At 39.9% G+C, this 134,289-nt stretch overlaps 3 protein-coding genes across 20 annotated transcripts; 2 read left to right on the top strand and 1 right to left on the bottom strand.

The window, feature by feature from the left end:
• The first annotated feature begins 32,694 nt into the window (after positions 1–32,694).
• ZNF397 (zinc finger protein 397) lies at positions 32,695–41,529 on the top strand. Its single transcript, XM_033177973.1, has 4 exons — positions 32,695–32,794; positions 34,068–34,562; positions 34,822–34,963; positions 36,960–41,529. The coding sequence occupies exons 2-4, from the start codon at positions 34,149–34,151 to the stop codon at positions 38,003–38,005; spliced, it is 1,602 nt and encodes a 533-aa protein (XP_033033864.1). The 5' UTR covers positions 32,695–32,794; positions 34,068–34,148; the 3' UTR covers positions 38,006–41,529.
• Positions 41,530–48,360: 6,831 nt separating this feature from the next.
• Positions 48,361–84,663, bottom strand: ZSCAN30 (zinc finger and SCAN domain containing 30). Of its 17 annotated transcripts, none has more exons than XM_033177978.1 (7): positions 84,484–84,656; positions 67,495–67,574; positions 66,668–67,408; positions 66,204–66,467; positions 61,522–62,032; positions 61,094–61,232; positions 48,361–51,696 (listed from the first exon to the last, which is right to left on the bottom strand). In XM_033177978.1, exons 5-7 carry the CDS (start codon positions 61,927–61,929, stop codon positions 50,765–50,767), a joined length of 1,479 nt encoding a protein of 492 aa, XP_033033869.1. In that variant the 5' UTR covers positions 61,930–62,032; positions 66,204–66,467; positions 66,668–67,408; positions 67,495–67,574; positions 84,484–84,656; the 3' UTR covers positions 48,361–50,764. The 17 variants fall into 17 exon arrangements, with proteins under 17 accessions (XP_033033869.1, XP_033033870.1, XP_033033871.1 ...); XM_033177979.1 differs by having other exon boundaries at positions 67,337–67,408; XM_033177980.1 differs by having other exon boundaries at positions 66,204–66,464; positions 67,337–67,408.
• Positions 84,664–84,681: 18 nt separating this feature from the next.
• On the top strand, positions 84,682–105,602 carry LOC117063987 (zinc finger protein 271). Of its 2 annotated transcripts, none has more exons than XM_033177972.1 (3): positions 84,682–84,791; positions 85,425–85,647; positions 101,031–105,602. In XM_033177972.1, the coding sequence occupies exons 2-3, from the start codon at positions 85,599–85,601 to the stop codon at positions 102,896–102,898; spliced, it is 1,917 nt and encodes a 638-aa protein (XP_033033863.1). In that variant the 5' UTR covers positions 84,682–84,791; positions 85,425–85,598; the 3' UTR covers positions 102,899–105,602. The 2 variants fall into 2 exon arrangements, with proteins under 2 accessions (XP_033033863.1, XP_033033862.1); XM_033177971.1 differs by having other exon boundaries at positions 84,697–85,103.
• The last annotated feature ends 28,687 nt before the right edge of the window (positions 105,603–134,289 follow it).

The following is a 134,289-nucleotide window of genomic DNA, read 5'->3' as shown; positions in this document are numbered from 1 at the left end:
CTGGGAGAGGAACCCCCATTCTAGAACATGGGTGAGGCACCCCCATCCTAGAACATGCTCCAGGTCCCCATGACTCTGGAATTCCCAAATTGATCCCAAGTCCAGTTTCTAGGCCCATGTATCCCTCTTCCCTGTGTGCCAGGGGTGGCTGTTTGGGGAGATGCAGAGGATGTGGAGCTAGGGCTGCCAGCTGGGTCTCCACTTGCATGAACACAAGGCCTATGTCCAGTAGGACATAAACTAGGTGTGCCAGGAGAAGCAGGGAGCAGTCCCCGGACCTCCATTTATACTAGTTTACCCAGGCCCCTAAATGTTGGAAAGTTTCTGCTGTAATACCCTTACCTTCTTTTCCCAGATTCAATAGAGTTCTCTAAAGCAGACCACTGAATTAAAAGTAAAACGGACCAACTAACCAACAACAACAACAACAACAACAAACACCCAAAACTTCATTTTCCAAAGTTATTTGTAAGCTTACCTCTTTTGCACACCTGTCATATATTGCCAAAAATTATCATTTGCCAAATTTAAAGTCCTGTGCCATGAGAGATGATTTGAAATTGCATAAGGGACAGTGGCAAGAGGAGCAGTTGACTTCACTTCTGATCTATACTATCAAAATCCTGCTATAGGGACAGGCAGAGTGGCTCACACCTGTAATCTCAGCACTTTGGGACGCCCAGGTGGGTGGATCACCTGAGGTCAGGAGTTCGAGACCAGCCTGGACAACATGGTGAAACTCCATCTCTACTAAAAACATAAAACTTTGCTGAGCGTGGTGGTGCACACCTGTAGTTCCAACTACTAGGGAGGCTGAGGCACAAGAATGGCTTGAATCCAGGAGGCAGAGGATGCAGTGAGCCGAGATCACACCACTGCACTCCAGCCTGGGCTACAGAGCAAGACCCTGTCTCAAAAACAAACAAATAAATCACTTTGCTCTATGAATTAGAGATCACTAATTTTATGCCTGCATTTTGTTTGTTTGTTTCTTTTTTTTTTTTTTAGAGGTTTTATTAGATGAACTCCAATGTCCTTTTTTATTTTTAATTTCTATGATTCTACATAGCCAATTCAAACTTAAATTTTAAAATGCATTACTTTTTGTTCAAGCTCCTGGAGACTTTTACTGATCCCCTATTTTGTATACAAATGTTTGGGTGTTTGTTCTTCGCTTTTCATAGTTCATTTGAACTTGAGTTCCTCTTAAGTGAAGAACATTGGGGAAGAGAACAAAGAAATAATGAATGGTTTCTCTCTCAAAATACTTACAATGAGGATCACATTAAAAATGAGGCTCACAACCTGACACTTAGCTTTTCTACACCTAGGCAAGCAGGGGGCAATGTACATCTAGTGCTAATTAAATTAAATATCCAAATACTGGGTTTTCAACAAACACAAACAAATTCAGAAGCATGAACTATACTACTTTACTTGGAATATCAATGACAGCCTGAGTAACAAAAGAATAAACCTGGATAAGAAAAATGCTCTGCTTGCGGACTTTCCCTGGTAATATGCTGATTACTATCGCAGTTGATGCTGATCGGTGGGGTTTTCATCCCCAGGAAAGGAATATCTATTTCCATCCCAGGATTCAGACTTTTACTAATGACTACAATTAAAGCCACTGTTCAATTAAGGCTTGAACAGTAGATGGTAATTACATAGTATAACTATTGGCCAATTTGGAGAATTTGGAACATAATCAATGAAACAATATCAATATTTACCATCCTAATTGTAAGTGACCTCCGAAAAACAGCATGATGTTACATAATCTTTACATAATCCCTTTTCACTCTTGAAAAATGAAGAGAAATTCTTAGATTATGATTTCTGTAAATTGTTAGCAGAAACATGATTTTCTCTGAATCTTGCTGCTTGGTACAGACCATAACCCTAAGAAAAAAAGGAGCCTCCAGTGTTGTCTTTCTCTGGTGGGAAGTTAAATAAGACAGTGCTCAGGAAGGGACCATCATAGGCACAGACATTTGTTCTCCCAACACAGAACTAGACTGAGATCTCCTCACATGCTTCTATCTATGGAATCTAGAATGAAAAAGAATTTTAAAAACAAGTCGAACTCGAGAATGTTTTTAAAAATTCTACTTCATGGATTTTTACAGTCAATACAAAATAGTCTTATGGTTCTTTCACCACATATACTTAAATTCAGCCTATTAAAATAGAACTATATGAATTAGACTTATTAACCAAAATTAAGAGTACATGGTGCTAAAACAATTGGTTGATTCAGTGGCAGTATTTATAAGTATACTATAAATAATTCCCAAACTGGCGATCATCTTTAGAAACTTTACATTTTTAATGTAGCTCAAGTCTGATTCTAAGCTTTTGGGTTTTCCATCTTAAGAAGCTCCCCTCCCTTACTCCTACATTGCAGCCCACTACATTATAGAAATATTCTCATATAGCTTTATTTGTTACATTTATATCTTTATTGCATCCCACTTATCTGTATTTGAACAAGCATTGCAAAAAGAAACACAGCAAACTGTTAGCTTTGGTTATCTAGACTTTGCCTTTACACTGTATAACTGGATCCATTATTATATATATATTGCTTAATAAAGAAAGAAAACAGGCAAGGTGCAGTGGCTCACGCCTGTAATCCCAGCACTTTGGGAGGCGGAAGCGAGAAGATTGCTTGAGCTCAGGAGTTCTAGACCAGCATGGACAACATAGCGAAACCCCATCTCTACAAGAAATACAAAAAATAGCCGGGTGTGGTGGCGTACACCTGTAGTCCCAGTTACTAAGGAGGCTGAGGTGGGAGGTTCACTTGAGCCCAAGAGGTGGAGATTGCAGTGAACTGTGATTGTGCCACTGCACTCTAGCCTGGGCAACAAAGAGAGTCTAAAAAAAAAAAAAAGGCAAGCAAGAAATGAGAAGAAAATAAAGAAAAGAAAAAAAAAAAAAAAAAGAATACTGTCTAGCTTTAAAAAACCGTAAATGTAAACATTACCATGTTCACTGCCAAAATGAGAAAAAGAATAGCATAAAACAATTCATTGGGGAATATTCAAATGTAAAAGCCAAATATTAATCCAGGTTCTAAATAACCAGTCCTTGTAAACTATAGAATAGTAACTTTTTTTTTCTTTTCCCTCAAATGATTTGACCAAATGGAACAATAAATAAACCCATATTCCATGCCAGATAAAATTAAACTGTGGTTCACCTAAAGATCATACTTAGGCTAATTAGTAAAAGGGCCAGACCAGACGGTGATAACCAGCCCAACAGAAAGAGAAGCACATGATTAAGCAGGCAGATGGCCACTTGCAATTTAATGAGCAGACACTTTTTGATTTGGTTTGATGGCCCAACTAGGGAAAGTCTTTAGCTTAAGCTTTTCCCTTGAGAGCCCTGTATGGCTGGACTCCAGTGATTTGTTCAGGTTTGAGCCCTTTTCCTCCCAGAAACGGCTTCCACAATTCATAAAAAGCTTAATGTCTATATCAAATAAGCACAGATCAGGGCGCCACACTCCTTTAGATGGCATGCTAACTTACTCTTTACTTCCGGCTTCTGGAAAAAGCAGAGTGGAAGGAAAAATAAAATGCTTTTTCATCTTCCAGTGATCCTGTTTAAGAAAAAAAAAAAAAAAAGATTAAACAAAACTATATCTTACTTAAATCATTTCAAGACCCACCTTAAGTCAATGTTAGCAAGAATTTGTTGAGCGCCATATGAAAGTAGAATCAGCCCACAGAACAAGGCCCAAGGATAGAAATGGATGAACTCAGGAGAAACAAGGTACAGATTTAAGAAGGGGCCAAAAACATGTCTTCATATTTCTCAATTTTGTTTAAAATGAGCACATCCTGTACCATTTATGATCAGCTCCAAAAGGTCTTTCCCGGAGCCAACTGTCCATACAAATAAAAAAGTGCCTGTTTATTAAATTGCAAGTGGCCATCATATATAATAGAAAGAAATACCAGACAAAATCATAGATATTTCTGATAAGATATAAGCAGAATATATACACCTTTAAGTATTTTCTCTTTCACATAAACATTTATAAAAACCAGGTGAAGAAACAAATGTGTAGAAAAGGGATTATGGCTCAGTCCAGCTATGAGTTTTTCAAGGGGTTGCAGCTCAAAAAATATTTAAATAAATAAAAACTGGTGGTTTTTAAAGTCAGTCTGAAGTTACTGTCATAGTATCTTGGGTTTTATTTTTGTTTTTGTTTTATTTTTCTAGATTTACATATATACAAAGCTAGGGAATGTAAAGAATATAATATATATTATAATATATAATAAAGTATATGTTATATTCTTTTTCTAGCTTTATATGTGTACATATATGTGTTACATATTTATATATGAACATATATAAGGCTAGGAAAAGAATATAATATATTTTAAGTGTATATATAAAATATATAATATATGAAATAATATAATACATACATAATAATAAATATATATATTTATTCATACATATATATATATGGTTGTCTGCATTAATTCCCCTTAAAAACCAAAATTTTCCAAACTATTTCTCCCAGAGTCAATACCCTTTTCATTCACAGCAAGTTCTAAATTGAAGACTTACAAATTAAAACTCAAACATTTTTTTACCAAATAACTTCACAAACATGTTAAACAGGAAAAGGAAGTTAGAGTTAGGAATTGCAAGGCTATAAGAATATTTCTTTCCTAAAGGATTGGATATGACTGCCAACAATTCCGTGGTTTTAGCTGCTTTCAAAAAAAGGAATGTGATAATAGCTCCTGGGTGGAATAATTTTGGCTGGACTTGATTAAATCTAAGCTTAAAACTTACAGAGAACAGCCTGGACTGCATTTTTTTTTTTTTTTTTTTAAAACAGCATTGCATTTCATTTGACTGTGTCTTTGTCAGATTTGGGGCCTTTGGGGAGTCTGGCACTAGATTAGACACTAACAAAGCGAGCTGTAATACCCTGGGTAATATGAGTTACATAACTCCAATCAACACTAATGAGTGTGTGTCTATCTAAAACCCTGCACGTGTAATTTTGGAAAGGAGTTCTAAATGATTTTAAGGCCCCTTCCTTTCACAAAGGGCTATCTTATTCAGCTCCCAGAAAGTAATCATTCCAAAAAGCACTGGGCACACCCAGCTGGTATTTTTGTTTGTATTCTCTTGTCTTTTTCTTTTGGTAAATAAATCATCTTACATTCCCTAGAAAAGCATCTACATTTTGCATCCAATATCTTAAACTTTGTTCTTGACATTTTTGTGGTGACTTCAGGACACATGATTTTAACACCACTGGTGAGAATTTTAGAATACTTGAAAAAAATCAACTATATATTAAAGAGCTCCTCAACTCTTTGTTTTCCAAATTCTAATACAAATAATATTCAATATGGAATACTGTTCTATGAGTTTCTGGGTCCAGGACAAGACAGATTTCTCCCCACTCCTTCTGCTAAGTACGGCTAGAATCTCTGGATATTATATATTAAATACACATAAAAATACTCTGAAAGGTAGAACAAAAAAAGCAGCCTGTCTATGCACCTCATGATTCAAGAAAGACGCAGTGATAAGTTTCTTGGGTTTTCTTTTTCTTCACATATTCCAGACTTGGAGCTGGAAAAGCCAGCAGCTTAGAAACACTGAACAGCCCAGAAACAAACAAACAAAATCTCTCAAGAAAAGCAAGCACTCTCTAGCCAAAAGAGAGAAAAATTTTTTAGACAATAACTACTCTACTCCAACCAAACATCGTGGAAAAAAAAAAATGTGAACCCCGCCAAGCCCCATTAGCAAAGGCCAAAGGGCAAATGGGAAGCCTACACTTCCATCCGCATCCAGCTGTAATAAAGTGTCACTCCCTCTGCCAAGCCTGTGTCAGACAAGAATAAGTAGGGAGCTGGAACTTTCAACCCTGCTTGACAGTAACAAGGTACTCTTCTCTCTACATGGGTAGTTTCAGAGAAGGCTGAATGAAAAGCCTGGACTTTCACCAGCACCCAGAGTTGATGACACCCTCAACAATACAGCATCTGTGGATGTCACCTAGAGAACAGTAACAAGATGCCCTTCCCTGTCCCAGCCAGTGTGGTGTCAGTAGAGGTCTAGCAAGAAGACTGAACTCTCATCTCTATCCAGCAGTAACAAGGCAGCCTCTCCATCCTGGATGTCAACAAATGTCAAGTGAGGAACCTGGACTCCAACTCCAATATGGCAGTAACAAGGTGGCACTACTCTTGCCCCACCAGTGTGGTTTCATAGGAAGCCTACTGAAAATACAAGATTTAAATGGGATCCAGAGTAGTCTCATAACAAAATACCTAATATGTGCTGGATATAATTGAAAACTCACTCATCATACCAAGAACCAGGAAAATCTCAACTTGAATGGGAAAAGATAATCAATAGTCACTGACACTGAGATGATACGACTGTTGGAATTATCTGACAAGAATTTCAAAACAGCCATCACAAAAATGGCTAAGAACCCACTTGAAACAAATGAAAAATACAAATGAAATAAAGCAAGTCTCAGCAAAGAAATAGAAGATATAAAGGAGAACAAAATGGGAATTTTAGATCTGAAAAATACAATAACAAAAATATTTAAACTCACCAGATGGACTGAAGAGCAGAATGGAGGAGACAGATTAAAGAATGAGTGAATTTGAAGATAGAGCAATAGAAATGACCAATTTACCAATCCAAACAACAGAGAGAAAATAGACTGAGAAAAAGATGAAGAGAATTTAAGAATTTGTGGGACTATAACAAAAAGATCTAACATTCATGCAACTGTGGTCTGAGGAGAGGGAAAAAAGGGCAGAACTGAAAAGGCAGTTTTTAAATGTATGCCTAAAAATTTCCCACAGCTGGCAAAAGACATAAACCTACAGATTCAAGAATGTAAATAAACTGTAAACAGAATAAACACGAAGAAATCTATACTGTGACACAGAATATTCACACTGAAAACTAAAGATAAAGAAGAAAGTCTTGAAAGCAATGAGAAGAAAAAACATCTTACCTATTTTGGGTGGTGAGTGGAAAGCAGTGGAAGAAACAATTTCATTGACAGCAGATTTATCATGAGAAACCATGGAGGCCAGAAGGAAATGGCAAAATATTTGTCAAATGCTGAAAGAAAAAAACCTTTATCTAATAAAAATATCCTTCAAGAATGAACAAGAAATCAAGATAGTGTCCGATGAAAGAAAAGTAAGAGAATTTATTGTTAGCAAACCTTCTCTAAAAGAATAGCTAAAAGAAGTTTTTGAAACAGAACAGAAATGATAAAAGTTATCTTGAACATCAAAAAGTAAGAACAAAAAAAGTAAAAATTGGAGTAAATACAATAGATGTTCCTTCACCTCTTGAGTTTTCCAAATTGTGTTTGATGGTTGAAGCAAAAGAAATGTTAACATCATTTGATTTGTTTCTTAACACTGGTAGAGGAGATATTTAAGATCATTACATGATAAATGGGGGTAAAAGGGCCTTTAAAAAGTAAGGTTTCTGTACTTTATTTGAACAGTTAAATGTCAATACCAGTAGACTACAATAGGGTGTGTGTGTGTATATATATATATGTGTATATATATATATAAAATATATACAAATATGTGTGTGTGTGTATGTGTGATATAACACCCAGAGCAACCATAACAAAAGAAAACAAAGACATACAATTAAAACACCACAGGTAAATTAAAATTGAATTATTTTTAAAAGTGTTTTAATAACTCACAAGAAGGCAAAAGAGAAAAACAGAGGAAACAAACAAAAAATAAAATGAAATAATTAACTGCTAACATAGCAATAATTGCATTAAATAAAAATAGTCTAAATTTACCAATTAAAGAGATTGGCAGAGTAGATTTTTTTTAAAAAATTCAAAAGAAAAGCATGACCCAACTATATGCTGCCTACAACAAACTGCACACAACTTGGATGATACTCAAGAGCATTATGGTAAGTGAGAAAATCCCTTCTTGAAAGATCACACGATATATGATTCCATTTATATAACATTCTAAAAATGGCAAAATTATAAATACAGAGAACAGATTAGTGGTTGCCAGGGGTTAGGGATAATAGGGTTGGAAGGTGGAGTAACTATAAAGGGGTAGAATGAAAGAGATCTTTGTGGTGACAATTAGTTCTTTATTTTATTTTATTTATTTTATTTATTATTTTTTAAGTCCTCTCTCCATCTGAGCTGAGGGAGGCAGGAGGCAAAGGGCTAATTCCTTAATTGCAGTGATGGTTACACAAATCTACACATTATAAAGTGTTATAGGTCTATACACACACATTGTACCAGTGTCAATTTTCTAGTTTTAATACATTTTTCCAATTTTTTATTGTGGTAAAACATACATAATACATAAAATAAAACACATGTAAGAATAAAAATCTTAATCATTTTTAAATATACACTTCAATGGCATTAAGTACCATTCACAATGTTATGCAACCATCATCTCCAATAACTTTTCATCTTATAAAACTGAATCTCTATACCCATTAAGCAATAACTCCCCATTTAGTAACCCTTTCCTCCCCCTATGCCTTGGCAACCACCATTCTACTTTCTGTCTCTATAAATTTGACTACTCTAAGTACCTCATATAAATGGAATCATGTAGTATTTGTCTTTTGTGACTGGCTTATTTCACTTAGTGTGATGTCCTGATGGTTCACCTATGTAGTAGCATATGTCAGAATAGCCCTTCTGTTTCCTTGGTTTCGGGTCTGGTTCCTAGGTGCCGGGCTACCTGCCTTTAGTTTCGCTTCTCTTTCCTTTTCTCAATATAAAACAATATAAAACAATATGAGAGGGTCTCTGTCTTCCCTCATTTCCCCCCTTTGAGATTCTCACTTTTTATTAGTGGGAGTTCACACTCTTATTTTTGCTACTTATGTCTTCTTGTGCAATAGATTGATAATGATTCATATAGTACACTTGTGCTGAAGCATTTTGGTGAACTAAGGTAGCGATGAAGCTTTTTATCATTTGAAGTACAGGTAGCAAACAAGGGAGCAGTAAGCAGGTTTCTATTACTATTTATTATAACTCCTATTATAAGAGTTTTAAATCTTCCTAGTGCTGGGAACCACCTTCTAAACATGGCTTCAGTGTCAAATCTGTGCTACACTTGTACGGACACATGTGCCAGTTTTGTCATATTTCTAACTATGTCTTTATTTGCCTTCAGTTATCTATGTGTAGTCAGTAATTAGTAAGGTTAAATTTCTTATAGATTTCTCTTTCAGCCTTCTTGACTACTAGCAAGTAATCGAGAGCCAATCTATTTTGATAGATAGCATTTCTTATTTGAGTTTCTTGCCGGGCCAGAATAGTCAAGGCTTGACTGGCTTTATTAGTGATGATTTCTAAAACAGCTTGCAACCGTATGATTTGGGTGAGCATGTAAATGGGGGTCCAGTATCCCCATGAGCCATCTGGTGTCTAAGTGGCAGGCCTATAGTATTGTATAATTTTTTTGGAGGCCATTCATCACCTTTTTAATTACCTGTGGCTACGTTTCACTTTTCGCGGGAAGCATAGACAGGGAAGCCCAAGAGTTCACCTGTTTTTATGGGCAGTAAGAAGAAAGATGGTTTAATAGTGCCAATGACACAACCACCTGTCCACTGGTCAGGCAACTTAGCATAGGCTCTATGTCTATATATCCAGTATAGCCCAGTGAGGGCCGTCCAGTTCCAGTGGGATTCTGGGTGGGCCCAAATGGTCTGCAACTTTGGAAATTTACTGAATGGATTTTTATCTGTATGGTTTGAACTCCACCATGTAACTGTTTTTGTGGTACAATTATACAGTTTTTGTCCTAGGGAACTAAGTCATCCTACAGAATGAGTGAATTCTTTCCTTTTCTTAGCTATGAAATATTGTCTAATAATTGAGACTTCTAGAACCTATAAATGATCAGGGTGATTCTTTTGGGCCAGGAATTTATCAGGAACTGGGTCTGTAGGCACTAATTCTTGGACTTCTTATAGCCATTGATCTCCTACTACAGTTTCTCCACAAACATAACATGAAGTGACATTTAGAGACTGGGCTACATGCTCGGCTAATTGCAAAAACAAATTTCTGGTTTTTCCCGGAGTCTCTGGTTCTGGCACATTTAGTTCATCATAGAAAGTCTGAAATACTGGTTCTGGAGAGAGTTTATGAACCTCCTCTTTTACTAAGATATTTGCTCTAGGATCTAGTCCTTTTTCGATTGATGCCCAGAGATATCTGTTCTCCTTTTTTCTACCTTGGGTTTAAGGGATTTTTAATTACTAATTTCAAGGGGTTGCAGCCTCCACTCATACAGGAGGGGCTGCCTTCTCCTTTTTGGAGCTAAACAGTATCTTTTTCATCCTTTTTCTAAGTAGTCCAGATGACACAAGACCAGTAATTACACACATTTGCACATGAGCTTAATTCATGGCAGATATACTTATTTCCTGCCATGTAACTTTTTTTTTTTCAATTTAAAGAACCACATCTTATTCTATGCCGATCGCTATTGATAGTGGCACAAGCATAAAATTTTAGGGTTATATGCTTGGGGACCCCTCTTTCTTCTGTCCTAGCTGTTACTTTACTTGTGTCACCTAGAAAAGGACCAGTCCTTAATTTTATTTTAAAAACTGTGATCATAGGAGGCTTAAAATGCATCATAACACGCATCAGGTTGGTTGTTTCCTGGGCTACATACCTTGGATAGAATAGCGTTATACAAACAAGTTTCTTTTAGAGTCCCAGTACACTTATAATAACCATAAAATAATAGGACTGTAGCAATCTTTTGTCCTACCTCAGTGACTTGATGTATATACTGTAAACAGTCCTCAGTCTGAGGAAGGTCAGTTGAAGTCCTTACTGTACAAGTCCAAATTTTAAGGAAAATGAGTCCCGCAATGAGTTTTCTCATTCTTTAGCTGTGCGTGGACCAGTCAGCTTCAGGTGTGACTGGAGCAGCACTTGTTGTTTTTTTTCAGAGTCACTTTGCAGGGGTTGGCAAAGCTGCTCCCATCCACATACAGCTCCTAGTTTACTGATGTTTAAGGATGGTCTCAGAGGTTGGGCCCACTAGAATAAACTGAGTCCAATACCTCTACACAGTTATGTTTAACTGGGCTCTCTGATACCAGGAGCAAGATGGCAGGGTTTAGGGTGTTGCAAACTTCAATGGTAATGTGGAGATTTTCACAGAGCAAGCTTTGGTATCTAGTTAGTCTAGCATTCATTAGCCAATGATGTCCTTTGGTATTTATTAAAGTCACCACAGCAAGGGGGGACTTTATGTTTAGGTTTTGCCTAAGAGTTAGCTTGTCTGCTTCTTGTGCTAACAGGGCCATTGCTGCCAGAGCCCTTAGACGGGGGACCAGTCTTTGGAAACCCCATCTAGTTGTTTTGAGAGATAGACCATTGACCTTGGCCAGGGCCCTATAGTCTGGTTTAAAACTCCAACTGCCATTTTTTTTTTTTTTTTTTTGACACATAGGTGTAAAAAGTTTTGTCAGGTCAGATAGCCCCAGAGCTGGGGCCAACCTGAGTTTTTCTTTTAACTCATGAAAAGCTTGTTGCTGTTGGTTGTAATAGATGTAGATTATCTAATTTATATTTTTATTGACTGTCATCTACCAAAATATTGACTTAAATCCTGTAACTATTTTATTTCAAGCTTCAAATGTATCTGGTATTCTTTGCGGGGCTCCAATTGCATCTAAATAGATGTGAGAGTTGAAAGACCTATAAGGGGCTTCTCTCACTTTACGATGTCTTATTTTTTTTCCTTCCTCTGGTTGATGAAATGCCAAGGTGAAAGGGATAGCCAAATGGACTAAAGTACAAGTGCCACTCTAGTTATTTGGCAGAGTGCCCAGTAAAGGTCCACCACAATACCACCACACATCCACTTGGGGGTGAACAAGGGCTGACTGACTGATGAGCTCTTGAAAATTCTTAAGCTCACCGCATCCTTTCAGGTCTCCAAGGAATGCTAAGTTTCCTCCCTGTCGTGAGAGACACAAAGTGAACTTAGTGTTGGGAGACGGAAGCTGGATGACCCTCGGGGGCTGACCCGCAGGGTGCTGGACTTTAGGATATAGCAGAGAGAGCTTGGCACGAATTATTACTCAAGGCTGTAGAATCCTGGAAAAGAGTTACCATGGAGCCCATGCTTGGTCGACTGGAGGACCACCTAAGTGGAAAGGGGACAATCAGGGCCTCTGGCCTGCCCTGTGCACAAGCATAACAATTGCTTTTGTTAACGTGCAGATGGAATATTTGATCCATTTCAACCACGCATTTGCATGGTATGCTGTCTTAATTGCCAAAGTTTGTTTTAAATTTTTAACTTTTATGATCTTCTAGTAAAATGAATGTTTTCTTTAGCACCTATTTTTATTAGTGTTTAGACCAAAGAAAGCTAAATACCATTTTATATTTAATAATGCTTTTTGTATGATTTTTATACCAGATAAGCTAAATTTTACCTTTATATTAGTGTGCTATTAAGGTTAATCTTAGTTTTAATAAAACTTTGTATACATATTTATTCAATTTTTAATGTTGGACCATAAGGTAAGATTTTCAGACTCTTTTTAACATTTTATAATCTTTGTTACAGAGCAGGTTAGTGCTTTAAGAAAAACCTGTTGCATTTTTACTTTAATGTCCAGTTCACAGAAAAACTGGATGATATCTTTTTAACTTTAGCTAATATGTTTACACACAGAATTTTCTTTACAATTAATGTTTTAAAACTTGCTTAAACTTTCAAAACAGTAATTTTTTTAATCTTTTAATATAGGTAAAAATCCACATTTTTATGCCTCCTTATAATCTTTTTACCAAAAGTATATTTTACTTTCCTTATACACTTTGCACATAAACTGTTTCTACAATAGTACTCAGGAGGCCTTATTACTTGTAAGCTATACAACATTTTTTGCATAAAATTTTTTTTATAACATCTTTTTCTTTCACGACTTTTGCAGACAATTCTTCAACAGGTCTCAACTTTCTGACTTATTACAAACGTTTCTTTCTTTAAACAACCAGTTAATTTATTTCAGGACAAGAATTTACCATATAACACTCTTTTTACATAAATTCTGCCTCTCTCCTTTTTTTTCCTTTTTTTTTTTTTTTTTCCTGTTAGCAAAGCAGCTGCCGCTACAGATTGAATGCATCTGGGCCATCCACGGGTTACTGGGTTAAGGATTTTTGATAGGAAGGCCTCATTGCTTTCGGGATACACCCTTGTTTACACTGACGACAAAGTGGTATTAGAGTGTTACAGGGTTACTGAGAATACCTTTAAATATCAATTATAGGTTTTAAATTTACCTTGGCTTTTAAAGGAATAGGGTATACTGTTTTTTTCTTAACTACTTGCATATTTCTCTCTTTCTCTTTTTCTTTCTCTCTTTGACTTTCTCTCTCTCTCTGTGACTTTCCTTTTGCCTCTGTCTCTTCCTCTGTTTCTGCCTCTCTCCTTCTCTGTCTCTTTCTTTCTCTCTGCTGGTCTTTCCTTGCCTCTGCCAGCCGCTATGCTGCTGTTCTCTTAACTACTGTCGGCGGGGAGGGGGTCTGGGAACCAGTCTAAAACCAGCTGTAATTGTCTATCTACGGAAACTGGTCTGAGTTCCTTGGCTTACAGGTTACCTTGTGCCATACCTTTGAAACAAGGGACCTGTCCAGGCTTCCTTCTGATGGCCAACCCACCTCTAATGCTGGCCAGTCTATTTCACACAAAGTTCTAAGTTTTCCTGGTGTCATAGTAACACCGTAATCTCCCTTAAATCCTTTCTTGAAATTTTTCAACATAGTTCCTAGTGGGTGGGCTTATTTGTGCTTGACCCATGCTTCTTCAAGACAAAACACCACGCTCACACCACACGCATACCACCAAACAAAGAACAGGTAAAAAGGGCACACACGCACTTTTGCAGTTTACACCAAATCAAAATCAAAGCCAAAATCAGAATATCCAGAAATCCAAGCCAGGTCAAAACCAAAACCAAAGTATCAAGCAACCTAAGTCAAGTCAAAAACAAAAACCAAAGTGCCAGTACAGGCACAAGATGGGTGATCAGGCCACTCTTCCACTCAAATGGAGTAGGCAAGTTCCCAAAACCAGTCTTGTCAAGCAATTCAAACCAAGTCAAAACCAAAACCAACACCAAGGTGCCGATAAAGGCACGCCGTGGGAGATCAAGCCACTCTTCCCACTCAAATGGAGTGGGCAAGTTCCAAAGACTAGTCTTACCAAGTTTCAGATGTCTGGACTTCAAGTGCCAGTTCCTTCCCGGTGTTCAGCCACTGCATTGATCCTCCCCGGGGGCGAGGCTTCCCACCGGGGCAAACGTCTACCCAGGAGCGCTCTCAGGATCTGCGTTGCTCTGACTGGTTGGAGTTCCCCGCAGGGATGTTCCACAGGGCAGGCTAAAGCCGCCTAAGGAGCTGCCTCCGCCGTCCATTAATCACCTCACTTCCCAGTCAGATTATTAAGAAATGTAGCAGGATGAGCCACGGACAAAACCCCTCAGACACCAAGATAGTAAATGGAGTGACTTTAATCAACTGGGAGCATTGGCAGGCTAGCGTCTTAAAATCCCGGCTCTTCAGGTGCTCAACTTCTGTCGCTTTTAAGAGCTCAAAACTCTAAGGGGGTCCACATAAGAGGGTCAATCGATTGAGCAAGCCAGGGGGTACGTGACAGGGGCTGCGATCACCGGTGGTCAGAGTGAAACAGAACAGAACGGGAAGTTTCACAATGTCCTTCCATACAATGTCTGGAATCTATCTACAACAACAGTTGCTAGGTCAGGGGTCGAATTTTAACTACCAGGCTTAGGTCAGGCAGGCCCGGGACTGGTTTCGGGTCTGTTTGCTTAGTTTCGGGTCTGGTTCCTAGGCGCTGGGCTACCTGCCATTAGTTTCGCTTCTCTTTCCTTTTCTGAGTATATATAAAACAATATAAAACAATATGAGAGGGTCTCTCTCTTCCCTCACTTTGGGCAATATGGCCATTTTAATAAAATTGATTCTTCCTATCCATGATCATGGGATGTTTTCCCATTTGTTTGTGTCTTCTGTGTTTTTTTGAGCAGTGTTTTGTAGTTCTCCTTGTAGAGGTCTTTCACTTCCCTAGTTAGCCGTATTGCTATGTATTTTATTTCTTTTGTGGCAATTGTGAATGGGAGTTCATTCCTGATTTGGCCCTTGGCCTAACTGTTGTTAGTGTATAGGAATGCTAGTGACTTTTGCACATTAATTTTGTATCCTGAGACTTTGCTGACGTTATTATTTTAAAAAAAATCAAAAGATAACAGATGCTGACGAGGTTGTGGAGAAAAGCGATAACTTATGCACTGTTGGCGGGACTGTAAATTAGTTCAGCCATTGTGGAAGACAGTGTGATGAATCCTCAAAGACCCAAAGACAGAAATATCATTCAACCAGCAATCCCATTACTGGGATCCCATTATACCCAAAGGAATATAAATCATTCTACCATAAAGACACACGTATGCGTATATTTATTGCAGCACTACTCACAATAGCAAAGACATGAAACCAACCCAAATGCCCATCAATGACAGAATTGATAAAGAAAATATGGTACATATACACCACGGAATACTATGCGACCATAAAAAAAGAACAAGATCATGTCCTTTGCAGGGACATGGATGGAGCTGGAGGCCGTTATCCTTAGCAAACTAACACAGGAACAAAAAACCAAATACCACATGTTCTCAGTTATAAGTGGAAGCTAAATTATGAGAACACATGGACATATAGAGGAGAACAACACAAACTGGGGCCTTTTGGAAGTTGAAGGGTAAGAGAGGGGAGAAGGTTTTTAAAAATAACGAATGGGTACTAGGCTTAATACCTGGGTGATAAAATAATCTGTACAACAAACCCCATGACACAAGTTTACTTATGTAACAAATCTCCACTTGTACCCCTGAACTTAAAATAAAAGTTAAAATAATAAAATAAAAAAGAAAAAGAAAAAATAGAAGAAAAACCATTCTGTGAGTACTTAAGTACTAGGTGATTACTCTCATATTTCTGTTTTCCTGTGTTGTAGAGCTTCTTTCAATCTGATTATTTGCAAGACCTAGTGCATGTCCAAATTATATAACTATTATCCAGAGCCTACATGACAAATAAAATGTTTTCAGCATTTCTCCAACACATCTTAGAAAACATTGTCCTTCAGGATAAACACAAAAGGACTAGACACAAAGTATACCAAGGTGCAGGCACAGGCAGGCTTGTCATCTGACTTTATTCACACCTTACCTTAATGATCAAAATATGCCTTCCAAAACACAGGATGCTTACAACCCTGTGTTATTCATCAAACAAAAATAAACAAAAACTGTATTAATGTTTAATAGATCAAAAGACAATTAGGAAAACTGGCACACGTAGAGCCAGACAAATCCAGAGAAAAAGAATAAAATATGAAGCCAAGAAATCAATCAAGCGCATATGGGGAGTTAGTACATGAAAAGGGTGTCATCTGAAATTAATGGGGGGAAACATGAACTATTTAATAAATGGCATTGTAATAATTAGCCACCTAGAAAATTATGTATGTTATACCCACATTCTACATCAGGACAAATTCTAAATGGATCAAAGATTTAGATGTGAAAATATAGCAATAAAAGTGCTAGAAGAAAATAGAATATTTTTTATAATCTTGAAGTGAGAAAGACTTTTCTAACCATGACACAAAATGAAGAACCCAAAGAAGAAACAAATGATAAAATTCACTATATGAAAATCAAAAAGTTCTGCATGGTAAAAACAAAACAACAAAAACAAATCCAAAAACCAAAAAAAAAAAAAAAATTGAGGAAAAAATACTCATATAACACAATAACAGAAAGTCAATAATCTTCTTTTAATATGCATATGGTTATTTCTTATAACATTGCTTATAATAGTAAAATATTAGAAACAGCCTAAATTTTCATCACTAGGAGGCTGATTGAATGAATAAATTATGGTTTAATAAATTATATGTTATAGAATATTAGGCAATTGTAAAAAAAACTGAGAAAGCTCTTTAAGTAAATAATATGGAAAGATCTTTAGGTATATTATTAACTTTCTAAAAAGCAAAGTGAAAACCGATGTGTAGTATGCTACCTTTTGAGTAAAAGCGGTAAAATAAGGAAACGTACTTTTTCATTGCTTCTGTAGACATAAAGAAACTCTGGAATGATTTATAATAAACCAATTATGCTGGCTATCCAGAGGGTAGGCAGGTAAGTGGGAAATGAATAGGTAATCACAATTTTTTATCTTATACCTTTTGTAATTTTTTGAACCATTAAAAAATGTATCTGTTCACAAACTGGATTACAACAACATTTAAGCAGATGAGGAAAATATTACTTTATTCATTTTAACCTCCACTAAAAAATATCCCAAGAGATTCTTTTTTAGACTGAAAATATTCTGGAAAACACCATCTAATCAGAGACCAGGAGACTTAAGATACTACAAAAAGCCCCTGGATTAAAATGCTGAAAGATGACTTCCCATTCAGTTGTCTAAGAAATTAGTTAAAATTTACTTTAAAATATGAACAATGGGCTGGGCGCAGTGGCTCACGCCATAATCCCAGCACTTTGGGAAGTTGAGGTGGAAAGATTGCTTGAGTCCTGGAGTTCAAGACCAGTCTGGGCAACATGTCACGACTCCGACTCTACAAAAAATACAAAAATTAGCCAGGTGTAGTGGCACATACCTCCGATTTCAGATATTTGGGAGGCTGAGGCAGGAGGATCCTTGAGCCCAGAAGGCGAAAGCTGCAGTGAGCCATGATTGTGCCACTACACTCTGGCCTAGGTGACAGAGCCAGGCCTTGTCTAAAAAACTATTAATGGTAAAGTAAAATAAAATAAAACATGAACGTCATATAATTTTTTGCAAATCTTAAAGGCATTAACAACTGAACCATATAAAATTCTGAGACCTAGCAATGCCATACTATATTAAAGGGACATAAAATAGAAGAAAAAGATAACAATGAAGGTAAGCAATTGTAGGAGGGAAGAAAAAGGCTTTGCAGTAGACAGGTGAATAGTAGAAAAATATCAAAGATTTGCAGCTCATTACAGGAGTAACTAAAGCTTGAGAAAAATATTCCAGCAGGTCATTATATGTGTGTATTCTGTGTGTGTGTGCTCTTATTTGTTCATTTATTTATTTATTATATTCATTTATTCATTCCAAACTGGCAACTTTTCTTTTCATTTTAAATACACAATTTAAAAGCAGGAGGGAACTGTATTCACAAAACTTATAGACCTACAGAAATAAAAATTTACTTAGAGGCCAGGAGCCCTGGCTCATGCCTGTAATCCCAGTGTTACTGGTGGAGGGTGTCCAGGTTCTTGGCGTCCTGAACAAAGAATTGGACAAAATGCACAAAGCAAGGAAAGAATGAATCAACAAAAGCAGAGATTTATTGAAAACAAAAGTACACTCCACAGGGAAGGAATGAGCCCGAGCATAGGGGCTTAAGAGCCCCAGTTAAAGAATTGTCTGGGGTTTAAATATCCTCTAGAAATTTCCTATTGGTGAGTTGGTGTACACCCTATGTAAATGAATCAGTCCTAGTGGTTGTAGAAAGCTGCCCATCAGAGGCTGAAGTGAAGTTACAAAGTTACATCTTATGCAAACATCTGATTGGTTGTGGAAAGCAACCAATCAGAGGCTTAAATGAAGTTACAAAGTTATACTCCTATGCAAATGAAGACTTGGCCCACTACCAGCCTTGGTTTCATAAGGGGGCCAATCAGAGGTATTTTCAATTTTTCATCTGCCAGGCAGAAAAGCAGGGGCAATAGAAAGGGAATAACCTCTGGTCCTTTTGTTACTTGGACATGAAAAGTTTGCGTTTTCCTTTTGCTTTACTTCTAGGAAGTCAGTGTGAACTGGCCTTAGGTTCTCTGCCTCCAGACCCTATTCTTCTGCCTCACCAGCACTTTGGGAAGCCAAGGCAGGCAGATCCCTTGAGGCCAGGAGTTCAAGAACAACTTGGCCAACATGGCGGAACCATGTCTCTAAAAAAAATACAAAAATTAGCCAAATGCGGTGGCACATGCCTGTAATCCCAGCTGCTCGGGAAACTGAGGCATGAGAATCACTTGAACCAGGGAGGGAGGTGGAGGTTGCAGTGAGCCAAGATCACACCACTGTACTCCAGCCTGAGTGACAGAGTGAGACTGTCTCAAAACAAACAAACAAACAAAATCTATTTAGAGAAGCAGTCTTTACAAAACATTAACCTAAATTGTAAGATGAGGGACAGCATAATTATAATATTGGTAAGTGACCACAAAAAGCAAACATGATCATTCCTAAAACACTGACTATTAAGTCCAGAGAGATTATAAACATACACACTTTTATAACTGCTAGTCATTTCTGTCTAAGCTTTAGTTATTAAGTTAAATTATTTACATCTAAACCATAGAAAGAATTCACAATTTTTCTGAAGTTTTTTCTTCAAGAGAAGAAAGAGAAGGAAATTTTACAATGAGTAACATACACTTTGGATGGAAATCTAACAATATAAAATTGGAGTTTAAAGTTTTTGTGGGGCCGGGCACGATGGCTCATGCCTGTAATCTCAGCACTTTGGGGGGCCAAGGTGGGTGGATGACGAGGCTGGAGATTGAGACCCGCCTGCCCAACATGGTGAAACCCCATCTCTACTAAAAATACAAAAATTAGCCAGGCGTGGTAGTGCGCGCTTGTAGTCCCAGCTACTTAGGAGGCTGAGACAGGAGAATCACTTGAACCCAGGAAGCAGAGGTTGCAGTGAGCCAAGATCCTGCCACTGCACTCCAACCTGGGTGACAGAGAAAGACTCCGTCTCAAGAAAAAAAAAAAATTGTGGAAGATATAAATTTAAGTCTGTAATTTTCAGCTATAAAGTAGCCTACCAATTAAAAAATATTTACATTAATCTGGTGATATGGTTTGGCTATATCCCCACCCAAATCTCATCTTGAATTGTAGCTCCAACAATCCCCACGTCATGGGAGGGCCCCAGTGGGAGGTAACTGAAACATGGGGGCGGTTACCCCATGCAGTTCTCATAATAGTGAGTGATTCTCATGAGATCTGATGGTTTTAAAGGGGGCTTTTTCCTCTTTGCTTGGCACCTCTCCTTCCTTTCATCATGTGAAAAAGGATGTGTTTGCTTCCCTTTCTTCCATGATTTTAAGTTTCCTGGAGGCCTCCCCAGCCATGCGGAACTGGGAGTCAATTAGACCTCTTTCATTTATCAATTATCCAGTCTTGGGCAGTTCTTTATAGCAGCATGAAAATGGACTAATACATGTGATTTGTCTTTTATTTTCCATAATCCAAGTTAGAGTTCAGAGTTCTTCCTCAATTCTCCCCAAGCACTCTCTATATATTGTACCTTCTTTTGTCCTTCTAGAATACTCTTGATGTCTCTGTCTTACCCTAGATGGATTCTAGAGGCCTAGACCCTGTGTCTTTTATTTACAGTTGACCCTTAAACAAAAAAAAATTGTGAACTGTGTGGGTCTGCTTATATGTGGATTTCTTCAACCTTTGCCACCCCTGAGACAGCAAGACCAACCCTTCCACTTCCTCCTACTCCTCAGCCTACTCAACATGAAGATGAGAAGGCTGAAGACCTTTATGATGATTCACTTCCACTTAATGGATAGTAAATATATTTCTCTTCCTTATGATTTTCTTAATAACATTTTCTTTTCTCTAGCTTACTTTAAGAATACAGTATATAATCATATAACATACAAAATATATTTTAATCAACCGTTTATGTTATGGGCAAGGATTGCAGCCAACCCTAGGCTATCAGTAGTTAAGTTTGGGGGGAGTCAAAAGTTATATGTGGGCTGGGGCATGGTGGTTCATGCCTGTAATCCCAGCACTTTGGGAGGCTGACGCTGAGGCACGAGGAGCACTTGAGGCCAGGCATCAAGACCAGTCTGAGAAACTTAGCAAGACTCCCCCATCACTCTCCCCACAAAAAATATATATGTATATATGTTAGTCTGGCCTGGTAGTGCACACCTATAATCCCAATTACTCAGAAGCTGAGGCGGGTGGGGGTCATTTGAGCCCGGGAGTTCAAGGTTGCAGCGAGCTATGGTCATGCCACCGCACTCCAGCCTGGATAACAGAGTGAGATTCTGTCTCAAAAAAAAAAAGAAAAAAACTGCTTATAATTTTTTTTTTTTTTTTTGAGACAGATTCTCTCTCTGACACCCAGGCTTAAGTGTGGTGGCATGATCTCGGCTCACTGCAGTCTCAACCTCCCGGGCTCAGCTGATTCTCCTACCTCAGCCTCCCAAGTATCTGGGACTCAGGTGTGTGCCACCACGCCTGGCTAATTTTTTGTATTTTTAGTAGAGATGGGGTTTTGCTATGTTGCCCAGGCTGGTCCTGAACTCCTGGACTCAAGCAATACTCCCACTTTGGCATTCCAGAGTGCTGGGATTACAGGTGTGAGCCACCGTGCCTGGCCGATATGCAGATTTTTTACCTATATGTAGGTGCATGAGTTCCCCTAACCCCCAAGTTGTTCAAGGGTCAACTGGGACTGTGGTATTCACAGAACCTAGTACACTGCCTGGCTCACTGATGCTTAATAAACTTTTTTTTGTATTTAATTAAGTATTTAAAAATTAAGACATAGTAATATTTTGTATATTAATGACATTTTAAATACCCAACATTTTCATTTCGGCCAAAGTTATTTAGTTTTCACATACACCATCACTTAATAAGTGATACTGAATTTATAAGACTAAATAAGTATAAGAGAAATTCAGCCTTAGGAAATTCACTGTAAAATTGTAGTAAACAAATTCTTCCAGGGCTAATTTTCTTTCTCTGTTCATGTAACTCAAAAGTAGCAATGATAAAATTTGTTTTTTTGTTTGTTTTTTTTGTTTGGACAGAGTTTCGCTCTTGTTGCCCAAGCTAGAGTGCAGTGGTGCAATCTTGGCTCACTGCAACCTCCATCTCCCAGGTTCAAGCGATTCTCCTGTCTCAGCCTCTCGAGTAGCTGGGATTACAGGCGCTCGCCACCATGCCCGGCTAATTTTTTGTATTTTTGGTAGAAATGGGGTATCACTATGTTAGCCAGGCTGGTCTCGAACTCCTGATCTCAGGTGATCCGCTGGCCTCAGCCTACCAAAGTACTGGGATGACAGGAGTGAGCCACCACACCTGGCCATAAAATTTATTCTTTTACAGCATCTTTGTATTCAAGTGTTTTGTAGAAAGTATTCAAGATTATTTGGTTCATTGGGATGTTATATAATTTTTATTTACAATTAAAATATTTGATAAAGCCTTTAGACAGTTAAAATCCAAATTTCTATGTTCAGAAATTACGTGTTACTGGGAATGAGAAATTACACCACTGCAGGCTTCACCAGGATCCTTCTGAACGTGCCCTGCTTTAAATGGCCAACAGGGGGCAGCATGTTCTAGGGAAATGTGGAATCCTGCAACAGTCTTTGTGACGAAAAACAGTCGCAGAACTGCCACCAGAACTCTTGGACTGTGGAATGCAGGGTAAACAAAAATCTATTTACTCTACTGTCTCCAGTCAAACTACTTCTAAAGCAGTAGAGGTCATCTTATGGTTTCAATCATTTTATAATTAGTTTCAGTATCACCTGCTTGTTAATGCATAATAATAGGTGAATGTAAGACAAAATAGCAAGTTTCCTGTCAAGCCAGAGAGGAGAGAAGAAAGAGCTAAAAGAATCTTGGGAACATGAAATATTGAAAAATGCTTAAGTAACCTGGAACAATTATTATTTGCACACTTAATGACCTTTCAGTCTAATAAATATGATGAATATGTGATTTTTTACTGTTTATAATACTAACCCCTTATATATATTATTAACATAAATACTACTAATAGTAATGCACTCAACTAAGAACTAGTGGGGATTTTTAGGCTAATTAATGTATTCATTCTTTGTACAAGTAAATTCTATAAAAACAGAAAAATTTATCCTATGAAATAGATTGACATTCAATATCATATATTTTACTATAACTGTAGGATGTTACTAGTATGGGGTCCTTTTATGGACTAATATACAGTAGTAAAAATTGTGGTAAAATTGTAGGCAAGTTAGATGAGAAAGATGATTACTTTTTTATTTTGTTCAGTTTGGTTAGATTTGTTCTCTAGTAAAAGGCATTCATTTGTGTATATTCTTAATTTTACTCTGCTATGTTGTCATGCTCACCTACACAAACCGTTAATTAATAATACCCTTGATTGTGAAGCTTGAAGAGATCCTGACATTCCCTCTATTTAAAGAGTCTTTGAGTCCCTACTTTTGATGCAGTTTCCTAGGATACTGAGAAATCAGTTGCTATTTAAACATTGGCTAGACTTGTCTAACTTCATGTAATTTCCTTGAGACTTGTTTAAAATTATATTAGCCACTAAGCTTAGAAATGTGTCAAGTAGGAGTCAGGTTATGACCTCGTACTTCAAATGAAACTTGAAGACCTGAAGACGTGGTTGGCTCTCATAATCTCAGCTAGTCCTCACTGATAGCTTCATGGCAGTGCAGCACTGGAGAAGTACAATCAGGAAACATCACTCTAGTTCTATTATACAGTTCACTCAGTTGATGAGTGTTGAACCAATTATTAAATTTTTCTGTACCTCAATTGTATATAAACAGTGTAGACATTTGTTAAATGTTTGTCAAAGTGATTATGACAATGATGATATTACTTTGGTTTTCTAAGAAATCCAAAAAGGAAATTTACAAATAAAGAACTAAATGGTAATGAAAAGTTCCTTTTAAGGATAATTTCTAAATATGAGTAATTTGAATTTTTCAAAAGAAATTAACATTATGCTCAAAGTGCTTTGCCAGGTCCTGAGAAGACTAACATAAATAAGTCAAGAGGAGAAGTGGCTCACACCTGTAATCCCAGCACTCTGGGAGGCGGACATGGGTGGATCCGTTGAGCCTAGGAGTTCAACACCAGCCTGGGCAACACAGCAAACCCCATTTCTTTTACATATATATGGTTATTAGCTGGGTGTAGTGTCTCGTACCTGTAGTCCCAGCTATTCTGAAGGCTGAGGTGGGAGGATTGCTTGAGTTGGTGAGGTGGAGATTGCAGTAAGCAGAGATCACGCCACTGCACACAGCCTGGGTAACAGTGAGACCCTGTCTCAAATAAATAAATAAATAAGTCAAGAGGAGCACATCATAACAGAACCCTTCCTAGGGAGCTGAGGAAGGTTTCACAAGGAAAATAATGTAATCTGGCCTGAAGGATGCTGAAAATTTCAACCAAAAGCAAAAAGATTATTAAAAATAATAGGCCCAGCGTGGTGGCTCACGGCTGTAATCCCAGCACTTTGGGAGGCTGAGGTGGGCAGATCACGAGGTCAGGAGATCGAGAGCATCCTGGCTAACAGGGTGAAACCCCGTCTCCACTAAAAAATACAAAAAACAGCCAGGCATGGTGGCGGGCGCCTGTAGTCGCAGCTATTCGGGAGGCTGAGGCAGGAGAATGGAGTGAACCCGGGAGGCGAATCTTGCAGTCAGCCAAGATCGTGCCACTGCACACCAGCCTGGGCGACAGAGTGAGACTCTGTCTCAAAATAAATAAACAAACAAACAAATAAATAATAATATTTGGAGCAAATTCCAGGAAGTTGGACAGAATAGGATAAGAGAAATGGCACATCACCTTTGGTGCCTGAGTATGTGGGGTGAACATGGGTTTGGGTTAGAAGAAGGAATATGTTGGATGGTATGGCAAGGGTATGTACCTTATATTTGGTGGACATGGCAAAGCAGCAAATATTTATAAAATAGCATGATTACATAATCAAATTCATATTAAGACTCTGGCAGCAATCTGAAAGATGCATTGGAATAAGAGGAGAGATAGGAGACAAGGACTAAAAAGCTATTACAAGAAAGACAGCAAAGACCGGAATTGAAACAGCAGTAAGAAAAAGTAGATAAATTTGAGCTATTTCAAATGATGCTTCAATAGGACCATAGTTAAAGAATGGCCAATTTTTCTGGCCCCTCACACTGCCCTAAAATTTCTACTTAGTCTTGACAGTGTGAGGCAAAAAGGAAAGTTAAGAAAGTAAGATAATTATTCTATTTTAATAATTTGTAATAATAACAATTTATGACTAATAATAAAATTTAAGATGGGGGAAGGTAGTCGAATTGGATTTGGCTGTGTGAATGTTGAGACACTGGTGAATTGTCCAGAACAGATGCTCACGCATGTTGGATATTAAGATTTAGAGCTTGGTAGACAAGTCAGGGTTGGAAGTACAAATTTGGGGATAGTTTATGCATAAGTAGAAGAATGAAATCACTGCCAGAGAAGGAATATATATGGAGAAGAGAGGAGTGTTGAAGATGACCTCAGAAGGAAGTAAGCAGAAAAGAGGAGGCAGCAGCAGTAGGGCAAAGGTGTGGATGGAGAGGTAGAGGAAAAATAGTGCCCTAGAATCTAAAAAAAATGGATAAGCTATCAACAGTGATAAATGCTAAAATGCAGGAAGGCTAAGGATTGAGAAGTCATTATGTTCAAGGATTCAACTTTAGTGGAATGGTAACAGGAAAGTGGATTGCCTCAGGTTGAATAGTAAATGAGAAGTGAGTTTGTATCCTTCTTCCAATACTTCCATAATTTCCAAAAATCATACTTTGTGTGAGAGTAAATTATAGCCCTAAGAGTGTTCAATATACTCTGTAAAGAGATGGAAATGTACAATATAACTAGAATGTGCAAAATGTGATAACTCTGGCTCTTGAAGAGGTAAGCTTCAGCTGTCTAAAATGCCACTAGAATGAATATCTCATTTCCTCAACAGCAATGTCCAAAATGCATTTTTGTTTTTAATGTTTTTAAATACTGTACTTAATGCATGAGCACCAACAGTAGAAAGAAGAGAAAACCACCATAGCCAGTGGGAGATATATCCAGAATCTGCAAATCAAAGGATAAAAACTGCAATACTCAAAAGATTACAAGAAAATCGTATTTTATCTTTAATGTTTATTTTTCACAGTATTAAATTAAATAGCACTCTTACATTGATCTTAACACTAGTGTTCTTTAATTCATTTACTAAAAAACAAACAAAACAGGGTTTCTGTTCCTGTTTTGATCTTAGAAGTAGATAAGGACAGCAATTATATTAAACTGAACTCCAATTCAAATCACTGTCAAATACTTTTTGGTATTCCAAATCTGGTAAATATGGGCCAGGCATGGTGGCTCACATCTGTAATCCCAACACTTTGGGAGGCCGAGGCAGACAGAGTGCTGAGCCCAGAAGCTTGATACCAGCCAGGGCAACATGGTGAGACCCCATCTCTACAAAAAAAAAAAAAAAAATTACAAAAATTAGCCAGGCTTGGAGATGTGCACCTGTCATCCCAGCTACTCAGGAGTGAGACAGGAGGATCAATTGAGCAGACTGACAGAGTAAGACTATGTCTGTAAAATAAAAAAATAAAAAAATAAGTCCATTAAAGTCACTCAATGAGGCCCTGGCTGATGCCTTAGAGTGGAAATCCCAATATATACTATAAAGTCTATAAGGATAAATGTAGAAATATTTTTATCAGATTTAGTATCTGCTGTAGCCAAAGAATGGTACCTGTAGACATTTACACATAATTGTTTAATGGATGGATCAGCATCCACGTCTGTCTGACCCTAAAGCCTGTACTCTGTCTACCATATCACAGTTTCCTAAACTAACTGATACTAAGAATCATCTGGGGTATTTGCTAAAAAATAGATAGAACCCTCCCCCCAGGTGTTCTGATTGAAGACATAGAAATGTTTATTTTTAATAATGACCCTAAATTGTTCTTATATTTGGGCATATCCAAACCTGCAGAAATATTCCTTCTTCTAGCCTCCACATTCTCCCCACCAACTCAATACCTCCTCCCACAAATAACAATACACATTTATTGACCACTGTTCTAAATGTATTGATTCACTTGATGCTTACAACAATGTTATGAGGTAGACACAATAATCATTCTTATTTTTCAGAAGAAGAAACTGAGGTATACAGAGTTTAAGAAACTTGTACAAGGTCACAGAGCTAAGAATTAAGAGAGCAGAGATTTGAACCAGGCTTTCTCCAGAACCTAAATTTTTAAACACTATATTACTCTGTCCATACTCACTTGCCCCTTCCTCCCCAAGGTGCTAGCCCCAAAAGTTCGCTTTGGATAATCATTTCCAAAACCAGTAATGAAAGTCAATTTATTGTCTGTATACTTGATTACAAATTTCAAACTGGTAAACTATAAATAAAGGAAGTTTCACAAGAAGGTATTCAACTGGATATATTAAATATAAGAAGTAGCCATTTACAAGAAAAGTATGACATGCAGCAGTATAATCCCAGTCATAAAAACATAATATATAAAATAATATATATAAAATAATTTTTAAAAGCCACACATATCCAGAAAGATAAGCAAATTATATTGTACCACCTGAAAGGTATTTAAAAATAAAAGTATATTTGGCATTTAGGAGGCTTTAAGGTAATTTGGGGGGATATATAAATTATTCATTTACCACTATGTTGCCAAGCAAGATTAAAAGAAATAAATTTCTTATCAGACAATGTCAAACAGAAACCCAATGAGTATTCAATAAATTCATTGTCTATCAAGAATTCAATTAAAATCTAAATCTCCTTTTAATAATGATAGCTACAACAAAAGAATTTAGGCAAATAATACAAGCTCAAGGCAACCAGATTGGATTTTTAAACATATCCACAGATTAGATTTTTAAACATATCCACCTTATCACATATAATAGGTATAATGAAATGAGATGAGTGTCTTTTATCACTTAATTCCTACAGCTTTTTTTTTAATGCTTTCTCTCCAAATGCTCAAGTTTCTTACCCACAAAACTACGAGAACATGTGTTTTTCTTTTTATTACTCATACTCCACGCATTTAGGCATTGCCTTTTTTTTTAAGTTCTTAGAATGTATCTATGTATCATTGTTGAATTATCCCTAAGACAGAACAGAATCCCAGTGGAAGATCTTTCTGAAGTGACTGACAGAATTAAGAGCTGCGGTGGGACCCTGTCAAATGATTTATCATTTGATAAATGATGTGGTTAACCTGAAAAAAGTAAAACAATAATAATAGCCTACCTGAAGCTTTAACTCTGTTCTATACTTGATAAACACAAGAAGAAATGTCAGGAGAAACCTCAAAGGCTTTCTTTGACATTAGCAGCAAACAGAAACAACTTAGTAACTAAGGCCTTTGTGTACTGTTTTGGATACTACAAATAAGCACTGTCATGCTCTGTTAATACATCCTATTATCTGTCTCTGAAAAATACAACTGCTAAATTAGTGACATCATGGAAGAGCCGTAGAATACAATAGTACAGTGACTATTCTTGATATCCTGTAATTGATGATGTGGTAGCTTATAGTCACCGGCCAGTGCTGGAGGCTCAAGGTTGTTTATACCTCTACTATCCCTGTGTTTTCTCAGGACCTCAGAAATCTCACTACAAACCCTCCAACCACTAGCCCCAATATGCGTGTTTTGCCTCCTGCCCGCACATCTCCACTTTGCAACTTACCGCCACTATAGTAATAAAGGCTTAGCATCAGTTCCTTTCTCACTCATTCTCACTCTCCCTGCTTCTCCCTGCAAGTGGTCCCATGGCATACCATGCGTCTTATCCTCTAGAATTGTAATAAAAAACTCTTCTTGTAAAGGCAATGGCCTCTGTGTCTGTCATCTTACCATAACTGATAAAAACAAATTCTGGGTTCATATTAAAATAGTCTAAGCATATTATTAAAAATGTTCCTACATGTATACTCCGTTTCTTTGAATGCTTCAAATACTCTCACTAGTTTTTGCATCAATACTTCGTCTTGCATATATGTATTATATATTCATTCATTTATTCATCAACATATCTACACAATGCTAGGCCATACAGGAGAGATAACAATGGAAGACAAAACCCTTCCCCTCATGGAACTGATACTCTAGGAATTACAGTGATGAGTGAGGTGAAAGGGCATATATTTTACTTCATTTGAATCCCTACTTTTCTTCTGTGTTTCACATATACCAATATTTCATAATATTTGCTGAATGAGAAAATGATTTGGCCAGGTGTGGTGTCTCATATCTGTAATTCCAGCACTTTGGGAGGCTGAGACGGGAGGATCACTTGAGCCCAGGAGTTTAAAACCATCCTGGGCAATATATTGAGACTTCATCTCTGTGAAAAAAAAAAATTTCTATAAAAAATAAAAATAAAAGAAAATGATTCCTTTCCTTTGTGCATCGGAAGCCATTTTCTCTATCCTTTATTATTGAATAGTTGCTTACAGTTAAGAGACTTTCAATGGGCTTATCTCACTTGATAAATACCATAGAGCAGACCGATGTTGCATGATACAGTAATTCAAGCAGTTGGACTTCACTGAATGAGCAACCTTACTCACTGATCACTGGTAATGCCTGGAGCTGACATTATTTCACACCTGTCATACATATCATTTAAAAAACAGAAACAAAAATTAAGAACATCTGAAGGAGGAGAAAAACAAAAATTATACTTCTCTACCCTTGATTCAATAATTTAGCAAATATTTTCATATTAAAGCAGACTGGATATGTGTGAGATTGGGGATGGGGGATGATGGAGGGAATGATTTCAAGGGCACTGATATAATAGACAGCACTGAAAGTTAAATAAGTCATGGAAATTGTTGGCTAAGGCCATTAAGGGGCTCTAAGGAGGCCCTAAGGCCCTACAGCCCTACGGGGTAATCAGTTGCTATCTCAGTGGGAACTTAAACTATGTCCCAGAAATTAGCTCTAAATCTCTAGTCTACATATCTTGCAAGTAATTAATTATTAATATTTTACATTTTAAACACATGTAACATCTTATAACGAAGGACAGGAGTCTGGATTTTTTCTCAGTGTCTCACTTTCTTACCTATACAAGGGAATCAGATTACCTATCAAAGCAGATATTACTGTTGCAAACTCAACATTCATCTATTTATCTCCCTTTTCTGCCTTTTTAACACGGCCCTAATTTCATGCATTCTCCCCCGAGTGTCTGTGTCCTTTAGGAGAGGCCGGCCTTCTCCTTAGCCGTAGGATATAAATTTCAATTGTCCTAATCCCACCATGGAGGCCTTACCTCCCTTATCAGTGATAGACATAAGCACTCAAAGCAATTTCAGTTAATAAGACATGACAGAGAAATCTGCTGGGGGAAGAAGAGTTTCCTTAATCTTTTAAAGGGGCAGAAGATAAAGGTGTTCCCCTTTTTGGTCTCTGAACATTATCTGTAATCTGGAACTGAGGGAATCATTTTAGGACCATAAAGCAAGCCAGACGGGGGAACAACACACGTAAAGATGGCAGAGCCAAAAGAAGAAACCTGTGTCCTTGACAATATTGTCCAGACGCAGAAGTAACCAACCCTGGGAATGATTTTATCTCCATGCATCTAGCTATTAGGATTTGTTTTAAAAAGGCTTAAACAATAAGGACATCTAGTAAGGTTCCTGTTACTGCAGCCAAAAGCATTTCAACTGATATGCCTTCTCTCAATAGTTTCACTCTTACATAGTAGGTTTCTCAATATAACAAGGTGTGTTAGGTTAGATGCAAAGATAACTGCCAAAATTTCCTCCTATGATCAAGCCGCGTAATGTCTATTTCCCTTTTCCACCATTCTAGTCCTTCTGTCATGGAATACTGCAGAAGAATATAATGCCAGTTCCAGACTCAGGCTTTAAGAGAATTAGCATCTTTCCTCCTCCTTCACTCTTTTGGAAGCCAGTCATCATGTAAGAAAGCTTAGGCTAAACTCCTGAATGGAGAGAGGCCTTGTGGAGAAGAATCAAGTAACTTCAGCCAAGAGGCAGCACCAAGACTTCAGCAATGTGAGTTAAGCCATCTTGGACCTTCCACCCCAGTTAAGTGAAGATAGCTGACACCTCATAAAGCAGAGACTAGACATCTCCGCTAAGCCCTGCCTGAATTCCTGGCAACAGACCTGTGAGCAATAAAACATCTGCTGTTTTTAGTCACTAAGTCTCGAAGTGGTTCATTATGAAGCAATTGATAATTTATAAGCAAATTAATATTATTTGTTTTTTGCTTTGTAAAATTGCTGTAGTTATTTCACAATGATAAAAAATTATTTAGTGAGTCACTAATAGCTTTGAATGCTAATGAACATTTTTTCTCAAATATGTGTATTTTAACAGTCTTGGCTGACAAAGGAGAATTTGTTTCTATGTATGTATATATCGCTTTGTTATTATCCTATGTACTTTTAAAAATATAACATTTTAAATATGTAACATTTAAACATGTAAAATGTAACATTTTAAAAATAAATACAAATAAATGGGAAACAATTTGCAACAAATGAGTTGCTATCCTTAATAAGCAAAAAATTCTCACAAAGAAAAAAGAAAAATCTTACCCCCTTAATTTTTTAAATGGGAAAAGCCATCTCTGAAGAACCACAAATGGTCAATAAACATGAAGGGGGACCATCTTAAGCTCACAAAGTTGAAACATGAGGCATCATTTTTCGCTGACTAAATAACCACAGAAAAATTTAAGTAGTAAGACTTAATACCAGCAAACTTCCACTGAAGAATGGGAAGACCCTGAAATAGGCTCCTGGAGTCTATGACACCAGTCTCCTTGAACTATGGGGACGTGGGCGTCCCTGGTCACAAGTTGCCTGACTTTGGACAATGTCTATGGCTGTAAAGTGGGGACTATACAGCCACAGCACAAAGCTGTTGTAAGGCTCCAGTGATACTCATAGGCAAGAGCAATGTAAGTGACTGTTAGTTTTTGTTTAGCCTATTTGCGTTTACTTTTGTCAGAGATCTCAGAAAAGAACTGGATCACAGGAAAATCTGAATTTTTTTTTTTTTTTTTTTTGAGACGGAGTCTCCCTCTGTCGTCCAGGCTGGAGTGCAGTGGCCAGGCTGGAGTGCAGTGGCATATCTCACCTCACTGCAAGCTCCGCCTCCCGGGTTCACTCCATTCTCCTGCCTCAGCCACCCGAGTAGCTGGGACTACAGGCGCCCAGCAGCACGCGCGGCTAATTTTTTGTATTTTTTAGTAGAGATGGGGTTTCACTGTGTTAGCCAGGATGGTCTCGATCTCCTGATCTCGCGATCCGCCCGCCTCGGCCTCCCGAAGTGTTGGGATTACAGGCGTGAGCCACCGTGCCCGGCCGAAAATCTGAATATTTTAATGGAAAATTGGGAGTGGGATTCGGGAATTACTTGACACCAACAATCGTGGGTGGCGCGCGGAGAAAGCCAGGGTGGCGAGGCCCAGGCGGGTTGCGGGGACCCCCGGGTGCCGCAGCTCACCTACTCCTAGCGCACCCCCGCCTGGGCTTGCAGGTTCCGCTGGGCTAGCGGCGGCCGGGAGAAGGCGGTGGGACCAGTTGATCCCGCGGCTCTGATTGGCTACCTGAGAGCAAGGGGCGGAGCGGCGGGGAACCCGGAACGCACGAGAGCGGAACACTGAGTACGCGCACTTCCGGTCTTTGTGGCTTGCCGCTCTGGGTCGGCGGCTCATTCCCTGGCCGCTCCTGGGCTTCGCGGTGAGGGACTTGGGCCCCTAGGAAGAGGGAGGTGGGGTTAGGAGGGCGGGCCGGACAGTGGAGGAGCCCCGCTGTTCGGCCTGCCTATCCTCAGGTCGCGGCCCCTTGGCCCGCGCGGCGTCTCCAAGCGACTGGGGAACTCAGAGGAGGCCAGCACTCAAAACCCTGCTTTCCAAAGGAAAACGCAGTTCCCCTGACCCCGTGACTTGGCAAATGCTGCGGGTTTAACCAAGGATATAAAAATAGAAGTGCTAGTTAGTGCAGCCTAACTGGTTAATAAACCTTAAATTTGTAGGCTAAATATTCTAATTAATCTCTAACGTTAACTGTAGTGTGAGGAATGAATTTTACTCATCTGTCCTGACAAACTAAGGGCATACACTCCTATCGATATCTCGCCATCCTAAAATCAGGTCAGGTTTGGTCTGTGTCACAACATTTAATACAATAACTATTTGTTACCATATTTTGCTTTTGAACATTTTTACTCCTGGGATATTCTAGGCTTTTTCAGAACTGATACTGATCTTTTTACTGCTTTTGTGTATGTGGTACCTATCATGTTTTTGAACACGTGGTAAGCATTTTACAGATACGTCTTTGTTCTTGGTCAATTCCTCAGTAGACTCATTTATTCATAAGTAAAAACCTTAACCTAATGCTCAGTAAGTGTCTCAGTATTTGTTGAAGTAAGTTGGTAAACACCAAATGTGAGCAAATGACAAATACCCAATATTTATATCAACTCATGTTTAATGTGAACTTAAAAAAAAATGTTACTACTACCTTAAATGAAAATCAACATTACTTGCTTTAGATAGAAAGTAACTAAAAATAAACGTTTAAAATCAGTATTACTAAATTCTGCCTAAATATTTTTACCCTTGGAAGTCTGATTCTGAAGCCTATATTTCATTTAAAAGAGAGTTTTACAAGTTTTAATAATATATACATGTTAGAGATAGATTTTTCTCCTAGATACAATCAGAATTAAAAGAGAATTGGAAATTTTCTCACTATGTGATTGATGTTAATGTTGCATACACATTCTGTGGCTTCTAAAATAGTTTTTTCTAACATTAGTGGTAGGAATTCTTCATAATGGGAGACACTGATTGAGGTTAATGATTTTTAGTTTATCATCTCGTTTTATTTAGTGATAGCCCCAAATCTGCTCCCTTTCAATATATTACTAAAGTTACTCATCTTTATTATTACAAGTTCTTAGAGATTTTATTGATTGCTGTAAGTTAACTGCTTTTATATCCTTCAGGAAAGAAGAGATTACTCACACTCCTTCTCAAGCACCGAACCCAGTTGTACTGAGCTTTTTGCTAAGCTGTTTCAGCCAAGAATGGCTGTGCAATCTGAAGCAATTTCAACCCTGATACCTCAGGATCCTCCAGAACAAGAACTAATACTAGTAAAAGTAGAAGATAACTTTTCCTGGGATGAGAAATTTAAGCAGAATGGGAATACTCAATCCTGCCAAGAATTGTTTCGTCAGCAGTTCAGAAAGTTTTGCTACCAGGAGACACCTGGGCCCCGGGAGGCTCTGAGCCAACTCCAGGAACTTTGCTATCAGTGGCTAATGCCAGAGTTGCACACAAAGGAGCAGATCTTGGAACTGCTGGTACTGGAGCAGTTCCTGAGCATTCTGCCTGAGGAGCTGCAGATCTGGGTTCAGCAACATGATCCAAAAAGCGGCGAGGAAGCTGTGACCCTGTTGGAGGATTTGGAGAGGGAGTTTGATGACCCACGGCAGCAGGTGGGAACAGAGAAAAGTGATGTGTTGTGGGAAAAGGAATTTACAGCCTGGAGCATGTAATGGTATCGTAACAGTAGGATAAAAATTTTTATGTCTCTACTGAAGCCTAACCTGAAGTGACTAGTAGAGCCATACTTGTCTATACCCTTGAATGCTCTTTTCTCCCTGGAGATGTCATCATTGACTTCTTTGAGATTTTTACTAAGCAAGTTTTCCTAGGGATTTTCTCACAAAGCTAACCATATTTTCCTGATTTCAGGTCCCAGCTAGTCCACAGGAACCAGCAGTGCCATGGAAGGATTTAACATGTCTCAGAGCATCCCAAGAGTCACCAAACATCCACCTCCAGCCCTTAAAGACACAGCTGAAATCCTGGAAACCGTGCCTTTCCCCTAAAAGTGGTGAGGAATAGGAAATCATCTGGAAACTCTTGACACTTAGGTTTCTGTTTTTGAGAATGCAGAATTAATTGCACTTGATAAACTTGCCACATGTGAGCATCACCTTTATTATTCTAAACCAGAGGTGCTCACTTTAGCAGCTTTGTATTCACCCCTCATGAATTGCTGTGAGCCCTCCTGTGTCAGTTTCCCCGTTACTCATTCATTTCATTATGTTGTAATTTTATAAAGCGTCAATACATGTCTGGTACTGTGGTAGGCCCTGGGTTTAAAGAGGTTTCAGGTCTAGGTGGGTGATGGACAAATAAAAAGGCAGTTGCAGTGTAGTAAATTATAGAATAAAAGTAGGCACTGGGTACTGTTGGAGCACATCTAAAGGCACCTAACCCAATCTTAGAGGATCAAGGAATACTTCCTGAAGGAAGAAAATCTAAGCTAAGACTTGAACTATGAGTAAGACAAAGCCAGGTAAATGGGTGGGAGGAGGAGTAGCCCAAGTAAAGGCCATACCATCCCAAAGGTGTGAGAATACAACCCATTCTGAAAATTGCAGGTAGTTGAATTTGACTTAAATGGAGAATTGACAGGTGGTAAGAGAAGAACCAGAGAGGAAAATAGGATCCAGTCGTAAAGACCTGTATGTCGTGCTAATTTGTTTGTATAGTTTCTTAAGTGCAGTGGTGTGCTGTTGAAGGATTTTGGAAAGGGAGTGACATAGTTTGATTTGTAGTTTAGAAGTTAGCTGCAAATGGAGAATCATGCGAGGAAAGAAAGAGTATGGTCCTATTAGAGACTGCTATAATCCAAGTGGCCACAGTGTATTCAATCAATATGTCTTATGGTGAGCGGTGGAGAACATAAAAGCTGACTCCTGTTCATCAGCATTTAAATTGCTTTGCAACATCTGGTAATTATTAAAACTAGAGTGTGAGGGAGAGGAGTTGAGGATGACACTGAGGTTTCAGTCTTGAACAATCTGGTTAATGGTAGTACTGTTCATGTAAATGAGAAAACATAAGGAAAAACAAATACATCTGATGATTTGTTTAGGTTGGTACATTTGGTGCTTGTGAAATACTCAAAAGTAAAATGCCCAATTAGCATAAGACTTTAGAGCTTAATAAAATACGAATATAATTGGGGATCTGGGTAGGCATTAGTCAGACAATAGCTTACAATATAAGTTGTAATGGAAGCCAAGGGTAGAGGCTTTGTAGAGTAAGGATACATGAGAGTCCAAAACAGAATCTGGAGGAATGCTCGTGTTTGAGTGATTTACCCTAGAATCTAAGAAGGAATAGCCACAGAAATCAGGCTAATATCACTGGAAGAGAATGTCATCTAGAAGGAAGGTGTGATCCTCAGTATCAATGCTACAGAGAGGCTAAGTAATAATCTAGAAAGTACCCATTGGATTAAAGAGCTATGAAGTGACCCTGATGAGAGTAGAATAATAATCTAGAAAGTACCCATTGGATTAAAGAGCTATGAAGTGACCCTGATAAGAGTAGAGTCAGTGGAAGTAGGGGACGGGGCAGTGGGGGGCGGGGGGGATGGTAAGGCAAAAACCAGATTGTGGAATGAGGATACTTTCACTTGAAAGGCTGCAGACAACTCTTTTAGGAAACCACTATGAGAGAGAGTGAGGTTGCTTGAGGGAGATATGTTGGCAAGAAGGTTGATTTTAAAAGGTGGGAGACACTTAAGCTTATTTAAAAGCTGATGAACAGGAATCAGTTGAGAAAGAGATTGTAAATAGTAGAAAACAATTGTAGGTAATTTATCAATTGATGTCTCAAAAGAGGCAGGAAAGGATGAAATTCAAAGTATAGATGTAGACTTTATTAGATATGAAAGACCCTCTTTTGGCCAGTTGGAAAAAACTGGAGGACAGTGACATCTTTGTAGGTAGAAGCTTCTGTTTTCTCTCATGTAGGAAGTATTGACAGTGACTAGAGAAATGTAATATCTGTTTGTTTGCTACTTATTGTTTCAGATTGTGAGAACAATGAAACAGCAACAAAGGGCATCTCAGAAGAAAAATCACAGGGACTCCCTCAGGAACCTTCATTTCGAGGAATTAGTGAGCATGAAAGCAATTTAGTGTGGAAGCAAGGAAGTGCTACAGGGGAGAAACTAAGATCTCCTTCCCGAGGGGGCAGTTTTAATCAAGTGATCTTCACAAACAAATCTCTAGGAAAGAGAGACCTTTATGATGAGGCTGAAAGATGCTTGATTCTAACTACAGACTCTATAATGTGTCAGAATGTTCCTCCAGAAGAGAGACCTTATAGATGTGATGTATGTGGGCACAGCTTCAAGCAGCATTCCTCTCTAACACAACATCAGAGAATCCATACTGGAGAGAAGCCCTATAAATGTAACCAGTGTGGGAAGGCCTTTAGTTTGAGGTCCTATCTTATTATTCATCAGAGAATTCATAGTGGTGAGAAAGCATATGAATGTAGTGAATGTGGGAAAGCTTTCAATCAGAGCTCAGCCCTCATTCGACATCGGAAAATCCATACTGGTGAGAAGGCTTGTAAATGTAATGAGTGTGGCAAAGCATTCAGTCAAAGTTCATATCTCATTATACATCAAAGAATTCACACTGGTGAGAAACCTTATGAGTGTAATGAGTGTGGGAAAACCTTTAGCCAGAGCTCAAAACTCATTAGACATCAGCGAATTCACACAGGAGAGAGACCCTATGAATGCAATGAATGTGGAAAAGCTTTCAGGCAAAGCTCAGAGCTGATTACTCATCAGAGAATACATAGTGGAGAGAAACCCTATGAATGTAATGAATGTGGAAAAGCTTTCAGTTTGAGCTCAAACCTTATCAGACATCAGAGAATTCATAGTGGAGAGGAACCTTATCAGTGTAATGAATGTGGCAAAACCTTCAAAAGGAGCTCAGCCCTTGTTCAGCATCAGAGAATTCATTCTGGGGACGAAGCTTATATATGTAATGAATGTGGGAAGGCTTTCAGGCACAGATCAGTCCTTATGCGCCATCAGAGAGTCCACACTATGAAGTAATTTGTGAATACTGTGAATAGTGTAAATACTTAAGTCAAATTTTTATGTTTGTTAGTCAAAAGAGTTTACTTTGGAGCCAAACTCCATAAAGGTTATAAAATACTAGGTCTTGAGTCTAGCTTGCTTTGTGCAGCATTTCCCAGTGCTAAAGTGTCCTTTGAAAGCTTTTCCTGTGACTAATCAGAACAGAATACAGAAGAATCATTACTTCCAGCTCTTCTCTTATTAGGAATACTCAGGAAATACGAAAAATGGGAATGTAACATTGAAATCTTATTTTGTGTGAAAGTGTCATGAAAAGAATATAGCAACCTAGGCTCTGTCACTGCATCTGATTGTTAGTGTACCAGGTTGTGGGGCTGGTGTGGACTGTGTGAGGCACTTTGTCTCAGGAACTAAAAAAAAATTTACTGACCTAATAAAGAACAGTGACAGAGCAGCAAGAAAGGTGGGGGAAATGGCTTCATCAATGATTTGTTGAGCCCAGGGCAGGCCAGGAATTAGATAGGCGTGAGAAGAAAGAATATAATTTACCCAAAGGTTATTTTTTGAGTACCTACTTTATCTCAGGGACTAGGAATACAGTGGAAAACAAGACTGTAATCTCTGTATCTAATGGGCAAGGCAGCCAAACAGGCAGTGAAAGTGGAATGCTCCTATGTGACCTTAAGGAGCCTCTGACTCAGCCTTGGATGAGGAAATGGAGGAAATGGCCTGAAGGATGAGGAGGAGTTAGCCAAGGTGGTACTCCAGGGAAGAAGATTCCCAGTAAGGAAAAGTAGCCAAAGGCCAGAAACAAAGTGTGGCGCATTCCTTGAGTTCCTGATGTAGTGAGGTCTTGTCAGAGAAGTCTGGGTCTGGCCAGACTCTTAAGCAGTGCCAATGGAGAAGTTCCTGTTAATAGACAAAACCTGGAGCCCTTGGACCACAGGGGAGTCAAGAGCTTTGTCTTGGTTTATGTGACCCCAGGGAAAGGGCAAATATGTGGTTTCCTTGCCAAACCTGTAGGCTATCCTAGAACTTCCATGAGGGTAGTGGTGGGAATGAGGGTGAGAAAGAGCCCATACCAATACCTCAGGAGTCTGAGTGTTAAGACTGTCTCTCCCATCCTTAAGATTCTCTGATTCTAAAGACAGTATCAGAGTTGCTGTCAGGTTTCCTATAATTCCCAAGACTCCAGATCAGAAGCTGCCATGTCCTTTGTTTCTGGGGCTGTATGCCCACAGTTCCTAGTACATTCCCTTGGGCTTTGGTGCTCAAAAAGTATTTGTCAGTTGCTGGGTCTGTGACGTTCTTTGGGTATCTTGCACATGTTCAGTTTTGTTTTATGTCACCAGTATTTCACAATATCTTTTGCAATTTTTTTTTTGAAATGGAGTTTCACTCTTGGTGCCCATGCTGGAGTGTAATGGCGTGATCTTGGTTCACTGCAAACTCTACCTCCCGAGTTCAAGCGATTCTCCTGCCTCAGCCTCCTGAGTAGCTGGGATTACAGGCATGCGCCACCAGGGCCAGCTAATTTTGTATTTTTAGGAAAGGCAGGGTTTCTCCATGTTGGTCAGGCTGGTTTCAAACTCCCAACCTCAGGTGATCCACCCACCTCGGCCTCCCATAGTGCTGGGATTACAGGCATGAGCCACCACGCCCAGCCATCTTTTGCAAATTTTATTAAAGACTATGCTAAAAGAAAGTGACAAACTAATGGTTACAATCAGTCGAGACTTCCCTTTTCTGAGGGGCCTAGCAGGAAGAGAATATTTAGACTGATGCTTAGTGTAAGATGGAATGTTGTGCAGGTTAACCAGCAACACAAAGACATATTCAAAAGACCTAATAGGTAGGAAGGATAACACACCATACCAAAAACAAATCTGTGTGGAAATCTAGAATCCTGTGCATAAAAAAGGAATTTTCATGAGGATAAAAAGAAGCAAAGAGAAGTAATGCTCTTATTGGGGCATACATCAGTGGACATGTGCTAACCAGTAAGAATGGCAGGAGGCCTAAATGCCCATGTTTGGGGAGAGAATATGGAAAAAATGGGTGGGATTATTTGGAAAATATTAAAATACATGGTAAGAGCTACTCAACTCGTATTTTCCTCCTCTTCCACAGATAAAGACCTGAACAAACTGAAAAGGTAGGACATTAAGTAGGAATTGTATATTGTAAAACGGAAATACTCTTGATGTAAGAAAGCTCTACTGTATGTTAGTAAGCAGTGTAATAGATAGGCCAAGCACAGTGACTCACACCTATAATTCCAGCACTTTGGGAGGCCAAGGCTGGAGGATCGTTTGAGTCTAGGAGTTCAAGCCCAGCCTGGGCAGCATAGTGAGACCCCATCTCTACAAAAAATAAACAGAATTTGCCAGACGTGGTAGTGTATGCCTGTAGACCCAAGTATTTGGGAGGCTGAGGTAAGAGGTTCGCTCAAGCCCTGGAGGTTGAGGCATCAGGGAGGCAAGATCACACCACTGCACTTCAGCCTGGGAGAGCAAGACCCTGTCTCCAAACCAAAAAAAAAAAGGAAAAAAAAAATGTCATAGATACTTGCTAAGGGCTTTGTATATAATTATTAATGTTATTTCTCATCACAGCGTGTATGTAGCAGATGAGGAATGAAGGCTAAAGGTCATATATATAAAAAATGAGGAGGTCAGACTTTGAACCCACAACCTGACTGTGGAGCCACTTCAGTATATTCGCTCCCCATAAGAAAGTTCCAATAGAAAAAAAAAAATGCTACTTAAGTAGGGAAATCACAAAATAAGTGCCAGTGAACAATAAATGTTCAACCTCAGTACAGTTAAAATGTATATTAAAGCAAGAGTTGAGATGACACTTCCTTATAAAACAGACAGGAATTCAGGGACATTGGGACTCTAATGCTGCTGGTAAGACATGAATAAATACATACTGTCTCTGGCAACCAATACCAGAAGCCTTAAGCATTGCCTTTTGACTTTGAAATTGTACCTGGAAATGTATGTTTCAGAAACCATCATGAATGTACACAAAATCCTAAAACTTAAAAGTGATATCACAGGCCAGGCGCAGTGGCTCATGCCTGTAATCCCAGCACTTTGAGAGGCTGAGGCAGGTGGATCACCTGAGATCAGGAGTTCAAGACCAGCCTGACCAACATGGTGATCCCGTCTCTACTAAAAATACAGAAAAATTAGCCAGGTATGGTGGCATGCACCTGTAGTTCCAGCTACTCGGGAGGCTGAGACAGGAGAATTGCTTGAACCCGGGAGGTGGAGGTTGCAGTGAGCCGAGATTATACCATTGTATTCCAGCCTAGGTGACAGAGCGAGACTGTGTCTCCAAAAAAAAAAAAAAAAAACTGATGTCAATTAATATTAAATGAAGTATTCGTGATATATTGTTAAGTAAAAATATTACAAAACAATATGTACAGTATGATCCCATGTAAAATATATATTTATGTATTAAAACCACTGAAAACATAAACTCAGAGTGCTATACTGGTTATCTCTGGGTGCTGAGGTTGTAGGTGATGTAATTTTTTTCTTGTGCTTTTCTGTGTTTTTCAAATTTTTCTATAGTAAACCTCTAATACTCTTAAAATTAGGGGGGAAGAGTGAATGGAAGCCCAGGATACTTGAGAAAATATTTTAAAGGCACTTGCTTTTCACAGCATCTCTGTCTCTTCCAAGTCTCAGGAAATGAGCTAACTTATTAACTCTGATCCCTTCATCACTGGTAAAATGACAATGGTAAACATATCCATCTCACAGGTAGTATATTAAAAAGTCTACAAATTATAAATCTGGGTGCAAAAGGAATTACTTGCCTGAAAGATTTACAGTTGAGAAAAGCAATAGCTTTGAAATGGAGATCTTTGATTTTTAGAGCTTTTCCATGTATTCTGTAGCCATAAGCAAGTCACCTTCCAACTCTAGACCCTCACTTTAAAGGAGCTGATGTAGATTATCTCTTATGGTCAAAGCTTCAACATTCTACTTTTTATGAAATGGAAGGGGCACCAATATAAGGTGATGTCAAAGGAAATTTTTTCTTCTTCACCACTTTTGCTTGGAAGAAAAGTAATTCATGCCTTTCCCTTCTGCTCAGGGCTGTCCTTTTTCTCTTGGTATAGAAGCAGTCCAGGGAGTAATGATGTCTACCTTAAATGAGTCTTACACAGATTTTAAAAGATAATGTGCAATTTAGGCAGTGTACTTTGGTTTCCTGCCTTCCCCCTTCTTCCTCATTTCCATAGCCTGCAACTAATACATCCAGCTGAAAGGATTGGAAATTTAAAGCAAATCTGACCCTCATCTCTCCAAGTTCACTGAGGACCTGCTGAGGGAGAAGGAGGTCATGGCAGGTCCACAGGTCTAAGCTTGGTCCTTTTCAGCAATTAGTGTTGAAGATTCCGGTCTGGTGCATATGGCCACCTCCACTAAAGGGAAGAGAGAGTCCTAATTCTGGTGGACACCAGATGTGTTTGTGTTTAAAGAGGCTTCTTCTTGCCCTCATTCCCATTGTCTTTCAACAACAACTAAATCTCAGATGCCCCCTCACTTTGGTTAACCGCAGCCCCAGAGACTGGCTATTTTAGTTTCCTGACATTTTTTGGCCCAGGAAATAGAAACTGAGAACACCAATGTCAGGCCTCTGAGCCCAAGCCAAGCTATCACATCCCCTGTGACTTGCACATATATGCCCAGATGGCCTGAAGTAACTGAAGAATCACAAAAGAAGTGCAAATGCCCTGCCTTAACTGATGACATTCCACCACAAAAGAAGTGAAAATGGCCGGTCCTTGCCTTAAGCGATGACATTATCTTGTGAAATTCCTTTTCCTGACTCATCCTGGCTCAAAAAGCTCCCCCACTGGGCACCTTGTGGCACCTTGTGACCCCCACTCCTGCCCGCCAGAGAACAATCCCTCTTTGACCGTAATTTTCCTTTACCTACCCAAATTCTATGAAACGGCCCCACCCTTACCTCCCTTCACTGACTCTTTTCGGACTCAGCCCGCCTGCACCCAGGTGAAATAAAACAGCAATGTTGCTCACACAAAGCCTGTTTGGTGGTCTCTTCACACGGACCGCATAACATTTTGGTGCCGTGACTCGGATCAGGGGACCTCCCTTGGGAGATCAATCCCGTCCTCCTGCTCTTTGCTTCATGAGAAAGATCCACCTACGACCTCGGGTCCTCAGACCCAATAGCCCAAGGAACATCTCACCAATTTTAAATCAGGTAAGTGGCCCCCTTTTTACTCTCTTCTCCAACCTCTCTCCCTATCTCTCAACCTCTTTCTCCTTTCAATCTTGGCACCACCCTTCAATCTCTCCCTTCTCTTCATTTCAATTCCTTTCATTTTCTGGTAGAGACAAAGGAGACACGTTTTATCCGTGGACCCAAAATGCCAGCGCCAGTCACGCACTGGGGAAGGCAGCCTTCCCTTGGGGTTTAATCATTGCAGGGACGCCTCTCTGATTACTCACCCACGTTTTAGAGGTGTCTGACCATGTTGCAGGGATGCCTGCCTTGGTCCTTCACCCTAAGCGGCAAGTCCCGCTTTTCTGGGGGAGGGGCAAGCACCCTGACCCCTTCTCTCCCTGTTTCTACCCCTTCTCTGCTTTTCTGGGGGAGGGGCAAGCACCCTGACCCCTTCTCTGCTTTTCTGGGGGAGGGGCAAGCACCTCGACCCCTTCTCTCCCTGTCTCTACCCCTTCTCTGCTTTTCTGGGGGAGAGGCAAGCACCCTGACCCCTTCTCTCCCTGTCTCCTTCTCTGCTTTTCTGGGTGAGGGGCAAGCACCCCAACCCCTTCTCTCCCTGTCTCTACCCCTTCTCTGCTTTTCTGGGGGAGGGGCAAGAACCCCAACCTCTTATTTTCGTGCCCCCCTCTTATTTTTGCACCCTGACCTCTTATTTTTGTGCCCCCTCTTATTTTTGTGCCCTGATCTCTTATTTTTACACCCCAATACCTTATTTCTGCTCCCCGACCCCTTTCCTGCTTTTCTGGAGGGCAAGAACCCCCAAACTCCTCTCTGTGTCTCTCTCTTTTCTCTGGGCTTGCCTCCTTCACCATGGGCAACCTTCCACCCTCCATTCTTTTTCTCTGTAGCCTGTGTTCTCAAGAATTTAAAACCTCTTCAACTCACACCTGATCTAAAACCTAAATGCCTTATTTTCTTCTACAATGTCGCTTGGCCCCAATACAAACTCAACAGTAGTTCCAAATAGCCAGAAAACGTCACTTTCGATTTTTCCATCCTACAAGATCTAAATAATTCTTGTCGTAAAATGGGCAAAAGATCTGAGGTGCCTGACATCCAGGCATTCTTTTGTACATCGGTCCCTCCCTAGTCTCTGTTCCCAATGCAAGTCGTCCCAAATCTTCCTTCTTTCCCTCCCACCTGTCCCCTCAGTCCCAACCCCAAGCGTCGCTGAGTCTTTCTAATCTTCCTTTCTACAGACCCATCTGACCTCTTCCCTCCTCGCCAGGCCAAGCTAGGTCCCAATTTTTCCTCAGACTCTGCTCCCCCACCTTATAATCCTTTTATCACCTCCCCTCCTCACACCCGGTCTGGCTTACAGTTTCGTTCCATGACTAGCCCTCCCCAACCTGCCCAGCAATTTCCTCTTTAAAAAAGTGGCTAGAGCTAAAGGCATAGTCAAGGTTAATGTTCCTTTTTCTTTATTCGACCTCTCCCAAATCAGTTAGCATTTGGGCTCTTTTTCATCCAATATGAAAAACAGCCCAGTTCATGGCCTGTTTAGCAGCACCCTGAGGTGCTTCTCAGCCCTAGACCCTGAAAGGTCAGAAGGCCGACTTATTCTCAATATGCATTTTATTTTATTACCCAGTTTGCTCCTGACATTAAATAAAGCTCCAAAAATTAAATTCCAGCCCTCAAACCCCACAACAGGACTTAATGAACCTCGCCTTCAAGGTGTACAATAATAGAGGCAGCCAAGTAGCAACTTATTTCTGAGTTGCAATTCCTTGTCTCTACTGTGAGACAAACCCCAGCCACATCTCCAGCACACAACTCCAAACACCTGAACCGCAGCTGCCAGGGGTTCCTCCAGAGCCTCCTCCCCCAGGAGCTTGCTACAAGTGTGGAAATCTGGCTACTAGGCCAAGGAATGCCGGCAGCCCAGGAGTCCTCCTAAGCCGTGTCCCATCTGTGCAGGACCCCACTGGAAATCGGACTGTTCAACTCACCCGGGGCCACTCCCAGAGCCCCTGGAGCTCTGGCCCAAGGCTCTCTGACTCCTTTCCAGACCTTCTCGGCTTAACGGCTGAAGATTGACGCTGCCCCATCGCCTCGGAAGCCTCCTGGACCATCACAGATGCTTTGGGCAACTCTTACAGTGGAGGGTAAGTCCGTCCCCTTCTTAATCAATACAGAGGCTACCCACTCCACATTACCTTCTTTTCAAGGGCCTGTTTCCCTTGCCTCCATAACTGTTGTAGGTATTGACGGCCAGGCTTCTAAACCTAAATTATCTGCTTCCCTGACTATTCCTAGGCTACAGCCACACCTCATTGCTGCCTTTTCCCCCAGTTCAAAGCCTCCTTTGCATCTTCCTCTTGTATCCCCCAACCTTAACCCACAAGTATAGGACATCTCTTCTCCTTCCCTGGCAACCGAACACATGCCCATTACTATCCCATTAAAACCCAATCACTCTTACCCAGCTCAACGCCAATATCCCATCCCGCAGCACACTTTAAAAGGATCAAAGCCTGTTACCACTTGCCTGCTACAGCATGGCCTTTTAAAGTCTGTACACTCCCCTTACAATTCCCCCATTTTACCTGTCCTAAAACCAGACAAGCCTTACAGGTTAATTCAAGATCTCTGCGCCTTATCAACCAAATTGTCTTGCCTATCCACCCTGTGGTGCCAAACCCATATACTCTCCTATCCTCAATACCTCCCTCCACAACCCATTATTCTGTTCTGGATCTCAAACATACTTTCCTTACTATTCCTTTACACTCTTCATCCCAGCGTCTCTTTGCTTTCACTTGGACTGACCCTGACACCCATCAGGCTCAGCAAATTACCCAGCTGTACTGCTGCAAGTCCTCACGGACAGCCCCCATTACTTCAGTCAAGTCTAAATTTCTTCCTCATCTGTTACCTATCTCAGCATAATTCTCATAAATACACACTTACTCTCCCTGCTGATTGTGTCCGGCTAATCTCCCAAACCCCAATCCCTTCTACAAAACAACTCCTTTCCTTCCTAGGCATGGTTAGTGCAGACAGAATTCTTACACAAGAGCCAGGACAGTGTCCTGTAGCCTTTCTGTACAAACGACCTTACTGTTTTAGCCTAGCCTTCATGTCTGTGCGCAGCGGCTGCCACTGCTGTAATACTGTTAGAGGCCCTAAAAACTATGCTCAACCCTCTACAGTGATCATAACTTCCAAAATCTATTTTCTTCCCCCAACCATCACTCAGGACAATGCTTATGCTGATAAGTTAGCTAAAAAAGCAGCTAGCGTTCCAACTTCTATCCCTCATGGCAGTTTTCCTGCTTCACATCGGCCACTCCCACCTACTGCCCTGCTGAAACTTCCACCTATCAATCTCTTCACACACAAGGCAAATGGTTCTTAGACCAAGGAAGATATCTCCTTCCAGCCTCACAGGCCCATTCTATTCTGTCGTCATTTCATAACCTCTTCCATGTAAGTTACAAGCCGCTAGCCTGCCTCTTAGAACCTCTCATTTCCTTTCCATCCTAGAAATCTATCCTCAAGGAGATCACTTCTCAGTGTTCCATCTGCTATTCTACTACCCCTCAGGGATTGTTCAGGCCCCCTCCCTTTCCTACACATAAAGCTCAGGGATTTGCCCCTGCCCAGGACTGGTAAATTGACTTTACTCACATGTCCCGAGTCAGAAAACTAAAATATCTCTTAGGCTGGGTAGACACTTTCACTGGATGGGTAGAGGCCTTTCCCACAGGGTCTGAGAAGGCCACCGCAGTCATATCAGACATAATTCCTCGGTTTGGCCTTCTTACCTCTATATAGTCTGATAACGGACCAGCCTTTAATAGTCAAATCACCCAAGCAGTTTCTCAGGCTCTTGGTATTCAGTGAAACCTTTATATCTTTTACTGTCCTCAATCTTCAGGAAAGGTAGAATGGACTAATGGTCTTTTAAAAACACACCTCACTAACACTAAGCTCAGTCGCCAACTTAAAAAGGACTAGACAATACTTTTGCCACTTTCCTTTCTCAGAATTCAGGCCTGTCCTCGGAATGCTACAGGTTACAGCCCATTTGAGCTCCTGTGTGGACACTCCTTTCTATTAAGCCCCAGTCTCATTCCAGGCACCAGAACAACTTGAACTGCACCCCAAAAACTTAAGAGCCTAAAAACTCACCAACCAAGCAAGTAATTATGCTGAACCCCCTTAGGCTCTCTCTAATTAGATGTCCTAGGTCCTCTCAATTCTTAGTCCTTTAATACCTGTTTTCTCTCCTTCTCTTACCTTGTGTCTTCCATTTAGTTTTTTAATTCATACAAAACTGCATCCAGGCCATCACCAATCATTCTATACGACAAGTGTTTCTTCTAACGACCCCACAATATCACCCCTTACCACAAAATCTTCCTTCAGCTTAATCTCTCCCACTCTAGGTTCCCACACTGCCCCTAATCCCGCTTGAAGCAGCCCTGAGAAACATCACCCATTCTCTCTCCATACCACCCCCCAAAAATTTTTGCTGCCCCATCACTTCAACACTATTTTGTTTTATTTTTCTTATTAATATAAGAAGGCAGGAATGTCAGGCCTCTGAGCCCAAGCCAAGCTATCACATCCCCTGTGACTTGCACATATATGCCCAGATGGCCTGAAGTAACTGAAGAATCACAAAAGAAGTGCAAATGCCCTGCCTTGCCTTCACTGATGACATTCCACCACAAAAGAAGTGAAAATGGCCGGTCCTTGCCCTAAGCGATGACATTATCTTGTGAAATTCCTTTTCCTGGCTCATCCTGGCTCAAAAAGCTCCCCCACTGAGCATCTTGTGACCCCCACTCCTGCCCGCCACAGAACCCCCCTTTCACTGTAATTTTCCTTTACCTACCCAAATCCTGTAAGACGGCCCTACCCTTATCTCCCTTCGCTGACTCTCTTTTTGGACTCAGTCCGCCTGCACCCAGGTGAAATAAACAGCCATGTTGCTCACACAGAGCCTGTTTGGTGGTCTCTTCACACGGACGCACATGACAACCAACTCCTCTGTCTTCTTCCCACAACCTCTTCCCCATCGTCCTAGCATTATCTCCGTTCATATTATTGTTACCTATTCCTGAATGAATAATTTCAAAGCAAACTTTTAAAACTCAACTTTTATTACAATACATCTTGCATTACATTCTAATAATAAATGGCTGAAGTATATACTCAAAGTATAAATTTTGAAATTAGTTACCAAAAATCATTTACTAAACAATAGTTTAACTAAAAATACTAGGATTGGGAAAAATAAACACTAATAGAAAGTACTCCAAAATGTTAACAATGTTTCTATGGGCAATGGGATTGGGGGTGATTTACAGTTTCTCATTTTCTGTATTACCAACACTTAAAACAATTCACAATCAGGAGAAAAACCTATTAAATGATATTTAAAACATTAAATCTGATTGTCACCTATAGAAAAAGGCAACTCACTATCCATTTGAAGGATCCCTTTAGACTTCTGATCGACCTCATTCGATAACTGCACGACCTCTAGACACAAAGAGGCTGAATTGTCCCCCCAATTTCACCTCCCCTATTACGCACAACAGCAGTGATGTAGTTTGGCTCTGTGTCCCCACCCAAATCTCCAATTGTAATTCCCAGGTGTTGAGGGAAGGTCCTGGAGGGAGGTGATTGGCTCATGGGGGCAGATTTCCCCCTTGCTGTTCTCATGATAGTGAGTGAATTCTAATGAGATCTGGTTGTTTGATAAGTGCCTGGCATTTCCCCTGCACTCTCTCTCTCCACCTTGTGAAGAAGGTGCCTGCTTCCCCTTCTCCTTCCACCATGATTTAAGTGTCCTGAGGCCTCCCCAGCCCTACAGAACTGTGAGTCAATTAAACCTCTTTTGTTTATAAATTACCCAGTCTCAGGTAGTATCTTTATAGCTCTGTGAAAATGGACTAATACAAGCAGTGATCACCAATTCTTTTTTAGAAATGACATTATCTAGAAGGATATCTTAGAAGAGGAATCAAACTTTCTCTTAGGTATTAATTGCTCTCAGCCACTGTGGGTTAATTAAAACTGCCAAAATAAAAATTAACAGAGAGAGTTACAGGCAGAGGTTATAGCCCACACAATGGCATGAAGATAAGATAGGATCTGGAGACACCCCTTCATCAGGACTCTTCTGTCAAGCAGGAATTAGTTGTCAGAAAGCCTGGCTCAGAATCCCCATGTGTTGGTTTCGCTCTTCCTACTTAATAATCACTGAGTTAGGGAGCCTATCCTAGACCCAGAATGACCTATGAGACCCTGAAATGCTCAGAATTAGTGTGGTGAAAGACTCTGGTGCATCTTATGGGAAAAGGTATATATTCACACAGGGAAAGAATGCATATCAGACACTAGAGAGACAGTGGGGACTGGAGTGTTTGTGTCCCATGGCTCTGGGACTCGGGAAGTGGGAAGCATAAAGGAACACAGTGATCTGCCTTTCCAGGCTCCACTATTTCCCATTCCCTGCCCCCTCCCCTCCTTACCAGGCTTGCAGACCCTCAGCTATTATACTTGAGGGCAATAAATATTTGTTGAATTACTCCCTCAGATTCCTTTTTTAAAAAATTAGGTCTATGACAATTTCTGCAGTAGAGAAGAGTCTTGATGGAGTGTCTCCAGATCCTGTTCTTCTCTTCTCCCCTGCCCTTGCTACCTTCAACCCACCTTTACATCTAACTGAGATACCATCATATCCAGGAAGTCTTTAGTGACTGATTCTCATGACCAGGTGTAGGTATCCCTGCCATGTACTTTGATGGAAACCCACATTTTTCCTACCAAAGCACTTACCACACTTTACTGTAATTACTGTTTAGTATATATGCATGTCCTATTAGCCCTTAACTCTGAGAGGGCAATGACCATGTCTACCTCAATGCCTAGCACATAGCAGGTGCTCAATAAACAAGTAGACCTGAATTAACCTCAGCAGGAAGCTCAAGATGGAGAAATGGCAAGGGGACAGAATGAGGCACCATTCCTCGGGTACTATTTAACTGCCTCAGACACTATTTAATCACGTAATTCAGTATTTTCACAACCTCTTAATTCAACATTTCAGATAGCTGAGTAACTCTCAGCACATGCCTCCACCTGCCAAAATACAAATGCTCTTGCCAGGCACATTTGCCATCTTATAAGAAGCTCTTTCAGGATCTCTGCCCCAATCCTGGCATTACTGTTAAGGTGCCCAACGGAAATTATATCTGAGGTGGCAGAGAGTGAAGGGGATATTGATGAGTCTCATCCAGAAATGGGTGAGGCATTTCAAGGAAATATCTACCATTCTTTTTGGAGAAGACTTGGGTAACATTTTTCTTCCATTTACACTTCAATAATCATAACAAACATCTTTGTGTGGATGTCTTCTTATAGTACCAAACTGGGCTGAAAGGACAGAAGTCCTGCTCTCAGGAAACTTCTCTGTGGAGTCTCACCCCTACAGTGAACTCCTTGCATTTCACAATTGTACAACTCTTACCCACAGAGTTAAACTCTGGTGTGTGTTCTCTGATGCTGCATAAGGCCTGACCTATGCCTAAACGTTTTTCTACATTCACTACATTCATAAGGCTTCTCTCCAGTGTGAATTCTCTGGTGCTGGGTGAGGGCTGAGCTCTGATTGAAGGATTTTCCACATTCATTACATTCATAAGGTTTCTCTCCAGTGTGAATTCTTTGATGTTCAATAAGGATAGAGCTCCTACCAAAAGCCTTACCACACTCAATACATTCATAGCCTTTATCTCCAGTGTGAATTTTCTTATGCTGAATAAGGGCTGAGCTCCGGCTGAAGGCTTTCCCACATTCTCCACATTCATAAGGCTTCTCTCCAGTGTGGATTCTCCGATGCCTGATGAGCTCTGAACTGCCCCTGAAGGCTTTTCCACATTCACAACATTCATAGGGTTTTTCACCACTATGAATTCTCTGATGTCTAACAAGGTCTGAGCTCAAACTGAAGGCTTTGCCACATTCTTTACATGCATAAGGTCTCTCTCCAGTATGAACTCTCTGATGTCTAATCAGCTTTGAGCTCTGGCAAAAGGCCTTCCCACAGTCAAAGCACTCATAGAGCTTTTCCCCAGTGTGAACTCTCTGTTGTGTAATATCATTTGTATTCAGACTGAAACTTCCTTCACTCTCATGAGATTCAAGGACACTGTGTTCGGTGAGGATTCTTCTGTTGAAGGTTGCCAGACTGATATGTCTGTCCTGGGAAGGAAGCTCACTGATTTTGTTCCCTGCAGCATTTCCCTTTTGCTTCTTAGAGTTGTCCAGACCTCCCAAAGCTTCTTCAGCTATCTGTTCGGAAGGTGTTTTTCCAGGAAGTTTTCCTGGAGATATCATGGCAGCTGAGGCTACACATTCAACAATTTCTTGCTTTGCCATTAACACTTTGCCAGCCACCATCTTGCTATCTAAAAATGTGAATAGAAAGTGCAAGTATCATTTATTTCCCATGACAGAAGAAAGGAAACTGTCGAAGCAGGAACACAAAATAAACCCAATGAAATAGGTATTTACCTGCTAGAAAACAGTTCTCAAAACTAGATTCCCAATCTAGAATTCAGAGAAGAGACCTAGGGTAGCAAAATATGACACCCTCAGAGAGTAAGGTACACAAATAAATGAATTAGTATTGGAGAAGAGGGATGGTGAACAAGGAAATACATTAGTTAGAGGGAATGGTGACAAACAGGAATATGGATGATAAACCAGGAAGCTGGGAGACAGTCTTGGGTTAGAGAAGATACATTTTTAGGTAATGAGATAATCGGAAAAAAAAATTAAAAGGAATGATCAGGATAAAGAAAGATATCTAAGAGTCTTAAATCTTTGGTCTTCTAGCAATGTAGGAGAGCAGAAGATATGATTAGGAAATGCTTTGGGAGTTAGCACTGAACAGAGGTAGGTGAGCAGGAACTAGAAAGCATTAAGGTGATTTCAGATTCTGATAGGTTCCAAATGAATCAAGTAATTATAAGCAAATGGAGTAAGACACAGACCCAGAGAAAAGAAATACAGGTTCCTGACTCACTCTCAGGTCAGGTGGGAATTTTTTTTACCATTAAAAAAAATTTTCACCTAAATCATCCATGGGATACAAAAGAATCTTATAGTTTTACTTTTTAAAATGTGTAAGTGTCAAAGAAGGGGATGGAGACAACTCCTTCCTTGAGCATTTATACAAAAAAACATGACTGCCCAGAGCCAAACCTTCTGGCTCTCACAAAACATGCCCCATCTCTAGTAGTCTCCTGTTATGAGTTACTGGAATTCTTTCTAGATAACTACAGTAACTCATAATAGAAGGCTACTAGAGATGGGGTAAATTATATCAGCCATCTACTAGTTATATCTAGAGATTTCTAGTAACTAGAAGTGGCTGATATAACTTGAATTATTTTATTCTGAAAAATACATCTTCCCAAAAGTCCTCTAAATGTATATGCATTTTACAGATCAGGAAACTGAGGCTCAGAGAAGGTAAGTGAGGCCATAGAATTAATAATTGTTAAGAGTTTGGATTCAAATAAACATTCTCAACATCAAAGCTTACAATCTTTAAGCTATCTGCCTTCCCTATTGGAAGGATGCAGGGCTATAGTTGCACTGAAACAAAATATTACTTAAAAATCATTTAAATTTGGCTTTGGAAAAGCATTATGCTTTTATACAAAAATGAATGCCTATTTCTGATATTGTGTTCACACTTCAAACACAACAATAAAGCACCACAGTTGATACCTGATCAAAGCAGAGGGCTGTCTGGCTTCCTGTTTCCCCATTCCTTTCCAGAAATTAAACACAGACAACATCACCTCTAAAATTCGTACTGTCCTTGGATTTTACATAGAAATTTAAATTATTCACGGTTTCACTTATTTAAAAAGAAAACATTTATCAAAAATATACTTGCATACAATAGAAGCATAAAAATTAAAAGTACCAAATAGGTTAAAGTCAGAGACCAGACAACCTAATGAGAAATTTTCTGAAATTAATAACTAGGTCAAATTATTAACAGTATCAATTATAGGGTATAAAGTGGCAATATAATTGTGTAGGCACAAAATTAAGGGCAATGAAAATTAGAAAAGCAATGTAACTTATGGTATTTAAATATATCTTCAAATTCTATAACTACATGAAATCAAATTATGAGACCAGAGAAAAACTTTGCCCTCAGATGTATACATTAGGAAGACATCAAGATTTTTATTTGTTCAACTATACATTTATTATTATATTTAAAAAATTGGAATAAATAACTAGAGTAATTCTTAGAAAAGACAAATAGAGATTACAAGTAGAGGCTGGGCACGGTGGCTCACACCTGTAATCCCAGTACTTTTGGAGGCTGAGGCAGGCAGATCACTTGAGGCCAGGGGAGTTCAAAACCAACCTGGCCAACATGGCAAAACCCCATCTCTACTAAAAATATAAAAAATTAGCCAGGCATGGTGGTGCACGCCTGTAACCCAGCTACTTGGGAGGCTGAGGCACAAAAATCACTTGAACCAGGGATGTGGAGGTTGCAGTGAACCAAGATCACACCACTGCACGACAGAACAAGACTGTCTCAAAAAGAAAACAAACAAAAAAAAGATTATAATAAGAAATGGTCACTTGATTATTTAGAAATACTTGCATAGAGATAACCCAATTAATATCACCCAAGAATGAAAACTAATTCATAATCAGGTCCAAGTCTGGAGGCTGGAGGGTGGGGTACAGATTTACAGGAGGCTGTTTGGAGGAGAAATAAGGCATAGATATCTCTGTTAGAAGAGCTTTTCTGTTTTTGTTGTTGTTGTTTGTTTGTTTGTTTTTGAAACCGAGTCTTGCTCTGTCACTCAGGCTGGAGTTCAGTGGTACAATTATCAGTCACTGCAGCCTTGAAATCCTGGACTCAAGGGGTCCTCCCACCTCAGTCTCCCCAGTAACTAAGAGTACAGGTGCGCATCATTGCATACAGTTAATTTTTACATTTTTTTTGTAGACACGGGGTCTTGCCATGTTGCCCAGACTGGTCTTGAACTCCTGGGCTCAAGCAATCCTCTTGCCTCAGCCTCCCAAATTGCTGGGACTACAGGCACGAGCCCCTACACCCAGCTAGCTTTTCTGTTTAACACACCTCCTGTTTTTCCTACTTGTTCTCTGGGGTGGCTCCTCAGTGAGTTCTGCCAGCTCAGCAGTTCAGTGAGCAATTCCACCCCGTTTAGTTTAAAATCCTTTTAACTAGGGATGTGGCCTTCAGTTGCATATTGACAAGTATGCTTTTAGCCTTAATGCTATGTCAGCAATGCTCCACTGCCCACCCCGTTCCCCTTTACCAATATGACGCCTCCTTCCCTCAGCCACTGTGAAGGTTGGCTCCTCCAATGATCTGAATGTCTGTGTCTCCCCAAAATTCATATGTTGAAGTCCTAACACCCCCCAGGTGATAGTATTAGGAAGTGCGGCCATTTGTAAGGTGACTAGGTCATGAGGGCTTAGTGACCTTATAAAATAGGCCATAGGGTGCTCATTTGCTCCTTCCACCACGTGAGGACACAGTGAAAAGGTGCCATCCATGAGAAAGTGGGACCTCACCAAATACCAAATCTGCTAGCATCTGGAACTTCTCAGCCTCCAGAACCGTGAGAAGTAAATCCATGTTGTTTACAAGCCACTCAGTTGATAGTATTTTGTTATAGCAGTCCTAACTGATTAAGACAGTTCCTAACTATACAGAGGTGCCTCCTTCTGTGGAGAATTACCCTGGCTGATGAGAGCCACTTGGCCCAGGAAGTAACTTCCACCCTCATCGCCCCATCTCTGCCTCAAGAAGAGACAACTCTGCGGTGCAATTATGCTTCAGTGGCCCATGAAATGCTCCAAGAATTAGACCAAGGCTAGACGGTAACTGAGACCACATCATTGCTTGCTCTTTTCCCTTCCTAATCCTGCTTTTCTCCTTCTGTTACAGATTTTTCCTGAAGAACACATCCTCAATAAATCACCTGCACCCAAATCTCCATCTCAGGCTCTACTTATGGCAAGGCATACTATGAGGCTAGTGAAGCACCTACAAGAAACTTATAACTCAAGGTTGTAAAAATGGCATGGTGACTCTTACAATCATATCACAGTGGGACCCTCCAGCAATTTGACCCTCATGACCTAGGTGAAAGCTGTAAAAGGATCCACATTAATTCTTCAGAGGCAGGGCTAAGACATTCAAGACTGAAAAGAGACTAGCATAAGTAGACTTAACAGGAACCCAGTTAAGGCCATTCATGGCCATGGGACCATGCATAAATGGAGAATGAGTAAATTTCGCTAAGTCCAAGGACATCGGAAAGATAGAACCACTATTACTGATAAGGTGACTGAATCAACAACATACTGCCACTATGAAGTAATAAGCAAATAAAAAGTTAAAAAATGTAACAGATAACAGTTGGAGAGTGAATATATTTTAAATCAATCAGATCCTCATTAGAGTATTTTGTCTTGATCCCAAAACTTCAGATGAATGTGGAGAAACTGAAGTATGTACAGAGAAAAATGGCAAGATATCCAGACAAAGAAAACACAGATGGGATCAGAGGGAGTGAGAGACTTAGTTAAAACAAGGTCAGGGGGCTGTGCACGGTGGCTCATGCCTGTAATCCCAGCACTTTGGGAGGCCAAGGTGGGTGAATAACAAGGTCAGGAGTTTGAGAACAGTCTGACCAATATGGTGAAACCCCGTCTCTACTAAAAAAACAAAAATTAGCCAGGCATGGTGGCAGGCACCTGCAGTCCCAGCTACTAGGGAGGCTGAGGCCAGAGAATTGCCTGAAACGAGGAGGTGGAGGTTGCAGTGGGCCGAGATTGCGCCACTGCACTCTAGCCTGGATGACAGAGCAAGACTCCGTCTCAAAAAAGAAAAAAAAAGGTCAAAGTGCAGTGTGCTGACTGCATTCAAGTACAGATTGTGTTTTATGAGGACTCTGTAAACTAAAGAAAGTGGATTATGAATAAATTAAAGCTGGGAGTATTTCATATGGACATAAGAACTTCAATATAGTATGTTTGCTAGGGCTTCCATAACAAAATACCACAGAATGGGTGGTAAACAATAGAAATCTCTTTTTTCACAATTCTAGAGGCTAGAAGTCCAAGATCAATGTGTCAGCAGGTTTGGTTTCTTCTCTCCCCTTGACTTGCAGATGATGACCACCTTCTTCTTTTTTTGTTGTTGTTGAGACAGTCTCACTCTGTCACCCAGGTTGGAGTGCAGTGGCGCAATCTCAGCTCACTGCAACCTCCATCTTCCAGGCTCAGGTGATCCTCCTGTCTCAGCCTCCCAAGTAGCTGGGACTATAGGCATGCACCACCATGCCCAGCTAATTTTTGTGTTTTTAATAAAGACAGAGTTTCACAGTGGTCTCAAAACTCCTGACCTCAAGTAATCTGCCTGCCTCAACCTCCTGAAGTGCTGGGATTACAGGCATAAGCCACCGCACCTGGCCACAGTTGGCCACTTTCTTGCTAGGTCCTCACAAGATCATCCCTTGATCTGTGTTGTGTCCTAATCTCCTCTTCTTTTAAGGACATCAATTATTTTGGATTAAGGCCAACCCTAATGACTCCATTTTAACCTTTATAAAGGCCCTATCTCTAAAAAAATGCAATCATACTCTAAGGTTCTGGCTGGGGGTTAGAGCCTTAACATATGAATTTTGGAGGGACACAACTCATCCCATAACAAATACCAATACAAAAAAGCCCAAGAAGCACCACAGTCTCTGTTCCTTAAGATCTTAAAAAAAGAAGGTAAAAATAATCTACCTAAATGATTTCGACATTTACCTGATTTAAGGCAGGGGACTTGATAAGATGAATTTTCTGTTTTAAAAATTTAAGTTCCGGGATACATATGCAGGATGTGCAGGTTTGTTACATAGGTAAACATGTGCCATGGTGGTTTGCTGCACCTATCAACCCATCACCTAGGTATTAAGCCCCACATGCATTAGATATTTATCCTGATGCTTTCTCTCCCACCCCCCAGGCCCCAGTGTGTGTTGTTCCCATCCCAGTTTCCATGTGCTCTCACTGTTCAGCTCCCACTTATAAGTGAGAACACGTGGTGTTTGGTTTTCTGTTCCTGTGTTAGTTTGCTGAGGATAATGGCTTCAGGCTCCATCTATGTCCCTGCAAAGGACATGATCTCATTCCTGTTTATGGCTGCACAGTATTCAATGGTGTATACATACCACATTTTCTTTATCTAGTCTATCACTGGTGGGCATGAGTTGATTCCATGTCTTTGCTATTGTGAGTAGTGCTGCAATGAACATACGTATGTATGTATCTTTATGATAGGATAATTTATATTCCTTTGAGTATATACCCAGTAATGGGATTGCTGGGTCAAATGGTATTTCTGGTTCTAGGTCTTTGAGGAATTGCCACACTGTCTTCCACAATGGTTGAACTAATTTATATTCCCACCAACACTGTAAAAGTGTTCCTGCTTCTCCACAGCATTGCCAGCATCTGTTGTTTCTTGACTTTTCAATAATCGCCATTCTGACTGCTGAGATTGTTTCTCATTGTGGTCTTGATTTGCATTTCTCTAATGATCAGTGATGTTGAGCTATTTTTTATATTTTTTGGTGTATAAATGTCTTCTTTTGAGGTCTCTGTTCATGTCCTTTGCCCACTTTTTAATGGGGTTTTTTCTTGTACATTTGTTTAAGTTTCTGATAGACCCTGGATATTAGACCTTTGTCAGATGGACAGGTTGCAAAAGTTTTCTCCCATTCATAGGTTGTCTCTTCACTTTGATAATAGTTTCTTTTGTTGTGCAGAAGCTCTTTAGTATAATTACATCCCATTTGTCAATTTTTGCTTCTGTTGCAATTGCTTTTGACATTTTCATCATGAAATATTTGCCTATGCCTATGTCCTGAATGGTATTGCCTAGATTTTTTTTCTAGGGATTTTTTTTTTTTTTTTTTTGAGACGGAGTCTCGCTCTGTCGCCCAGGCTGGAGTGCAGTGGCCGGATCTCAGCTCACTGCAAGCTCCGCCTCCCGGGTTCACGCCATTCTCCTGCCTCAGCCTCCCGAGTAGCTGGGACTACAGGTGCCCGCCACCTCACCCGGCTAGTTTTTTGTACTTTTTAGTAGAGACGGGGTTTCACCATGTTAGCCAGGATGGTCTCGATCTCCTGACCTGGTGATCCGCCCGCCTCGGCCTCCCAAAGTGCTGGGATTACAGGCTTGAGCCACCACGCCCGGCCTTCTAGGGATTTTATAGTTTTGGGTTTTACGTTTAAGTCTTTAGTCCATGTTAATTTTTCTATAAGGTGTTAAGAAGGGATCCAGTTTCAGTTTTCTGCATATGGCTAGCCAGTTTTCCCAGCACCATTTATCAAATAGGTAATCCTTTCCCCATTGCTTGTTTTTGTCAGGTTTGTCAAATATCAAATGGTTGTAGATGTGCTGTCTTATTTCTCAGACCTCTATTCTGTTCCATTGGTCTATGTGTCTGTTTTTGTACAAGTACCATGCTGTTTGGGTTATAGTAGCCTTGCTGTACAGATTGCAGGCAGGTAGCATGATGCCTCCAGTTTTGTTCTTTTTGCTTAGGATTGTCTTGGCTATAAGGGCTCTTTTTTGTTCCATATGAATTTTAAAGTATTTTTTTTTCTAATTCTGTGAAGAATGTCAATGGTAGTTTAATGGGAATAGCATTGAATCTATAAATAACTTTGGGCAGTATGGTCATTTTCATGATATTGATTCTTCCTATCCATGAGCATGGAATGTTTCTCCATTTGTGTCCTCTCTGATTTCCTTGAGCAGCAGTCTGTAGTTCTTCTTGAAAAGGCCCTTCACTTCCCTTGTTAGCTGTATTCCTAGGTATTTTATTCTCTTTGTAGCAATTGTGAATGGGAGTTCATCATGATTTGGCTCTCTGGTTGTCTATTGTTGTACAGGTGTGCAGTACGGACATAGAGATATAGGAATATCTGTATATAAGAATGCTTGTGATTTCTGCACATTAATTTTGTATCCTGAGACTTTGCTGCAATTGCTTCTTGGTTTAAGAAGCTTTGGGGCTGAGACAATAGGGTTTTCTAGACATCGGATCATGTCATCTGCAAACAGAGACAGCTTGATTTCCTCGAGATGAATTTTCAAAACCCGTTTTAATGTAGCACCTGCTTGGTGCAGAAGATACTTAAGAGGGCCTGCTTGGCTAATGGTAGTATCAGGGTATGATGCCTGGGGAAGGTTGGGAGGGAGTTTCCCAGAAGAATTCAATGGATGGATGGTATGGATTCCTTTGGTGAACTGCTGAGGTCCAGTGTCTGGCCCTTGGGCTTATGTCCTCATATACCTAATTATATCATCATACAAAAAGTAGATTTATCTCTTGGGGTAGACTCTTATTAACTAAGCCCGTGAAACTCAGTAATAAAAAAAGAATGAGAATTAATGAGAAATGTAACCATCACATGGACCAGACTGAACAAATGCATTTTCTTATTACAGCTAAGCTTCATGGGATTAATAAGATTGCTTGGTGAAGATGAAATCAGAAGGGTAGTCAGATATAACAAAAGATTAATGAGAACAAGATGGTATGACTGATATATCTGCTGCCCATAAGGATGATTTTGCCAATAACATAATCAAAGTCCTTTCAGTTCTAATCCCTGGCATCTGTGACAGCTATCAATTTATTGCCTCAGTTTCAAATCTACCCTTCATTGCCCTGTCTGTGATACTGGAATATTTGCCAGCTGGCATGATGTGAGCTTTATCAATAGAGGGGGTTGCAGAGGAACTGGAAGAAAGGGCTTTTCTTCCTGGTTCTGGCATGTTCTTTGTGTTTGTTTCTGTAGCACATGGGACACCCAGCAGTGCACACTCCAGTGAGTTCCAAAGGCCCCATCCCTATGGGTAGCTTCCCAGCAAGTTCTGTACCAGGTCAGCTCCCCATGGGGAGCGTCTATCACTGCAGAGTGTGGCTCCTTAGTGAGTTCCGCTAGCTCAGCACTGCAGTAGCATCTCCATTCAGTGGGCTGTGGCTGTGCCCTCTCCAACAAGTCCTGGATCTTAGACCTGGCAGGAAAGGGGAGGTTGTGGCACCCTCCTGCAGATTGGTTCTTACCTTGGATGTTCTGCCTCAGCCCTAGAGATACTCTATATCTGTTATTCCTGTATTCTTTTGAGTTTGACTTTTTGTTATAACACTTAGTAGTTAACAATTCTTAATATTAAACTTTCCCTGTTTGAGTGATTATGTGGTTTCTATTACTGATACAGTATTCATCTCCATCTCAGGGACTATCTTGCCAATGAAACCAAAATTAAATAACAGAATACTGAGCTTTGAATATTATGGATATTTAGCCAGCCATGGTGGTGTACAACTGTAGTCCTAGCTACACTGGAGGCTGAGGCAGGAGGATCACTTGAACCCAGGGGTTCAAGGCTGCTGCAGTGAGCTGTGGTTGCACCACTGCACTCTAGCCTGGGTGATAGAGTGAGATCCCATCTTAAAAAAAAAAAAAAGAAAAAGAAAAAGAAAAAAAAATTGGGTATTAGAGAATTTTACTAAAGACTTTAATTCTTAACCCAAAGTTATAAATGATACTGGAATTTCAGATTCTAGGCAGAGCCTAAGGAAGAATATTTCTAGGCAAAGAAGGCTTTCTACAATACTTAGTGATAGCCACAAGTGGCTGTCATTAAGAAAATGAACCGTGCCACAGATGATAGCTCTCACCTCCATCATCAACCCCAAATGGACTGGGGCTTCTCACCTCTCTCCTGGAAAGCCTGGGACTCCTGAGTCTCACTCTTGAACTGGTTCTCTAAGGGCTGCACCGGGCTATTCAGACACTTCACCGCTCCTGCGGATGTCATTTCCTGCCAGAACATTTCTCGGTCATGAGTTGTGTCCTAGGAGTAATCAAGTACCAGCACTATCATTCTGAGCATACACAAGCAGAAAACTCCTAGATCAACAGTGCAGGACAGGAAGAATCAAAAACACATTCAAATGATTAGAGAGAAAAAAACAGGACTTAAGAGCCCTAGTGACTTGAACCCAATGAGTGAATAATTAATAACACAAAAGAAAGAAACTGTATAATTCTCTGAGAGCTGAGTCAATGCCCCAGTCATAATTATGGCTTCCCCATTAACTTACAATAGATCAAACAAACAAACAAAAATGTCTACTTCTTACCTGTTGCCTTGGTTCCTCCAGTTCTTTTTCCAGCTCCTCCAGCATAGTCACGGCTTCCTCTCCATTCTCTGGCCGATGCTCTCGCACCCAAGCTTGCAGCTCCTCAGGAAGGATGGCAAGGAACTGCTCCAACACCAGCAGCTCCAGGATCTGCTCCTTGGAGTGCACCTCCGGCCTCAACCACTGACAGCAAAGCTCTCGCAGCCGACTCAGAGCCTCCCGAGGGCCAGTGGAGTCAGAGTAACTAAACTGCCTGAACTTCTGCCGGAATACCTCTTGGCTCCAGGGGTTTCCCTCAAGGCCAAAGTCCTGGCCCAAAACATAATTTTCTTCTTCAACCTTGACAATTAGAAGTCCTTCCTGTTCTTCTGGAGCATGGTAGGCCAAGACTGTGGCCTCTCCTGACATTCTGGGCAGAGACAGTCTGAAAAGTCTGCCCAGGTGAGGCAGGGAGGAGATGGAGATTTGTGTCTGAGAGATTCCTTCTGAATTCCAACTCCTCAGGATGCTCCTGAGGGTAGACAATGGTCACGTTACACAGGGAAAATAGGTACTTGGAATAGAAACACAGGTTTTTGAAGGCCAGTTGCCAGGGAGCATAGTGCTATAAAGAAAACTGATTAACAGGGCACTTCCACATAAATGATACATTTATAGATGACTCAGGATTTTTTCAGGATATGAAAGAAAAATGTTAGTATAGCCAAAATCAATTTGGCCTTTACTAACACTATTAGGAACAACATTAGGTATAATAAAATAGTGCTTATAGATTATAGAAAGCAAGAAAAACACTACAGTATATGGTTACATCTCAAAAATAACCACCATTTTATTAAGCACTAGCTGGATACTTAACATAAATTTTATACGCTTTTCCTAACAACTCTATAAGGACAATCAAAATTATGCCCATTTTCCTAACGAGGCTACTGAGTCATAAATTGACCAAAGACAGCCAGCCAGTGAGCAGCAGAAGTGGGCTCTGCAACCAAAATTTTTAGCTCTTTCTATTATGCTATGGGGCATCCCAAAAGAAGGGAACTCACACTTAATAAACACCTACTATGGGCCAAGCATTATTTGTAAAAAATACTATTTTACTGGAGCTTGACAATAACACCATGAGGTATTACCACCTCAATTTTACAAATGAGGAAACCAAGGTTCTTAAAAGCCAAGTTTTGTCCAAGACTACAAACTGGTAAATAGCAAAATCAAGACATGAACCCAGGTTGCTCAACTCTACAGTACTTGCTGTTTTTACTTCTTTTTATTACAGAATGGGTTGATGCCCAGGACAATCTTGGTTGATACTAAATTAGAAATGACGGCAAAAATGTTAGGAAGGGATCATGGAGAATGGGCAAGGTGAATGTAGAAACAAGGAAAAATTATTCTTGACTTTTAAGTCACAAGGTTCTGAAACAGTACAAAGAAAAATGTATTATTTCAACAAATACTTCAGCATTTACTGTGTGCTAGATAGTGTACTAAAGAGCAGTCTCAGAATTAAAAGATCTGTACCAAAGGACTCTTGGTTTATTATGGGAAAACAACAGGTAAACACAGTGATAAATCCAAGGATGGAGCGAAGTAGGCAAGGTAGCAAAAGGGAAAGATGACTGACCAAGACCAAGGAGAGAGGGATGGGAAGAGCTAGAAAGAGCTGCCTGGAGGAGACATCTCCCAGAGTTTGAGTGAGCTGAGTGAGATGGAGAGGAAGGTCACTCAGGCAAAGAGAAAACAGGTATGAGAGAATGTGGCCCACTGAGGAAACTGAAGGTAGTTTGGGGAGACCAGACTAATGGTTACCACTTCTGACTACGGCTCAAAATCAGCCATGAATCATGAACCCCAAAGCAGACTTCCTGAGTCAGAATCTCCATGGGTCAGGGTGCTGCGCCAGACCCTGTGGTATAGTTAATGAATGGTGAGAGAGGAGGTCTGAGAGGTTGTACTACAGAGTTTGCATTTGATACTCATGGCCACAGTGATGGCTGGAAGGTCTGTGTGCTCACCCAGAGAGTGGTGTGGAGAAGACATGGGAAGGTGTTTGCTGCAACCATTCAGGAGACAGACAGTGAGAGACTGAGCCATGGGAGGCAAAAGACAAAAAGATGGGAGATTTGACAGGACTTGACACACTGTATAAGGGTTTGGAAGAGAGAGGGGTCAAGGACTCAAGTTTGTGGCTGGCCCTTGTGACTAAAGGATGATGGTGCTATTTGCTGAGCTATTCATTAAGAAAGTTAGGTCTGAGACACCTACAAAGCAGCATCTCCTAAGCTGTGCTTTGCCAGATATTAATAGATTTTTCATACACATCTAAACACAAGAAACCTGGGGATACTTCTCCTCTTAATTTTTTAGTGTAAAATACTAGAGACCAAGCGCAGTGGCTCATGCCTGTAATCCCAGCATTTTGGGAGGCCAAAGGCAGGAGAATCACTTGAGTCCAGAAGTTTGAGACCAGCCTGGGCAACATCGTAAGATCCCATCCCCATAAAACATTTAAAAATTAGCCAGGTGTAGTGGCATTCACCTGTGGTCCCAGCTACTCAGGAGGCTGAGTTGGGAGGACTGCTTGAGACTGGGAGGTCGAGGCTATAGTGAGCATGATTGCTTTACTGAACTCCAGCCTAAGTGACAGAGTGAGACCCCATCCCTATTAAAAAAAAAAATACTACACACATTTTTTTAGTTCTTATTATGTGACAATAGACATTTTAAAAATTTCATATCTTACTCTGAGCAGGGTAATAGGAAAATAAAAGTTTTTTAATGAAATTTTGTGACAACCAATGCATTGTCAGATCTGTGCATGGATGTGTACATAGCATTTCTCAAGAGCTACATCACATTAATGTATGTTCTTCAGTTAGTGACCATTAGTCTATGTTATGTACCTTGCCTTTTAAATTCAATATATGTTATATTATTCAATTTTATTGTAAATATTATGCCTCACCAACTAGTCATCCATGGGTATGTGGCTGAGGGAGATCTTGGTCATAAAGACTTGACCTCTGCTCCTTCCCTATCTCCTTCAGAGGTCCAGCCTCCATTATATCAGTCCATCAAGTGAGCCGTAAGTCCTCTACTGTCACTCTCTACTTTCCTCCTAGGCCACCTCATTCTAACCTTCGGTTACCATCCAGTCTAGACCTCCTATCTGAACTCCTGACCTATTACCCACGGTTCTTCACTCCCACCATAACTACTCTTGAATTTCTCAAAAGGACCTCAAACTCCGCACATGCATAACCAACTCGTGATTCTTCCCATCCTAAACCTACTCCTCTGCCAGGAGTCCCTCTCAAGAAGCAGGAACATCCATTTGGCTGCATAGCCAGAAACGTGGACGCATCCCTAACATGGTCCTTTCCCCCACCTCCTTCCTTCCTTTAAATCCTGTTGATTTTACTTTCTCTTCAAGAATCTGCTCTTCCCCATCTTGCAACCATCTTCATCCCAGCAACTATCCTGTCACACTGCACAAGAACTCACCAACTGGCTCCCCACATTCACTCAGTCCCCATCAGTCTGTTATCTACATTGTAACCACAGTGATCTTTACAGATTGTAAATCTGATCACATTCTTCTGACCAGTTTTTTTAAAAGTAAAAACAAAAACCTTCTAGCCAACGTGAGCTTAGGTACAGCCCTTCCCTTTGGGAGAAAGTCAGTCCCCAGTGCTAGTCCAAGCAATCCAGATGGAAACTCTAGGGTACTTTTGGACAATCCTGACTGTAGCAGCATCACTGCTATTATAATGTATCTGCATTATAATGTAACAGATACTATAATGTATCTGTTTGCTTAATTGTAATAGAAAACGCTGAGGCTTCATTACAGAGTCAGGCCCTGTCTACCTGCTTTAAGTGTCTTATTTCATCTTCAGAGCACTCTATGGTGTAAGTTCAACTGTTCAATTGAAGACGAGAGAAGTTATGTAATTTGTTCCAGGTCATGTAGCTTATAAGTGACGTAGTCTGGACTGTTTAGAAACCAAATAATCTGACTCCCGAGTCCTTACTTAGACGCCTACTCTGCTAAGATGCCTTTTCACATCTGGACTCCCCACCAAATCAAAGTGCCCTTCAGAAGAGGGCCTTTATTTTTCTCACATTTGATATTTGAGTGCCTATTTGTGCAGGTATTTGTGCCAGGTGCTGACCAAAGAGTTACGAACAAGACAGCGTCTTTGCCATTACAGAACTTAAAAATAGTAGAGAGAGGCAGTCGTTAAACAGAAAGCATTACCTAATTTAATTGTGACAAAAATTACAAAGGGGAAGGCAGGTGTTCCCAGAGTGACTGAGAAAGGATCTAGCCCAGACTCGGGGAGTCAAGAGGAAGGCCGAGACCCGTCTCAAAAGTGCTGCGTGAGAAGTGGCAGGAAGGAGCCCACCGGCGCGTGTCAGACTCCTGAGCCTGCAACTCCACACAGGACACGCTGGGTAAGCGCCTGAGGCGTCAGCTGACCGAAAAGGCGGGTGGCTGAGTGGGCAAGTGGAAACGGATGGCGGGATTGACCTACGGAGCGGCTGGCAGGGCCCCAGACACAGCCGAGGCCCAGCCTGTGGCCAAGGGGTCAAAGGCGGCGCGGAGGCCTGATGCGGGATAGGGGCGGTTTTGGGAAATAGCCAGAACCGCCCTGCTAAATAGCCCCACTCACCCTTCACTCTACCGGCGGTGGGAAGCACCCACCCCCGAGAGAGAGACCGGCGGTGGGAAGCACCCACCCCCGGGAGGGAGAACAACGCCCTGCCGCACGCGCGCCGGAAGTAGGGGCGGGGGTGGAGGGCGGGGGGGGACGCCCCTCTAGGAGCCCGGAGGACCGCAGCTCTATGGCGGGCGCGGATCGGGTCTCGCGAGTACTGGCGCGGGTGCGGCTCAGACCTGGCGGGGACATCGCAGAATCCAAACGGTTGACGCGCTGCTGAAAGGGTGGGGAGCATAAGATACATATTAAATATAATTATGTATTCGATTTTTTAAAATATATAAAAGTATACGTATATATCCAAATATATTTTTCCTCGTTCTGTCGCAGGTTGGTATACCATAGAGAAAACACCATCGAGAAAATAAACACCGAGAACCCATGATCTCTACATTCTGAGAGGAAGAGGAGCTGACCACGCTCATCGCAGACGTGCTGACTGCGAAGACTACAGTCCTAGGAGCTGCGGGAGGGCTGGGCCGGGAACGGGTCCTGCCCAGGAATGCCGAGGACGCCAGGTGCTGCGGAGGGGTCAGGGTGGGGTGCGGGGCAGGAGAAGCTCGTAGGAATTTCGTCGTGGACTCTGCCCTCGAGCTGCGCCTGGCAGCGTGCTGGATGCTGACACAGCAGGAGGAACGCCACGGGTTTCCCGCGTAGGAAGCGGCAGGAGCCGAGGCACAGGGGGGCGGGGTTCAGGGCAAGCTCGGAATTGGCCCATCTTGGCTGGCCATAAACTAGGCCAAGGGGCTGGTTGGAGTAAGTTAGGTTGTGGAGAGTGTCAAATGCCAGGCTCACGTGTTAGCAATGCATTGAATCATCAGTGCAGGCTATTCACATATAACATGGCTAGAACGGTGTTCAGGGTGGTGTCTGTACCGTATAGAGTGGATTAAAGGGCAAAAGAGATGAAAGAATAAAGGTGACACATGAATTTAGCAAAATGTAATAATCTGTGAAAATATGATTGAAAATAGGGCAATGCATCACATCACCAAGGGAGGTCTTTTGGAAAATAAACGGGATTATGAAATAGTAACGTTTTGGAATGGGGGAGGAAAAGGAGTTCGAGAAGAGGAGCTACTTACGGAGCGCCCAGATGGTTCAAACATCATAAAAGCAGCAGTGTTTCAGGAGAGGGAACAGGTGACTAGCAGATGCTGCAGAGAGCCGAAAGAGGGTGAGAACTAAGCTGATGGTGGAATTAGGGGGAATGACAGAGGAGGGCAAGAGAGAGAGATGTTACCTGTGGACTCTCCTTTCCAGTGGTTCAGAAGAGTTGGTAAGACTGAAAATAGACAATAATCTCTTTTGAGAATTGTGATACTGCAAGAAAGGAAAAAGGATATTGGTTGAACTAAGCAACCGAATTTAAAGTATTCTTTTTTTCAAGGGTAGTGGACAGCTAATTTCTAGAAAAGAAAAGGTAAAGTTTAGTAGGCACTAGAAATTGAAGATGGAAGAAAAGAGATACCGCTGATGGGGAGGGAATGAGACCAGATAGGCTTGTGAAGTTGTTTGTCTCAGAAAAGAAGGAAGTGATTTGTTCCTGAATAGGAGGAAAGTGGAGGGTGACTGAGGACAGAAATACTGCAAGAGAGAAGAGAGAAGTTGAAGATGTTTGTGTCAGATGATTCAGACCACAAAGGTGGTACAGTTGAGCCAGATTTTGAAGAATGTTATGACGGCCAATGACTGGAAGAGACGACTTCAAGTTATGTTCTGTATCTACCATCCAATATGGAAGCCATTAGCCATACATGGCTATGTGTAGGAAAGCAGCCTCTTGCATGACAAGAGTAATGCCATCTTGAAGTGAAACATCATAATAACCAGTGTTTGACTCTTGCATACCAAGGCATTCCCCCAGCAAGGTCAAGAAACAATGCCTATAACATAGATAACCCCTCATAAAGAAACAATATCTGTACCCCCTCATAAAGATCCTGATCTAATTTTCCCACTGGTCAGAGTTTTGCAAGAGGGTCTCAGACATGACCAGCTGCACATGTTTTACCAAAAAAAAAAAGCTTGCTATAGAAAGAATCATTCCCGCAGGGCAGGTATGGGGATCCACCATCTTAAGTCCCTTCGTCCCTACCAAATGTTTCCTTCTGAGAAACTGCATTTGTCAGCTCAACCTCTGGGAGTAGGTTTACATATACTTGCTCACTTGATATATGGCTGATAGGAACTGAGGAAGTACAATTTTCATTTCATTGAATTTTAATTAATTTACATTTAAATTGCGACATGGGATTAGTGGTTCCATACTGGACAGTGAAGCTACCCTATACTGGTGAAAAAGAACCCAATGAGTGAAATGAACAAAGTAAACATTAGCAGTTTCTAATGAAGCAGATAAAATAATGAGTGGCCAAAAAAAAAAAAAAAAAACTGTAAAATTGTCTTCTAGGTAAAAAGCCCATAAGGTTTATATACAGAACATACTCAATTTGTTCATTCCCTTAAAGGATCTAGCAACTCACTTTTTAATGTAAGTGCTCAATTTCCCCATTTTTAATGAACAGATGAATACCAATATTTGCTAACACTGTGGGGTGGGGAGGGGAGAGTGATATATACCTAAGAAAATTAGCGACTTCATCAATAATAAACATTTCTCTATCATTTATTATTTTCTTTTAAAAAATGTATTAACATCTGAATAATGCATGGACTTTAGATAATGAAGTATCAATTTTGGTCAACTAATTTTGACAAATATGTCATATCAATGAAAGATGTTAATAAAAAGAAATGAGTGTGAAGGTATATGAGATGTCTCTGTACTATCTATCTTTGCAATAATAGATAAATTGAATTTTAAAATATCTTAATAAAAAGAAGGCAGGAATAGGGGAACAAGGGAACAGATACCTTGTCTGCCCTTCTTTGCTGTGGGGCTTCAGTAACCTGTTAGACTTACACACCATATCCTCTGTATCTCTTGTCTGCTCTTTTTCATTTTTGTTTCTCATTTGCATATTTTACCACCTATTTTTCAGATCATTCTTTCTTCAGTGATAATGTACTTTTAAACATATCCCTTGAGTTCTCAATTTCTGTAACTGAATTTTTTAATTCAAAATTTCTTTTTGGTTCAAGTTCATATCCATTATTTTGTTGTTTTTTTTTATTTTTTGAGATAGGGTCTCACTCTCTTGCCTAGACTGGAGTGGAGTGGCGTGATCTCAGCTCACTGCAACCTCTGCCTCCCAGGCTCAAGGAATTCTCCAGTCTCAGTCTCGCTGGGATTACAGGCGCAGGCCACTATCACCTGGATGATTGTTTATATTTTTAGTAGAGATGGGCTTTCACCATGTTAGCCATGCTGGTCTCGAACTCCTGACCTCAAATGATCCACCTGCCTCGGCCTCCCAAAGTGCTGGGATTACAGGAGTGAGTCACCGTGCCTGGCCCATATCCATCATAATTTTTTTTTTTTTTTTTTAGATGGAGTCTCGCTCTGTGGCCCAGGCTGGAGTGCAGTGGCGCAATCTTGGCTCACTGCAACCTCAGCCTCCCGACTTCAAGCGATTCTCCTGCCTCAGCCTAGCTGGGATTACAGGCGTGTGTCACCACGCCGAGTTAATTTTTGTATTTTTAATAGACACGGGGTTTCACCATGTTGGTTGGCCAGGCCGGTCTCAAACCCCGGACCTCAAATGGTTCGCCTGCCTCAGCATCCCAAAATGCTGGGATTACAGGTATGAGCCACCACACCCCGCCCATTTTAGAAAGATTTTTATGGAAAACACACATGCCATTAAATTTACCATTTTAACCATTTTTAAGTGTATACTTCTGTATTAGTCCATTTTCACGCTGCTGATAAAGATATACCCGAGACTGGGCAATTTACAAAAGAAAGAGATTTAACTGGACTTACAGTTCCATGTAGCTGGGGAGGTCTCACAAACACGGTGGAAGGTGAAAGGCATGTCTCACATGACAACAGCAAGAGGGAGAATGACAGCCAAGCAAAATGTGTTTCCCCTTATCAAACCATCAGATCTCATGAGACTTACTTCCACGAGAACAGTATGGGGGAAACTACCCCCATGATTTAATTATGTCCCACCGGTTCCCTCCCACAACACATGGGAATTATGGGAGTACAATTCAAGATGAGATCTGGGTGGGGACATGGAGCCAAACCATATCAACTTCAGTGGCATTAAGTGCATTCACAATGTTGTACAACCTTCACAAACATCCATCTCCAGAACTTTTTCATCTTCCCAAACTGAAACTCCATACCAATTAAACAGTGATTCCCCATTTCTCCCTCTCCCGAGCCCCTGGCAACCACCATTCTACTTTCTGTCTCTATGAATTTAAAGTACCTCAAATAAGTGGGATCATACAATATTTGCCTTTTTGTGACTGGCTTATTTTACTTAACATAATGTCTCCAGGTTTATCCATGTTGTAGTATATGTCAGATTTGCCTTTCTTTTTAGGGCTGAATAATATCCCATTGCATATATATACCACATTTTATTTATCCATTCATCTGTTAATGGACACTTGGGTGGCTTTGACCTTTTGGCTATTTTGAATAATGCTACTATAAATATAAGAGTACCTTTAATCCATTTTTAATTTCTGTATATGGTGTAAGGCAAGAGCCCAACTTCATTCCATTGTATGTATCCAGTTTTCCCAGTATCATTTAATGAAAAGACCACCATTTCCACCATTGAATGGTCTTAGCACCCTTGTTAAAAATCAATTGACCGGCCGGGTGTGGTGGCTCAAGCCTGTAATCCCAGCACTTTGGGAGGCCGAGATGGGCGGATCACGAGGTCAGGAGATCGAGACCATCCTGGCTGACACGGTGAAACCCCATCTCTACTAAAAAAAATACAAAAAAAACTAGCCGGGCGAGGTGGCGGGCGCCTGTAGTCCCAGCTACTCAGGAGGCTGAGGCAGGAGAATGGCGTAAACCCAGGAGGCGGAGCTTGCAGTGAGCTGAGATCTGGCCACTGCACTCCAGTCCGGGCGACAGAGCGAGACTCCGCCTCAAACAAACAAACAAAAAAAAAAATCAATTGACCATATGTGTGAGTGTTTACTTCTGAGTGCTCTATTTCATCGGTCTGTATGTCTATTCTTATGCCAGTATCACACTGTTTTTATAATTGTAGCTTAATGAAATCAGGAATTAAAGTCTAAGAAGTCATTCTAAAAATAGCTTCTGGTTTTCTGTCAGATTCTTCTCAATCTTGTATGTCCCCAAACAGTATTTTAGCCAAATGTAATTATCCTAACATAAGAAACTCCAGTGATTCTACTTCTATCATCAATTGTTTCTGTTGGTTGTTCTTATCTCGTTTGCCTGGTTATCTTTTATCAGGAATTTCCATGAAAAACTGATGTGGAAATAATTTGAAGGTACTACTCTTCGTTATTTTATTTTATTTTTTGAGATGGAGTCCCACTCTCTGTTGCTCAGGCTGGAGTGCAGTGGCGCGATCTCAGCTCACTGCAAGGTCTGCCTCCCACCATTCTCCTGCTTCAGCCTTCTGAGGAGCTGGGACTACAGGCACTTGCCACCATTCCCGGCTTTTTTTTTTTTTTTTTTTTGTAGAGACGGGGTTTCACCATGTTAGCCAGGATGGTCTCCATATATGTCTGCCTCGGCCTCCCAAAGTGCTGGGATTACAGGAGTGAGCCATTGTGCCCGGCTGAAGGTACTCCTAGAGAGAATCATTGTTTGCTTCTGCCAGATATCTGGGAGCTCCAGTAATTGTAGGTCATCACAAACCAGTTTTAGGGACTGAGATTTTTCTGGGTCAACCAGATGACTTGTGGTTGGGCTACAGTCTGTGGAAGGGCTGGTTTACTATAAGTTCACCTTTATTCCTAGAATGTAGTTGCTTTTCGGTATAATTCCAAGTACCAAGGTCTCAACCCTTAGTCTCTGATTCCAACTTTCTTCTCTCTAGTCCTGTGAGGTATCAAAAATGCCATTCAGTACCCTCAGCTGCCTCTTCCAGATAAGCAAATAATCTGAAAGTGAAAGCCCACTAGATGCTTTGGTTCACCTCACTGGACTTAGATCATTTCTTGGATCTTGTTCTAGTATTCTGTACTACCTTGACAGTTCTTATGCCTTTCAGCTGATTTTCATATTTTTTATGGATTTACTGGTTGTCCTTAAGGGAAGAGTGATCCACATTACTCACTCTACCAATACTGGAAGCTGAGTTCTGTGACTTTAATTTTCCCCTAAAAGATAGTATCTTTTGAAGAATAATAAGTTTTTTATTGTAACGTAGTCCGACTTAACTTTCCTTTTTACATATATTGGGCTTTATTATCTTTTTTAAAGATTTATTTCCCTACTCTGAAGTCATAAATATACTTTCACATATTTTCTTCTACAAATTTTACAAAAGGTTTGCTTTTCTTCCATGTATTTAATATACTTGCTATTTGCTTTGTGTGCAGTTATGAGGCAGAAATCTATAATAACTATTTCTAGATGAATAATTATCCATTAATCACTTACTGAATTGTCCTTCTTATCCACACTGGTTTTCATGCCAGCTCATTCACCTATATTATTCATCTTTGATCCCACATATAGTATTATGATGGAGATGGCTATAGGCTATTCCATTCATCTATAAAGTTAGCATCCTAAGAATGATTAAGAATGCATGAACACTACAGGTCACTCAGTATTGCTTACCAAACTTAGGTTTTTCTAATAAGGTCACCTTTGCACAAAGTTTGTTTCAAGCCATCTTCTCAAGCATTATTCTCCTCACCCCTCATTCTTAAATGATGATATGACCGCCTTCTTCCCAACGAATTGGAACATCCTCAGTTTCCCACTAACCTACCTGAGCTTGCACTCATTCTCTCCTATCATCTTAATTAGCATAGGAGAAGGGCCATTCATATCTAAAGACTTATTCTTCCACTTGTACCTTGGATCCCATCTCCTTCCCCATCAATCATATGCCATCAACAGTTCATTCTCTTCCTGTGTTATCTGCTCTCTCTCCTGGATTCTTCCTGCTATCTTTTACACATTTACACATTACATATCTTTTCTATCTTAAAAATAATCAAGCCACCAACCAAGCAAATAAACCATCCCTAAACTCCACTATTACCCTATTTCTTACTTTCTTTTATTCATAACTGACTTGTTGAAGTTGGTCTATAATGACATTCTCCATTTCCAGATATCCCATTTTCTTCTCATGCTGGTTCTCTTCAAAGTTTGTTTTTTATGAAGAAGTGTTGGATTTTGTCAAATGCTTTTTCTGCATATTTTGTCCTTTATTCTGTTGATATGGATTTGGTTGATTTTTAAACTGATGCTCAGATGGATCCCTGGGATAAATTCCACTTGATTGTGGCAGAAAATCCTTTTTTATATGTTAACAAATTCAGTTTACTAGTATTTTGTCGAGAATAAGAGATAATGGTCTGTAGTTTATGTTTCTTTGATGTATTTGACTGATTTGGATATCAAAGTAATAGGTCTATAGTTTGTTTCTTTGATGTATTTGACTGATTTGGATATCAAAGTAATATTGGCCTCATGAAATGAGAGGAAGATGCTCCTTCCTCTTGTTTTGGGGCAGGGGAGAGTTTGTAAAGAACTGGTATTAATTTTTCTTTAAATGTTTGGTAGAATTCACCAGTAAAGCCCTTGCACCCATTCTCTCCTATCATCTTAATTAGCATAGGGCTTTTCCTTGTGTGTCTTTTTTTTTTTTTAATTACTAACTCAATCTCTTTATTATACATCTATTCACATTTTCTACTTCTTCTTTAGTCGGTTTTCTGTCTCCGGGGCATGTCAGAGACCTTCACAGCAGCCCCTCCCATCACAGGCCTTGGGGCCTAGTAGGAAAAAATGATTTTGTGGGTGGGGCCCAGGGCTCCCCTGCTGTGTGCAGCCTAGGAACTTGTTGCCCTGCGTCCTAGCTGCTCCAGCCATGGCTGAAAGGGGCCAACGTACAGCTCGGGCTGTGGGTTCAGAGAGTGCAAGTCCCAAGTCTTGGCAGCTTCCACGTGGTGTTGAGCCTGTGGACACACAGAAGTTAAGAATTGAGGTTTGGGAACCTCTGCCTAGATTTCAGAGGATGTATGAAATGCCTGGGTGTTGAAGCAAAAGTTTGCTGCAGGGTCAGAGCCCTCATGGAGAATCTCTGCTAGAGCAGTGTGGAAGGGAAATATGGGGTTGGAGTCCCCACACAGTCTCCAACGAGGAAGTGCCTAGTGGAGCTGTGAGAAAAGGGCCCCTGTCCTCCAGACCCCAGAATGTTAGATCCACTGAAGGCTTGCACCATGCACCTGAAAAAGCTGCAGACACTCAATGCCAGCCTGTGAAAGCAGCCAGGAGGAGTGCTGTACCCTGCAAAGCCATAGAGGCAGAGCTGCCCAAGGCCATGCGAGCCCACCTCTTGCATCAGTGTGCCCTGGATGTGAGACATGAAGTCAAAGGAGATCATTTCAGAGCTTTAAGATTTGACTGCCCCGATGGATTTCAGACTTGCACAGGGCCTGTACCCACTTTGTTTTGGCCAATTTTTCTCATTTGGAATAGGTGTATTTACCCAGTGCCTGTATCCCCATCATATCCAGGAAGTAAGTAACTTGCTTTTGATTTTACAGGCTCACAGGCAGAAGGGATTTGCTTTGTTTCAGACTTTGGATTTGGACTTTTGGGTTAATGCTGGAATGAGCTAAGACTTTGGGGGACTGTTGGAAAGGCATGATCATGTTTTGAAATGTGAGGACATGAGATTTGGGAAGGGCCAGGGGCAAAATGATATGATTTGGCTGCGTCCCCACCCAAATCTCATCTTGAATTTTAGGTCCCACAATCCCCATGTGTCATGGGAGGGACGTAATTGAATCACGGGGGCAGCTACCTCCATGTTGTTCTTATGACAGTGAGTTCTCACGAGATTTGATGGTTTTATAAGGGGCTTTCCCCCTTTTGCTTAGCACTTCTCCTTCTTACCACTATGTGAAGAAGGACATGTTTGCTTCCCCTTCTGCCATGATTGTAAGTTTCCCAAAGCCTCCCCAGCCATGCTGAACTGTGAGCCAATTAAACTTCTTTCCTTTATAAATTACCCAGTCTTGGGTATGTCTTTATTAGCAGCATGAGAACAGACTAATACAGTAGGCTTGTGTATCTAGGTTTGTGTATGTATACTCTATGATGTTCACACAAAGATGACAGCACCTAATGATGCATTTATCAGAATGTATCCCTAGCATCAAGCAAAAGATGACTGTACTTCCTTCCTTCTGCTGTTTTGTTGCTGTTTTTAAATTTGCTCTCATTTTTAAAGTTTCTTAAGGTGGAAGCTTAGGTTTAGATCATTTTTTTTTCTTTTCTAATATAGACATATTAAAGCTACAAAATTTCCTCTAACCATTACTTTTGCAGCATCCCATAAAATATTTTATGTTGTACTTCACTTTTATTCAGTTTAAAGAACTTTCTAATTTATCTTATGATTTCTTCTTTGGATCATGGGTTATTTATATTATTTAATTTCCAAATATTTGTGGAGTTCTCAAATTGTGCTGACTTAATATGTCCTCTGGGTCAGTGGAATCCTCACTGTCCCCAACCTCTTGGTCTATAGAGACCCAACTGGTCCTAGCTTCTGGACTCTTAAGAGGCCTCACTGGTCCCTGAGCCACCCTCAGCTGAGGTGGCCCTGCCATCTCTGCCCTTGGTAGTGTCCCCATCCTCTAGGTACCTCATTTCCTGCTTTTAGAATACCAGAAGTTGGACAGCTTTTCTTCTTTTCATCTTGTCTCTGTCATCTTCAAAATTAGCAGTGTTTCTGGGGATAGCATTGTCACAATTCTTGTTAGTTTTCCATAGATTTTAAGAGAATCCATACGATTAGGCACAAGGATTCTCTATAGATCCTTCCTGGATAACCCAATTTCTATCCTGGAGTCTGCTGAAATAGTTAATTGGATCCACAAATCACATCTAATCGCTTCACCAAAACATTTGTCCCAGTGCTGTCTCCAGAGCATGCTATCTGAGATAGGCTGAGAAATTTCCAAATCATCAAATGATTTTTGCTTAACAGTTTCCTCCTCAGTATATCTCTTTCCTCTCATATTTTAGGAAGGAAGGAGAAGACAAGCTACATCTTCTACTCGTTGCTTGGAAATATCCTCAGCTAAATACTCAAGTTCATTAGTTACAAGTTCTACTTTCCACCCAATAGCACAGCATGATTCAGCCACGTTTCTGCCACTTCTAACAAAGATTGCTTGTTCTCTAGTTTCTAATACATGTTCCTCCTTTCATCTGAGATCTCACCAGAAGTATCTTTAATGTTTATTATTTCTAGCAGCATTCTCTTCATGCCAATATATGTGTTCTCTAAAATGTAACTTTGTCTACTGTCCTCTTTACTTCTTTCTGAGCCCTTACCAGAATCACCTTTAATCCTCCTATTTCTACAATCTCTTCAAGGCTTTTTCTATTAAGAATTCCAAAACTCTTCCAGCTTAATCACTTACTCAATTCCAAAGCCACATCTATATTTTTAGATATTTGTACATAGCACCCCACTTCTTGTACCACAAACAAGATGGCATAATACAATAGAAATGTATTCTCTCATAGTCTGGAGGTTAGAAGTACAAGATCAAGGTGCCAGCAGGGCCACACTCTCTCTGAAGGCTCTAGGGAAGTGTCTGTTCCATCCCATTGTCTGAGCTTCAGGTTGCTGGCAATCATTGGCATTCTTTGCCTTTTGGATGCATTACTCCAATCTCTGCCTCCATCATCACATGCATTCTCCTCTCTGTCTCCTCTGTGTCTGAATTTGCCTATCTTATAAGAACACCAGTCACTGGATTAGGGCCCACTCTAATCCTTTATGACCTTAACTTGATTATATCTGCAAAGGCCCTGTCTTAGGTCATTCAGGTTGCTATAACAAAAATATCGTAGCCTGAGTAGCTTAAAAACAACATAAATTTATTTCTCATAGTACTGGAGGCTGAAAAGTCCAAGATCAAGGCACTGACAGATTTGGTGTCTGGAGAGGGTCTGCTTCCTGGTTCATAGACAGCCATCTTCTCACTGTGTCCTCATACGGCAGAAAGCCTTGGAGCGCTCCAAGTCATATTTCATAAAGACAATTAATCCCACTCACAAAGGCCCCCTTATAACCTAATTACCTCCCATAGGCCCACGTCCAAATACTGTCACATAAGGAGTTACAATTTAATATATGAATTTTTGGGGACATAACATTCAGCCTACAGCAGACCCTATTTTCAAGTAAAGTTACATTCACAGGTAATGGAGGTAAGGGCTTGAATCTATCTTTTAGGGGCTACAATTCAATCCACAACAATGTGATAAGTATAAACCAAGATTTATTTAAACCACTGTGGGCCGGAAGCAGTGGCTCATGCCTGTAATCCCAGCACTTTGGGAGGCTGAGGTGGGTTGACTGATTGAGCCCGGGAGTTCAAAACCACCCTGGGCAACATAGTGTGACTCCGTCTCTACAAAAAAGTAGAAAAATTAGCCAGTCATGGTGGCATGAACCTATATTCCCAGACACTTAGGAGGTTGAGGTAGGAGGATCACTTAAGCCCAGGAGGTTGAGGCTGCAGTCAGCTGTGATCACACCACTGCACTCCAGCCTGGGTAACACAGTGATACCTTGTCTCAAAAAAAAAAAAAAAAAATAGAGACAGAGAAGGTAACCACCATTTATAAAAAGAGAGAGAGAGAGACAAGCGGAGAGACAGACATAGAAGGCAAGCAACACTTACTGAAAAAAAAGAAAGAAAACACACACACACACACAAAACACCATGACACGCCTTTCAGTTACTTAACAGATAAAGATTTCTCAAGGTGAGGCCAATGACCTCACTGATTAAAAACAAAGGGAATTATCTGACCTGAACTCAACTTTAAAGATCTTGGGGAATTATAGTATTTCTTGACACAAGGCCAGTCACTTCTGTCAAAGTGAACCTTGGGAACTGTGATTATACTGGCCATTATTTTCTTTTCTGAATCAGAGTTTTCAGCACTGGTTCTGATTTTTAGGAAGTCAGTGTGAACCAGACATGCACACTGACATGTCAAAGATGTCTTATTACCCATAATTTAAGGATCTTATTCACAACAAACATGTTAATACTTGTTAATATTTATTTCAGCAGCAGTCTACTTGTTAATATGAGCAAAAGGCAGTTAATTTTTAATGTGGCTTCACAATTTTGATTTCCTTTTTTTTTTCCAGAACTGGAAATTGATTTTTAAATTGAAATCCCTTCTTTGTGAAAATTGTTGCATAGTCTAACTATCAAAGAAAATTAATTTCCAATATAATACATGATAAGCAAAAGTCCACATGTAGGTCTTTATGTTCATTTCTCTGAGGAAGAACTTTGCAGTTTTCATCCTTTTTTTAAAATAAATTTACTATCTCAAAAAGATTGAGAACCACTGCTCTAGAACGTATGCCTAAGTTAGACATATGTTAATACATATGTTAGTTTGACTTAGTTTCCCCCAAGTGAAATGAGAAATAGAATTCAGGTAGAATATTGGTGGTGGCCTATCAGTTTCATTCTTGAAAATTTTATATCACTCCCCATGCCTGTATTATCACTCCTAATCTCTCTGGAAACCCTTCAATTCCATTTACTTATGGACCATAGTTGGCTCTAGATTTGTTTTGGCCAGTCCGGCAAACAAACTCCAAGTTAGCTCATCAAACTCACACACAGAAAGCAACATCTCTGGCAAGACTCCACAAAGCTACAAATCTAACATAATCAGAAAGAATAGTTTGGCTTCCTTGGTCAAACACCCATAAAATCTATGTCCATATCATCACTTTTGGGTAAAAGTGATTTTACCCAAAACACTTTACCTTTGTATATGATAATTAACCTTTGGTTAATTTTCTCATTCTGTTTTATTAAAAACTTATTCATATGTCAATTATGTTACCCAACAATATTGTTTATGGTAAAAATGATTCCTGGTTACCAAAAGAATTATAAATGAACTATAAATACTGACTATAATGGATACTATAACGTTGGGCCTCCCTGAGTATACTGACTCGTGTAATTGGCATGTCTCTTGTAGAAATTCTAGAAGCTATGTCCATGGAGTTGTTATAAGATATATTAGCTCCTGTGGAAGTTTCTAATCCAGATGCATCCCGCAGCTGCCCAGTGTAAGTCTCATCTCCTTGCATCTGAGCTGTCAACTTGGAATGGGAAGGCCAAAAAAAAAAGCCTGGATGCTTATGTAAAACACTGTGAGTAACACTTTCACAGAAGAGGAGTAGGTGCTGCCTATTGGTCAGCTGTGGTTTCTGTCCTATCCTTCTAAGTGAATCTGATGCCAAGGGTGATCTGCAGTAGTCTTGAAGGTCTAAAAGTCTAGTTGAATTCAAGAAGAACATTCTGGGGGGCAATGATATACACCCAGCTTCTTTTGGAAACTACTCGAAAATTTGTTTCTTCCTTCTCTCATCTTCTTATCATCTAACACAATATGTGTTAATAGTTAACTATATATGTCAGTATTTAAGTTATAGGACATGAAAGAAGGAGTGTTATCAGCTAGGAGCAGAATGAATGCCATTCATGGGCCAAAAAGACTATTTTCCTCTTTTGGGAAATGGTTAACATGTTAATAGTTATGTGATAGTAGTGTTATGTAAGGTGGAAGCACAACTTCATTATCATCATACTTTGGAGAATTAAAGCATGGCTCAAAGAAACATGTATGGTACTAAGTTGAGAAGGGGCAGACCATGATGCTTTTATAATGTGTCATCTTGCCTAGAGTGCACTAGTTTTCCTAGAATTATTTTATGTTTACAGTTTGGGTGGGCCAAAAAGGTAATTTTTGGGAGATGTGTAATGTGGAAAGGAAATAGTAGCCATTTGTAATTCACATATGTTGTTGCTGACTGGTGACTCACTTAGCTGATTCATTTTGTTGCAGCTTAGCCTGCAACTACTCTACCATCCTCTAGATCCTCCTTCAGCTTCTCCAACTCCTGCCCTGTGTATGTGTTTTTATGACAAACAGTCCCAGCTTCTGAAGGATACCCTCACCATCAAGGTCAAAGGCAACAAGAACTAACATGGATTTCAGTCCATTTTCATGAGGTTCAAGTTTGTACTTGTGACTTCCAGCCTGACCCTGACTTCTTCCATTTTACTTCCATCTTCCTTTCTGACTACTCTGCCAACATCAAATTCCAGCATCAGACATACAGCATTATAAGACTGCCTAACTAACTCTCATAATTTTGCCAGCCAATTCTCTTTAACGAATCCATATATACATGTACATATATTTAATTACTTGTTGTGTGTTTCTGGTTGAACACTGACTGATATATCAGGGATAAAGAAGGTCATTTCATTATGAAAAAGGAGTCAATCAAGAGGCATAATAAGCTGGGCACGGCTGGTCACACCTGTAATCCCAGCACTTTGGAAGGCCGAGGCAGGCAGATCACCCGAAGTCAGGAGTTTGAGACCAGCCCGGCCAACATGGTGAGACCCCGTCTCTACTAAAAAAACAAATACAGAAATTAGCTAGATGTGGTGGCACGCACCTGTAGCCCCAGCTACACCGGAAGCTGAGGCACAAGAATAGCTTGAACCCAGGAGGTGGAGGTTGCAGTGAAATCATGCCACTATGTCACAGGATACTTTGGGTGTTGCTTTTCTGGTCAGAAACCTCTGTGGCCAGTAGTACCTTTGCCTGAGTTTTGCTTGGGCCCACTGGGATTGTTCTGCCCACTCAGGCTGCGCTTGGCTAATGTTACCAGCCTGGATCTCACCCCTGCCAAAGGCGAGCCAGCTGTGGAGTAGCAAGGGGTATGTGAGCAAGAGAGTGTGGGGTCTGGCCACTGCACACAGGCACGCTGGCTGCTGCAGCAGGGTGGGCAGCTCCAGGTGCTACTATGGGCCCTGGCTCACTGTGAGGCTGTGACTGGACTAAGTACACCACAGTGGTGCTGAGAAGCTTGGAGACTCCAGGAAATGCAGGGCCCCAAAGGGAGTCACAGTCCTGGCTTAGGAGCTTCCTGGTCTGGGCTCCCCAAAGGGCCACAGCTCTTCTCTCCTCTTTGCCTGCAATGTGGTGAGCAAGGGGCATGTTTCAGCCCTGTTTGTGTTATAGCTCTTTCAGCCCCACTATTCAGCAGGTCTCAAGTTTTTGTCCTGCATCCAGAAAGAATGAGGTAGGCAGACAAGTGGAGGCTGAGCAAAGTGAAGAGGGGCTTTACTGAGAAGGAGGAGCTTTACTGAGCAACAGGATAGCTCAGAGGAGACCCTGGAGTGGGCAGCTCCTTTCTGCAGGCAAGACATCCTGTTGTCTCTGCAGCTCTCAGCAGAAAGAAGGCCCTGGAGTGGGTAGCTCCTCTCTGCAGGCAGCTTGTCCCATCATCTCTGCAGCTCTCAGCAAAGAGGAGGCCCTGAAGTGGGTAGCTCCTCTCTGCAGGTTGGTCCTCCTGTTGTCTCTGGAGCTCTCAGCAGAAAAGAGGCCCTGGAGTAGGTAGCTCCCCTTGGCTGGCAGGTCTTCTCCCCAAGTCTGGCTGAGTCCAGGGACTTTTATGGGCCTCAGAGAGGAAGAAGTGCATGCTGATTGGTCCATGGGCAGGTCCAAGAAAAAGCACCACCAGTTCCCTCTCCAGTCAGGGGGACTGGTGGCCTGGTCATTAGGCTTCAGGCCTTCCCTGGGGACTTGCCCCTTTCTGCCCCAGAGCATGTTGCCTCCTACTGCTTTCTATGGTGCCCAGGCTGTTTGTGGGGAGAAGCACTTGCAGGCCAATGCCAAACTGCCCTCAGCCTTCCCTTGGCCTCCCTCCTATGTTTGTCAGCACCCAAAGTCTGGAGGGGGCTGAGGCAGCAGGGGAATGGCCTGTCAGTACTGCCTCAAGTATGTGCACAACTGGCTGGCTGCAACAGCACCCTGGCTTAACCCCAACCTTGCTCCTAGATGGAAGCAGTCACCATGAGCAGGGCGAGGCCAGGCAGCAGAAGCAGATACCTCTAAGCCTGCTGAGGTGGGGGTGCCTTCCCAGGCCCATAGAATGCAGAGATATCCAGGTTGGTCCACAGCCACAACCTGGGTGGCAACAGCTGCACAAAGGAGGTGGGGGGATGCAGGCGGGGCTCCTGCCTGCTCCCAGTCTCCAAGAACATGGTCTGTAGCAAGGACTCGGGTGGCTGCAGTTGGACCTGGGAGGGTGGGGCTCCTGCCTGCTCCCGGTCTCCAAGAACACAGGGAGGCTCAGCCAGCAGCCATCACTTGGGCAGTTGCAGCTATGCCCGGGGAGCTCCCACCCACCAACTTGGAAGGAGCTGGGGTCCTGCTTGACCCCATTCCCTCTGGCTCTGTGAAGCTCACAGCACAGGCAGAGCCTCCCAGCTGCAGCCAGCATCTTGGCAGTGGCCACTCCAGATGGTCCAGATGGCCCACCACTGCCATCAACAACACTCCAGCCTGGGCAACAGAGTGAGAGACTCCATCTCAAAAAAAGAGAAAAAGGAAAAGGAATAATAATTCTAAACATTTATGCAAATTGTGAGTTTCAAAATACATAAAATTAAAACTGATAGAATCACAAGGAGAATAGACAAAACCACAATTATTGACAGAGAATTCAATATTCATCTTTCAATAATTACTTTTAAAATTAGTAGAAAATCAGCAAAGTATATAGTAAACTTCAGTAATACCATTAATCAACTAACAATAATCAAATAGTCGACCCAACAGCAGCAGAATATATTAATATATCCTTCTCAAATGTGCATGGAACATTTATGAAGACAGACCATGTTTGGGGCCATTAACGAGTCTCAATAGATTTTAAAGGATTCAAGTCATACACAGTATGTTCTTTGACCACAATAAAATTAAATTAGAAAGAAATATCAGAAAAAATCTCTAGAAACCCCCCAAATATTTAGAAACTGAAATAATCCAAGTTCAAAGTATTCTGAACTGAATGAAGACAAAAACACAACACATCAGAATTTGTGAGATGCTGCTAAGCCTGTACTTAGGGGAAATTTTATAGCACCGAATTTCTATAACACAAAATAAGAAATATCACAAATCAGAGACCTCAACTTCCACTTAAAGTAACCAGAAAAAAAAGAAAAAAGCAAATTAAACCCAAAGCAAGAAGAAAAAAGGAAATAAAAGGGGCAGAGTGGAAATTAATAGACCAGAAAATGAAAGACAATTTTTAAATAAATGGAAAGCTGGTTCTCTGTAAAGATAAAAATGACAAACCTCTGGCCTATCTGAAAAGGGCAAACGGGAGAAGATACAAATTACTAATAGCAAGGATGAAAGAGGTAACATCACTGTAGATTCAACAGATACAAAAAGGACAAAGTAATATTATAAACAACTTTATGCCAACTTATACAAAATTGGCTGGGCTTCTTTAAATGATACAAAATACTAAAGCTTACCCTAGGAGAAATATATAACCTGAACAGCACCATATCTATTAAAGAAACTGAGTTTGTTAAAGTCTGGAGGGGGCTGAGGCAGCAGCTACCACTTAGCCACCCACTATTTTCTCAAACCTCTTCTTTCCCCACCGGACAGCTTAATCCAAGTCACACGTCTCATTGGTCTCAAACCAGAAATGAGATCCTAACTTCTCATTTCCCAAGATATTTATACGAACACAGCAATATCCTTTCCTACCCTGATTACCCCGCACCCTCCATTTCGGGTCCTTCTCACCCTGATCAATGAGAATTGTTCTAGCAGGCAAACCTTAAATAGACTTCATACCCTTTCTAGATTGCAAAGTAGATAAAAATCCAACTTTCCGTTAATTCAGGGATTAATTACTGAGCATCACTTATTTCTTGCGCATTGGTTCTCAAAATGTGGTCCCAGGACCAACAGCTTCAGGATCACCTGAGAACCTGAGCTGCCACCGCCCCCTCCCCCACTACTAAATCAGCAAGTCCGGAGTTGTGGGGCAGAAGTCAGTATTTTAACAAGGCCTCCAGGTGATTCTGATGCGCGCCACTCTTCTGGGGGTGTAAAAAAACCAGAGAGGACAGGAAGAAAGTTAGAATTAAAGCATACCTAGGAATCAGACAAGCTTCAGGGGGAGGGGCCGTTATTTAAAAAACGATAACTAATTAAGAACTTGTATGTAGTAAGAAAACCTACCCTGCCCCAGAGAGCTTTCCCGAAAGATAATGGATTCCGACATTCACCTCAAGAACCGGCAGACAGAGCAGCAAGGGATCTGTCGCTGGCCAAGCAGGTCCCTGGCTAAGGCACTGCTAGGGACAGCTCGCGGGTGTTCGGGGGTTAATTCTCTGCAACCCTCCCTCACCCGATGCCCCGTCGCCGCCCTGCGCCTGCGCAGTGACGCGCCATAGAGCTGAGCACTCCTCCCAGATTCCTAGAGCTGACAGGGCGATGGCGGGTTCGCCGGGTGTGAGGCTTCACAGCGGTCCGGTGACCAAATCAAGGTACCGGTGATGTCGGCTCGCGGATAGCAGAGGAATTCCGAATGATCTTGCCTAACGAGCGGCCTCACAACGCCGCTAGGAAACTGTGCGTGGTTTCTCGAGTCCCTGGAGAGTGAAGGCCCCCGGGGTCGCTCCCGGGCACGGAGAGCCGATTGGTTCACGGCCTAGTGTTGGGTTTGTCCCCAGTCAGCCCTTGCTGGCCTTGGGTTCAACCGAATGAACGCCAGAAACTCTGTGGGGCGGGCGGAGTCACCAAGCGTGGTGCATCCACACAAATCAGCCTACCGTACTGGGAAAGAGCCACCTGAATTTGTGAGTGTTGGAAAAAGCAAAAGGGGAAGAAAAATGATCAGTAGTGTCATTTTTGGATAGCAAGGGCAGCGAATAACATAGTGTTAACCACTAGAATTCATTGTAAAATTCCCCCCTCTGCGTTATCTTTACAGTTATACCTTTTTTGGGTAGCATTAACCCCTAATTTTGTTTGAACATCTGTAGACTTGGAATGGGGAATGTGTGTCTTAAGTGGGTTAATCCCTGGCTCTTCGATGATGAGGAGGAAGCCTAATACATTCTGAGGGAAAAGCAACTGGAAGTCAAATGAGATTTTTTGTTTTCTCCTTCTATCTTGAGGATTTTTCTGGTGATCTAGTCTCAGAGATTACATCTGTAGTCAGCACAATGATTCCCTTCCAAGCCCAGTGGTGCCCAGTTGCCTCCAGGTCCCAGACCTTTATGTGGACAAGAAAAGCTTACAGAGGAAATGGTAATTCTCCACTTGCACCCTGAGGTGTCCAGTTGCAGCCCATGGAGATCCAGTTCAATTATGAATCTCAGGAACACCACCTTCTGTCAGGTGAGAGGCAGGGTATTATGTCTTTCTTAGTGGCTTTGGTGGGGTGGGGAGAATGAGGGGATGTCACCCTATGTTAGTGTCTTAAAATGATCCCCCTTAACTCTGTTAGGCAGTATTACCTCTTTAGTGTACCAAGCATAGTCACGTGACTTTATTTCAAAATCTGTCAAATTCTCATGCAGCTGTCTCCACTTTTTTAAGACCCCAAAGTCATTCATTTTTCCCTGTGTAATGACCTCATTGCTAATCTGTCAGTTTTGATCATTTCTCTTACCTACTGTAGGGGCATAGTTAAAAGTTCTGGAGTCTGACAACCTGGATTCAAACAGTAGTTTTGTCACTTAGCTAGCTCCAGTAAGTTACTCATATATTTTACGATTCTGTTTCCTCACTTTTCAAGTGTATAGTAATTCATACCTTGAAGTTATTTTGAGATTTGTATCTATGTATTACTCCAGAATAAAGAACCCCAAAATTTAGTCACCTGAAACATCAGACTTTTAAAACCACATTATTTCTTATGATTCTGTATGTCATCAACTTGAGCTGGGTTCACCTGGGCAATTTTTTTTTCTCTTGATCTTTTCTGGGGTCATTTATGCAGGCATCTCAGGGCTGACTCTACTGGGGCCAAAGTCTAAGATGGTTTCAATCACATTGTCTCAATGTCAGACTGTTGGTGCTGGCTATGGCTTGAGTCCACATGTCTTCAGCAGGTGACCCTGGACTTTTTTGCAGGACAGCTTGTTTCCAGTCAAAGAGAAGGCAAGCTCTCCAATACCTAGCACTTTTCATACCTATGTTTGTGTTTCATCTGTTAATGTCTCATTGATGAAAGCAGGTCATATGAACAGTTCTGAAATCATTGTAGAAGGAAACTACACAGGGATATAGGTACTGGGAGATAGGATTCACTGGGGTACATTAATACTGTAACAGGCCAGGTGCAGTGGCTCACACCTGTAATCCCAACACTTTGGGAGGCCAAGGCAGGAGGAATGCTTGAAGCCAGGAGTTCAGGACCAGCCTGAGCAACAAAGTGAGACCCCATTTCTACAAAAATTTAAAAAATTAGCCAGGCATAGTGGTGTATGTGTGCCTGTAGTCCCAGCTATTTGGGAGGCTGAGGTGGGAGGATTGCTTGAGCCCAGGAGTTCAGAGGCAGCAGTGACTTATGATTGCACCGCTGCACTCCAGCCTGGGCGACAGAGTAAAATCCCGTCTCCAAAAAAACACCAAAAAAAAAAAAAACTAAACAAGATCCTTAATGTAAAACTCTGAGCACAGATTTTGCTTACAGTAATTCTTTATAATTGGTAGCCACTATTATTTTAAGTAAGATAATTTTGATCTCAGCTTTTTTCAGGTGTCCTGTAGGGTCTCATTTCCGCATCACATGTTACTTCTTTTTGGTTTGTCCTCTTATTGCACTGTTTTTCCTATGAGTCACCTTCCATTGTCCCTTTTTTCACTCTAGATCTTCTGCTTCTTTTCAGTCTTGGAGCATCTTTATTTTATGTTAGTTAGTTTTTCTCTCCTATATCTAGAACTTGTCCTTCCTTAATAATCCATTCCAAGACATCTAGCTCTTATCTTTCCTGAGAATCACTGGAGAATTGGACCTCTTCCTTGCAGCTTTACATAAATTGATATACTTAGTTCTTGTGTTTATGTCTCTTAGACTATGTATAAAATAACATTTTATTATAGAGAAATACAGTTATACTAAAGTCCATTTGTAAAGAATAGGAGAACACAAAACAAAATTTAAATAACCTTCAGCTCCACCCTCTAGAGACAGTCACTGCTAACATTAATATATCCTGAAAATCATTCATTTAATTCACCAAATATTTATTATTGATAAATGTTTACTAATAAGATCATACCTTATTAATTACTAGCCATATAATATCAGTTATTAAGGGTTTCTTCTGTGCCAATAACTGTTCTAAGTGCTGGCGATATAGCAGTGAGCTGAACACACAAAGCCTTTGCTGTCAAAGTGCTTACATGCTAGTGGAGGAAAGGAGAAAATAAATGAAGGCTCATTATATTATTAATGATAATGGTTATGGAGAAATTAAACCAGGATATATCAGTCAGGATTCTAGCAGGAAACAGATGGCTCATTCCAGTGCAGTAATTCAGAGTTTCATGAAGAGGATGGGGATGATTACAGAAGTCAGCAAGGGATGGAGAACAGCCATGGATCAGACAACACTGGGGAGCAGTTACTACCTGTAGGTCTTCAGGGACCAGGGGAAAGATTGATTACCAGACCCTGGAAAGTATAGCTGTAGGATTTAGCCATCTGTTAGGAGCTCTGGCCTTTGCTAAAAGGCTCAGCTACCGGCCCAGCAAGGAGAGAGCCAGGATGTAGAGTGACCAATTCATCCCAGTTTGCCTGGAATTTAGCACTGAAAGCCGCGATAGCCCCTTCAGTTTTAGGCAAACCAGTACAGTCAGTCACTCTACTATTTTCCCACTTGTGCCCAAACCTACTTGCATACCAGAGGGCATGGAACCCCAGGTGGTACAATCTATCAACATCAATCTCCTAGTACAGAGCAGGGTAGGGCACAGAGCAGGGTGGAGAGTAGATCTGGAGAGGTAAAAGAAGAATATTCATTATAATCCACCACTTTTATCCTGCAATATCTACCCCAACATAGCAGAAAAACAAAGTCCCTTAAGCTGCCATTTAATTTCAAGTTGACATAATTAAATCATATTCCTACCGGAAACCTGGAATTTAACTCCCACTAGTGCCCTTCATATAAAATGGTGAGGGAAAGGGGGAAAAGGCATAATTAACATAAAACACGACAGCTACTGTTTTTGCTAGTCACAAAGCCTAAATTGATAATCTTAATTATCTTCTTCCATTACTCATTTTGTATCTCGCTTACTCTCTGCCAGCACCTCGGTGGCATAAATTTCTTTACCTAGTTAAGTAATATAAAGCTGCTTTCCTGGATGATCTGAGTCCTCAGTAATCCTGCTTCTTTCAGGCTGCTTCAGTGTACCATTGACTAGGCCTACTAGACATGAGAGGACTAAGACGCATCCCATTGAATTCTCTTGAGTTCCAGACATACTCTTTCTATAAATGCCCTTCCTATGTTGCAGCAACCAATTCCCCTTTGGTAATTGAGATCAGTCATCCTGGCCAGTAAAGTGATCCCTTCTATGTTGGTTCAGCAGCATGAGGATTCCAGAATGACCAGGAGACAGTTTCATCTTTGAAATTAACAAAATCATGACTTTGTTCCATGGTGGAAACATTTCTCCTTTGAGCATGAGAACTTCAAACTCACCATGCCCACAATTAGGGGGATAGAAAGCAAAAATAATACAAGGAAATTATTAGGTCTCTAATAAGAGGAACCATTCTCACTCTTCCTCCACCCTTGGTTCCTGTACCTGTGTATGTATTCTGGCCATGGTGAAAAAAACAATATTTATTGTCTTTGATTTAAGGCGTATATTGCATCTATATGACAGCACCCCAGACTTACAGGGTGTTGTGTTATTGACATAACTCACCTTTAGCAGATAATTCCACATACTTTTTGATTAATGGGCATATCGCAAGACCTATGAATTACATGTATGTGAACTCACTGCTATACTTTTTTTCCTGAAAAATGAGTTACTTGGAGGCAACAGAGTATCGAATACTGTGGTAATAAGCATAACCTTAAGTCAATGCAAATTTATATCTGGACTATGTATTTAATAGTTTGTAAACAAATTGCTGCTCTCTTTTTGATAGAAGTGGTTCAGTGTAGTGAATCTGCCCCATTTCTAGGGAATGGTACCTTTTTAGGGGCTTGGTTTTGGTCTTGGCTGTTAGCTGCTTGGGCACATAGAAGTTGTGATAGGCATATCAGCCTTAATGAGGGGAGGTCCATATTGTTGAGCCGATATATAGTTTTCATTCCCACTGCCATGACTACTTTATACATGAGCCTGTTGGATAAGCATTGGAAAAGAGACTGGTTGACAGTCATAAAGTAGATCATCATGTCTGTCTGACGGAAAGGCTTCTCCACAGTGGATGCGCTTTGAGGAGGATTCACACGTGACACAAATATATTCACATTCATTGCCCATTCTGGGAATTCCATCCTCACTCGTACTTTCCCCTAGAATCTTTGCTTCCAGTCTTCCAATCTTGTTCTTTCTAGATACCTCCATAATCAAATAACCCATTAGTCACTACCCATTAATCGATATAAACATATCTTAGGCTATGTTACCTTTCATGAAAACTGGACAACTAGATACATATGTGAAATTCTGCCCACTGGGAGGATTTGCCTGCACCAGTGTGTTTGAGGCCACTTCTGAGTAAGGGTGTAAGTGAAAGCTGTTTACTTTTGGCTGGTGCCACTCCCCACCATCTGTAAACCAGTTCTATAATTTTCCTCGGCTGTTAACTGGTAATAGGGAATTCCCATGAGACCATAAACATAAATTGAGGAGAGGTAGTGAAGCAATAAGACCAGGTACTGTGGAATTCTAGTCACTTGCATATGGGATTTACTTTTCTTCTAGACTTCCTTTTGCAATGGAACGTTGCTTTGTGTGTGATTTGGTGGAATAACAACCAGTACACAATGAGCAGTCTGTAATGTGTAGTCACTTGGTGCTCTGTGTTCAAGTGTGAAATCTCTATCAGTACCCAATAGTAAGCCAGGATCTGCTTTTCATATAGAAAATTGCTGCTGACAGAAGATGTGGCCCTACTCCAGGGTGTTCTCTATGGAGGCTTGTGAGAGGCTCTATACAGCATCCATGACTGCCACCAGCACTTCCAATACCATTAGTTATCCTGGTAATAAGAGTCTCACTCAAAATTAGCAACCTTACAAGTTAATTAAATTGGTCATTTCAGCTCATTGAGCTGTGGTATCTGTTACCTCAAAAATGCAGAGGTGCTCCAAGTCTTGCACCTCCCTGCAGTGGTAACATTTGGGTAGAGCTATAAATGAAGTGAGAAAACAAGCCATATGACTATCTGAGAGTGTTCCAAGAATAGGGAGTAGCAAATGCCAGTGGCTCCTAAATGTATCGGGAACAGAGGGAGCCTGGGGTAGACAGGTATTAGGGGTGGTAGTGGAATGAAATGAGGGCGGAGAGAAAAAAAGGGACCAGATCATGTGGAACCTTATAAACCATAGTAAGGACTTGGAATTTTATTCCCAATGTAATAGGAAGCCATTGGGGTTCTTTATACAGGATAATGAGAAAGGTAAGTTAGGGAGAAGAAATCAAATGTTTCAAGAAGAGAGTAATCAATTATTCAAATCAATCCAGAATAAGATTGAGAAGTGACCATTGGATTTGTCAAGACAGAGTCTGTTAGGGACTTTGATAAATCCAGTTTTGATGGAGTTTCAGAGACAAAAGCCTAATGACAATGGACTAAAAAGAAAATAGACCAAATGTTGGTTACAGCATAGAACAATGTGAACTCCTCATACACAGTCCTGATGGAAGTCTAAATTGGTTCAACTACTTTGGAAATACCTAGTTGAGACCCAAATGAGTCAACGTTATATAAACTTGATATATAACTTATAGCTTACATAACCTAGAGAAACATTTGCATATGTGTACCAAGATAGATATACAAGCATATTCATAACAGCATTGTTTATAATAGCAAAATGTTATTGTTTATTGAAAGAGAATAGGTAAATAAATTGTATGTTACGCTTTAGTAGCAAACATGAATGGACTACAGCTACACACATCAACGTGGGTGGATCTTCCAGGCATAATGTTGAGCAAACAAAGCAAGCCACAGAATACAAGTATAATTCTAATATAAAGTTCAAAAACATCCTATATTAGTCTGCTAGTGCTACCATAACAAAATGCCATCTACTGGGTGGCTTAAACAACAGAAATTTATTTTCTTACAGTCCTGGAGGCTGAAAGTCCAAAATCAAAGGACCAGCAGAGTTGGTTTCTCCTGAGGCCTCTCTCTGTGGCTTGCACATCACTTTTCTCTGCACGTGGAGATTGGCTTTTTTTCTGCATGTATGCCTCCTGATGCCTCTTCACTCTTCATCTTCTCCTGAGAACACCAATCTTATTGGATTAGAGCCCTCCCTATGACCTCATTTAACCTTAATTACCTTCCTAAGGACCCTCTCTCCAATTATAATCGCATTGGGAGTTAGGGGTTCAACGTATGAATTGGGCATGGTGGCGGGGAGGGAGGGGGCAGTACACAAGCACAAGTCAGTCTATAACACATGCACAACCAAACAACACTTTCTTAAAAATACAAATATTTGGTAAAGCTTTGAAGAAAGCCAGAGAAGGATAAACACAAAATTTAGCACAGTGATTATAAGAGTAGGTGGGGGAAAGAGATTGGAGGAGGAAGACAGGAACAGGGAAGCATGCAGAGGGGAATTCTAGTATACTGGAAACTTTCTGGTAACTTTTTTTTAAGTTGAATGGAAAGTTCAATTTTGTTTGTTGTATTATTCACTTTTTAATTGTGTGTATATGCATATAGATGTATCCATATTTTTGTATATAAAATAATAAAAAAGAGAAATGAGAAAGTTTTTCAAGGAGAATTGCTATAAAGGGAAACAAATGAAGCAATAGAAGGATGGAATATAAGGTCTGGGTTTTTTGTGTTGTTGCTGTCTAATATATTTTTACTGACTTTTATTAAATCTACTTTAGTCAGGCATAATTTATGGACAATAAAACATACCTCTTTTAATTGTGCATTTAGATGAGAATAGAGTCTCCCTCTGTCACCCCAGCTGGTGTGCAGTGGCGCAGTCACAGCTCACTGCAGCCTGAGCCAGGCTCAGCTCAGTTGATCTTCCACCTCAGCCTCCCAAATAGCTGGGATTACAGGTGCACATCACCATGCCAAACTAATTTATTTTGTAGAGACAAGATGTTGCTGTGTTGCCAGGGCTAGTCTCAATCTCCTAGGCTCAAGCAGTCCTACCTCAGCCTTCCTCAGTGCTAGGATTACAGGTGTGAGCCACCATACCCAGCTTGCTTTCCATGAGTTTTGACATATGTATCCACTACCCTCACAAGCAAAACATAGAATCTTTGTATCAACACCCTTCTCCCAAATTTCCTTCCAGTCCATCCCCATCCCTAGAAACCATGAATATGCTCTCTGTCACTACATATTTGCTTTGGCTTCTCTAACATTTCATGTAAATGGAATCATACTTGCCTGCCTTCTTTAGTTCAGCATAATATTTTTGAGATTCAGCCATATTGTTGCTTTATCAGTAATTCCTTTTTATTGGTAAGTAATATTCCATTGTATGGCTATATTACAATTTGTTTATTGATTCACTTGATGGTGAACATTTGGATTGTTTTCATTTCTGGCTGTTAATAGAGCTGCTCTAAACATTTTTGTACAAGTCCTTGTGTGGACATTTGTTTTCATTTCTCTTGGATAAATATTAATATCTAGAAGTAGAATTGCTGGGTTGTATGGTAAGAAAATGTTTAACCTTATGAAAAGCTGCTAGAATTTTCTAAAGTAGGTATACCATTTTGTATTTCCATCAGCAGTGTTTGAGAGTGCCAATTGGTCCACAGACTAGTCAATATTTAGTCATTAACTATATTAGTTGTATTGTCAGTAATGGATATTTACCAGTACCCTTCAGCTCCTTGAGGCTGAATTTGTGTTTCCCTGATGACTAGTGATACTGAGCATTTTGTTGTGTGCTTACTAACTATTCATATTACTTATTTTGTGAACTGTGTATTCTAATCTTTTGTTCAAGTTGTATTATTTTTGAAGTGTAAAAGTTATTTGTATATTGTAGATACATAGTCATCAAATGTATGCTTTGTGAATATTTTCTCCCAATCTGTAGCTTGACTTTTTTTCTCAGTAATGTCTTTTGAAGAACAGAAATTTGTGATTTTGATGAAGTATAACTTACATTTTTTATTTTATGATTCATGTTTTTGGTGTCATATCTAACATCCTTGCCTGCCCCCAAATCATTAAGATGGTCCTCTGTGCTTTCTTTCAGAAGTCATATACTTTTAGCTTTAATGCTTGGATTTATATTACATTTCCAGGTAATTTTTGTGTATAGTGTGAGGAAAAAGTTGGGGTTCATTTTTGTCATTACGATATCTACTTCTGACTGTTTTGTTTTGTTTGTGTGTTCATTTGTTTTTGGAGACAGGCTCTTGCTCTGTTGCCCAGGCTGGAGTGCCGTGGTACAATCACAGCTCACTGCAGCCTCAACCTCCCAGGCTCAAGTGATTCTCCCACTTCAGCTTCCCAAGTAGCTGGGACTACAGGTGTGTGCCACCATACCTGGCTAACTTTTATATTTTTTATAAAGTTAGGGTTTATAAAGACACAGTTTCACCATGTTGCCCAGGCTGGTCTTGAACTCTTGTACTTAAGCAATCTACCTGCCTCAGCCTCCCACATTGCTGGGATTACAGGCATGGGCCACTATGCCTGGCTTAGTTTCAACACTTTTTGTTGAAAAGAGTTTGTCCTTTCAATATTGAATTACCTTGCCACCTTTGTTGAAGATCAGTGGTATGTACGTTTTTGGATCTATTTCTGAAATCTGTTCTGTTCCATTAATAGGTATGCCTGCACTTATGCCAGTGCCACCCTACCTTGGTTACCATAGCTTTAGAGTAAAGCTTGAAATTTGGTAGTGTAACTACTCCAGTTTTGTTCTTCTTTCTCAAAATTGTTTAGCCTCTTCTGTGCCTTTCTACATAGAGTTTAAAATTAATTTGTGTTCCCCAGTGGGCAGGTGGATGCATACCTGCCCCCAAAGGCCAAAGGAGCTGAGAAGCCACATAAAGAGGCTAACAAATCCAGTTTCCTAAAAAGAATCACTTACTAGAGATGAGGAGAAGTCATGTCTGAGGCGGCCTCAGGATTGTAGATCCCCACCCTCATCCTCCAGAAAGCACTCTTTATGTAACAAGCTTTTTTTTAATTTTTTAATTTTTATTTTTTTGGTAAACATGTGCATCTCATCATGTCTCAGACCCCCTTTAAAAACTCTGACCTCTGGGGAAGTTAGATAAGCATCTTTATGAGGGGTTATTCCTGCTGCAGGCAACATTTCTTTATGAGGGGTTATCTATGCTACAGGAATACCTTGGTATACAGGAGTCAAACATATGTCATTATGGTGGTTTCATCTCAAGATGGCATTACTACTATCATCAACAGGCTGTTTTCCTCGAGTTTGTCAGTTCGTCCAAAAAAAGACCTGCTGGGATTTTGATTGGCATTGCTTTGAATCTATAGATCAGTTTGGGGAGAATTACCATCTTAACAATATTAAATCTTCTTATTTGTAAGTAATTGTATATTTCTGTTCTCTTTTAGTTTCTCTGAGCAGTTTTGTTTTCATTATGCAGATGTTGCACATATTTTGTTAAATTTCTAAGTATTTCATTCTGGGGTACAATTGAAAAAAACATTTTAGACTGTGATTGTTAATTGCTTGTATATATAAATACAGTTGGGTTTTGTATTCTGTTTTAGTAAATTGATTTAAAAGTTCTAATAGCTTTTTTAAGATAGGGATTTTTCAGTGTATATGGTTGTGTAGTCTCTGAAGACAGTATGACTGTTCTTTCCTATTTGTATGTGTCAGTTATTTTTCATGTCTTATTTCATTGGCTAGGAATGTTGAGTAGAAGTGGTACAATATTGAAGAGAAGTGATAAGAGTAGGCATCTTTGCCTTACCCCATTGTTCTTAGGAGAAAGGCATTCAGTATTTAACCATTAACTATGTTAGCTGTAGGTTTTTCTTTGCTTTTTAATGGAGTAGTCAATTTGCATAGAATATAATTTATATGCTTAGATTTAAATGTACCAACTTATTTTGTTTTCTTTGTTTTTTATTCCATCTATTTCTTTTTTTTCCTTTTTGTCCGATTTTAGATTATCAAGTTTTTGCACTTTTTCTTCTGTTAGCTTATTATTTATACAGTCTTCTATTATTTTAGCAGTTACCTCATCCTAGGCTTTCTCACATGTGATTCTGTGAAAAAATTAAGCCCCAACGCTATCAGGCTCTCTTATACATCTACTATGGTATTAAATGTGTACCATCATTGGAGAATTAAGAAAATAGTCACTCAATTCATTTTCTGTTTCATTGTCTTTTGGAACTCTGGTTGAAAAAGGCTGCCTTAGAAATTAGAACATGTACACTGGATTTATTACAGTTTAATTTACTACTTCTAAGACAATGCTGAGACCCTATAATACTGTAGTTTTTCCTACCCTCTCTTCTTGTGCTATTTTTGCCATATATTTTAATTCTATGTATTTTATAAACTCCTCAAAACATTCATATTGCTTTAATCAGTAAGTACACATTTAGATTTACCAAGACACTTTACTTTTCCAGTGCTCTTCATTCCTGCATTACCTTGCTTGCATCTGGGATAGTTTTTCTTCTTGAAGAATTCTCTTTAGTATTTATTTTAGTGCAGGTATATTTTTAAAAACCTTTCTTGGTTTTTGTTTAACTGAAAATATCTTTATTTTAACTTTCAGGCATTTTATCTTATTATGCAAGTCTAGGTTGGCACTTCTTTTCCTTAAGCCCTTGGCAGATGACATTCCATTATCTTCTGGTTTTCATCATTTCTATTAAAGTTATGGTTGAGAGAGAATTCTCTGTGGGCTCTTGTGTGTCTGCATATCTTTTAAGCAAAGGAATTGCCTGCATTTGTTCTGGACTGTTTTTTAAGAATGTTGTGGCGGGGCGCAGTGGCCCACACCTGTAATCCCAGCACTTTGGGAGGCCAGTGGGGGCGGATCACGAAGTCAGGAGATTGAGACCATCCTGGCTAACATGGTCTCTACTAAAAATACAAAAACAAAATTAGCCGGGCATGGTGGTGGGCGCCTGTAGTCCCAGCTACTCAGGAGGCTGAGGCAGGAGAATTACTTGAATCCAGGAGGTGGAGGTTGCAGTGAGCTGAGATTGCACCACTGCACTCCAGCCTGGGCGACAGAGCAAGACTCCGTCTCAAAAGAAAAGAAAAGAAAAGAAAAGAATGTTATATAGCAAGCAACCTTTGAATATGGTAATAGTGTCTCCCTCTAAAGCAGAGGACAGGTGTCCTTATGTCCCTGCCTCAGGGTTCCTGTCCTGCAATACAACTTACTTACATGTGTCACCTTGTGAGAATTGGGGTTCAGGAAGACAAATACTGCTATTCTGTCTAATGCTGTTGCTGTGAGTCATAAACTGTCCTTTGTTTCTTATCTAGGATTCTCATGTCTTCTGCCAGGGGCTGTGAAACTGCGGTAGATTGACTCGTTAGCTTGCAAATAGGGTAAAATCCCAGATTTTTCAGTTTTTGATAGTGTTAGTAATAATGATGGGATGCTGACAGAGATGTGACTTTCTGGAAGAGGAAGTATAAAGGCCTCACGGGCTCTTTAACAGATTTTGAGGGAAGTCCATGAGAATTGGTAGTGAACATGTTGACCAAACTGTATGGTCAACAGAGCAATAAATGTTTCTTCATTTTATTGCCTGTTAATGAGTAGGAATTCAGGAGGTGGTTGCAAGCCAAATCCAGTAAGCATGTTCAAAGACAGCTATCTAAACAGTGCCCTGATTATTGCTAACTCCCCTCCAGGGGAACTTCAATTTAGTGGTCAGCCTCAGGTGTATGCCATTGTAACAAATTGCAGTTAAGATTCCTATTGGGTGGACAAAAGTTTCCACCCACTTTCAGACAGTTACAGAGACATGTAGCTACACCAAGCATAAAAGGAGGAAAATTGATGAACACTATGGGCAGAAACCAGGTGAATTGTTAGAACTTTGGCTGGTTTGCTTGGGTTGGTTGCTTAAAGATTAAGGAAGAATGGAAATAGCTGAGCCGTCTTACTACTTAGCCCCTCCTGTAGTCTGTCATGCCAACCTTAGATCCCTTTGGAGATGACAGTAAAAGTCATTTCAGAGTCCTTTTGCAGTGGATCTAAGATGTGATAGAGGAACTTTGGCACCCTAGGAGAGAGGGGGCTTTCCCTCAGACAGACAAAACTCCTGCGAGATACTATGGACAAGATACTAACTCGTATCCAGGCTCTTATATCTCCACACTGGAATTACAGTGCTGATGAAAATGACCAACTTGATATGAAGAATTAGATAAATTCTCAAGAGTCATTTAGAAAACTCCGCTAACCCTTGTGTTGAAGCCGAGCAAGAATTTAAGAGGTGTTATCTTGACAGTAGGGTAGCAAATGCTACCTTTAAAAGAGTCACCGCTGTCCAAGTCAACCTTGAGTCAACCAAGAGTCATAAACCCCGCAGCTTCAACCAGAAACAGTATGGCTGTGACTTTTTAATCAAGAGGCCCTAAAGTAGAAACAAATGGTGTCAGTAATGGTACCTTGCCACCTACTACAGACTTTGGTTAACCAATAACATTAGATAAGTTCATCTGGTTGACCTGCAAGCAACCATCACCTCTTGAAACCAAAAGTAAAATATGCCTTATATACTGATTCAGAATCTTTTTTCCATTTGTGCTCTCTGATTCTGTCCAATTCCTTATCGTGACCTCAGATGCTTTAAGGAGAAATATGATTGGGATAGCACTGAAGTCTTCCTGTCTCTGAGGGACACTGGAAGCCATAACCTACCCATTCAAATATTGTGGGAAGCTTCAGGAAGAGGAAGGAATGAAACTGAGTCTCTATTAAATACAGGACCCCAAGTTGCCATTCTAGTCAGTCCACTGTGGGGAGGAAGCACCTGAATTCACCTAATGGGATTTGGGCAGGGTTTAGCAGAAGGGAGGCTAACATGGTTTGTCAGTGGGGCTCTTTAGGCCAATTCAGTATACTGTTGTTACTGCTTCTACATCTGAATGTTTAGTAGGTATTAGTTCTGTATTTCAGTATCACTTAAGTGCCAGAGGAGATCCTCCCTATTGGGAAGAACTGAATGTAGAGAAGTGCCAGAAGTCCTTTGGGACCCCTCACAAACCTAATGACTCCTTTGAGCTAGTCTTTATTTATGACTAATGATTCTGCTAATTGGAGCCTTTGGCAAGACGGAAGAAGCCTCCACTTGGAAGTACCCCTTTAGGTTTTAGACTTTCACCCAAATTGGATGTGTTTTCAGCTCTCCAGACCATTTGTAGTCTGCAGATATGCCTTTTGTAATAAACACCACTCAACAATGGGCTGATAGTCAAGAAATTCAGTGGGAACCGGTACTATGGCATAGGCCTGTAATACTAGCTACTTAGAGGGCTAAGGTAGGATTGTTTGAGCTCAGGAGTTTAAGATCATTCTGGGCAACCTAATGAGACTGCATCTCAAAAAAAGAAAAAAAAGAAATTCAGTGAAGCTTTCATGTGCCCTACAATCAAGGTATCTGGCATTGTTGAGTATAGGAATGGCTCCTCAAAAGTCAACTCAGAAAAGATATAGACTCTACCTTCCTAACCTTTTTCTGGTTCACACTCCTTAGTAAGGAAGTTTGTTCACTGAATGTGGCTGTTGCCAGAAAGGGGTTATGTCTTCTTGGTCACTTCCTTAGAAATAACCAGGACAAAAGAGGTAGAAATTTATTATAGAACTGATTTTGAAAATTTAAGATTCTGTTCTGACCATTCCTGGGCATGATGTTTTTTTCTTTCCCCTAATGGCAGTTGCTGGCCAGCCTGGTTGGTGGTAGATATACCTTCCTGGTTACAGCCTAGCCAAAATGGAGCTTATGGGGTTCAAATTTAATTCTGGTCCAGCTATCTGGATTCTTTTGTTGGATAGCATGTCCTAAATCATAAAGAGAATGATCACTCTGTTGAGTGCACTGCTTGTGAAGTACACTTACAGTGGCTCCTATAGACCATAACACAATACATTTTCTTGTAACCAATTTTCAGAATGATTTACATTATCACTTTGTGGTCTGTGTTTACTACTACAAATTGTTATATACAAATATAGATCTCTTTTTTTCCCATAATTCAGCAGTTTTATTTACTTTGGTATGTGAAAGGAAAATAAATCTCCAGACCCCAAAATCACTAAGCTAAAAGGAAAAGTCAAGCTGGGAACTCCTTAGGACAAACCTGCCTCCCATTCTATTTAAAGTCATACCTCTGCTCAATGAGAGAAATGCATATCTGATTGCTATGTTTGGAAAGGCTAATCAGAATCTCACAAGAATGCAGCCCTTTATCTCTTATCTACCTATGATCTGGAAGCCCCTCTCCCTGCTTCGGTTGTCCCACCTTTCAGATCCAACCAGGGTACATCTTACATATATTGATTGATGTCTCATGTGTCCCTAAAATGTGCCCTGACCACCTTGGGCACATGTCATCAGGACCTTCTGAGGCTATGTCATGGGCGTGTCCTTAACCTTGGCAAAATAAAATTCTAAATTTACTGAGACCCATCTCAGATATTTGTGGTTCACAGGTATATTCATTTTTAAAAATAGCTAATGCATGCAAGTGATGAAAGAGTCAAGCATTATCAAAGTGTTTGCAATAAAAAGTTTCTCAGAATTCCTCATACTCCTCACCATGTGACTCCCAGTTTTCTTCAGGTGTAACCGTTATTATTTTCCTGGGTATTCTTCCTAAAGACATTCCTATGGGCAGAACTAGGATGGCTTTCCATTTGAGTGAAAATAAAAACCATAATTTTGCATACTAAGATGGAAGGTATGCAGCATTATCCCATTTGGAATCCTATTGATGTTTTCACATAATAAATTCAAACAGTTGTATGAAAACTCAATATTGAAGTGATTGCTGTACTTAAGGACTGGGATCATTCTCGTTTGTGGCTTTATTATATAAGGTATTGAGAACATAGTACATGTTCCACTGGTGTGTTAACAATCAATTGTGTACCATTTCTAAAAATTGATAGAGAAGATGCAAACAAAGTAATTGAAGCATTTTCTTTTCCTTGTTTTTCTTTTTCTCATACTTTTAGCCCAAATCGCTGGGTAGTACTAGATAAAGCCCAACCAACTTCTTTATCTTTTTTGAGATTCACCCTGCTTGCCTTATATATGTTAATAAAATACTTATGTATTCGTTCTAGGATTACTAATCACTAATTAGGCTTCAGTATTCCTAGATCTCCTGTGACAAACATACAGAGCATATCTGGTACATCACTTCTATAAATGATTAATGTGATCCCTTACTTATTGAATCTTTCTAGGTTTCCTCAGAGGGTAATGTTCATTCTTTGAAATACTCACACTGTGATCACATTTTATGGGTAAATACTAATCTGTGTCACCTGAAACTTTCTTACAATATACAGAACGCATTCCATTTGGATTTTGTTTATTGTTCCAGATGGTGAGAACAAGACCAAGATTGGAAAGCCAGCTTCAGAGGAGGGAATTACAGCAAAAACTGAACTATTGACAGAAGAGTCTAGCAGTCTCAGAGAGAATGTTCTCCAGGATTCTGAAGGCAGAGAATTCTGTGAATTTGGGGATAAATTAAATGAAAAAGATCAGAACGTCTTTAAAAGGAGACCTCATAACTGTGACAAATATGGACAAAGCTTTGTTTGGAGTACAAGCCTTTTTAGGCATCGAAGAACCCATTGTGAGAAACCTTATGAATGTGATAAGTGTGAAAAGGCCTTTAGTGTGAGCTCAGCCCTGGTTCTGCATCAGAGAATTCATACTGGGGAGAAACCCTATTCTTGTAATTGGTGTATTAAAAGTTTCAGTCGGAGCTCAGACCTTATTAAACACCAAAGAGTCCACACTGGTGAAAAACCTTATAAATGTGATGAGTGTGGGAAAGCCTTCAGTCAGAGCTCAGATCTTATTATACATCAGAGAATCCATACAGGAGAAAAACCCTATCAGTGCAGTCATTGTAGTAAAAGTTTTAGCCAGCGCTCAGATCTGGTTAAACATCAGAGAATCCATACTGGAGAGAAGCCTTATACTTGTAACCAGTGTAACAAACATTTTAGTCAGAGTTCTGATGTGATAAAACATCAAAGAATCCACACTGGCGAGAAACCATATAAATGTGATGTGTGTGGGAAAGCCTTCAGTCAGAGCTCAGATCTTATTCTGCATCAGAGAATCCACACTGGGGAGAAACCATATCCATGTAATCAGTGTAGCAAAAGTTTCAGTCAGAATTCAGACCTTATTAAACATCGAAGGATCCACACTGGAGAGAAACCCTATAAATGTAATGAATGTGGGAAAGCTTTTAATCAGAGCTCAGTCCTTATTTTACATCAGAGGATTCATACTGGAGAGAAACCCTATCCTTGTGATCAATGTAGCAAAACCTTCAGTAGGCTTTCAGATCTTATTAATCATCAACGAATTCACACTGGAGAGAAGCCTTACCCATGTAATCAGTGCAATAAAATGTTTAGTCGAAGATCGGATCTTGTTAAACATCACAGAATTCATACAGGTGAGAAACCCTATGAATGTGATGAATGTGGGAAAACCTTTAGTCAGAGCTCCAACCTTATTCTTCATCAGAGAATCCACACTGGAGAGAAACCTTATCCATGTAGTGATTGTACTAAAAGCTTTAGTCGCCGTTCAGATCTTGTTAAGCATCAAAGAATACACACTGGAGAGAAACCATATGCATGTAATCAGTGTGATAAAACTTTTAGTCAAAGCTCAGACCTCACTAAACATCAGAGAGTACACTCTGGTGAAAAGCCTTATCATTGCAATAGTTGTAAGAAAACTTTCAGTCAGAGTTCTGACCTTGTTCTTCATCAGATAATTCACACTGGAGAAAAATCATATCCATGCACACAGTGCAGCAAAAGTTTCAGTCAGAACTCAGACCTCATTAAACACCAGAGAATCCACACTGGGGAAAAACCATATAAATGTAGTGAGTGCAGGAAGGCTTTCAGTCAGTGCTCAGCTCTTACCCTACACCAGAGAATCCACACTGGGGAGAAACCAAATCCATGTGATGAGTGTGGCAAAAGCTTTAGTCGGCGTTCTGATCTCATTAACCATCAAAAAATACACACTGGTGAAAAGCCGTATAAGTGTGAGGCACGTGGGAAAGCCTTTAGCACATGCACAGATCTTATTGAACACCAGAAAATCCATGCTGGGGAGAAACCTTACCAGTGTGTTCAGTGCAGCAGAAGTTTTAGCCAACTCTCTGAACTCACTATTCATGAGGAAGTCCATTGTGGGGAAGACAGTTAAAATGTGATGAACGTGAGAAAACCTTTAGTATATACTTCAACTCTATTCAGTACCAGAGACACCATACCAGGAAAAAATCTAATGAATGCTGTTCATTATTGATGAGTATGAAAAAGTTTTTAAATCAGTGGTGAGCTCTTATGCTACATTAAAACCACACTGGAGCCAGGAGTGGTGGCTCACGGCTGTAATCCCAACACTTTGGGAGGCAGAGGTGAAAGCATCACTTGAGCCCAGGAGTTTGAGGCTACAGTGAGCTATGATCCCACCATTGCACTCCAGCCTGGGCAACAGAGCAAGACCCTGTCTATTAAAAAACAACAACAACAACAAACAAACCAAAAACACCAGTACCACACAGGAGATTAATTCAGTTTTTATAATGAAAGTTTAACTCAGAGCTCAGACATTACTAAAATTAAGAAAAATTCTCCAACCTGGCCAACAGGTGAAAGCCTGTCTCTACCAAAAAATAAAAAATAATTAGCTGAGTGTGGTGGCAGGCACCTGTAGTCCCAGCTATTCAGGAGGCTGAGGCATGAGAATCACTGGAACCTGGGAGGTGGGGGTTGTGGTGAGCTGAGATCCGCCACTGCACTCCAGTCTGGGCAACAGAGTGAAACTCTGTCTCAAGGAAAAAAAAAAAGAAGAAAAAGAAAAACTCTGAGGAAGAGTCCTGTGAATTGTGGGAAAACTTCAATGTGAAAAAATTTTTTACTGAATGTCAGTAAACAACAATAGAAACAAATTTCTATCTTTTCTATAATGTTGGAAAAGCTCTAGTCTTATTCAGACGTAACCTACAGGAAGAGAGTTGTATTATTGTGAGAGATCTAATGCAGAACTTATCAAGTATTGTAAAAATCAGTGTGGGAGCTATTCAGTCAAAAGAAGGAAATGTATTATTGTTATAATCTCAAACCTTTAGAGAGCTTAAATTACCAATTGCATATCAGAAATTATTTTAGATAATGTAGGGAAAACTTAAATCCCCTCCATATCTTAATTGGCATTTATAATAATATGACACTTAACCCTGATAGCTAGTCTTACTTTATGCTAATGCTAGATACCTATTTTTAAGTTCCACGTGTGTAAACATGCTATACTATTCTGATATTAAACCTACTAAGTACATAATTCCAGTGCCCCCTTTTCTCAGAAGTTTTTTTTTGTTTTTAGTTTTGGAGGGTATAGTTTCGGTTTTCCTAGTGCACATTAGTTTGTGCAAGTTCTTGTAATGTTCACAGCAAATATAGATTTATTTTGCTTTGAATAATACAGCCCATAAATTCTATTGGTTTGAAAGTTCTTCACTACCATTTAATAACAGCTTCTAAACCTGTGAAACAGGATCTTTAAAAAAATTTTCCATATGTCAAAGTGTAGAGATGTTTCTAGCAGCATTTATCTTCTCATCTATAGATTGAACAAAAAGTGGTAGCTGTGAAATTGTGATTTATAATAAATATATATCTGGTCTTCATCCCCTGGTACAGAGCTCCTAAAACCCTTGAAATTTCCTGAGTGGTAAGAGTAATTAGGATGACAAGTCCCTTTAACCACACCTGAGTTTATGTTAGATTACTTTTGGAAAGACAGAACCACAGGATGGGGACTAGATGCCAGGAGAATCAACCATGTGATTAGAGGGTTGGAACTTTCAGATCAACTCCACCCTACCTTGACCTCTAGGAGGAGAGAGGCTGGAGATGGAATTCAGTCACCAGTGGCCAGTGATTTAATCATTCATGCCCACGTGATGTGGCCTTCATAAAAACCTAAAGGACAGGATTCAGAGAGCTTCCAGGTTGAACTTGTTGAGGTACTAGGAGGGTGTTGTACCTAGGGAGGGCATGGAAGCTCAGTGTTCTTCCCACACACCTTGCCTTATGCATCTCTTGCATCTGGCTGATCCTTAGTTGTATTCTTTTACAAGAATCTAGTAAATAAACTTTTCCTACATTCTATGAGCCATTCTAGCTAATGCTGAAACTCAAAGAGGGGATTGTAGTAACCTTGGATTTATAACCAGTTGGTCAGAAGCATCAGTGAAAACATGGACATGAGATTGGTGTCTGAAGTGCAGATTAGTGTCCAAAACTGACACAACTGGTTTCAGTTGTAGAATTGAGACCTTAACCTGAAGCATCTATGCTGATCTGATTCCAGGTAGATAGCATCAAAATTTAATTACAGGGCACTTAGTGGATGACCACAGAAAATTGGAGAATTGCTTGATAGGGGAAAACCTCATATACACCTGGTGTCAGAAATATTGTGAGTATAGAGAAGACAATAAGTTTTTCCTATACAGTAGCTAAAGTACCTACATAATTAATTTGTATAGTCTATTCTGTGTAAAAATAAAGACTTTCTGATATTTTTTTCAAGTGGCAACATTCATCATACTTTTTTGATTTCTGACATACATCCTGAAAACAGGCAACACATGCAAAGTTTTCCACTGAAAAATAGAAATAGTTTGAAAAAATAAATTCAAATTGTCTTTCTGGTGTTAACAATTTGATAAGTTCTGCTACTAAATAATAGTACTACAAAATTGTTTACTCTGTCCTCCATAATTGTCAATTAATATTTTAATTTAGCATTGTTAAATTCTGTTCCTTCCTTAGTGTGATGCTAAGGCAAGGCCTTTTGGGAGGTTTTGTAGTACATAAAAAGAATATACTGTCTCTTCCAATGAAGTGTATATTGTATAGTGATAGAGACTAATATGTACAGAAAACACATGGCTCAATATAATCATAAAAGTAGGACATGCTTGTAAGAACTCAGAGGAGTCAGGGTTCAATTCTGATTAGAAGGAAAAGGGAGAGCTTTGTGGAAGTTCTGAAGTTTGAGCTTTGAAGGATGGGAATAGAGGCATAAATGCAGGGAGGGAATAATCACAATGGCACAAAAGGAAGTGCAAGAAATGAGCATGTTGGTTATCACTTATTCTGTAAATATTCAGTGTCAGGCACTGTACTGGTTCCTGTTGAAGAGGGGCAGGGGAAGGGCCCCTGCCCTCAAGAAGCTCACAAACAGTTACGATGCATTATGAAAATGCTTATTGAAACATACATTTCAAAGGGTAAGAATAATGTGGAAATGAAAATCAAGTGGGGAAAAAAAGGATTGTGATGCTAAACAAGCAGGCACTTTAATGGGCTGTAGCTTATCTCTAAAAAGTACTTGGTGGGTTAGACTAGATTTTATGTTTCTGCATTTTATTCTCAAAGTAATGAAAAGCCATTAAGGTCTTTGAATGATCTTTCTGCTTTAAAAGGAGTTTCAGATTAAAAGGGGGAGAGAAACTAACAGGAAACCCATTTTTAAAGTCTGGAAATAAAATCATGAGGTCCAGAAGTAGAGGAGCTAAAAGGCATTGACATGATGCTAGGTTGAGAAGTGGATAAGAGAAAGGTAAAATTTATTATCTGTTCTTTGGAGAATTTAAAAAGCAAAGAAGGGCCGGGCGCGGTGGCTCAAGCCTGTAATCCCAGCACTTTGGGAGGCCGAGACGGGTGGATCGCGAGGTCAGGAGATCGAGATCAACCTAGCTAACACGGCGAAACCCCGTCTCTACTAAAAAATACAAAAAACTAGCCGGGCGAGTTGGCGGGCGCCTGTAGTCCCAGCTACTTGGGAGGCTGAGGCAGGAGAATGGCATAAACCCGGGAGGCGGAGCTTGCAGTGAGCTGAGATCCGGCCACTGCACTCCAGCCTGGGTGACAGAGCGAGACTCCGTCTCAAAAAAAAAAAAAAAAAAAAAAGCAAAGAAGAAAAAACAGGGTGGTCTCCAAATCTATTTCTGAAGTTTAGCTATCTCTCCTGAGAATACATTTTGAGAGCTTACTACACATTTCTGTATTCAGTGTCCTGTGAGTAAACTCAAATTCATGAGCTTAACACACACACACCCCCCCATGATTTCTTCCTCCTGAATTCCCTATCTTTATGAATTACACTACTAAACACCTTGTCATCCACATAAAATAACTGGTAATCAACCTACACTCCTGACCTCCAGTTTTCCAAACCTGATTGCTTACTAGGTCTTAGAAATGAGTTGCAAAACTACAAAATTCGAACAACTGTCAAGAATATAGAGTGGAAGGGAAATGCAGAGAATTGGGCCTGACACTTTATGCCAGTTGATTCTTCCAGGCATTTGCTGATTCTTGAACTGACAGGGAAAAGTGCCAAGAAATCTATTCAAACCATGCTGGAAGGTTAAATGAAATACAGCTGACTCGTGCTAGGGAATAAAAATTAGAGTATAAATTGTGCCAAGTAGGTGGTGTCCTTGTAAACACCCCACATTCTCAACGTAAACATTATATGGCTACACCCCAAGAGAGGAAAAAACCTGACCAAGTCTTAAAAAGACTGAATGCAATGTCAAATAAGGTCAACCTTTTAGTGAAGTAAGTTATCTTCCCCTAATCTAGCTGCCAGCTAGAAAACAGGAAAGGGTGAATCCTGTCTGGAGGATGGCTATCCAGATTCTGCAATTTTTCATGCACAGTATGCTCAATCAAAACTTGCCAAAACCATTAGAGTCAGAAACATCAATATGAACTCATATATACATTTTATGCACACACAGATGGATTTTGAAGAAAATTATAGAACATACATCTATACATATGTTAGTATGCATACATACACTACCTCGCTCTTTGAGAGGATCTAGAAGCAATGACACCCCAGCATCAATGAGCATAACCAGACCTTGGTTTCTAAATATCATTCTCCAAATGAAAGGAACCAGGGCTTCTTTGATAAATGACTGGTTGTAGGGCTAGGGCAGGGAAAACGCAAGATGAGCCTAGAGCATCTTGTAGTACAGAAAGTAGGTAAGAGTTCAAAAAACAAAAGGATAGGGGCATGTCAAAGGAACATAGGAGACAAACTGAAGGAGTTCCCAAGGCCAAATAAGCATACATGCATCCATACTGATAAATTGGTATGGGAGAAGAGACAACTCTTCCTTATGGAAAAATACCAAATTATATATTTAGATTCTCTCCTCCTCCAGAGGAAGCTGGACCTGTTGACCTACTTCCAAAGGATAGAGTATGGAAAAGGAAAAACTAACTACAGTGGAGAAATCTGACAAAAACTACCTTAAGGCAGGGCTTGTCAACCTTAGCACTATTGACATTTTGGGGCACATAATTTTTTGCTGTGAAGAGCCATCCTGTGGATTTATTAGACATTTGATACTATCCCTGGCCTCTATCCACTAGATACCAGTGGCAACCCACCCCAAATTATGACAGTCAGTCAAAAATGTCTCCAGCCACTGCCAAATGTCCCCTGATGGGCTTCTCACCTGCCTAAGATGCACCACCTAAAGGGTAACATCACCAGTGAGTGATGTTATGTGAATATTATGTACCACTTGGTATGATGTTACAAGAAAGTCACTTCAAATTGTAGTATTCTTTTTAAAAACCTATAATCCCCAAATCAACTAAAATCAGAAATAAAAGAGGGCATGTTACTGCTATAATTTCAGAAATAAAAAAGATTAGAAGAAACTACTAGGAATAATTGTACACCACAAATTGAATAACCTAGATGAAACAGACAAGATCCTAGAAACACACAGCCTACCAATGAATTGTGAAAAAGTAGAAAATCTGAATAGAACTATGGCTAGTAAGATTAAATCAGTAATCAAATACCTCCCCCAAAAAATAACCCAGGACCAGGTGGCTTCACTGGTGAATTCTATCAAAGAAGTAACACCAACTCTTATTAAACTCCTATAAAATATTACAAAGGAAGGAACAATTCCAAATTCATTTTATGAAACCAGCATTAACCTGACACTATGCCAGACAAATACACTACAAGAAAACTACAGACCAATGTCCCCTATAAATAATCCTCAACAAAATTCTAGAAAACACAATACAGGCCGGGCGCGGTGGCTCAAGCCTGTAATCCCAGCACTTTGGGAGGCCGAGACGGGCGGATCACGAGGTCAGGAGATCGAGACCATCCTGGCTAACACGGTGAAACCCCGTCTCTACTAAAAATACAAAAACTAGCCGGGCGAGGTGGCGGGCGCCTGTAGTCCCAGCTACTCAGGAGGCTGAGGCAGGAGAATGGCGTAAACCTGGAGACGGAGCTTGCAGTGAGCTGAGATCCGGCCACTGCACTCCAGTCCGGGCGACAGAGCGAGACTCCGCCTCAAAAAAAAAAAGAAAAAAAAAAAAAAGAAAACACAATACAACAATGCTCTAAAATAATTATACACCATGTCCAAGTTAGATTTATTTTTGAAATTCAGAATGATTCAACATACAAAAATCAATCAATGTAATACACCACAGTAACAGAATGAAGGAAAAAAGTATGATTAACTCGACTGAGGCAGAAAAAGGTGACAAAATTCAACATTTTATGATACACTCAACAAACAAGAAATATAAGGAAACTACCTCAGTATAATAAAGGCCATATTTTAAAAAAAACAACCCTACAGTGAGCATCATAATGGTAAAAGACTGAAAGCTTTTTCTCTAAGAGAAACACTATGCCTGCTTTCACGACTTCAACATAATACTGGAAGTCCTAGGCAGATCAGCTTGGCAAATAAAAGAAATAAAAGGCATTAAAATTGGACAGGAGGAAGTAAAATTATCTCTATTTGCAGATCACATAATCTTATGCACAGAAAACCCTTAAGATCACACACACAGACACACACGAACTAATAAGTGAATTCAGCCAAGTTGCAGGATACAAAATCAACACCCCAAAATCAGTTACATTTCTATATACTGACAATCTACAATCTAAAAAGGAAATGAAGAAAACAATTTCATTTACAATACCACCAAAAAGACTAAAATACTTAGCAATAAACTTAACCAAGTAAGTGAACGACTTGTTCCCTGAAAACTACAAAACATTGCTGGAAAATGCAAAAGAAGGCACATATAATTGGGAAGATATCCTACGTTCAATACTACCCAAAGAAATCTACAGATTCAATGCAATCCCTATCAAAATTCCAATGACAAGTTTTGCGTTCATAGAAAAACTAATTCTAAAACTCGTATGGAACATAAAGGGATCTCAATTAGCCAAAACAATCTTGAGAAGCAACACAATCGGAGGTCTCACACTCCTGATTTCGAAACTTACTACAGCCAGCCATGGTGATGCATACCTATAGTCCAAGCTACTCAGGAGGCTGAGGTAGGAGGATCCCTTGAGCCTGGGAGCTTGAGAACAGCCTGGTCAACAGAGTGAGACCCTGTCTTTGAAAAAAAAAAAACTTAATACAAAGCCACAGTAATCAAAATACTGTGGTGTTGGCATAAAAACAGACACTTGAGGAAGACAAGAAACTTTTAATCTGAGGAATGTGAACCTCCTTTAAATTATCAGGCCCAAATAGACATTGAAATGTGACAGTAGTCACCTTTTACTCCAGACTTGAGCTAACTATTTCTAATCTGCCTGCTGTAGGGACTCTAGACTGTCACCACCAAGTAACCATAAACCTAACAATGCCTTATGCTGGAAACCATAGCTCATACCCATGAGTTCAACAATGTATAGCTAATCACTAATCAGTGTTATTTCTGTAAACCAATGAGAATTCCTCAAACTTTTGTAAATTGTTTTCTCTTTTGATTAATCCCTTCTCTTTTTTTCTTTTAAAGACTCAAGACTCTTCTTTGCTCTCTGAAGCACTTTCCCAGTGGTTCCCAAATTCCAGTCCTCAACCTTGGCCAAAATATACTGTCTACGTTAATTTTGCATCATTTTCTTCCTTCAGGTCAATACACATAGACCAATGAAATATAATAGAGAGCCTAGAAATAAACCCTCCCATATATGATGAAATGATTTTTGACAAGGGTGTTAAGACCATCCAATGAGGAAAGGACTATCTTCTCAACAAATATAATTGGGAAAACTGCATATTCACATGCAAAAAAATGAAGTTGGACCCTTACACTATACCATATACAAAATTTAACAACAACAACAAAAAAGATCAAAGACTTAAACATGGGAGCTAAAAATATAAAGCTCTTACAAGAAAACAGGGGAAACCCTTCATGACATTGGATTTGTCAATGATTTTAATGGATATGACAGTAAAAGCACAGGCAACAACAAAACCCGATTTTAAATGGTCAATATTCACATGACGAGATGCTCAATATCATTACCCATTAGGAAAATGCAAATCAGAACCATGATGAAGGCCAGGCGCAGTGGCTTACACCTGTAATTCCAGCACTTTGGGAGGCCGAGGCGGGCGGATCACGAGGTCAGGAGATTGAGACCATCCCAGCTAACACAGTGAAACCTCGTCTCTACTAAAAATACAAAAAATTAGCCGGGCATGGTGGCACGTGCCTATGGACCCAGCTACTCGGGAGGCTGAGGCAGGAGAATCGCTTGAACCTGGGAGGTGGAGGTTGCAGTGAGCAGAGATTGCGCCACTGCACTCCAGCTTGGGTGACACAGCCAGACTCCGTCTCAAAAATAAAAAAATAAATAAAAAATAAAAAACCATGATGAGATACTGCTTCAGATCCATTAGGCTGGGTATTTTCCAAAGAAACAAAACAAAATCAGAACTTGTTAGCAAGTATGTGGAGCTATTGGAACCCTTGGGCATTGCTGATGGGAATGTTGGTGGCTCCTGAAAAACTTAAAAATAGAATTGCCATATGATCCAGCAATTCTACTTCTTGATATATACCCAAAAGAAGTAAAATCAGAGACTCAAACAGATATTGTACATCAATGTGCATGACGATTACTACTCATAATAGCCAAAAATTAAGGAAAAATATCCTATTCTGTAGAACAATTTTAGGAAGAAATGAAGAGACATGGAAAGAGTAAATCTGAAGGTAAATCTAACTGAATATTGACTGCAAGATAATAATTCCTAAAATCAGGACATTCTCAAGGAAGTAGTAAAAGTACCAATTTATAATGGATTCTAATAAAAACCAAGGAGGCATGTTATAATCTCTAGGGTAAAACAGGAGTATATCTAGAAACTTAATAGAAGGTAAAATGCATTAATTAAAAGTATTGATTAAAAGAACGCAACAAAAATAGAAAACATAGAACAGGGAAGACAAATAGATAACAAATAGAAACACAGTAGATACAAACCCAGATACATCCGTAATTACATGTAAGTGAACTAAACGACAAATATTCTTCACTAGAAACTTTTTTAAAAAGTTAATTATATGCCACTTACACAGGACTCACAATAACTATAAGGACTCAGGAAATTTAACATTAAGAGTATGGAAAAAGATACAATATTCAAACACTGAAGAGAGCTGTTAAATAGCTTTACTAATATCAGACAAGAAGTAGACCTTAAGGCAAAAATATTAATAGAGATAAAGTAGAACATTCTATTGATTAAAGAGTCAATTTGGCAAAAATATAAATATTCTTAAAGTATATACACCTAATAATGATGCAGAGTAGGGATGGGACTCAGCCTACCCCCACCAATGTATTTTTCCATAACATACTTGCTGACCAGAGGTTAGCGAGCGCTCTGAAAAAAACTAAGATAAGCAGCATCCCACCATAAATCTCATTCAAAGGAGTTAACCCTGTTGCCGTGATGTACACAAGACCAGAAGAATGATCTTCAACAACATGCTTCATTATAATACTAAAATTCCCACATATCTGCCATTTTGTTTTATTGAGGTGTTGTTGTTTTTAGGAGGGGTATTGGTTGGTGTTTGTTTTGAGACAGGATGTCACTCAGTCACCCAGGCTAGAGGACAGTGACATGATCACAGCTCATTGCAGCCTTGACCTTCTGGGCTAGAGTGATCCTTCCACCTCAGCCTCCCAACTAGCTGGGACTACAGGTGCACACAACCATGTCCTGCCTAATTTTTTTATTTTTGTAGAGATGGGGTCTCACCATGTTGCCTAGGCTGGTCTCAAACTCCTGGGCTTAAGTGATCCTCCCATCTCAGCCTCCCAAAGTGCTGGGATTACAGGTGTGAGCCACCCCACTCGGCTTATCTGCCATTTTGATCATGTGACGTGTATGTTACCATGATTCCTTACTGTATCTGCCCACTCTGCATTCCATCCTGCACATGTAGTGATGCTCAGCTACCTCATGAATTATGCACGTCATCCTCCTTAAGACATCGTGATGCAGTCTCAGGGAGTCAACCAGAGAACTCTTTTTCCCTGTGCTGTTTCCCTTATGCCCAACCTTTCTGGGCATAAGTCTTAGTAAAACTTAATCTCAGAAAAGTTTGGCCTCATATTAATTTCCATTACATTGAGAGCCGAAAATGTCATACCAATAACATATTTCTTGGCAACCATGAAGGGATTGTGAGGATTTTTGTCCTTATTCTGGGTGGTTGAGAGCTTGCAGGACTAGTTGATGTGACCCTTTTTGCAGCTAATGAGCAGGTATCTGAACCTTTGATTCAGGGTCACCACAGCCTTCATCTGGCCTCCTGGGGCTCCTTGCTCCACCCATAAACAACATTCTCCTTTCCTTTCTATCTTCATTTGCTCCTTTCAGCACTCCTTTTGTTTTTTCTTCACTTTCCCCATAGTTTCACTATTTTGGATTGCCTTAATAGACATCTGTGAGAGATAAATTAAAACAGTTTCCCCCAGGGTCTGATTAACCTGGCAGGCAGCCAGGACATGTTGCATCCCTCCCCTGGTATACATGGTCTGGTTTGGGTTTCAGTCCCAAAGAATCAGGCAGTCTGGTTTGGGCTGGAGTCCTAAAGAATCTGGTTTCCGGCACTCTGGCTGTTGACTCTGTAACTTTGTTTAAAAGCTCTCTCTACTTCATTTCCCTGTGCCACACTTAGTGGGGAAGAGAGATCTTTGACTTTTCCTGTTATTTGTCTTTCCAGTGTGTAGTCCTGTCAGTCTGGGGAGACTGCCTGAGATGGTGCCAGGGACACCTGGCTACACTTAAGGAAAGCATCATGGATGCCTGGATGTGAGAGTCAGTGTTGGTTTTCTGCACAGTAAGGAAAGTTGAGAGCTCAAATGATTAACCTGAAACTATGGAGTTAAGTAGAGTCTTCTAATACTATCTTCCTCTGCCTGCTTTGAATCTGTTGTTACTAAGCTGTTGGTGCTGAGATAAGACTCATTATTTGTGGTCTAACTGAAATATAAACATTGGAAACTCATTTGAAACTGAAGGAAACAAAGGGTAAAAGAGGCTTTTTAAAACAAACTGTCATAGAGACTGCTTTACCCAAATTTTGGTCCACAGCTTTCCTTGGATTATCTATTGGGGTATACAAAATTTAGCCAAATGAACAGTTTCCAATTTTGTAAAAAAAAAAAAATCATTTGGATCCATCTATCTTTTTTTTGTGCGTGTGGTTGAGAGAATTGATTTTAATGATGTATGTTGATTAAAATTTTTTGACACTGGGTTTTCATTTAAGAATTGCTTGTTAACATTTTTTTGTTATCTTTGATATTTTCTTTTTTATTTATTTATTTTTTATTATTATTATACTTTAAGTTCTAGGGTACATGTGCATAACGTGCAGGTTTGTTACATATGTATACTTGTGCCATGTTGGTGTCCTGCACCCATCAACTCGTCAGCACCTGTCAACTCGTCATTTACATCAGGCATAACTCCCAATGCAATCCCTCCCCCTTCCCCAAGATAGGCCCCGGTGTGTGATGTTCCCCTTCCCGAGTCAAAGTGGTCTCATTGTTCAGTTCCCACCTATGAGTGAGAACATGCGGTGTTTGGTTTTCTCTTCTTGTGATAGTTTGCTAAGAATGATGGTTTCCAGCTGCATCCATGTCCCTACAAAGGACACAAACTCATCCTTTTTTATGGCTGCATAGTATTCCATGGTGTATATGTGCCACATTTTCTTAATCCAGTCTGTCACTGATGGACATTTGGGTTGATTCCAAGTCTTTGCTATTGTGAATAGTGCTGCAATAAACAAACGTGTGCATGTGCCTTTATAGCAGCATGATTTATAATCCTCTGGGTATATACCCAGTAATGGAATGGCTGGGTCATATGGTACATCTAGTTCTAGATCCTTGAGGAATCGCCATACTGTTTTCCATAATGGTTGAACTAGTTTACAATCCCACCAACAGTGTAAAAGTGATCCTATTTCTCCACATCCTCTCCAACACCTGTTGTTTCCTGACTTTTTAATGATTGCCAGTCTAACTGGTGTGAGATGGTATCTCATTGTGGTTTTGATTTGCATTTCTCTGATGGCAAGTGATGATGAGCATTTTTTCATGTGTCTGTTGGCTGTATGAATGTCTTCTTTTGAGAAATGTCTGTTCATATCCTTTGCCCACTTTTTGATGGGGTTGTTTGTTTTTTTCTTGTAAATTTGTTTGAGTTCTTTGTAGGTTCTGGATATTAGCCCTTTGTCAGATGAGTAGATTGCAAAAATTTTCTCCCATTCTGTAGGTTGCCTGTTCACTCTGATGGTAGTTTCTTTTGCTCTGCAGAAGCTCTTTAGTTTAATTAGATCCCATTTGTCAATTTTGGCTTTTGCTGCCGTTGCTTTTGGTGTGTTAGACATGAAGTCCTTGCCCATGCCTATGTCCTGAATGGTACTACCTAGGTTTTCTTCTAGGGTTTTTATGGTATTAGGTCTAACATTTAAGTCTCTAATCCATCTTGAATTAATTTTCGTATAAGGAGTAAGGAAAGGATCCAGTTTCAGCTTTCTACTTATGGCTAGCCAATTTTCCCAGCACCATTTATAAATAGGGAATCCTTTCCCCATTTCTTGTTTCTCTCAGGTTTGTCAAAGATCAGATGGCTGTAGATGTGTGGTATTATTTCTGAGGACTCTGTTCTGTTCCATTGGTCTATATCTCTGTTTTGGTACCAGTACCATGCTGTTTTGGTTACTGTAGCCTTGTAGTATAGTTTGAAGTCAGGTAGCGTGATGCCACCAGCTTTGTTCTTTTGACTTAGGATTGTCTTGGCAATGTGGGCTCTTTTTTGGTTCCATATGAACTTTAAAGCCGTTTTTTCCAATTCTGTGAAGAAAGTCATTGGTAGCTTAATGGGGATGGCATTGAATCTATAAATAACCTTGGGCAGTATGGCCATTTTCACAATATTGATTCTTCCTCTCCATGAGCATGGTATGTTCTTCCATTTGTTTGTGTCCTCTTTGATTTTACTGAGCGGTGGTTTGTAGTTCTCCTTGAAGAGGTCCTTTACATCCCTTGTAAGTTGGATTCCTAGGTATTTTGTTCTCTTTGAGGCAATTGTGAATGGAAGTTCATTCATGATTTGGCTCTCTGTTTGTCTCTTACTGGTGTGTATAAGAATGCTTGTGATTTTTGCACATTAATTTTGTATCCTGAGACTTTGCTGAAGTTGCTTATCAGCTTAAGGAGATTTTGGGCTGAGACAATGGGGTTTTCTAAATATACAATCATGTCATCTGCAAACAGGGACAATTTGACTTCTTTTCCTAACTGAATACCCTTGATTTCTTTCTCTTGCCTGATTGCCCTGGCCAGAAGTTCCAACACTATGTTGAATAGGAGTGGTGAGAGAGGGCATCCCTGTCTTGTGCCAGTTTTCAAAGGGAATTTTTCCAGTTTTTTCCCATTCAGTATGATGTTGGCTGTGGGTTTGTCATAAATAGCTCTTATTATTTTGAGGTACGTTGCATCAATACCGAATTTATTGAGCGTTTTTAGCTTGAAGTGCTGTTGAATTTTGTCAAAGGCCTTTTCTGCATCTATTGAGATAATCATGTGGTTCTTGTCTTTGGTTCTGTTTATATGCTGGATTACGTTTATTGATTTGCGAATGTTGAACCAGCCTTGCATCCCAGGGATGAAGCCCACTTGATCATGGTGGATAAGCTTTTTGATGTGCTGCTGAATCCAGTTTGCCAATATTTTATTGAGGATGTTTGCATGGATGTTCATCAGGGATATTGGTCTAAAATTCTCTTTTTTTGTTGTGTCTCTGCCAGGCTTTGGTATCAGGATGATGTTGGCCTCATAAAATGAGTTAGGGAGGATTCCCTCTTTTTCTATTGATTGGAATAGTTTCAGAAGGAATGGTACCAGCTCCTCCTTGTACCTCTGGTAGAATTCAGCTGTGAATCCATCTGGTCCTGGACTTTTTTTGGTTGGTAGGCTATTAATTATTGCCTCAATTTCAGAGCCTGCTATTGGTCTATGCAGGGATTCAGCTTCTTTCTGGTTTAGTCTTGGGAGAGTATAAGTGTCCAGGAAATTATCCGTTTCTTCTAGATTTTCTAGTTTATTTGCGTAGAGGTGTTTATAGTATTCTCTGATGGTAGTTTGTATTTCTGTGGGGTCGGTGGTGATATCCCCTTTATCATTTTTTATTGCGTCTATTTGATTCTTCTGTCTTTTGTTCTTTATTAGTCTTGCTAGTGGTCTGTCAATTTTGTTGATCTTTTCAAAAAACCAACTCCTGGATTCATTGATTTTTTTGGAGGGATTTTTGTGTCTCTATCTCCTTCAGTTCTGCTCTGATCTTAGTTATTTCTTGCCTTCTGCTAGCTTTTGAATGTGTTTGCTCTTGCTTCTCCAGTTCTTTTAATTGTGATGTTAGAGTGTCAATCTTAGATCTTTCCTGCTTTCTCTTGTGGGCAGTTAGTGCTATAAATTTCCCTCTACACACTGCTTTAAATGTGTCCCAGAGATTCTGGTATGTTGTATCTTTGTTCTCATTGGTTTCAAAGAACATCTTTATTTCTGCCTTCATTTAGTTATACACCCAGTAGTCATTCAGGAGCAGGTTGTTCAGTTTCCATGTAGTTGAGCAGTTTTGATTGAGTTTCTTAGTCCTGAGTTCTAGTTTGATTGCACTGTGGTCTGAGAGACAGTTTGTTATAATTTCTGTTCTTGTACATTTGCTGAGAAGTGCTTTACTTCCAATTATGTGGTCAATTTTGGAATAAGTGTGATGTGGTGCTGAGAAGAGTGTATATTCTGTTGATTTGGGGTGGAGAGTTCTATAGATGTCTATTAGGTCTGCTTGCTGCAGAGATGAGTTCAATTCCTGGATATCCTTGTTAACTTTCTGTCTCATTGATCTGTCTAATGTTGACAGTGGGGTGTTGAAGTCTCCCATTATATTGTATGGGAGTCTAAGTCTCTTTGTAAGTCTCTAAGGACTTGCTTTATGAATCTGGGTGCTCCTGTATTGGGTGCATATATATTTAGGATAGTTAGTTCTTCCTGTTGAATTGATCCCTTTACCATTATGTAATGGCCTTCTTTGTCTCTTTTGATCTTTGATGGTTTAAAGTCTGTTTTATCAGAGACTAGGATTGCAACCCCTGCTTTTTTTTGTTCTCCATTTGCTTGGTAGATCTTCCTCCATCCCTTTATTTTGAGCCTATGTATGTCTCTGCATGTGAGATGGGTCTCCTGAATACAGCAGACTGATGGGTCTTGACTCTTTATCCAGTTTGCCAGTCTGTGTCTTTTAATTGGAGCATTTAGTCAATTTACATTTAAGGTTAATATTGTTGTGTGTGAACTCGATCCTGCCATTATGATATTAACTGGTTATTTTGCTCGTTAGTTGATGCAGTTTCTTCCTAGCCTCGATGGTCTTTACATTTTGTCATGTTTTTGCAATGGCTGGTACTGGTTGTTCCTTTCCATGTTTAGGGCTTCCTTCAGGATCTCTTGTAAGGCAGGCCTGGTGGTGACAAAATCTCTAAGCATTTGCTTATCTGTAAAGGATTTTATTTCTCTTTCACTTATGAAACTTAGTTTGGCTAGATATGAAATTCTGGGTTTAAAATCCTTTTCTTTAAGAACGTTGAATATTGGCCCCCACTGTCTTCTGACTTGTAGAGTTTCTGCCGAGAGATCTTCTGTTAGTCTGATGGGCTTCCCTTTGTGGGTAACCCGACCTTTCTCTCTGGCTGCCCTTAAGATTTTCTCCTTCATTTCAATTTTGGTGAATCTGGCAATTATGTGTCTTGGAGTTGCTCTTCTGGAGGAGTATCTTTGTGGCGTTCTCTGTATTTCCTGAATTTGAATGTTGGCCTGCCCTACTAGGTTGGGGAAGTTCTCCTGGATGATATCCTGAAGAGTGTTTTCCAACTTGGTTCCATTTTCCCCCTCACTTTCAGGCACCCCAGTCAGACGTAGATTTGGTCTTTTTACATAATCCCATACTTCTTGCAGGCTTTGTTCATTTCTTTTTCTTCTTTTTTCTTTTGGTTTCTCTTCTTGCTTCATTTCATTCATTTGATCGTCAATCGCTGATACTCTTTCTTCCAGTTGATTGAGTCGGTTACTGAAGCTTGTGCATTTGTCACGTATTTCTGGTGTCATGGTTTTCATCTCTGTCATTTCATTTATGACCTTCTCTGCATTAATTATTCTAGCTATCAATTCTTCCACTCTTTTTAAAAAATTTTTAGTTTCTCTGCGCTGGGTACGTAATTCCTCCTTTAGCTCTGAAAAGTTTGATGGACTGAAGCCTTCTTCTCTCATCTCGTCAAAGTCATTCTCTGACCAGCTTTGATCCGTTGCTGGTGATGGGCTGTGCTCCTTTTCAGGGGTAGATGCGCTCTTATTTTTTGAATTTCCAGTTTTTCTGCCCTGCTTTTTCCCCATCTTTGTGGTTTTATCTGCCTCTGGTCTTTGATGATGGTGACGTACTGATGGAGTTTTGGTGTAGGTGTCCTTCCTGTTTGATAGTTTTCCTTCTAACAGTCAGGACCCTCAGCTGTAGGTCTGTTGGAGATTGCTTGAGGTCCACTTCAGACCCTGTTTGCCTGGGTATCAGCAGCAGAGGCTGCAGAAGATAGAATATTGCTGAACAGCGAGTGTATCTGTCTGATTCTTGCTTTGGAAGCTTCCTCTCAGGGGTGTACTCCACCGTGTGAGGTGTAGGGTGTCAGTCTGCCTCTAGTGGGGGATGTCTCCCAGTTAGGCTACTCAGGGGTCAGGGACCCACTTGGACAGGCAGTCTGTCCCTTCTCAGATCTCAACCTCCATGTTGGGAGATCCACTGCTCTCTTCAAAGCTGTCAGACAGAGTCGTTTGTGTCTGCAGAGGTTTCTGCTTCTTTTTTTGTTGTTGTTGTTTAGCTGTGCCCTGTCCCCAGAGGTGGAGTCTACAGAGACAGGCAGGTTTCCTTGAGCTGCTGTGAGCTCCACCCAGTTCGAGCTTCCCAGAGGCTTTGTTTACCTACTTAAGCCTCAGCAATGGTGGGCGCCCCTCCCCAGCCTCACTGCTGCCTTGCGGTTAGATCGCAGACTGCTGTGCTAGCAATGAGGGAGGCTTCGTGGGCGTGGGACCCTCCCAGCCAGGTTTGGGATATAATCTCCTGGTGTGCCCATTTGGTTAAAGCACAGTATTGGGGTGGGAGTTACCCAATTTTCCAGGTGTTGTGTGTCTCAGTTCCCCTGGCTAGGAAAAGGGATTCCCTTCCCCCTTGCGCTTCCCAGGTGAGGCAATGCCTCGCCCTGCTTCAGCTCTCACTGGTTGGGCTGCAGCAGCTGACCAGCACCGATTGTCCAGCACTCCCTAGTGAGATGACCCCAGTACCTCAGTTGAAAATGCAGAAATCACCGGTTTTCTGTGTCGCTTTCTTCTGTGTCGCTCACGCTGGGAGTTGGAGACTGGAGCTGTTCCTATTGGGCCATCTTGCTCCGCCCCTCCATCTATCTTTTATGAAGTATTGACTTTGTATTGCTATCATATTTGGATAGAATTCTGAGGTAAGAGCTATTGGATCTTTATGTGTATATATACATGTTTAGATGTGTTTATGTGTGTGTACATGCATTGTGTTAAGTGTTGTGTCTAGCATGCTGCTAAATTGGCTTATAAGTAAATGAATACTCATAAATTAAGTCCAATGCTGTTTTAGTTTATATGACTTTAGCAATCTTTGACAAATTTAAGATCGTTTTAAAGATTATTGGCAAAATAAAAACATCTTCAAAATTCACACATTTGTTCTAAATTAGGCAGATTAAAAGACTGTGTTTGAAAAAAAAAAAGACTGTATTTGCTAAATGCTTTAAGATCATAAACTGCTTCTGTAATTTTTGATAACTGTTCAACTTGCCTGCTTGGAAGCCATTAGATTCTAGGCCCGGGGATGGGACATGTGGAGTTAGCCATGCCCCTCACTATGATGGAAAAAGAGTCAGATATTATCTTCAGTTCCTGTGCCCTAGGCTCTGCACCTGGTACATAATTAAAATTGCTTACACTAAAAATAAAAGCTATGTTTTTTTTACAAAAAGCCATGGGGATGTGGTTTATTAAAGAGAAAGTAATTTTTTCCAGTTTAGAGGGTTTAAAAATTATTTTGAATTAAAGAAAGATATGATAAAACTAAAGGTTTAAATGAATTGTAAAATATTTATAAAAGACTACTCTTGTAAAAAAAAAATTACATGTGGGAGCAAGTTGAGTTACAATTAAAAGGGTATTATTTACTTTTTCCACAAATTAAACATTAAAATAAAAGCACATGATGCAAAGCCAAAATGTGGGCCCATGTGTCAAAATAACAAGGGTTTCTTGGAATGTTAAGTTGCTCTAACCAAAAATTGTTTTTTTTTTTTTTTTTGAGACGGAGTCTCGCTCTGCCGCCCAGGCTGGAGTGCAGTGGCCGGGTCTCAGCTCACTGCAAGCTCCGCCTCCTGGGTTTACGCCATTCTCCTGCCTCAGCCTCCCAAGCAGCTGGGACTACAGGCGCCCGCCATGTTGCCCGGCTAGTTTTTTTTTTTGTATTTTTTAGTAGAGACGGGGTTTCACCATGTTAGCCAGGATGGTCTCGATCTCCTGACCTCGTGATCCGCCCGTCTCGGCCTCCCAAAGTGCTGGGATTACAGGCTTGAGCCACCGCGCCGGCCTCTAACCAAAAATTGTAAAGGGTTATTTATGGACATCTTACCTTGTGGTCAAACTAAGTAAAATTAGATAGATTTGTTTATAAGATTTTATTTAAAATTAACCTTAATGCTAATAATGCATTAATACAAAGGTAGGATTTGGTTTTCTCTTTTAAACAAGATTTTTCTGTAATAATTAAAAAGATAATAAAAGATTTTAAAAGGAGACAGATTCAGTTGGTCTTATGATGTCTTCACCAGATCTTATTGTCTGGAAAACCATGTCTCTACCAAAGAATAAAAGTTTTGCTTTTTAAAAAAATCTTTAAATTATTATTATTTTGGCTAAATAAATGGCTTATAGTGACCTGGGATTCTATTTTGTGATATCAAGTGTTTTAAACACTTGCTATTGACAAACTTTCCGAGATCAATTTCTAAATTAAATCTGGGTTTTTTTGGTCCTAATTAACTTTTTAACTATTAGGTCCCCTGAAGTCCAAAAAAGACATATTGAGCTTAGTTGGTATATTAAGATCATATAGAAAACACTGTCAAATATAAAATGGTGCTTAACTTCCTTTGGGTCATAGTCATAAAAATATGTTATTAATTTTTCTTCCATAATTGTATTTTTGGAACAAAAGACAATTTTTGTTCCTAATTCTGATATAATTCTGATTTGTCTCAGTATTTTTTATCAATAATAATTATGGTTATGTGAAATTATTGTGTGCCACAGAGATGGCCAGATTTCCTTGTTAGTTGTGTCTTTAACTGTGACTGTCCCAAGACTTTTGTCATCCACAGATAATTGTTGTCTTGATCCTTTTCAAAAGGTGGTTTATAATCAGCTATAAAACTCTCATGGGTGCTCTTGAATGAAGGTTCCTGATAACTTTAGAGATTGTGCCATTGAAATAGAAAAAAAAAAACCTCCAGGACTTGCATAGAGAGCTGATGTGTTCATGAGGACTGTTGGCCCAATATTGGGCAGAACAAGAGTTAATTGCATGGACTTAACTAGTAGAAGACTGAAATAGGCCAGGCACAGTGGCTCATGCCTGTAATCCCAGCACTTTGGGAGTCTAAGGCCAGAGGATCACTTGAGCCTAGGGGTTTGAGACCAGCCTGGGCAATATAGGGAGACCCTGTCTCTACAATCAATCAATCAATCAATCAATAAGCTGGGTGTAGTGGCGTATGCCTCTGGTCCCAGCTACTCAAGAGGCTAAAGTAAGAGGATTGCTTTAGCCCGGGAGGATGAGGCTGCAGTGAGCTGTGATCACACCACTGCACTCTAGTCTGAGTGACAGAGCCAGACCGTTTCAAAACAACAAAAAAGACTGAAATAATCTTTCTTAGACTTTTTTATTTAAAACATTGCTGATCCTTTTTGCTATGTTTTTCAGAATCAAGAAAACTTTTTTCTCTTTTAAGCTATTTACACCTTTTAACAACTGAGTAAAGTATACTTCTGTAAGCAAAATTTGGGGCATATTTCTCTCTCTCTAGTTAACTTCTCCAGAATTTGAAAATTATTCGTGAGTATTCCTAACTTGTGGCAATATAGTTGTTTGCCTAAGTGCAATAAGAATCTGTCTTGTTTTGTAACAGGCACAATTAGAGACACTTTTTGTTTTACTAAGGTTTTGACTGGAAAAGTATGCTTTCAGAATGCTTTTAAAAATTGGGTATTACTTAGAGATCCCATAAAAGCTCCTTGGAGGAAATGGTTTCATACTTTGTCTATGCAGTCCCTGCGCAGGGTTCCTGACCTGTGGAAAAGATTATCACTTTCTGACAGGCCCAGGAGCCCCCAAACTATTATAAGACTTCTAGAGGAAAGGTGTTCACCCAATTCATACAAGTATTTATAGGCACAAATACATCCACAGTGGGGCTCAAGGCTTTGAAAAGTCTAACCAGAGATTCCTATGGAATAAAGTTTCAGCAAAACCAATTTATTTTAAAAAAAAGGATACTATATGGCAAATTATTATTCTTGCTGTACTTTATGCAAATAATCACACCAAGTATAATAAGACTAAAACGGCCAGACATGGTGGCTCACACCTATAATCCCAGTACTTTGGGAGGCCAAGGCAGGTGGATCACACAAGGCCAGGATTTCGAGACCAGCCTAGCCAACGTGACAAACAAAACCTTTTCTCTACTAAAAATACAAAAATTAGCTGGGCATGGTGATGCACGTCTGCAATCCCAGCTACTCAGGAGGCTGAGGCATGAGAATCACTTGAACCTAGGAGGCAGTGGTTGCAGTGAGCTGAGATTGCACCACTACACTCCAGCCTGGGTGACAGAGCAAGCTTCTGTCTCAAAAAAAAAAAAAAAATGGCTAAAACTTACCTCAAAATAAGTTTTAGTCTTGTTATACCATGTTCTACCATGGTTTGTCTTTGGTAAAACTAGGAGACTGGACAGGAAAATTACGTTTTGTTTAAAAAGAAAATGTATAGTGCACTAGTTATTGGATTCCGGTTCTTGTCTGTTGTTTTTGAGTTTTTGTTATTTTCTACAATTTGGATTGGCTCTTTAATTCTTTCTGGACTCCAAACCAACATTTTCAAAATTTTCTTTTGTTTTTCAGACTAGGACTCAATGAAATTGTTGCTCCCATGTTCCTGAGGCCCTGCAGGCTGAAGCTTATTTCTCATGATATAGGCAAGAAAAATGTGTCAGATTGCCACCACCTTCCTCCCTGGTAACTAAAGATATTTTGAGTCTAACATCTAGATATATTGTGTCCAACATTAATCTTTGTTTTTCTTCTCTTTCCATAGAAATGCCTCTTATTAAAAACCTGTTTGCCTTCATTAATATAGAGGCTCAGCCTATTTGCAATGCCACCACCTGGAATGAGACACAGCTGTTTAACTAAACTAATATATTCTCAGGACTAGGAAGCTGACTCAACAAGGGTGTGGATGGTTGAAACTTGTATCTTCCAGGCTTCAACAGTCTCCACTCAAGCTGATGATGGAACAACATATACTATACTAGGAGAATCTAAGTCCCTACAAATCATTAGATCAGTCAGCAAGAGATTTTTACAACCTCCAATGTTAGGCAAGGACAACAGTCCAGTTCAGGAAGAAGCAGCTCCAGAAGACAAGACCTCCAGCCCCTTCTCCTTAAAAATAAGGAGGGTAAAATCTCTCAAGGAGAAAGAAACAGAGTAGGGGTGGGACTCAGCCAGCCCCCACCAATGTATTTTTTCATACATACCTACTGACCAGACCTTGCAAGCTCTCTAAAGAAACTAAGATAAGCAGCATCCCACCGTAAATCTTACTCAAGGCACCATATCTGCTGATTGTGAGACCTTGAAAAACCAAAATAAGCAACATCCCAACATAAATTACACTCCAAGGAGTTAACCCTATCACCTACATGTGCACAAAACCAGAAGAATGACCAATCTTTGACCCATGTTTCATTATAATACTAAAATTCCTGCCCAAGGAGGGGCTTATCTGCCCTTTTATGATCATATATGTTACCAAGATTCCTCACTGTATCTGCATACTCTGCATTCTACCCTGCACATATAGTGACACTCACCTACCTCATGAATTCTGTGTACCACCCTCCTTAAGACATCACAATGCTCTCCCCTTGGGGAGTCAGCCCAAGAACTTTTTCCTGTTCTGTCTCCCTTATGCCCAAACTTTCTGGGGGTAAGTCTTAATAACCCTTGTCTAGGAAAAGTTTGCCAGCCCTCATCTTCATTTCTATTACTAATTTCTATTGAGAGCCAAGAACCCCATGTACATAACAATAATTTCACTCCAAAATATATAAAGCTTAAATTAACAAAACTAAAAGTGATAATTCTGTAATCCTAGTAGGAGACTTTCACAATTCTCACATTTGTTTCTTTTATGTATTTATTACCATGACCTCTACACACTGAAACAACTCTCACATTTGTAAAAGACAGAACAAACACAAAAAAAATTCTAAGGAATTACAGTGTAGGTTGACAATTTGATTAACCAAATGGCCTTATTGATGTATAGATAACAGTGCAACCACTGGCAGAAAACTTACTCTTTTTAGGTGCACAGAGAAAATTTACCAAAACTTAGCATGTACTGGTTCATAAAGCAACTTAACAACAAATCTCATCAGATGGAAATCATTTAGAGTAGTGCTGTCCAATAGGACTATTTTTGTCCTATTTATAGTGTTGAATACAGTAGTTACTATAGTCAACACGGTAGTTACTAGCCAGATGTGATTACTGAACACTAATACATGACTAGTGTGGCTGATGAACTGTTTCATTTGTAATTAGTTCAAATAGCCACATGTGGTTAGTGGCTATCATATTGGACAGCACAGACTCACCATATATTCAAACAATCACACACACACTCACACACATGCAGTGTAAATAATCCATGGGTCAAAGAAGTAAGCACAATAGAAATTAGAATATATTTTTATCTGAATGGTAGTAAAAATTGTGGCATACAGTTAAAGTCTTGATTAAATATAAATGTATTCAGTGTATGTATTAGGGAAAAAAGGCTAAAATGCAATGATCTAACTATCTATCCCAAGAAGTTATAAAAAGAAAGCAAATAAATCTAATGAAAGTAGAAAGAGTTAAATGGTAAGGAGTATGAATTAATGAAATAGAAAATAAACATTCACAAAAGGAAAATAAAGCCAAAATGGATTTTTTTTGAAAATAATAAATTTGATAGTCTCCTAGTAAAACTGATCAAGGAAAAAAGGACTATTTGTCAAACAAAGAATGCAAAAATGTGCAACAGCCCAGATCCTGTGGTCATTACAATTTAATATAAGGGATGATACAAAATCAGCCAGGTGTGGTGGTGCATGCCTGTAATCCCAGCTACTCAGGAGACTGAGACATGAGAATTGCTTGAACCCGGGAGGCAGATGTTGTGGTGAGTCGAGATTGCACCATTGCACTCCAGCCTGGGCAACAAGAGCAAAACTCCATCTCTAAATAAATATATTAAATAATCGTTAAAAATTGAAAATCTGTCCAAAATATACACAAGAAGAAATCTAAAATCTGAATAGCTCTGAGTCTCTTAAGGAAATTAATTATAGTTTAATATTTGCTCATAAAATGAATTCTAGGCTAGATATCTAAATGAAGAATACTTTCAGCATTAAAGGAAAAAATAATTAATTGTACGCAACCTCTTCAAGGTAATGGGAGAAGACGGTATACTACCCAACTAATTTTATGGAATCTGTGGATTATGCTCTTTAGAAAGGAAGATTTCCTCCCTCAAACAAGACCACGAAGAGCCTGGTTTTCCCTAGAATTCTCCTCACATCTCCCTAGGACACCCTCCAGGCCTTTGTCAGGTAGTTACTGCTGAGCCTTTCATCATCATTTAAAGGAATCTCTTTCCAACAGTTAGCATTCACTTCTCTGGCAGACTGAATCTAACTAACTACCTACAATATGACAAAATATACATTTATCAGTTACAGTACACTCCTCTACACAAGGTGCTTGTTATTTGTAAAGATGATTTTCATTTAATTTCATTTGCTCTGTTTACTCAATAATATAACTAATTACACAGGACCAGTCAAAACTCCAGACTGCCAGTTAGTCTAGGGGGCCCCACAGGAAGCTCCAAAGCAATGAGAACGTTCCTTCCCGGTAAGCCATGCTATAGGTAAATAAGTGGCTATATAAACCAGGAGTTAGCAAACTATTTCAGGAAGGCCAGATAGCCACTTGTTTTTGTAAATAAAAAGTTGTAATGGAACATAGTCATGCCCACATTATCTAAGGCTGCTTTCTGCTATGATGGCAGAGTTAAATACTTGGAACAGAAACTCTGTGGCCCTCAAAGCTGAAAATATTTACTATCGTGTCCTTCAGAGAAAAATGTTTGCTGACCCCTGAACTAAATGATAATTTTCTTCCTTTTAAAATGTTTTACTGATTTCCTGCTGATTATAAATTTACTGATACTTATTGTAAAAAAAAAAGAAAGAAAGAAAGAAAGAAAGAAAGAAAGAAAGAAAGAAAAAAAATAGCATGTAAGAGAATAAAGATAAAAGTCACTTATTGCCAGAAGCCTACTTAGCAAATTGTATCTATAGTGGTAAACTAATTTTTTCCTATTGTTATGTCATATTTTACATGTCCATAACATAGCTCTATAACATCATTTAAAATTATGTCTATAATGGGTGGATGTTAGTAATTCCTTTCTTGATATTCCTCCTTCCCCCTCCCTGACCGAAGCTTTCTCAGTAACCACATCGCCCTGATTTTCCTTTAAGTAATTTGCTCTTTTGAGACATTCACTTTTGTTAATTTTGAATTTTGAAAATTTCAAAATTATATAAAAATTGAAAGAATAATAGAGAATTCCTTTATATCCTTTACCCAGAGTCCTCAAATGTTAACATTTTACCATATTTACTTTATAATTCTCTACCAACTCTATCTAATCTACTTACCTATCTAGATATATATCTATATATAATACATCTAAACATACTACTATACCTATTACTCTTAGATATACTTATCTAGGAATATTTTATATCTATATAATATATACATATATACACATTATATGTATATATGTCTATAATTTTGGAGGGGAGAAAATGTATACAAATTTATTTAACATGTATACACAGGGAGAATCACAGAGTGATTGCCCCACATACATAGAATCTTTGTCTGAATTATTTAAGAGTAAGTTGCAGACACTATGCCCCTTTGACATTTAAGTAGAGTAAGATGGGAGAGCATTTTGAGCAGAGGAGTGACATGGTCTGACTTATATGATCTAGGGGCTGTGTTGAGAACTGAGTGATGTAGGGCAAGCAGGGAAGCAGGAAGGATATTAGCCTGAGCAACTGGAAGGACAAAATTACCGTTTTCTAAGATGAGGAAGACTAAAGGAGGGCATGTTTGGGGAAGAAATTTGCTTCTGGATATACTAAGTTTAATATGCCTAATCAGTCATGGTACCAAGGCCAGTTTATAAGGCTTCTTATGTTTTCAGGGCCAGAGTTTTCTTCTCTTATGATACTGATGATTCTCGAAGATTGCACCATCCACTCTTGAGGTTGCTGACTCCCACTTGATTGCTGGCCTGCCACTCATCCTGTGCTGTTTTCTTGGAGCCTGACCTCCTCAGTGATTGCTGCTGGAGAGGCTGAATGGTGCAACCTGGAAGTGCAGAGTAGCTGATGCTCTGTGGTGGAAACCAACCAGATGGAGAGAGGAGTCTGCAGAGAAGTCTTCTCTTTCTTCCTCACCCCAGGTAAGATGCAGTACTTTAGTTCACCTGGCTTGTGCCTTGAAAATGATCAGTGAGACTTAAGCAAACAGCTGTGCCTTTAGAAGCTACAGGCAGCTCAGTAACACCTACTCATATTTGCTTTCTCTCCTCTGCTTCACTTCCTACTTACCTTCAGTCATGCCTTTCTTGAATTGCATCACCCTAATATTGTCTTAGTAATAAGGTTTTGTCTTAGGCCCTATTTTCTCAGGAATCCAGACTAAGGCAGGTATCATAGTGGAGATGTTTATTAGGCAAAGGGATACATGAGTCTGAAGTTCAGGGAAGAGGTCTGTAGGCTGGGGATATAGATTTTGGATTTGTAGATAGTATTTAACAACATAAGACTATGAGATCAACTAGGAAGTGGATATAGGTAGAAAAGAAAAGAGAGCTGAACACTGAGCCCTCAGGCTCTCCAGTATGTAGAAAGAAGTCCAGAGAGATAAGGAAATACCAGCACTGAGACAGAAGAAACAGCTCATGAGGTAGAGGGAAATCAAGAGTGTTGTTCTGGAAGTCAAACTAAAATATGTCAATTATACAAAATACTATTGACTGGTAAGCAATGTAAGTCTGAGAAATGAAAATTGGAATCATCAACACTGAGGTTATCAAACTTGGCTAGAACTCTATGTTGAGAAAAAACCGTATAATATATAGTAATGTCACACTTCTCATTCCTGATATAATTTGTATCTTCTTTTTCTCCTGATCAGTTTGGCTAGAAGTTTATCAATTTTACTATTATTTTTACAAGATACTTTTGGTTTAAACAGAGTATAGAAATTCATTTTTTGCTCTTGTTTTTCTGTTTCCTATTTTATTGATTTCAAATCTAATCTTTATTTCTTTTCCTCTCTTTATGTTGGGTTTACTTTATTCTTATTCTATCTTATTAAGTTGGAAGCTGAGGTAATTGAGAACTTTTTTCTACTATAATTGCTTTATTGCTATGAATTTCCTTCTAAGTAATACTTTGGCTGTATCTCATAGATGATGATGAAGTTAATGATGATGATAATGATTTATATATATATATTTTTAAAGAACTGTTTTAGGTTCACAGCAAAATGGAGCAGAAGGTACAGAGATTTCCCATATATGCCCTCCCCCCACACATGCATAGCCTCCCCCATTGTCAACATCCCCCACCAGAGTGGTATATTTGTTACAACTGATGAACCTACATTAACACTACATTATCGCCCCATATCCATAATTTACATTAGGGTTCACTTTTGGTATTGTACACTACAAGGGTTTGGACAAGTTTATAATGACATATATCTGTCATTATAATATACACAGTAGTTTTACTGTCCTAAAAATTCTCTGTGCTTTGTATTCATCCTCTCTCCCCTCTACCAACCCCTGCAACCACTGATCTTTTAGATGTCTCCAGAGTTTTGATTTTCCAGAATGTCATATAATTGGAATCATACAGCATGTAGCTCTTTCATACTGGCTTTTTTCACTTAATAATATGCATTTACGTTTCCTCTGTTTTTCATGGCTTGATAGCCCATTTATTATTATTTAGCACTGAATAATATCCCATTGTCTAGATATTCCATAGTTTATTTATCCATTCACCTACCAAAGTACATTTTGACTGCTTCCAAGTTTTGATAATTGTGAATAAAACTGCTGTAACATCCATGTGTAGGTTTTTGTGTAAACATGGTTTTCAACTCCTTTGGGTAAATACCAAGGATCACAGTTGCTTGACTGTATGCTAAGAGTTTATTGGGAGTTATTTCTTTAACCATGAATGGCTGCTGGATTTTGTAAAACGTGTTTTCTGCATCTGTTGATAGGAACATGTGATTTATCTTCTTTAGCCTGACAGAGTGCATTACATTAATCTGTTTTTGGATACTGAACCTGTTTTGCATACCGGAGATAAATCCCACTTCGTTGTGTATAATTCTTTTTATATATTGTTGAAGATTTTTTTGCAGCTGTGTTCATGAGAGATATTAGTTTGTAGTTTTCTTGTAATGTCTTTGGTTTTGCTATTAGGGTGATGCTGGCCTCATGGAATGAGTTAGGAAGTATTCCCTCCTCTTCTATCTATGATAGAGAATTGTTATAATTTCTTTCCTAAATGTTTGACAGAATTTTCCAGTGAACTCATGTGGGCCTAATGCTTTCTGTTTTGGAAGGTTATTAGGTATTGATTCAATATCTTTAGTAGATATAGGCCTGTTCAAGTTGTTTATTTCTTGTGTGAGTTTTGGCAGATTGCGTCTTTCAAAGAATTGGTCCATTTCAGTTAGGTTATCAAATTTTGGGGGCACAGAGTTCTTCATAGTATTCCTTTATTATCGTTTTAATGTCTGTGAGATCTGTAGTGATGACCCGTCTTTTATTTCTGACAGTAGTAATTTATGCCCTCTCTTTTTTCCCTAGCTAGCCTGGCTAGAGAGGCTTATTGATTTTATTGACCTTTTCAAGAAAACTTTCAGTTTCGTTGACTTTCTCTGTTGATTTATTGCTTTCAATTTTGTTATTTCTGCTCTAATTTTTATTTCTTTTCTTCTGCTTACTTGGGATTTAAATTGCTGTAGTTTCCTAAGGCAGAAGCTTAGATGATAGATTTTAGATCTTTCTTCTTTTCTAATATTCACTCAATGCTATAAATTCCCCTCTAAGCCCTGGTTTTACTGTATCTCGCACATTTTGATAAATTCTATGTTCATTTTTATTTAGTTCAAAATATATTTTGAGATTTCTTCTTTGACTCATGTGTGATTTAGAAGTGTGCTGTTTAATCTCTAAGTATTTTGAGATTTTTCTAGTTATATTTATCATTGATTTCTAGTTTAATTCCATTGTGGTTTGAGAGCAGATATTGTTTGATTTCTACTCTTGTAAACTTGTCAACTTGTGTTTTGTGGTGCAGAATGTGGTCTATCTTGGTGAATATTCCATGTGAACTTGAGAAGAATGTGTATTCTGCCATGTTGGATGAAATGGTATATAGATGTTCATTATATCCAGTTGTTGGTTTTGTTGAGTTCAACTATGTCCTTACCTGCTGGATCTGTTCATGTCTGATATAGGGGTATTGAAGTCTCCAAGTATCATGGTGGATTCATCTATGTCTCCTTGCAGTGTCATCAGTTTTTGCTTTATGTATTTTGACAATGTTGTCAGACACATACATGTTAAGAATTGTGACGCCTTCTAGGAGAATTAATCCCTCTATCATTTTGTAATACTCCTGCTTGTCCCTGATACCTTTCCTTGTTTTGAAGTCTGCATTGTCTGAAATTGATATAGATGCTTCCACTTTCTTTTGATTAACATTAGTATGGTATATCTCTCTCCATCCATTTACTTTTAATCTATTTTTGTTTTTATATTTAAGGTGGGTTGCATTGCTTGTAGATAATATATACTTGGGTATTGTTTTTTGATTGACTCTGACAATCTCTTCCAATTGATGCGTTTAGACCATTGATATTTCAAAGTGATTCTTGACATACCTGAATTACCATCATATTTGTTACTGTTTTCTATTTGTTGCCCTTATTTTCTGTTACTATTTTTGTCTTCTACTCTTTCTATGCCCCTTGTGATTTTTCTTTTTTTAAAGATGTGGTCTCACTATATTGCCTGGCTGGTCTCAAACTCCTTTGTTTAAGTGATCCTCCTGCCTCAGTCGCCCAAGTAGCTGGGCCTATAGCCATGGGCCACTGCACCTGGTTCATGGGTCTTGTGATTTTAATTGAGCATTTTATATGATCCGCCCACCTTGGCCTCCCAAAGTGCTGGGATTACAGGCATGAGCCACTGCGCCTGGCCAGGTGTTGGGTATTTAAAAAATACACACACATACACATGTTCGTGTTCGTGTCTGCTACAGGGACATTGTATTCTTGAGCTTTCTTCTGGGATGTGTTTATCTTCTCAGGTCTTGCTTTTAAGTTTTTACGCAGTGTTTAGGGTTTTTCTCCACAAAGTAGGCAAGATCCTTCCCCAATACTCTAACTCAGAGTTTTTTCAAACCTCAGCACTACTGCCATTTGGGGCTAATTCATTGTTATAAATTGTAGGATACTTAATAGCATTTCTGATCTCTACCCACTAAATGCCAGTAGTGTCCATCTCCTCTGGTTGTGACAATCAAAAATGTCTCCTGGGGGACAGAATTGCCCTTAAGAATTACTGCCCTGATGCTCTATGAATTATGAGGTTTTCTACTCTGGCTGATACCATTCCTGTCTCTTTGTGAGTTCTGGTGATTTTTCCCTCTAATCCTTTTGGATAGTTCTTTCCCCAAACTCTGGTAGTCTCCTTACATATATATGCTCATAAGTACTCAACGGAATACTTGAGAGAGACTCTGCAGATCTCCACTGTTGTCTTTCTGTGCACTTATCTCCTCTCTGGTACTGTCCTACAAAAGCTAGCCACCTCGGCCTCCCAGGACTTCTTGCTCCACCTTCTCAAGAAAACTGCCAGTCTCTGTCTGAGCCCCATTCCTTGTGCTGTGGCCTGGAAACTCTCCCCAAGCAAGTAAATGGGCAATCCAAGTTTGCCTCATTTGTTTTTTGTCTCTCGTGAATCCCATCTTCCCATTCCTTGCCTCTGTCTGCTGTGCTACATTGATGTGAGCTCACATCAAAATAAATAATTGATATTTTATTTATTCAGGCAGGTTAGATCTGATCCCTGTACTCCATCTTGGCCTGAAGGTTTTTGTGTGATAAAAATAGCGTATTTTTATGTTAATTAGAAAAGTTCAGAAGACAGGAAAAATTGATAATATGGGAAAGGTGAGGATTATTGGAGTATATCTTTCCATAGGTTTGAGAAGACAGCTTGGATCCAGTGGAGAGGTTAGCCTTAGGCAGAAGCAGACAGTTGATCTAAAGTTCAGAGGAAAGAAGGAAGCCGTATATAGACATATAAACACAGGTTTCTAAATATGTATTTGTTTTCTAAATATGTATTTGTTGTAAATAATGGTGTGATATAGATGGGGAGAGGTATATAGATAGAACATTTATATAGGTGTATAGAGAACAAAAAATGTTACCGGGATGTTATTAGGATTATGGATTCCGGTGACTTTTTGGGTGATTTTTACTTCTAAACTTTTCCTATTACCTTTGTAATATGTAAAGCAACATTTTAAGAATTTAGACAA

This window comes from Trachypithecus francoisi, unplaced genomic scaffold, assembly GCF_009764315.1.
Source record: "Trachypithecus francoisi isolate TF-2019V2 unplaced genomic scaffold, Tfra_2.0 Lachesis_group19, whole genome shotgun sequence".
NCBI classification, from domain to species: domain Eukaryota; kingdom Metazoa; phylum Chordata; class Mammalia; order Primates; family Cercopithecidae; genus Trachypithecus; species Trachypithecus francoisi.
This window is presented reverse-complemented; position numbering and strand designations above follow the sequence as displayed.

Bases quoted from the DNA above. Each gene is read 5' to 3' on its own strand.
- ZNF397 (XM_033177973.1), top strand. From the start codon at position 34,149: ATGGCTGTGCAATCTGAAGCAATTTCAACCCTGATACCTCAGGATCCT. The intron at 34,563-34,821 runs GTGGGAACAGAG...TCCTGATTTCAG, and splicing joins TTGATGACCCACGGCAGCAG to GTCCCAGCTAGTCCACAGGA. The intron at 34,964-36,959 runs GTGAGGAATAGG...TTATTGTTTCAG, and splicing joins GTGCCTTTCCCCTAAAAGTG to ATTGTGAGAACAATGAAACA.
- ZSCAN30 (XM_033177987.1), bottom strand. From the start codon at position 61,929: ATGTCAGGAGAGGCCACAGTCTTGGCCTACCATGCTCCAGAAGAACAG. The intron at 61,233-61,521 runs GTAAGAAGTAGA...GATTACTCCTAG, and splicing joins TGGAGGAACCAAGGCAACAG to GACACAACTCATGACCGAGA. The intron at 51,697-61,093 runs GTGAGAAGCCCC...TCACATTTTTAG, and splicing joins CCAGGCTTTCCAGGAGAGAG to ATAGCAAGATGGTGGCTGGC.
- LOC117063987 (XM_033177972.1), top strand. From the start codon at position 85,599: ATGGAGATCCAGTTCAATTATGAATCTCAGGAACACCACCTTCTGTCA. The intron at 85,648-101,030 runs GTGAGAGGCAGG...TTATTGTTCCAG, and splicing joins GGAACACCACCTTCTGTCAG to ATGGTGAGAACAAGACCAAG.